The following is a 144,179-nucleotide window of genomic DNA, read 5'->3' as shown; positions in this document are numbered from 1 at the left end:
CTAAAGAGGGATTTGAAGCCTCTCATAATGTTGTGGTTTAGCCCCAGTCAGCAATTAAGTACCACACAGCTGCTCGCTCACCCTCCTCCCTGGTGGGATGGGGGAGAGAATCGGAAGACCAAAAGTAAAAAAACTCATCAGTTGAGATAAGAACAGTTTAATAACTGGAAATAACAACAACAACAACAACAATAATAAATTGTAATGAGAAGGAAAACAAGAGAGAGAGAGGAACAAAACCCAAGGGAAAAAAAACAGTGATACAACTGCTCACCACCCACCGACCGACGCCCAGCCAGTCCCCGAGCAGCGACGGCTACCCACCGGCCAACTCCCCACCAGTTTATATACTGAGCATGACGTCATATGGTATGGAATAGCCCTTTGGTCAGTTGGGGTCAGCTGTCCTGGCTGTGCCCCCTCCCAGCTTCTTGTGAGCCTGGCAGAGCATGGGAAGCTGAAAAGTCCTTGACCAGTGTAAACACCACTTAGCAACAGCCAAAACATCAGCGTGTTATCACTATTATTCTCATACTAAAATCCAAAACACAGCACTATACCAGCTACTAGGAAGAAAATTAACTCTATCCCAGCTGAAACCAGGACACATAAACAGTTGGAATGCAGATACCACTAACAAATTCCCTTTGCTGATTGTCACCTTTTTCAATCTTTTCTTTGCCTGTCCAGTCCAGAATTTATGGCAGTATCAGTATCTTGAGCTCTGCCCTTAGATCCTGTTGAAATTTAAGAAGACTTCAACCCTCACCTTTCACACACAGGCTGCCAGTTGAACATTGCAAAAGTTGATAGAAAGATCCTGAATTGTCTGTAGGTAGGATCATAACTTAAAGTTATCGAGGAATCGTGGTTTGATGAGTCACTACCCATCAGCAGATCCTTAGTAGCTGGCTGTGTGTATATTCCTGACATATTCCAATTTCAAAGTAAAATGCATTATCTCCTGTGGGAGTAGGTTCTGTATATCTTTCATTCTTCTCCCCTACTCTGCCAGCATCTCTCCTGTGTGCCAGAAGCTGTATTTATGCCCATACTTACCTTACTCTATGACTGTGTGGCCCCATTTCTTGCCAGTCTAGACTTCCTTTCTCCGTGCTAGCTATTCCATATTCTTCCACTTTCTCTCTCCCTATTCTAGGGTTTGCTAGTTATATACCCTATTTCACTTTATATCAGAGGTTCAAAGTCCTTTCCATTTCCCCTCTTCCTCCAAATCAGCACCCCTGTTCGTCTTTAATATGATGAGGGTTCTGTTTAAGTTGCTCATCACTCCTGTTTTCTTCCTATTCCAGCAACTGTGTTGTCTTTCCCCACAACTATTTTTTGTCTGATGTTTTGGCATGTGAAGTTCTTCTGAGAAGATGAGCAGAAATGAGATAAGGGGTACTGTTATACTGAAAAATGCTAAGAGATGCCATTCTCTGGTTATCTGAGGATGAAATAGCTGTAATAATCTTGCAGTATTGGTTCCATGCTGATGTCAAACATTTGATAGTGGTTGGTATTGGTTCCATGCTGATGTCAAACATTTAATAGTGGTTAGAAATTGACTGAATTTTACTACTGCATACCAGTATGTTTAGTTTTTTTGCTCTGAAACTTCATATGAGAATTGCTAATTTGCTAAGTATTCATTTTATATCAGTGCTTCATGCTTTGTAAAATATTTGCATTTTAAAAGAGAGACATTATTATAAATCTATTTGTGTCTTTTTTAAAATACTTGGATTTGTTATGAGTATTGTGAATTTGTGACAGGTTAAAGAAAAAATAATAGTAGTGGTTTCACTTAAGCGCTATGTATATTTTCATTATTTTTAAAATTTGTTTTAAAGGAACGTTTAATCTATCTTCATTCAATTTCACATAATTCTTCATTAGTAAATATAGACTAGTACAGAATTATGTCTGTTCATAAAATTTGGATCTGAATGAGCCTTCTAAGCTCTTAGCAGCTCAGAACAACTGAAATTGAGGTGGGTGCGACCTCTGCAAATGCAAAAAAAACCCAAAACAAAACCCCAAACCTTAGACACCTCCTTTTTCTTTGGATTTTTTTCCTGAATTTTTTTACTTGATAGTAAATGAGTATAGTGTTATTGAAGTAAAGTACTTGTCTTGTACTTAAGTACAAAGTGCTTTGCCGTATTGGTGCTCAGTCCCATGAACAAGCAGAAGTGAGGCCTCTGAGTGATGTATTACATATTTTCCAAATGGGATTTTCTTGTAAGCTGTGAAGTTAGAGAATGAGTAAACACTAGCTAGAATGCATTCCCTCTGTCAGAAATATTTGTGTGACTAAAAGTAATGCTTGAGGAGTTCAAAGAATTTTTTAAGGCAGGTGTATTTTTTAATAATCACTTTCTGATGAATAAGTTGCATATGAACCAGTAGCTTTTTGCTGTCATGGTTACTCTGAAAGGAGAATGATGTTAAAATTGAGCATATGTTTTTTCTTTGCCTCAGGCAATTGTTCTTGTTTGAGTAAATAGAACCAATGAAGGAGCAGGTTTTCAGTTCAGATGCTTTAATACGGAATGCTAAAATGGAGGATAATCTTTTTACACAGGACCGAGGAGATGAATTCACTTATACTGGGAGTGGAGGTAGAGATCTTTCTGGAAATAAAAGAATTGGAGAACATTCATTTGATCAAACATTAACACACATGAACAGGTAAGTTTTTAAGACTAAATTTAAAAAATGTTTCAGACCAAAGAGTTGAGTTTTATTCCTTTGATTTAAAAATTATATTTTGCAAAATTTGTTCCTCTTATACATCTTCTGCTATTGTAAACAGTGGTGCCTCCTGCTGTTTAGAGGCATTTTGTCAAACATGGTGTTATGTTGATTTAAATAATTATTTATAACTGATGAAAATATATTGCTGTATTACAGGTTCAGCTGGTAGTTATGTATCTAGTTGAAATTGTCCAACACTTCTTATGAGAAGACTTGGTTTTCAGTTGATTAGAAGTTTGCCAAACTTAAACCTCTTAAGTTGAAATTTTCTGTGCTGGGTGTTTGCCTCAGATTGTTCTTATAAAGTTTCATCTTAAATGGTTTAACAATTTATGAAAGTTAGGTATGAAGAAAGTATGTTCATTTGCCCATACTAAAAGAAATCTTACATATTTTTGATAGCCTTTAGTGCCTTCATACTTTGTATGAAGAACAAGGAATTAGTATTACTTTGCCTTTAGGTTGTGTGTTTTGATGTCCCTGATAAAAGTTGGCCTATTTTTTTGCCAAATTGTAGGCAAAAACAATTGACTGAAGAAAAAAAAAGGTTTGAACAAATAAATTAGACATTTGCTTAAAGTATATTTATGTTCTGTAAATAGCCTGCCTAAACTCTAGGAATTCTCAATACCCTTACATTTCTAAATGTATACCATCTGCATGAAGCAACTAACCATACAGTGGCTATGGGGTACTAAGGTTGATCGGGACTTTCTCTACCAGATCTGACATTGAATGTGCTGTGCTTCTGTCAAGCACCAAAACTGAGTGGGGAGGCATTCTTTCAGGCTCTGTGCTGGTACTCAGAGGAGAAAGAAGAAAAGCCTGACTGGGATACTGACAGAGGAGGAGGAGATAGATGTAACAGAAACAAGAGCGTGGAAAGAAGAGAGACAAAAAATAGATTTGGGCAGCAGGTTTATAATGGCTTTTAATCATTAAAGCAAACTTTTTATTGGAACCTGGAATAAAACCTAGGCTCCTTAGTCTTGCCATTCCTCTGCTCTCGGCAAATGGTTGTGAAAGCCATTGGCAAAGTGTGTGTCTGGTTGCTTTGTAGTAGTTCAGGTGCATGGAGTATAACGTGGTTCTACCAGTTATCCATTTTGACTGGCTGGTGGTAGTCTTTGCTTTGGGTCTAATGTTCTTAACCCTTGTGATGATTGAAGGAGGACAGTATGGTTGCATATAATAGAATCAGAATTGATTTTTTGTTTGTCCAGAATGTTTTCTTATTTTGTCTGTACAAAAGAAATACTTTTAAAACCTGCATTACTTCACCTCTCCTTACTTTTCTGTATATTGCAGGCTGTAGATTTTGCCATATTTTTCTGAGCACCATTGTTTCTTTTGTGGTCCATGGTTGGGTTTGAACCTGATTCCAGAGACTTTTGTTCATCCACACTCAAATCAATGTATGGCTATAAAAATATTTTATGTTCAAACTGTTTAGTCAGGGAGGGATTCATACTATCTTACTCCAAGTGTCTAGAATAGGACACCTATATAAACAGTGGATAAAAGTGAGTGCTTCAGGAAAGACTCAGAGCAAGCGGAGCCTACTTCTGCTCATCAATTGTATGGAGATCCAAATAGCTAAATTTAGACAATATAAATACTGTTGCTTAATGTTCCTCTACATTATTATAATGTTCCTCTAAGAAATGCCAGCTCTCTCCATGAGATTTATTCCCCTGTGTTCCTTTTGGAAGGATAAAGGTTTATCCATAAAGATTTTCACTTCCTGCCAAAAACAATACTTTTCCCTCTTCATGCATATACATTCTTATTCTCATCCATTCTTAAAGCTAACATGTGATGTGGGAGATGCTGCAACTAAACAGGGAAGAACATTTTTGTGGTGTTTACTGATATTTATTCTTTTCTGAACCTTTAATGATCTATCTATACTCTTCTAGATCAAAATACATAGAAAAGAACATTATGGTTTGCTTGTCTCTGAATTAGTTCATGGCATTTAACTCGTAAACTTAGGTAGTTAATGGACTAAGAAGAGTAATATTTGTTACAGATATATTTTTGGATAGTCACTATGTACTTTTTCCCATATGTTACTTTTCATAATGTTTATCAATTCATGCACACTTTAAAAGCCTAAAAATATGCAGTAATGTGGAATAGTCAGAGAGATAATTTGCCATTGTTACAACTTTTTAAAATCCTTCCATGTTACTTGAGAAGTAATTATTTTTAAAAATGAAAAAAATATTAAACCTGAGGGGATTGGTTTCTTTTATTTAACTATATTAGCTGAGTTTTCATTGTGGGCATTTGGAACTAAATATATTGTATTCCTATTCCTATTCTCACACATGGTAGAGCTGATCTCAGTGCTTCCATCGGTATTGCAGTCTACTGAAGAATTCACTGCAAATTCTTCTTCTGCTTAGTAAACATAATTGGATAAGGCAAACAAATTTGATCTTGTCACACTGATTCTCAATAGTATGTTGTATGAAGCAATCTATTTTATGAAGATATTTAATGTGATTTTCAGGGCATTGGCCCTTAACTGTGATGCCCTATTGGATGATAAAAATGGAGCAGAGTCTAAGAATTGGAGAGCTGGTAAGCCAGTCCGAGTAGTGCGCAGTTCAAAAGGACGACGGATCAGCAAATATGCCCCAGAGGAAGGCAACAGATATGATGGCATTTACAAGGTATTATGATTTTTACTGTATATATAGCATTACATTTTTCTTAAGACATGTTTTTTAAGTCTTTTGTGTATTACATAGCAAACCACTATTGCTTTTGAAGGAATAATTCTTTTATTAACATGAGGACAGTTTAGCCTACCTCATCCTGTAGTGAAATGAAATGGAAGTATTCCATTCCATTCCAACTGTGGCATTGACAGATTGTGAGATAGTTCACGTGGATGTACGTGCGGGAAGGGCTGCGCACTCTGCCAGTTATCAGGCTGCTTCCTGCTCTGCTCACACGCAGGCTTAGGCTGCAGCCCCGATGGTCACCCCAGCTAGCTGTTGGCTATGCAAGCCTACCCAGCAGTTTGAGGTCTCCAGGGAACTAGAAGGGCTTATTAGGAAAGCTTTGATGTTGTTGAAAGCATGGTGGCAGAGACTAGGTGAGGGCTGTGCTCTGCAGCAGCTGGGAGCCCATCTATCTAGCCAGGCTAGCCTGGGATGAGTGGAGGCAGCCACCCAGACAGGGCTTGCTGTCAGGGAAGCTGCTGTCCAGGTGGAGGGCTGTAAAGTCTGTACCCCACACTCCTGGGTGGAGGAGGGTGCAAGCTCCACCTGTGCAAGGTGTGCTCTGGTGGAGTCACTCAGGCAGCAGGTGGAGGAGCTGCAGGAGGAAGTCAGCAGGCTATGCTGTAATAGGGAGTGGGAACAAGAAATAGAGTATATTCGAGACTTTGCAAGAAGAAATATTAGGGCCCCGTGGCACTGACCTCCAAGGACTACCAGACAAAGAGCGTCAATAGCAAACAGACAGCACCTTGGAGAAGGAGGTGCTATGGTCTCTGATGACTTGTGGCAACAGGATATCACTACCCCCATTTCCTCGTATGTACCAACCAGCAACAGATACAAAGTCTTGGCAGCAGACAAAACCGATGAGCAAGATTCACAGAGAGAGACCGCACCAGCAACACATACTAAAAGCTGCAAAGGGAAGCGGTGAGTGCTAGTAGTGGGTGACTGCTGAGAGGCACCGAGGCACGCCCATCTGTTGGCCTGATATACAGTCAAGGGAAGTTTGCTGCTTGCCAGGAGCCAAGATCCGGGATGTGAGGAATGCTCCCCAACCCTCTCCAAAGGCAAGAACCCTAAGTCCAGCCACCTCAAGTGCATGTATACAAATGCAAATAGTCTGGGCAACAAACAGGAGGAACTGGAGCTCCGTGCCCAGTCTGAGAGTTATGTAATAGGAATCACAGAAACTTGGTGGGAAAACTCACACGACTGGAAGACCACAATGGATGGCTACAAGCTCTTTTGGAAAGATAGGAAGGGAAGAAGAGGAGCTGGAGTTGCACTTTATGTAAAAGAGAAATTTGAATGTATGGAGGTGAGCTATGGAGACCACAAAAGTTCTATCAAATGCCTTTGGATCAAGATTGGAGAGATCGTCACCAAGGGGGATCTTATGTTAGGTATCTGTTACCGACCTCCCAAGCAGGATGACGAGGCTGACAAAACCTTACTTCGGCTGCTCAAGGAAGTCTCAGGCCAACAGAACCTGGTCCTCATGGTTGACTTCAATTACCCAGACATTTGTTGGGAAAACAACACAGTGGTGCACAAGTTGTCCATCAATGTGGACAGGCAGCCAAATAGCCATCAAGGACTACAAGAACCTTGCTAGGGCATGCAGAGATGCAGTCAGGAAGGCTATGGCTCAGCTAGAACTGAAATTGGCCAGAGATGTCAAGAACAACAAGAAAGGGTTCTTCAGGTACGTGAGCAGTAAGCAGAAGCACAAGGAAGACATAGGCCCATTGCTAAACAGGGCAAAGAAACTAGTTACTAATAATGCTGACAAGGCAGAGGTTCTCGGTACCTTCTTTGCCTCTGTCTTTACTGGTGTAGCTGGACCCCAGATCACAAGATCAAGTAGCTATGACAACGCATGTGTCAACCCACCAGTAGTGGAGGAAGGGCTGGTCTGCGGCCTCTTGCAAGGGCTCAACCCACATAAATCTACAGGCCTGGATGGAATCCACCCCAGGGTGTTAGGAGAAGTGGAGAAGTGGCTGACATTGTTGCGAGGCCACTGTCTATAATCTCTGAAAAGTTGTGGAGATCAGGGGATGTCCCTGATGACTGGAAGAGGGCAAATGTCATGCCCATCTACAAGAAGGGCCCAAAAGAGGACCCAGGAAACTACAGGCCTATTAGTCTTGCTTCAGTCCCTGGGAAAGTAATGGAACGAGTCCTCCTAGAAACTTATCACAAACCTAATGAAGCAGGTGATTGTGAAAAGCCAACACGGATTTACCAAGGGCAAATCTTACCAGACTAACCTGATCACCTTCAACAACAAAATAACATCTTCTGTCGACATGGGGAGAGCAGTGGATGTTGTTTACCTGGACTTCAGCAGTGTTCGACACTGTTTCCCACAGCCTTCTGGACAAACTGGCAAGATACAGACTGGATGGGTGGACTGTGAGATGGGTAGGAAATTGGCTAACAGGCCACCTTCAGAGGGTGGTGATCAACGGTTTTTGCTCAGGCTGGCAGCCTGCCACAAGTGGGGTCCCCCAGGGATCAATACTGGGCCCCACACTGTTCAACATTGTGGTGGGTTGACCTTGGCTGGCCACCAGGTGCCCACAAAGCTGCTCTATCACTCCCCCTCTTCAGTGAGATGGGGGAGAAAATAAGATGAAAAACTCGTGGGTCGAGATAAAGGCAGTTCAATAAAGAAAAGAAAAGGCCATACACGGAAGCAAAGGAAAACAAAAAAATGTATTCTCTACTTCCCATCAGCAGGCGGTGTCCAGCCACTTACTGGGAAGTAGGACCTCAGTATGTGTAGTGGATGCTTAGGAAGAGAAATGCCTTAATAACGAATGCCCCCTGCTCCTCCTCCTTTCTCTTAGCTTTTATTGTTGAGCATGTCATGTGGTACGGAATATTCCTTTGGTCTGTTTGGGTCAGCTGTCCTGGCCCTGTCCCCTCCCAACCTCTTGCCCACCCCCACCCTACTGGCCTTTGGGGTCAGGGGGTTGGAGAGACAGCCTTGATGCTCAACAGTAGCCAAAACATTGGTTTATTATTAAGACCTTTCTAGCTACCAATACAAAGCACAGCACTATGAGGGCTGCTATGGGGAAAGTTAACTCCATCCCAGACAGACCCAATACAATCTCCACCCCTTATTCCATACCATTTGTGTGATGCCAGGTCCCACGTAATTTGATACATTTACATATCTGCTAACCATCCCATTGTATCTATTTCTCATTCCTGAAATCCTCCCTTATGAACACTTACCATTTATACTACATACTTAACCCATCTTTATACCCAACATACAGATTTATACATCCTCATTAACTGCTATCCCCTGTCCCTTAACAGATAGATAAATATTATTCTCCCATTCCATGGGCTTCTGCCACTCCCCCAAATGTCCATAAGAACAGGTTATGACTTGGGCCCCATCTGTCAAGATGGGTGCTCAGGACAGGAGAAGCAGCATGTTTGATTGTTGGGCACCAACACCAGCTTGGTTTGAGTCATCGCTGCACTCGCCCGGTTCCTTGCGAAACTCTTCATCAGTTCAGGTAGTTCCTGCTACATTACTTCCTACAACATACAACTCACATCACAGATTATTTTCCTCCCAAGGTTAAATCTCCTTGAGGCACACACTGGGTCTCCCCATCCTTCCGCATTACCCACCAAGTACACCCAGGTCCTTGAGTGAAAACAATCCCACAAGTGGGTTTGCCTTTTCCCAAGGGAGGAGCAACCCACACCGTCTTCCCCAGCCACTTCCCTATGTGCACTACGGGGACCTTATCTCCTCCCACAGTATATAGAGGTTTTGTTTGGGCAGGACCAGGACGGTTAGCAGATCCTCTGGTGTTAACCAGCCAAGTGGCTTCTGCTAAATTTATATCCCAGAGCTTCCATGCCCCATTGCCCAACGCTCTCAACATAGTCTTTAACAGTCCATTATATCTCTCAATCTTTCCAGAGGCTTGTGGGTGATAGGGGGTGTGATGCACTCACTCAGTGCTGTGTTTCTTAGCCCAGGAGTTTATGAGGTTATTTTGGAAATGAGTCCCATTGTCTGACTCAATTCTTTCTGGGGTACCATGTTGCCACAAATTTTGCCTTTCAAGGCCTAAGATGGTGTTTCGGGCAGTGGCATGGTTTACAGGGTATGTTTCTAGCCACCCGGTAGTTGCTTCCACCATTGTGAGTATGTAGCGCTTGCCTTGGTGTGTTCATGGCAGTGGTCCAGTATAGTCAATTTGCCTATCGAAAACCCATATCGAAAACCCAGCCACCGCCCTCTATTCCATGGAGACTTTGCTCACGTGGCTCGCTTGATTGTGGCACATGTTTCACATTCATGAATGACCTGTGTGATGGCCTCCGTGGTCAGGTCCACACCTTGATCACAAGCCCATTTGAATATTGCATCTCTCCCTAGATGTCCTGATGTTTCATGGGCCCATCGAGCTACAAATACCTCCCCCTTATGCTCCCGGTCCAGGTCCACCTGAGCCACTTCAGTTTTGACAGCCTTGTCTACCTGTTTGTTGTTTTGATGTTCTTCAGTGGGGCAGCTTTTGGGCATGTGAGCATCTACATGATGTACCTTTAGAGCGATGTTTTCTACCCAGGCAGTGATGTCCTGCCACAATGCAGCAGCCCAGGTGGGTTTACCCCTGCGCTGCCAATTGGTCTGCTTCCACTGCTGTAGCCACCCGCATAGGGCATTAGCCACCATCCACGAGTCAGTAAAGAGATAGAGTACTGGCCACTTTTCTCATTCGGCAATCTCTAGGGCCACCTGGATGGCTTTCTCTTCTGCAAACTGACTTGACTCACCTTCTTCTTCAATGGCTTCTGTGACTTGTCATGTGGGACTCCGCACAGCAGCTTTCCACTTCCGATGGTTTCCTACAACACGACAGGATCTGTCAGTAAACACAGCGTATTGCCTTTCATCTTCTGATAACTCATTGTATGGTGGTGCCTCTTGGGCACGAGCCACCTCCTCAGGCGATGCTCCAAAATCTCTGCCTTCTGGCCAGCCCACGATCTCTTCCAGGATTCCTGGACATTTGGGGTTCCCCAGTCAAGCTCATTCTGTGATCAACGCTACCCACTTACTTAGCCTCTTACTTAGTGTCAGTTGCGTGATGTGTAGAGGGGACATTTCCTTTGAACATCCAGTGTAGCACAGGCAATCGTGGTGCCAAGAGGAGATATGCTTCTGTACCAACAACTTCTGAAGTGGCTCGAACCCCCTCATATGCTGCTAGTATCTCTTTTTCATTCGAGGTGTAGTGGGCTTCTGATCCTCTATACCCCCAGCTCCAAAACCCTAGTGGTTGACCTCAGGTTTCTCCTGATGTTTTCTGCCAGAGGCTCCAGGTGAGGCCATGCTCCCTGTCTGCAGTGTAGACCACATTTCGCATAGCTGGTCCTGTATGCACAGGTCCAAGGGCAACCGCACGATCTATCTCCTGTTTGATCTGTTCAAAGGCCTGCTGTTGCTCAGGGCCGCAGTCAGAATGGTTCTTCTTTCAGAATGGTTCTTCTTTCAGGTCACTTGATAGAGAGGGCTCACAGGCTGACTGTAACCTAGATATGCATTCTCCAGAATCCCACAAGGCCTAGGAAAGCTTGTGTTTATTTATTGTTAACTGGTGGGGACATAGCTGTTATCTTATTGATCACATCCCTTGGGTCTGTGACAATGTCTGTCTTGCTATTTTATTCCCCAAAACTGGATGTCTTGTGCAGGTCCTTTGACCTTGCTTTGTCTTATGGTAAAAACAGCTTTCAGAAGAATCTGGATTATTCTTTTTCCTTTCTCAAACACTTCCTTCGCTGTGTTGCTCCACACGATGATGTCATCAATGTATTGCAGGTGCTCAGGGGCTTCACCCTGTTCCGGTGTAGTCTGGATCAGTCCGTGACAAATGGTAGGGCTGTGCTTCCACCCCTGGGGCAGTCGATTCCAGGTGTACTGGATACCCCTCCATGTGAAAGCAAACTGTGGCCTGCACTCTGCTGCCAAAAGGATTGAGAAAAATGCATTGACAGTATCAGTTGTGGCATACCACTTGAATGCCTTCAACTCCAGTTCGTATTGGAGCTCTAGCATGTCCCATATGGCAGCACTCAGAGGTGGCGTGACTTTGTTCAGGCCACTGTTAACCTCCACCCTCTGTCAGACTTTTGCACTGGCCATATGGGACTATTAAATGGTGAGTGAGTCTTGCTGATCACTGCTTTGCTCTCTAGTTGACAAATCAGCTCATGGATGGGAACCAGGGAGTCTCAGATGATATGATATTGCCATCGCTGCACTGTCATGGTAGCAATCGGCACCTGCTGTTTGTCAATTCACAGCAAGCCCACAATGGAGGGATCTTCTGAGAGGCCAGGCAAGGTAGATAGCTGTTTAATCTTCTCTGTATTCACGGTGGCTACACTAAAAGCCCATCGGTACCCTTTTTTGGTCCCTGAAGTACCCCCTCCTGAGTTAGTGTATGCGAAGGATACACGGAGCCTCTGGGCTGGTCACAATGGGGTGCTTTTGCCATTTGTCCCGTGTTAGGCTCACCTCAGCCTCCAATACAGACAATTGTTGGGATCCCATTGTCACTCCAGAAATCCAGATGGATTCTGTGCCCCTATACCCTGATGGCATTAGGGTACACTATGCACCAGTCTCTACTAAAGCCTTATACTTCTGTGGGTCTGATGTGCCAAGCCATCAAATCCACACAGTCCAGTATACCCAGTCATCCCTTTATTCCTCCTGGCTGAAGGCAGAGACCCTCTATTCCTGTTCCTGGTTGGAGTATTCACTGTCTGACCCTTGCAGTGCCAGACCAGAGGTCCCCTCACCAGAATCAAGGGAGATGATCTCAGTCCTTCTTCCATGTCTGGGAGATTGCTGATTGCCTTCTTGGGTCCCAACATCAACTAAGCTGACAGCCTTCTTGGGTGGCCCCTTCTTAGCAGCTGTCTTCTCCCTCAGTTCGTGTACATGGGCTTCAACCTTAAAGGTGGGCTCATCATCCCACTTCCTCGTGTCCTCCCCCTGGTCATGCAGGAAGAACCAGAGTGTGACACGTGGCTTGTACCTGGGGCTCCCTTTCCCTCTGACTGAGACAGGAGGGGACTGACACCGTGGGGTGCCCCTGACAGAGGAGGCACTGGCCCGTGGGGATGAGGAGGGACAGTGATTTTCTTCAAAATTTTGGAGCCAGGAAGATGCACTCTCCACGGTTGGTTTATCCATATCTGGGCAATACATTGTTGCCAAGCTGTTGGAATATGATGCTGGGTCATTTTGGACCACCTTCCTCCACATGGCCCATATGCACAGGACGTCAATCTGGATCTTTGGAGATCTCGTCGTTGTCTAGGTCATCGTAGATGACTTCCAGCACCACTAATTCTCTCAGGTACCGGATGCCTTCATCAGCAGTAGTCCACATTCCTTGGTAATTTGCAAGATCTTCCTTGAATGGATATCTTGCCCTCACACTTGACAGGAGCCGCCTCCAGAGACTGCTAATTGTTGCCTTTTTTCCAATTCCTCTCTCAGTTCCCCAGTTTCTAGCAAGGGATCCCAGCTGTTGGGCTTCCTTACCTTCCAATTGCTGACTGTTGGTCCTGCTATCCCAGCATCGGAGCAGCCAGGCAGCAATCTGCTCACCTGGCTGGCAGATGTAATCTTTCTGCATGTATCAAAGTTCGTTCGAAGTCAGGGACTGGGTAGTTTCCGCCTCTTGTCTGATTTCTCTCACTTCTTCCTCCTGTTTCTTTGCTGAAGGACCAGCTTCCTGATCAGCCCCTTCCTCCTCTTCCCTTACTAATCAATGCTATGGACCCCTTGACTTCCTTGTCCACTGTTTCTTTTTCACTACTGGGGCAATTACTGTAGTTGGCATTTGGGTTCCTTGTCTCAACTATCATGTTCTTAGATGTAGTTTGTATCCCAGTCTCAATCATGGCATTCTCAGAGGTGGTTTGGGTCCCTGTCTTAACCACAGCCCTCTGATAGTGCTGAATTGTGGCTCAATAGGCACAGGCCAAGCCCCAGTACAGTGCTACAAGCTGCTGGTCTTCATTGGGATAGGCAAGGCACCCTTCTATCAGGTGGCATGTCAATTCAAAAGGATTATTTGCCTGTTCAGGTGTAAAATCCCAGGCTATGGGAGGTGATAACTGCCCTAGGCACCTGCCCAAATCCTTCCACACACCCTGCCACCCAGGGACCAGCTGCCTCAGGGCATGTTTCAGTATCGCCTCACCCAAAAGTGGTCTCCTCTTATGCCAGGACAACACCCGATTCCACAAACCCAAGAATAAGCTGACAGTGTTAATTAGTAGTATTAAGCAGCTCACATAAGGGTGAACAAGGACCTCGGGAGCCTGCGCAATAAAACCACCCACATCAATCCCAGTTAGGAAGAGGGAGGTGTATTCCCTCATCCTCTCCACAAGACAGCTCCCCCAGCACAGTAAGGGCATCAATGTCAGGGCAAAGCACATAGCCACTGTTTGTATTAACATGTTCCCAAGCTCAGCAAAATAAAGAGATAAGCAGTGCAGCCAGGAAACTCCATGACCCACATAGAAGCTTGCCACTTAATAACTACTATAGCTATAGCATGCTAAATTCAAAACTGCTGTTGTCTCATGCCCCACATTGGGTGCCACAAAGGACTGTGGTGGGTTGACCTTGGCTGGCCACCAGGTGCCCACAAAGCTGCTCTATCACTTCCCTCCTCAGTGGGACAGGGGCAGAAAATAAGATTAAAAACTTGTGGGTCAAGATAAAGGCAGTTCAATAAAGAAAAGAAAAGGCCATACACGGAAGCAAAGGAAAACAAAAAAAAATTATTCTCTACTTCCTATCAGCAGGCGGTGTCCAGCCACTTCCTGGGAAGTAGGGCCTCAGTATGCGTAGTGGATGCTTAGGAAGAGAAATGCCTTAATAACGAGTGCCCCCTGCTCCTCCTCCTTTCTCTTAGCTTTTATTGTTGAGCATGTCACGTGGTACGGAATATCCCTTTGGTCAGTTGGGGTCAGCTGTCCTGGTTATGTCCCCTCCCAACCTCTTGCCCACCCCCACCCTACTGGCCTTTGGGGTCAGGGTGTAGGGAGTGGTTGGAGAGACAGCCTTGATGCTGTGGGAGTACTGCTCAGCAGTAGCCAAAACATTGGTTTATTATTAAGAGCCTTCTAGCTACAAATACAAAGCACAGCACTATGAGGGCTGCTATGGGGAAAGTTAACTCCATCCCAGACAGACCCAATACAAACATCTTCATAAATGATCTGGATGATGGGATTGAAAGAACCCTCACCAAGTTTGCTGATGACAGTAAACTGGGTGGTGAGGTGAACACTCCAGAAGGGAGAGCCATCTTACAGAGAGACCTGGACAGGCTGGAAGAGTGAGCTAGCAAGAACAGTATGAAGTTTAACAAAGACAAGTGCAAAATCCTGCACCTGGGTCAGAATAACCAGACCCCAGTACAGGCGAGGATCTGTGTGGCTGGGGAGCAGCTTTGTTGAAAGGGACCTGGGGGTCCTGGTGGACAACAAGCTGAACATGAGTCAGCAGTGCACCGCTGCAGCAACAAAGGCAAATCGGATCCTGGGCTGCATCCACAGGGGCATTACTAGCAGAGACAGAGACTTAATCATACCACTCAGCGCTTGTCAGGCCATACTCTCTTCACAAGGAGCCACATGGAAAAGACAAGGTGCAACAGGAACAAGTTCTTTCTTCTTGATATAAGAAAGAAATTATTTGCAGTGAGAACAATCATTCACTGGAACAACCTCCCCAGGGACGTGGCAGAGTCCTCATCGCTGGAGGTTTTCAAGATGTAATTGGATAAGGTGCTAGATAATCTCATGTAGGCTCCCTTTCCCACAAAAGGTTGGACCAGATGATCTTTCAACATCCCTTCCAACCTGGGCTGTTCTATGATTCTATCATTCTATTCAGAGCAGTGATAGTAGAACACAATCTATAATAGGATATATTAAGTTGAATACGTAAGCTATTTTTGTGTGTGCTCACTGAGTCATATTAATCCCTGGAAATCAATTGATTTCTTCACTCCTTCCAGCTCCCTTTCTGGCTTTTCATACACTTAATGTCTTCTCAGTATCTGGAATAAAGATGTGCATCTTTTAAAACAGTATTGTATTTATCAAAATACAAACATTTCCCAACTGAGAGAAGAGATACTTTAAAATAGTAACATATCATTCTTAAATTAGATTTGAGGATCTACTGTGATAGCAAATACATAAACCTGTTGTTATTTATCCTTAGGTGGTAAAATATTGGCCAGAAATTGGGAAATGTGGGTTCTTAGTTTGGCGCTATCTTCTGAGGAGAGATGATATTGAACCCGCACCTTGGACTTCAGAAGGGATGGAACGGTCAAAGAAACTGGGTCTGAGTGTACAGGTCAGAATCAGTGTTCACAAAGTTGCTCTGATATTCTGTTCAAGTAAATGGAGTCTTAAATTTTAAAACTAGGAATGTGAATTAAATTATAAGCTCCATTTTTCATATACTTCAATGAGGCAGGGTCTAATATAAAAAATATTTTAGATTATCTGCAATTTGAAAAACTATGATATTGGCAAAGCAGAAACAATTGTGGATGAAGCTTTCTGCCTTGACAGGAAATTACTCTGTTTATATGGATCAGAAAATTATGACTTTGAATACAGTTTTGTGATCCTTACGCTGGATAAGATTTATAAAAGTAACTCTTGTAATAGTTGAGTCTCTTCTTAGAATTTAAAAAATATATATGTTTTTATGTATTTTTTTCTAATTGTAACCTATGATTGAGGAACTCTTATAGATAACATATTTCAGGCAGGGACTTTGGCACTGTGAAATTTGTGGCAGATGGGAAGAATCAAAGTAGTATTTTTTTTCTTCAGCAAACCAATAATTTCCTTTGGATGGGTTGTTTTGCTACATGACATCATCTTCAACTTTAGCTTTCTGATTTGTGTAGTTGGAGTTATAGATATGGATATAAGGTGCCTTTTAATAAAATCTATTCTAGATCAGATCCTTTGACTTAACTACAGTTTTCTAAAAATATATTAATTTAAAAGCTTTCCTGTTTATATAGGGTTTAAAAAATATTGTTATATTATTTCAATATGTAGTCATAGGGGTTTACATTCTTTTAGAAAATAGACTTGTCAGTATTTGGGAATTCCCAGATGCCAGTGGATTTTGTTTTAAATCTGTTTTTCGGGGTTTTTTTAGTATCCAGAAGGTTATTTGGAAGCCATGGCTAGTAAAGAGAAAAAGGATAAGGTTAAGAAGCAAACTGTGAAACAGGAGCCAACCAGCCAGAGTAACGGAAACCAGAAAAGGACAATTGATGATGGTATTTCTTTTTACTTCTTAGTGTTAGAGCTCTGTCAAGTTATATATAAGGCAATAGTATGAAAACTACAAGGAAGTTGGAAGTTATTTGGAATCCAAATGTAAAGTGTTAAGTGCTCAGTAATAAAATGGGAAGCTGGGGATCTTATGGTGCTGTTCCATACTTGTAAGGTTTCTTTTTCTTAAACTTCACAGAAAAATGAACAATCTTCTATGTAGTTATGATCCATAGTTCAAAATAAAGCTGGGCAATTTGAATTGGAGCTTTATTGCATCGTTACATAGATGTGATTCATGTTTTAGCTTTCTAGAAATAATTTTGTCTTCCCTTTTTAATAGTTCAGACTACCACTGTTACTGTATCTTGTCATAATTTTAAACAGGTATAGAGGAGACTAAAAATACATCCAAAGCCATGAGAATGGGAGATGGAGGGAAAGGAGAGGCTTTCCAACTGACCCAGCAACAGCAGTGGCTGATTAAAGAAGACTGTATGAACCAGAAATTGTGGGATGAAGTACTTGCTTCTCTTAAAGAAGGACCAGTATGCTTGCAGCTTGCTTAAATTATTCGTTTTTAACCTTTCTTTATATAGAGTTAGGAGAAATGAGGCTTTGTTAAAACCTAATTCGCTTGCTTAAAATTGCTGAATACATACTATCTGTTTAGAAACAGTTGATGGGGCATGTAATTTCATTCACTTAAGGAGACAGAAGAAATACCGTCATATTGAGACTTAGATACCAAATGAAAATATTTTTAACTCAAGTTTAGCAGATTATTCCACTCACTATAGAGAGAACCTTAAGTAAAAAAGAGGAAATACTTCCCTCTCCCAGCTGTTAAGAAAATAGCAAGGATAGTTCAAGTTTGAAGACACTTGTGGATTTTTTTTTATTAGTCTCTGATGGAATATCCTCCAAAATATTATGTCCTTGAACATTAATTAGCTTTATTGATGTTCCAATTCATAGTTATTTTAGCTGTTTTGCAGAAGAAAAAGAAATCAAGATATCAGAATGGTAAAGGTCACTATCAAGTCAGTGAAAAGCAAAATATTAGATGGAGAATGGATACCTAAAAATGAATGTACAAAATCACTTTATTTGGGAATTGCCAGGGGCTATTTACTTTGCTTCTTTGACAGAAAAAGCATCTGGTAACTCCTTGTTCTTCCACTTACAGTACTACTATTGCTATAATGCTACTGCACTTGTATAGGAGCTGATACTGTAAAGTTAGAAGTTCTTTATCTGTGGGTTGTCCAATGTTTGTAAATAATTAGACTTTCAACTCTTAGTTATGTGACAAAATACAGTAGATATGTGTTTCTAAAGCAACAGAAAACAGTATCTTAAGAGAAATCCAGTTACTAGAAAGTTATTTTCCTATAGATTCCTGCCCATAATTTTGATTGCCCTTGGTGATAGCCATATAGAAATTTCAATGGGAATCACGCAACTACCATTAGATAGCTGCAATGAAAATATAAATCTTAATGCTTGAAACAACCTTTCCACTTTAATTATAAGTTTTGGGTTGAGATGAATCTGATATTATTAAAATTATTGAAAAGAACTGTATTTTGAGTAACTTTAGATCTGTTTTTTACACTTCTGTACCTGAGTAGGTATGCTTGAGACTACTGAAATACCAGAGAATAAGATTTCTGTAAGCATGCTTGTATGTGTAAAATCTATGGCACAAAATTTATCCCACATTCTTCAAAGTTTCTCTGAGAAGACTGAAAACCAGGAAGGTTCTTTTACCTATTGCAGAGTATTTCAGAGTGAGGACTCAAGAAACCAATTAAACACCTCCAGCAGGTGCAGAGGTGAATTTCTTAGTGAAAGAGGTATACAGTACTTTGCTTTCCCTTTGCAGAGCAGCAGCAATCACTTATCCATTATGGATGTGCAAAATTCTAGTGATGATCACTAAATACAGATAGCTTCCAAAATCTCTAACTTGTGCTAAGAATCAGGCTTGATGGGCCCTCTGTTTTGTTTTTAATGATAATAATGTACAACCAAATAACCTTCAAAACCATAGTTCTCTGACTTCTGGAAAAGCAGGGAAATTAATTGTTCATGGACTTGCTTTCTAAATACTTTGTTAGCCACACTACTTCTCATGGATGTGAAGGATATAAGATGAGCCTTCCAAAAATTTTTAATGTAATAAACATAATTTATTAAATGTATACTTTGCACTGAACACAATAGAGGTTCACTTCTGAGGAAATAAGAATGAACAAGAAGCTGTGAACAATAATAATATAGGGAATGAGCAGAAGATAGGTAGAGGTAATAGCAGAGGGTGTGGGAATGTCTTTATGTAAATGTCCATGAATACAGGAGTAATGGTGGTAGGCTTTGGAAGGAAATCTGTAACTTGGACTGAGACCTGAAGATCGCACTAGAAAAGTTTCAGTGTAAGCAATCTTTGCAATGTCAAGCTGTCCTATCACACTGAATATTGGATTTAACAACTCCTAGCAGTTTTGTAACATTATTAGACCATGCTAACTGTGAGTTTGGGAAGAGTAACAAGGTTGTTAAACAAGTATCATCTCATGAATGTATCTGCATTTACCAAATGCTGTGAAGGCTAAATTTTTTACTCAATTTAGGTCTGTGAATTTGGCTGTGAATTTGTAATTTAAATATAGGTAATAATTACAGTAGTTAGGAAAACTAGTTTTTAAAAAAACTTTAATAATTTTAAATAAAAATGCCTTTTTTTTTGTTTGCATATTTGTGAATGTGCCTCTAATAATTCTACTTTTCTCTTCTTTTGCCCTATACTAGAATTTTCTGAAGAAATTGGAACAATCTTTTATGTGTGTCTGCTGTCAGGAACTGGTTTACCAGCCAGTGACAACAGAGTGCCTCCACAACGTCTGTAAAGTAAGAATAATTGCTGTATTGCTCTGGGCTGTGTTCTTGGCCCTGAGACCAATCACCAAAACCAACATATATTTTTGGAAGACAATAATTATTGCCTAGCAGTCTGAGCAAGAAATGTAACGTGCTTGCTTCCAGTTGTGTGGCTGCCATATAATAAATCTTAATTTTATGTAAAAATTAGTGGAAATGTATTTAGTATAATTTCTTATAGACATGATGTATCAAGTTTACCATTCCATTGTAATTAGTGGAGCTAAGTAGGGATTGGTTTGTTCCAGGAGCTAGATGTTGGTACAATAAGATTAGGTTAATTTTATGTAGTTAAGAAATGAGAATAGAACAAGACTGCTCCTTCAAAGAGCTGCTTGTTACATAGAGGTAAAGTATTATGAGGGGGTGGAAAGTATATAGAGTGGTGGAAAAAACATGGAGAATGTTTAATGGCAACAACTTCAAAGCATAGAACCTGAAACTATCAATGACTAATTATAAAGTAACATCCAATTACTGTTTTAAGGTATAGACTGACAGACAGTGGTGTTGTTTGGGCAAAGATTGGCCCTCATAAAATTTTCATATTTAACTTATATGCTTGGACTGTCTGCAGTCTGGGAAAACAAAAAAAAAGAAGGCAACATTAATAATCATCTTTTAGATACTGTAGTCTGAAACCTATTTTATTCTACAAATAAGCACCTACCAGCCGCTCACTCAATTCTCCCCACAGCAAGAAAAACTCATGGGTCAAGATAAAGACAGTTTAATAAGTGAAGAGAAAAAAAGAAAAGAAAAAAAAGTGATGCAAAGGCATTTGCTCACCACCTCCCACAAGTAGACCGATGCCCAGCCAGTCTCCAAGAAATGGCTACTTTGGAAAGACCACCCCCCAGTTTTTATTGCTGAGCATGACATTATATGGCATGGAATATCCCTTTGGTCAGTTTGGGTCAGCTGTCCCAGCTGTGTCCCCTCCCAACCTCTTGCCCATCCCCGGCCTACTTGCTGGGGAGGCAGAGTGAGAAACAGAGAAAGCCTCGATGCTGTGTAAGCATTGTTCAGCAATAGCTAAAACATTGGTGTATTATCAACACTGGTTTAGTCACAGATCTAAAACACAGCACCATACAGGCTGCTATGAAGAAAATTAACTCTCTCTCAGACAAATCCAGTACATCATTTCAGTTGTAAAGGCAGAAATATGGCAAAAGAACTCAGTAAGAACATGCTGTTTCTAGAAATGTGGGAAACTGCATCTTTGGTTCCTAGTAATTGCTTAATTTTTTGCTAGCTAAATTTTCAATGTAAAGCAAAAGCTGTAACACTTTTACTTCTTTGTCTTTGTATGCCCTAGAGCTGTTTACAGCGTTCTTTCCGAGCTGAAGTCTTTACCTGTCCTGCCTGCCGCTATGACCTTGGAAAGAGCTACACCATGGTTCCTAACAAGATATTGCAGACACTACTTGACCAGTTCTTCCCTGGTTACAGTAAAGGACGATGATGTGTTCAAATCCTTTCATACTTCTCCCATTGACTTTATAGACAGTAAAGGAGAATAAACATCTAAAAGTCAACAGTGAACCAGCCAGCTTGATGGAACTGAATCTATTGTCACATTTTGAAGCAGCTAATCCTCTTCCTCCCCATCACCATCTTTCTTCATGTAGTGAGAACTCTAAATCTCTGCTGTCTTTAACATCAAAGGTAGTTTTGGTGAGCTGACAAATAATTTTTAAAGGGAGGAAAAAAAAACCCAAACCAGAAGCTTTAGGTCTAAGTGGTGAGTCCTAGCTGGTGCTTAAGTTATGATTTGTTTTTTGTAACTACCTCAGGTAGAGGAAAACAAATTGTGGGGAGGAAAAAGAGTTCATAAAGTTTTAGCTACCCACTGCTTTCTTAATTTTACTTGTGTCTGGTCTATGTGGTTTGATTCAACAAAAAAAAGCCAAAAAACCCAAACACCCAAAACAAAACAACAAAAAACAAACAGCACTTAAGTCAGCTGGATTAAAGAACAGCAAAATCCTTTGTGTGTATAGTCCTTTTTTTGTCTTTCTTCCATTATGGTGTATTTTTTTGCAAGAACAGGCTGACTTTTAGTCTATTTTTGTGAGCTTCACTGTGCTTTTTCTTGTATCTTATGCAAGCTGACTACTAAGGACTAATGAACAATATGAATGCATTGTTGCTACAGTAGTGTAAAGTGATCTGTGGTTTTTTGCACTTAGATATTTGAGACGGTAGTTGTGTACAAAAAATTCATATTAAAAAAGCCACTTTTGTATTAGTTTAAAATGTATGCTTTTAGTAGGTCTTGTATCAGTGGCAATAAATCTATACAGCATTGAAGACAGTGCTAGCTTGAAAAGGGTTTAAATTGCTTCATATGGTGACCTGAAATTTTATATACAATATATTCCCCCAAAATATACATTATTAAATATTTTATGATTCAGAAATGTTGCTAATTTTGTGGGTTTTGTATTATCCAAACTTGTCAAATTATGACATTTAAAATTAGGATTTTTTTTTCAGACTACAGAATATTTCCTTTAGGCAGGCTTCTTATTCTTCAAACTTGAGTCTTCACATACCTTAATTCATTCATCAAGAAAACAGAAGAATGTTTGCTCAAACGAATTTCTAAGCCACTATGCTGCGCCCCCCCCCCCCCCCATGCCTTAAGAAAAAAATCTAACCTGATTCAGGGTCTTACATATCAGATATATATTTCTCCTGTAGCAGTGCTTGTGCTACAGGTGCAGCTATTCAGGCCTCTGCTTGAGACAAGCACAAGTAGCCCTAGCTCTATATATCAGAGCAGGAGTCCTGGGACCTGCTGCAGGAGAGAGCCTTTCCTTCCCGTTAGCATTGTATGTTGTGGGATCCCAGCACAGTGATCAGTAAAAGGGTTGTCTAAGTAGTCATGGGGTGGTACCAACAGTGTATAATCTACAAAGGAGATATGCCATGATGTTGGAGGGAAATAACAACTAGATATCATTTTTTGTGTCAATTCTCATTTCAGACCTTTGAAATACTATTTATTGTTTACTGTTAAATATTGTTTGAGGCTGCATTATATCAGTAAGGTATTATCTTTGATTTGTTAATAGTTTTATGTAAAGTGATAATCCCCTTTTGAGTGCTTGTCTACATGTACATTCATATTGGAGAAGTACATGCACATTTATGATTACATTGTCTGATTCAAAACCTTGCCTTCACCTCTATAATGAGTCAGACAAATGTAATTGCTCTTTTTTTTCTTTTTCAGTTAGTTTTAGCTAAAGAATTTCAGTTATACTGTACTAATGCATAATGCTTTAATGTTGGTAGCCTCTTGAATCACATATTGAAGACATGCATTGTTGAACAACTCAGAAGTTAAAGCTTCAGCTTTTGATCTTTTTCTATACTTACTAGGAAATGAGGTTTCAGGCACTATGCAACAACTGTATTAATATTAAGCATATAGTTTGAGAACTGTAGACAGCTTCCTAAGTTGATAGATTTCCCAAATTGTAACCCAATGCTTTTTATGGTGAAAATTATACCTTTGTGACCAGCACGTGCATCTGTGTAATATGCACCTACCAAAAGTCTACAGTATTTTATACCTTTTGATGGCCTTTGAATTGGTAAAAAGCTACCAAACTGAATTAGTGAGGTAAGATACTATAAATGCACCATTTTATTAGAGAAGTCTTATCAAAACTACTTTGGAAAAGGCAGATTTTAATCTAAATTCCTGAGTCAAACTGAGGTTGGTAACATTCATCAAAACACACAAATATCTAGAAAATATAAATCTGAACTATTCACCTTCTCTGTTAAATGTTTAGCAAGAAACTGTTCCAAATATTAACTTTTATTTTTCTTATTCAGAAGAGTTAGTGACTCTTGATTACTAGAGAACCTGGCTTTTTCCCTAGTTTATATTAATTCAGTGAGTTTACTTTTAATCTACCATTTGTCACGAAGTTTAAGGCCAACTGTAGGAAGTTCCTAAAATACTTTTATGGTTTTGGCTTAACTGTTTTTTCAGACCATTTTAATGACTTAAGCACAATTGTAATGAACAGATTGACAAGATTTTGCATAGTTAGTGGCAACTGAAAACACGTCCACTGCTTTCACCTATATTAAAAGTCCAGTTTGTAGTAGTATTTCACAATTTTGTAAACCCTTAGTGCTATACCAATGTCTATTAAATGTCTTTTTCAATATTATTGAAGAAGTCTAAAATTTTCTAATGCTGAATCTCTCTCTGTATACAACAATGGCTTGTCTGTTTCCTGTTACTTTCATATGATGGTGCAACCTCTGTCAAATTAAATTCATATTGGAAGTCACTAAGTAGGTAATGAAGAATTGCAACTCCAAAACCTTTACCATAAAGGACACAAAAGTAGAATAGTTAAAATAGCTCTATTAATACAAGCCTCATTTTTGTCACTTCAAAGAAAGCCCCCAGGGATTCATGTGCCTCTATACCATAAAGTTCTAGCGGTTACTGTTTGGATGATGTAAAATTGTGCAGTCATTTCTCCACTCTAAATATTACTACAGTACATACTTCCTGATCTGTAGCACTACTATATGTAGTGACAAACTAAATCAGCTACAAAGGAACTCGATTGATTGAACTCAAGTATCTGCACAGACATGCCAGAAAAGCTCTTGTGTTCCTTTCAAATATACTACATTGGTGTCTTCATCATAAAGTTATCACATGTAAAGTCTATCCTACCAACTATATGGACAGTCTCAGAGGCCAAATTTTTATATAAACTGATTGATGGGAACAGATGGGAAGATGTGCCTGTTCAAGGTTTCAGTCCTGGCCACTTTTTACTTCTATGTGGCATTATGTGGAGCAATAGGACTCTGATCTCAAGTGCTCATTCAGTATTCCTGGAGGGCCAGAGCTTAAGTTTTGAAGCCATTTTAAAGCAAGCTATAGTCTATGTAATGAAGCAAGAAAAGTTAAGCATACTATCTAAACCAGAGTCATTATTCAAACTAAGAGGTCTGAAAAAATGCATGGAAAAAATATTCACAGAATCACAGAATCATATAGGTTGGAAAAGACCTTTAAGATCATTGAGTCCAACCATAAACCTAACACTACCAAGACCACCACTATACCATGTCCCTAAGCACCTCATCCAAATGTCTTTTAAATACCTCCAGGGATGGCGACTCAACCACTACCCTGGGCAGCCTGTTCCAATGCTTGATAACCCTTTCAGTGAAGTAAAATTTCCTAATATCCAGTCTAAACCTCCCCTGGTGCAACTTGAGGCCATTTCCTCTTGTCCTGTCACTTGTTACTTGGGAGAAGAGACCGACCCCCACCTCTCTACAACCTCCTTTCAGGTAGTTGTAGAGAGCAATAAGGTCTCCCCTCAGCCTCCTTTTCTCCAGGCTAAACCCCAGTTCCCTCAGCTGGGCCTCATAAGACTTCTGCTCTAGACCCTTCACCAGCTTTGTTGCCCTTCTCTGGACACGCTCCAGCACCTCAATGTCTCTCTTGTAGTGAGGGGCCCAAAACCGAACACAGTATTCGAGGTGCGGCCTCACTAGTGCCGAGTACAGGGGCACAATCACTTCCCTAGTCCTGCTGGCCACGCTATTTTTGATACAAGCCAGGATGCCACTGGCTTTCTTGGCCACCTGGGCACACTGCTGGCTCATATTCAGCTGGCTGTCAACCAGCACCCCCAGGTCCTACTCTGCTGGGCAGCTTTCCAGCCACTCTTCCCCAAGCCTGTAGCGTTGCATGGGGTTGCTGTGGCCCAAGTGCAGGACCCGGCACTGAGCCTTGTTGAACCTCATACAACTGGCCCCAGCCCATCGATCCAGCCTGTCCAGATCCCTCTGTAGAGCCTTCCTACCCTCAAGCAGATCAACACTCCCGCACAACTTGGTGTCATCTGCAAACTTACTGAGGGTGCACTCGATCCCCTCGGCCAGATCATTGATAAAGATATTGAACAGAACTGGCCCCAATACTGAGCCCTGGGGAACACCACTTGTGACTGGCCGCCAACTGGATCTAACCCCATTCACTACTACTCTTTGGGCCCAGCCATCCAGCCAGTTCTTTACCATTTGTTGTACCATTTGTTATTTATTGTACTTTTGTTAGATGAGATTTAACTCGGAGTAAGAAGTTCAATTTCAATATTTGTAGAAAAGCTGTTTCATACTTTACCTGGATTAGAAGGAGAGGTTTATATGGAACTATAAGGAAAAAATGATGTGATACTGAAAAAGGTAGGTTTAATGCTCAGTAAAAATTGAACATCGTAGCTCATGGGGGAAAAACCCCAGATCTTTAATATTACATTCTGCCAGTATTTTACTTTGTGTAGGACCTACTGCTACTGTGGCAGCTCTGAAAAATCAGAACTGAAGTATCAAACAAGACAGGCATAAAGATTTTATACTTCTGTTAGCTAAAGTTTAAAAGTTAGAGTTCAAAAGATGACGTGCTTAATTCTGGCTGACTTTATTGGAATACAAAGATTTGCAGGTAAAACAGGTAAGAAATATTAACACTAGCAATGCTAGTGGTAATACATGTATTAAAGAATCAATCTGTCTTTAGAAAATAATCAATTACTGCCGTGGTTGATATTCATTACCATTGCCTTATGATGCATCTGGAATAAAAAGGTTTGCATCCTGTTCTGTGGGGGGGCGGGGGAGGTGAGTCTCTCGGGGTTCATCTGAGGCAGGGTTCACCTAGATCTCAATAAAAAAGGCCTGACGACAAATGGCTTAATAAAATAGCTGTTTTAATAAGATAGAATAAAAAGAGGAATATAGATAGTGAGTAAATCTTACAGCCTTACATGCTGGGAACCACAGTTCATGCAGCATCAGCTTAACCCTGGATGGATTTTCCCACGGCATGCTGGGCAGATCTCGTCCTTGGAGAGGTTCCTCCTTTTTGGTCATTCAAGCTATTATAGGCTTTTCTTATGAGGAAATAACTCTATTCATCATTTCTACCGTCAAACAGAAAGGGTGTTCGCATAAGAGCTTCTTGCCGCACTGTTAGATAAAGGCAAGGCCACGCAGGTGGTGTAATCACCAGTACCAAGTGGGAGCTGCCTGCAGGCTCCTCTGTTACAATGAGCTGGCTGAGTTTATCCTGCGGCCAAGGGACTTGTGCAGCACAACACAGGCCTGAAGGCCACGCTGTATGCGTAGCATGGCGCAGCGCAGCACAGCACAGACCTGGGCCTACTCAGGTTAACTGTACTGTGGATCGCTAACTCATGTACAGTGGTGTCCTAGTCAGGATCACTAAATTCCACCCCTTGAGCCACATACAGCTTACCTTTCCCAAAAATATTATAAATTACAGATTATATTAGTAACATACAGGCTTCTCAAGCCCTAAGTACAAGGCCCAATAGAGAAGACATGGCTTGTTCAAGATAACTAACTCCTTGAATACGATGTCTTCCGCAAGGGTCCCAATACACATACCACTTTGAAAACTATGTTAATATTTAAAGTTTTAGCACAAAGAAGATAAAAGCACGGATTTGAGGCAACCTTAACATCAACTACTATGAAAATGAGTATTGAACCAACTCATTTTTCTTCCACTTAATATACTGGTTGTGTTTACATTAACTAAGCAGGGATTCTGTTAATAAATACAGAGATTACCAGAAATATATACAATATATAAATCGCCTAAGCTTGTCCAGGGGGGAAAAAGCCATCCTGGTAGACTGAAACAGTCAGGTGAATCCAGACAATTAGAAGTAATATTATGAAGATGCTCTCTTCTGTTCAGAAAAGGGAGATCATAGACTTCTACCAGTGGGTAAGTACAAAACAGATGCTGATCTCCATATTTGTCATCAATGCATGCCATTGCAGGCCAAAACTTGCTTTCAGATTTCACAAATGGCTAAGCACAAAAAAAAAAAAATTGACTAATTATTTTAACTCTTATATCACTCTCCGATCAAGCAAATCTGTATAACCAGTATAACAGACATGCAAAGAATTAAAAAGCCATATAGCCATTTCTTCAGTGTTTGTCCGAGACATGCATCTTAAATCTATTAGGAATCTTTGAAAGTTAGCAAGTGTGTGGAATAGGGATGATGCAATCAAAACACTTAATTTAGTTTTAACCAAAAAAAAAAAATTGTAACCACATCCTTCAGCAAAGGCTTATAAAGATACAGTTGTTATGGTTTAAAAAGCATGGTCCTCATTAACTGGCTAAAAGATGGGAACCAAGGAATAGGAGAAAATGGTTACCAAGTTCTGCAACTCTTTCAAACAGAGATCAGCAATAAAATAAATGCAATTCAGTGTCAAATGAGAAAAATATCATAATGTATAACATTCTAAATTATCTGTTAAAAGACCTTGGAAGCTATTTTGGATAGTTCTCTGAAGATGTCTGACACTTTCAGTTTGTTTGGCTATACTTATATTTATCTCACATTACTGTCCTTAGCCCTATCCAGCTCTTGCATCTTGTCAGACCCTCAGCTGAGTTCTTTGGAGCAGAACTTCTGTATGTAGCATGGGGACTTGAATCAGTTCTGGAGATTCTGGTACAATATGGTAAACTTGAATGAATGGGAATTCTAACTCACTTTCCAACAAGAATGTCAGTTTTAATCTGTAGTATTGAAATGTTGAAATTAAGATAACTAAACATGAAGAGGAAACTTTGAGTTCTGACATGAGAAATAAAGCTTAACATGTTTGCTGTAGATTTCACTTTCAGAATAATTGCATAACAATAAAAAATATTCTAAAATTAATATTCTTGTTAGCATATTATATCATCAGATGAGGAAACCACAGAGCAGAGGGCAAATTTACCTCTTCACAAGTCACTAAAAGTCCATCATTTACATACTAGTAGGAAGGCTGCTACTTCTGGAGTGTTGCAATGAAGAGATACAAGCTCTTTAGGGAGGACAGGCTGGAAAGAAAAGGAGGGGGACTTGCACTTTCTGTGAGAGAGCAGCTAGAGTTCATGGAGCTCTTCCTGGGAATGAATGAGGAGCCAACTGAGAGTTTATGGATTAGGATTAAAGAAAGGACAGGTAAGGGTGGCATAATAGTGTGTGTCTGCTACAGACCACCTGACCAGGCAGAATAAGCAGATGAGGCTCTCTACGGACAGATTGGAGCAGTCTCACGTTTTTCAGTTTGCTGACGACACAAAACTGGGAGGAATGGCTGATACCTCCGAAGGTGGTTCTGCCATCCAGAGGGACCGCAACAGGCTGGAGAAATGGGTTGACAGGAACCTCATGAGGTTCAAAAAGGAGAAGTGCAAAGTCCTGCACCTGGGGAAGAACAACCCCAAACACCAGTATATGCTGGGGGCTACACAGCTGGAAAGCAGCTTGGCAGAAAAGGCCCTGGGGGTCCTGGTGGACACCAAGTTGAACATGAGCCAGCAGTGTGCCCTTGCTGCAAGGAAGGCCAATGGTATCCTGGGCTGCATTATGAGTGTTGCGAGCAGGTTGAGGGAGGTGATCCTTTCCCTCTGCTCAGCACTGGTGAGGACACACCTGGAGTCCTGTGTCCAGTTCTGGGCTCCACAGTACAAGAGAGACATGGACATACTGGAGACAGTCCAACAAAGGGTCACAAAAATGATTAAGGGACTGGAGCATCTCTCCTATGAGGAAAGGCTGAGAGAGCTGGGACTGTTTAGCCTACAGAAGAGAAGGCTCAGGGGGATCTCATCAATGTATATAAATACCTGAAGGGAGGATGTATAGAAGATGGAGCCAGGCTCTTTTCAGTGGTGCCCAGTGACAGGACCAGAGGCAACGGGCACAAACTGAAACACAGGAGGTTCCATCTGAACATACAGAAACACTTTTTCACTGTGAGGGTGACTGAGCACTGGAACAGGGTGACCAGAGAATCATAGAATCATAAAATCATTAAGGTTGGAAAAGACCTCTAAGATCATCTAGTCCAACCGTCAACCCAACACCTCCATGCCTACTAAACCATGTCCTGAAGTGCCACATCTACACGTTTCTTTTAACTCCTCCAGGGATGGTGACTCAACCACCTCTCTGGGCAGCCTGTTCCAATGCTTGACCACCCTTTCAGTAAAGAAATTTTTCCTAATATCCAATCTAAACCTCTCCTGACGCAACTTGAGGCCATTTCCTCTCGTCCTATCGCTTGTTACTTGGGAAAAGAGACCAACACCCACCTCACTACAACCTCCTTTCAGGTAGCTGTAGAGAGTAATAAGGTCTCCCCTGAGCCTCCGCTTCTCCAGGCTAAACAATCCCAGTTCCCTCAGCCGCTCCTCATAAGACTTGTTCTCCAGACCCTTCACCAGCTTTGTTGCCCTTCTCTGGACACACTCCAGCACCTCAATGTCCTTCTTGTAGTGAGGGGCCCCAAACTGAACACAGTATTCGAGGTGCAGCCTCACCAGTGCCGAATACAAAGGGACGATCACTTCCCTAGTCCTGCTGGCCACACTATTCCTGATACAAGCCAGGATGCTGTTGGCTTTCTTGGCCACCTGGGCACACTGCTGGCTCATATGCAGCCAGCTGTCAACCAGCACCCCCAGATCCTTTTCCGCCACTTCCGGCAGCTTTCCACCCACTCTTCCCCAAGCCTGTAGTGTTGCATGGGGTTGTTGTGACCGAAGTGCAGGACATGGTACCTGGCCTTGTTAAACCTCATACAATTGACCTTGGCCGATCGATCCAGCCTGTCCAGATCCCTCTGTAGAGCCTTCCTACCCTCAAGCAGATCAACACTCCTGCACAACTTGGTGTTGTCTGCAAACTTACCGAGGGTGCACTCAATCCCTTCATCCAGATCATTGATAAAGATATTAAACAAGACTGACAATAAAAATATTAAACAAGAAGTTGTGGAGTCTCCATCCTTGGAGATATTCAAAAGCCATCTGGAAATGGTCGTGGGCAACTGGCTCTAGGTGACCTGGCTTGAGCAGATAGTGTTGTGGTTTAGTCCCAGTCAGCAATTAAGTACCACACAGCCACTCATTCACCCTCCCGCCTCCTGGTGGGATGGGGGAGAGAATTGGAAGAGCAAAAGTAAGAAAACTCATCAGTTGAGATAAGAACAGTTTAATAATTGGGAAATAATAATAATAATAATAATAATAATAATAACAACAACAACAACAACAACAATAAATGTAATGAGAAGGAAAACAACAAGAGAGAGAGAGGAACAAAACCCAAGGGAGAAAAAAACCACAAGTGATACAACCACTCACCACCCACTGACCGACGCCCAGCCAGTCCCCGAGCAGCGATCGCTACCGCCCAGCCAACTCCCCCCCAGTTTATATACTGGGCATGATGTCATATGGTATGGAATAGCCCTTTGGCCAGTTTGGATCAACTATCCTGGCTGTGCCCCCTCCCAGCTTCTTGTGCACCTGGCAGAGCAGGGGAAGCTGAAAAGTCCTTGACTAGTGTAAACACCACTTAGCAACAACTAAAACATCAGTGTGTTATCAATATTATTCTCATACTAAAATCCAAAACACAGCACTATACCAGCTACTAGGAAGAAAATTAACTCTATCCCAGCCGAAACCAGGACACCAAGGCAAGAGTAACCCAGACTGTCTTCCCCAGCATATTTTTTATGTACACTACAGGGACTTTATCCCCCTCCACAGTATGTAAAAGTTTTGATTGGGCAGGGCCAGCTCGATTGACAGATCCCCTAGTGCTGACTAACCAGGTGGCCTTTGCTAAATGTGTATCCCAATGTTTGAATGTCCCACCACCCATTGCTCTCAGTGCAGTCTTTACACACACACAGAGGTTTGGGGAAGATACAGATACTCGCCCCCCGCCCCCCAGCAGCCAGCACCAGGCACACGGGCTGTGACCTGTGGTTGAGGCCCCCACCCGCTCCAGTAGTTGGCACTGAGACCTCATTCGCTCCAGTAGCTGACACCACAGGCCAAGGGCACCTACATCCCCGGTTTGACTCCAGTAGCTGGCACCAAATTTCACACACACACACACGCACGCACACAGGTCTCACCAGTAGATGGCACTTAGTCCTTGCAGCACACATACACACAGGATAGACAGTGGGATTACGCAGAGAGATAGTTAAGAAAATATTTAATAAGAAGATATAAGAAGACAGGACAAACTGCGGTGATCAGGCACAGGGCTCAACCAGACAAGCGTACTGACTGGCCCCATTTTACACTTGACCGACCCCTTTTATACCTCTTTCTGTCTACCCCTCCACTACTTTGTTTCTCCTTGCTCCCCCTTCCCCTACACATTGCCTCATCAGCTGGAATAGTTCCACCGACTCCCCTTCCAACATCCTGACCCCCCCCTTCCAACATCCTAGAGCCTCAGAGTTACATCCTTATCAGCTGCAAAGTCTCATTTGCCTGCAGTTTCTTGATAGCCCATCAATTAGTGTGACTGACCAGGTTTGTTTCTGGTTATTGTCTTTGTTAACGTTAATTGGTCAAGTTTTATGTCTCTGTGTGTTTGTCTCCCTTCCTTTCTTTTTCCTCCCAACTGAAAGAATAAACATTCTCGAACTCTACATATCCTTACCAATTAGTGCGACTTACCAAGTTTGTTCCTATCATGTGTTGGTCAGGTTTCTCTCTGTATGCTCTTGTTTATGGCTCCTTTGACCAGATACCCTTAAAGGAGCAGACACTTTCCTTCCACATACCCTTACATCATGGGCTACATAACCTTTACATGAACAAAATATGTACCATGCTTATTTGATGGGAGAATGAAACAATCTACAAACCAGCCTAAATTATAATATAGTATTATTTTTGTGTGTGTGTGAATACAGTATAAAGACACACAAGGAATATCCATTTGAGGAAATAAAAAAACCCAACACCCACACACTTGAGAAACTAACAGGTAATAGAGCTGAGTATTTGACTATGGGTCCTCCTTGAGCCCCATTACCTCAAAAGAAGGCATTAGATTTGCGGTGAGCAGAGATAAGCAGAGGTGCCTATATAAATTCCAATATAAATTGGGTCCTAGGCTTTATCTCAAGCTCCCCAGACTAGCAGTATACAAGAACACCATGTTCAGACTAGGCAGACAAAGAGCTCAAATCTGATGTTATAGAGAGAGGCTAGAGATAAGTAATCTAAAATTTATATCCATGATCCCTATGACCCTAGTTCCATTTCATTACTGAACCTTTCAAAAATTGCAATTTACTTTTATTTCTTTGGGGAAATAGTATTGTCTTCAAATGCAGTCAGTGTACTCAAGTTAAAGAGGTATCTACAATATGTGTGCTATTCAAGATGTATTTTCAGGGTTTGTTTGGTTTTTTTTTTAAGTGCCATTCAGCTCAAACTGGCAAGAAAACAAATAGTATTCTCTGACAAACTTAACTGTTATTCACTATTACTTGTCTGCCTTAAGGCAGAATGACCATAGTTGGAACATTTCCTAGAAAGGGTTATACAGATTCAGGGAACTTAGAAATCATCTGAAGTATTTTGCATTGATAAGGGGATTTCCCCCCATCACCACCACCAAGAAGAATGGGGTTTTAAAGGAGGAGAATAATTTTTTTCTCTTTTAGAGAAAAAATGCATGAGGGAAAGTATATACCAAAAATATATTTTCAGTCTCTTCTGTAACCAAAGACACAAGTAGAGATTTGGAGGTCTCAACACTACAGCTTCCCCTGTTCCCACTGTTTCATTAAACTACCAAATAGTTTTTAAGGAAAACAGTCTGATGAGAAGGTTCATTATATGGTTTTGTATCATTTCTACTTCCAAATGCCTCTTTCATTGCAACACCTCTACAGAACTAGTCTGTCAAGTTATTCCCCTCTTGTGGTGGGTTAACCTTGGCTGGATGCCAGGTGCCCACCAAGCCGCTCTCTCACTCCCCCTCCTCAGTGGGACAGGGGGAAAAACTAAGATGAAAAAAACTGTGGGTCGAGATTGCATTTGGTTTATGTGGCAAGGTTTTGGTAGTGGAGGGGCTGCAGGGGTGGCTTCTGTGAGAAGACACCAGGGGCTGTCCCCATGTTGGACAGAGCCAGTTCCAGCTGGCTCCAAGACAGACCCGCTGCTGGCCAAAGCTGAGCCAATCAGCAATGTTGGTGTCACCTCTGTGACAACATATTTAAGAAGTGGTAAAAACTACTGCGCAACAGCAGCTGGGAGAGAGGAGTGAGAATATGTGAGAGAAACAACTATGCAGACACCAAGGTCAGTGAAGAAGGAGGGGGAGGAGGTGCACCAGGAGCCAGAGCAGAGATTCCCCTGCAGCCTGTGGTGAAGACCATGGTGATGCAGGTTGTCCCCCTGCAGCCCATGGAGGTCCATGGTGGAGCAGATATCCACCCTGCAGCCTGTGGAGGACCCCATGCCAGAGCAGGTGGATATGTGCCCTGAAGGAAGCTGCAGCCCGTGAAGAGGAGCCCACGCTGAAGCAGGTTTTCTGACAGGACCTGTGACCCCATGGGGGGCTCATGCTGGAGCAGTCTTTTCCTGAATGACTGCACCCAGTGGAAAGGACCCATGCTGGAGCAGTTCTTGGAGAACTGCAGCCCAGGGGAAGGACTCACATTGGAGAAGTTCCCGTGGGAGGGACCCCACGCTGGAGCAGGGGAAGAGCATGAGGAGGAAGGAGCGGCAGAGAAGAAGTGTTATGAACTGACCACAACCCCCATTCCCCATCCCCCTGTGCCGCTTGGGGGAAGGAGGTAAAATAGTTAGGAGCGAAGTTGAGCCTGGGAAGAAGGGAGGGGTGGGGGGAAGGTGTTTTTAGATTTGTTCTTATTTATCATTATCCTACTCCATTTAATTGGCAATAAATTAAGTTAATTTCCCTAAGTCAAGTTTGTTTTGCCCATGATGGTAATTGGTAAGTGATCTCCCTGCCCTTATCTTGACCCATGAGCTTTTCATAGTATTTTTTCTCCCCCTGTCCTGTTGAGAAGTGGGAGTGATAGAGTGGCTTTATGGGCACCTGGTGGTCAGCCAAGGTTAACTCACCACAGAGTTAAAGGTAGTTTAATGAGAAAACAAAAAAGCAAAGGCCACGCACGGAAGCAAAACAAAAGAAAAAGAGATTTATTCTCTACTTCCCATCAGCAAGCAATGTCCAGCCACTTCCTGGGAAGCAGGGCCTCAGTACATGCAGCAGATGCTTCGGAAGACAAACACCTTAATAAAGAATGCCAACCCCCACCTCCTTTCTCTTAGCTTTTATTGCTGAGCATGACATATGGTATGAAATATCTTTTTGGTCAGTTTGTATCAGCTGTCCCAGCTATGTCCCCTCCCAACCTCTTGCCCACCCCCAGCCCACTGGCCTTTGGGGGTGGGGGATGTTGGAAAGATAGCCTTGATGCTGTGGGAGCACTGCTCAGCAGTAGCCAAAACATTGGTGTGTTATCACCTTAGCCTCAAATCCAAAGCACAGCACTATATGGGCTGCTATGCGAAAGTTAACTCCATCCCAGCCAGATCCAGTACACCTCTTCATGCACTTCATCAAGAAAATGCTGAGACTGACCTGTTGAACATTTTTTAAAATAAATATATTATGATCCAAAATTTTAACAGGAGAGGTTAAAGTCAGCATTGAAGAAAACAGAAGAACCTGTTCAATACTTGCCTCTTATTCCTATAAAAAGGATTTTGTAGTGCTTCTCGAGCCTCTGCCATGCAGTTTGCAGTGAATATAGCAATCTCAGAAGTATGTTTAAGACCCTTTCCTCCCACTGTCTGAGAGAGGAACAACTCTAAGAAACAGAGCTGAAAAAATACCTAAACAAGCTAGGTTCATTCTGGTAATGGCAAAGATGAAATACAACATCTTACCTCATCTGGCTGGGAGCTAACCTTAAGACAAAACCCACTGCCCTTGGACTTAACTTTTCTTTTACAACAATACAGAAGAGCACCAAATAGATGCTAAGACATAAAGATGCTAAGAATTTTTTTTAAGCAACTATTCAATTTAATAAAATGAAGTCATATCCTCAAAGTAGCTTTAAAATTAATAGAACAAAGTGAGCACAACTATGAGCCATCTGCCAAATGCACTCCTACAACTGTACAGTGTTACTTGTCACCATTCTTATCTCCAGTGGAATATTAACCCAGGGAGCTGCCCCATTTAGCTGTCTGTGCTCCTAGATTATATCAACAGCTCAAACTTTACTTGCTGTTCCACAGACTACACTGTACCTCATTATATTTACAAAGGTAGAACCACATGAACATAGATCCCACAGAGTATTTATTTCCCTATTAATGCATGGCATAAAGACAATGGTGGAACTGAGCTGTATCTGAATTTCAGAATACTGTCTCTAGAATTGAAATAAGCATGGTAGGATGCTGAAGCAGCCTTCAAGATAGTTCCTTTAAACTGGGACAGTCTAAACTGTCAAGTGGTTCATGAAGCACAACACAGGCCTGAAGGCCATGCTATATGTGCAGCATAGCACAGCACAGGTTTGGGACTACTCGGGTTAACTGTTATGTGGATCACTAACTCCTCAATGTACAATGGTCTTCTGGTCAGGATCACTACATTCCACCCCTTGATTCACATACAGTTTACCTTTCCCAAAGATATTATAAGTTACAGATTATATTAGTAAGCCGTTCAGCTAAGAAAGTTTCTTATATATAAAGCGGTTACTGCAAATAATGTTAGTACAAGAATAATGACAAGTAAAACAAATACTGGTTGTGAGAATAAATGCAGAACAGCAATGTTATTAGGGCTAGCTAGGACCACCAAAGATGTCTCATCATTGGACTCCATCTCTTGTCCCATGTCTTGTAAGACAATGATGGTGCAAATTTGGACCAAACAGTCCAGCTGCTTGTGTGATGTAGTAGACAAGGAGGAGCTTCAGTGCAGCTGGCAGGCAGAGGTGTCTGACACTTCATGTTTGTTGATACATATCATGCAGAGAGCAAAAGCAGTAGTGTGAGGCTCCACATAGCGATTCCGCATGAGATTAAAAAAAGGCATTATTTTATGTACAGTTTTGGGGTTTTTTTTCATTTTGTTTTGTTTGAGGCACATAATGAGGGGTGTCTACCTGCTCCTCTCAGATTAAGTACATGGTTCCTGGTCCATGTGCCAGGATCTCTGCAGGGATGAATTTCCCCTGAGGACTCTAGTATATGTATTTGCCTCCGACTCACAAAAAATAATTGTTCAGTGTCCTCATCTGGTCGGCATGTGTAGCTGGGGAAAACAGCAACATAGTTGGTATATGTGTCGACCATTACAGTATGTACTGTAACTGCTGTGCTTCTGGTAAGGGCCCAATGTAATTTGCTAGGTATGGCCAGGAACAGGGCCTTGTTGAATCTTCCCATAAGGCTGCTGAGGCAACTTTTTAGCTTTCAGTACCTTACAGACTGCACACTGCTGTACTAGTTCCCAAATGGCTTCCCGGGTACACGGGATTCCCTGGCTTCAAAACCATCTATGTATGCCATCGACACCCAGGTGCCCAGATTTTTTGTGGGCCCATTTAGCAAGGGTCTCCTCATCAGGAATGTCATGGTTTAACCCCAGCCAGCAACTAAGCACTACACAGCCACTTGCTCACTCCTCCCCCCGGTGGGATGGCGAAGAGAATTGGAAGAGTAAAAGTGAGAACACGTATGGGTTGAGATAAGAACAGTTTAATAATTTAAATTAATAATTAATATTAATATTAAATTGTAATGAAAAGGAAAATAGTAAAAAAGAGAAAGAAATAAAACCCAAGAAAGACAAGTGATGCAAATGAAAAACAATTGCTCACCACCAACTGACCGATGCCCAGCCTGTCCCTGAGCAGCAGTCCCCCCTGGCCAGCTTTCCCCTAGATTATATACTGAGCATGATGTCATATGGTATGGAATATCCCTTTGGCCAGTTGGGTCAGCTGTCCTGGCTGTGCCCCCTCCCAGCTTCTTGTGTATCTCCAGCCTTCTCAGTAGAGCATGGGAAGCTGAAAAGTCCTTGATTTAGTGTAAGCACTACTTAGCGACAACTAAAACACCAGTGTGTTATCAACATTATTCTCATACTAAAATCCAAAACACAGCACTATACCAGCTACTAGGAAGAAAATTAACCCTATCCCAGCTGAAACCAGGACAGTATCCACCCCTTATTCTATACCATCTATGTCATGCCCGGGTTCTACCCTTTCCAATACATTCCAATTAATCACCACCACTTTCCCTGTCTTCTGATATATACACACAGATATCATTCCCTTGGTCTATGGGCCATCCTTCTAAAATGTTCATTAAGTTCATTTAGTCCATGACTTTGGGCTCCATCTGTCATAACAGTCCTTCAGGGCAGGAGAGATGGTGTGTGGTGTTGGATTGTTGCATGCTGAAGCCAGTTCTGGTTCCATCACCACTGCACTTTGCTCGGTTTCATCAAAGGTCATTCTTCATTAATCTGGGTGATTCTCACTGAAATACCATTGATATGGCATATAACAATTATAGTAGTAATGATAACAGTATTACGTAGCAATTAACATCATACAGTTCAAATCATTGGCTATTTTCACCCAAAGTCAAATCCCCTTGAGGTACACAGCAGACTTCCCCATCCTTCCGCATTACCCACCAAGTGCACCCAGGTCCCTGAGCAAAAGCAATCCCACGAATGGGCTTGCCTTTGCCCGAGGCAGGAGTAACCCAGACTGTCTTCCCCAGCATGTTTTTTATGTGGACTACAGGGACTTTATCCCCTTCTGCAGTACGTAAAAGTTTTGATTGGGCAGGGCCAGCTTGATTGGCAGATCCCCTGGTGTTGACTAACCAGGTGGCCTTTGCTAAATGTGTATCCCAATGTTTGAATGTCCCACCACCCATTGCTCTCAGTGTAGTCTTTAACAGTCCATTGTATCGCTCAATTTTCCCAGAGGCTGGTGCATGACAGGGGATGTGATATACCCACTCAATGCCATGCTCTTTGGCCCAGGTGTCTATGAGGTTGTTTCGAAAATGAGTCCCGTTGTCTGACTCAATTCTTTCTGGGGTGCCATGTCGCCACAGGACTTGCTTTTCAAGGCCCAGGATAGTGTTCCGGGCAGTGGCATGGGGCACGGGATATGTTTCCAGCCATCCAGTCGTTGCTTCCACCACTGTAAGCACATGGCGCTTGCCTTGGCGGGTTTGTGGGAGTGTGATATAATCGATCTGCCAGGCCTCCCCATATAAATATTTCAGCCATTGCCCTCCATACCAGAGCGGCTTTAACCACTTGGCTTGCTTGATTGCAGCGCATGTTTCACATTCATGGATAACCTGTGCAATAGTGTCCATGGTCCAGTCCACCCCTCGATCACCAGCCCATCTATATGTTGCATCTCTTCCTTGATGGCCTGAGGTATCATGGGCCCACCTAGCTATAAATAATTCACCCTTATGTTGCCAGTCCAGATCTACCTGAGCCACTTCAATCTTAGCAGCCTGATCCACCTGCTGGTTGTTTTGATGTGCCTCAGTGGCCTGACTCTTGGGTACATGAGCATCTACGTGATGTACTTTTACAACCAGGTTCTCTACCCGGGCAGCAATATCTTGCCACAGTGCTGCAGCCCAGATGGGTTTGCCTCTGCGCTGCCAATTGTTCTGCTTCCATTGCTGTAACCACCCCCACAGGGCATTTGCCACCATCCATGAGTCAGTATAGAGACAGAGCACTGGCCACTTTTCTCATTCAGCAATGTCTAAAGCCAACTGGATGGCCTTTACTTCTGCAAATTGGCTCGATTCACCTTCTCCTTCAGCAGTTTCTGTGACTTATTGTATAGGACTCCATACAGCAGCTTTCCATCTCCGATGCTTTCCCACAAGACGACAAGACCCATCAGTGAACAGTGCATATTGCTTCACATTCTCTGGTAGTTTATTGTACAGTGGGGACTCCTCAGCACGTGTCACCTCCTCTTCAGGCGATATTCCGAAATCTTTGCCTTCTGGACAGTCCATAATATACTTAAAAGATTCCTGGGCGATTGGGGTTTCCTATTCGAGCCCGTTGTGTGGATCAGTGCGACCCACTTACTCCACGTGGCATCAGTTGCATGATGTGTGGAGGGGACCCTCCCTTTGAACATCCAGCCCAGCACCGGCAGTCGGGGTGCCAGGAGGAGCTGTGCTTCAGTACCAACCACTTCCAAAGCAGCTCGAACCCCTTCATATGCTGCCAATATCTCTTTTTCAGTTGGAGTATAGCGGGCCTCGGATCCTCTGTGTCCCCGACTCCAAAACCCTAGGGGGCGACCTCGAGTCTCCCCTGGTGCTTTCTGCCAGAGGCTCCAGGTAGGGCCATTCTCCCCGGCTGCGGTGTAGAGCACATTCTTTACATCTTGCCCTGCCCGGACTGGCCCAAGGGCTACTGCATGAACTATCTCCTATTTAATTTGTTCAAAGGCTTGTTGTTGCTCAGGGCCCCATTTGAAATCGTTCTTCTTCCGGGTCACTTGACAGAGAGGGCTTACGATGAGACTGTAATTTGGAATATGCATTCTCCAAAACCCCACAACACCTAAGAAAGCTTGTGTTTCCTTTTTACTGCTTGGTGGAGACATGGCTGTTATTTTGTTGATCACATTCATTGGGATCTGACGACGTCCATCTTGCCATTTTATTCCTAAAAACTGGATCTCCTGTGCAGGTCCCTTGACCTTACTTTGTTTTATGGCAAAACCAGCTTTCAGGAGCATTTGGACTCTTCCCTTTCTCAAAAACTTCCTCTGTTGTATTGCCCCACACGATGATGTCATCAATGTATTGCAGATGTTCAGGGTCTTCACCCTGTTCCAGTGCAGTCTGGATCAGTCCATGGCAAATGGTGGGGCTGTGTTTCCACCCCTGGGGCAGTCGATTCCAAGTGTACTGGACACCCCTCCATGTGAAAGCAAACTGTGGCCTGCACTCTGCTGCCAAAGGGATTGAGAAGAATGCATTGACAATATCAGCTGTAGCATACCACTTGGCTGCCTTCAACTCCAGTTCGTATTGGAGCTCTAGCATGTCCCGTATGGCAGCACTCAGAGGTGGCGTGACTTTGTTCAGGCCACTGTTAACCTCCACCCTCTGTCAGACTTTTGCACTGGACGTATGGGACTTAAATGGTGAGTCTTGCTGATCACTCCTTGGCTCTCCAGTCAACGAATCACTTTATGGATGGGAATCAGGGAGTCTCGGTTGGTGCGATATTGCCGCCGGTGCACTGCTGTGGTGATGATTGGCACCTGTTGTTCTTCAACCCTCAGCAACCCCACAACAGAAGGGTCCTCTGAGAGACCAGGCAAGGTAGACAGCTGTTTAATTTCCTCCGTCTCCAAGGCAGCTATACCAGAAGCCCACCGGTACCCTTTTGGGTCCTTGAAATACCCTCTCCTGAGGTAGTCTATGCCAAGGATGCACAGGGCCTCTGGGCCAGTCACAATGGGGTGCTTTTGCCATTCATTCCCAGTTAGGCTCACTTTGGCCTCCAATACAGTCAGCTGTTGGGATCCCCCTGTCACTCCAGAAATACAGATGGGTTCTGCCCCTGTATAGCTTGATGGCATTAGGGTACACTGTGCACCGGTGTCCACTAGAGCCTTATACTCCTGTGGGCCTGATGTGCCAGGCCATCGAATCCACACAGTCCAGTAAACCCTGGCAGGGCCCCTCTAGTCCTGGTCATAGTATTCATTACCCACTTCTTGTGCATACGAGTCACAAGTCTCTTCATTAAGACTAGAAGTAAGATCAGCCCTTCTGCTCTGTCTGGGGAACTGTCCACTGGAAACCGGAGCAGCAATTTTCCTGGAAGAACCCCCTTTGGTGATTGTTTTTCCTTGCAACTCACGTACCTGTGCCTCTAGGGTTGAGGTAGGTTTTCCATCCCACTTCCTCATGTCCTCTCTGTGGTCACGCAGGTAAAACCATATGGTTCCCCATGGTGTGTACCCTCTATATCCTCTCTCTTGAGCAGGGGGACGCTGACTCCTAATAGCTGAGATGGTGGTCTGTACAGGTGGAAAGTAGGACCTATCCTCTTCGAGTCGCTGGACCTCCCGGGACAGTTTCTCCACAGCCAAGACAAGGGAGGAAGAGATACTTTCTTCGTATTGTTGGAGTTGGCTAGCCGCTTCATCCACTGTTGGACCCTCTCCGTCTTTCCAGGTCAGTATTGCCAATGAGTTGGCACATGACGATGCTGGTGCCTTCCGTACCAACTTCCGCCACATGGGTCGTGTGCACTGGACTTCATCTGGATCTTTGGGTAACCGCTCATTGTCTGGGTCACCATAAACCACCTCCAGCATGGCTAATTCCCTCAGGTACTGGATACCTCTCTCCATGGTGGTCCATTTTCCTGGGTGACATATAACATCTTCCTTGAAGGGATACCTTTCCTTTGTAGCTGACAGGACTCACCTCCAGAGGCTGAGGGCTTGTGCTCCTTTTCCAATTGCTTTGTCAATGGCCCCTTCCCTAGAAAGGGATCCCAGCTGCTTGGCTTCCTTACCCTCTAATTCCAGGCTACTGGCCCCGTTATCCCAGCATCGGAGCAGCCAGGTGACAATATGCTCCCCTGGACCGCGGCTGAAATCTTTTTGCATATGTTGCAGCTCACTCAGGGATAGGGATCGGGTGGTTACCGTCTCATTTATGAGTTCTTCCTCTTCCTCCTCCTGTTCTCGTGGTTGTCCTGCTTTTTCATCCTCCCTTACTAAACGAGCTGACTTTCACTTCCAGGATTTCTTCTTGTGTATAGGGGTGACTGATACCAGCACAGCTTGGTTCTCTGGTTCAGCCGCAGTGCCTGTCGCTGGGGTTGGAGTAGCTGCAGTGCCTCTTGCAGGGGTTGGAGTAGCTGCAGTGCCTGTCACTGGGGTTGGAGTAGCCGCAGTGCCTGTCACGGGGATTGGAGTAGCCATAGTGCCTGTCGCCAGGGGTGGAGTAGCCACAGTGCATGTCGCTTTGTCGTCAGATCCAGAGACCTTCTCTTCCCCTTGAGGGTTTTGAATAGTGTTGAACAGGGCTTGGTAGGCATGGGCCAGGCCCCAGCGTGTTGCAGTGATTTGTGTCTCTCTGGAGTTGCCAGGGTAACAGCATGCTTTTTCCAAATACTTTACTAGTTTTTCAGGATTCTGCACTTGTTCAGGGGTGAAGTTCCAAAACACTGGAGGTGGCCACCGTCCTAGGCATTTGCCCATGCTATCCCACACACCCTGCCACTCATAACTATCCAGCCTCAGGGTAGATCTCTGGATGATATTCTTAAATAGTTGTTTAACTTTAAGAGAGACCTGGAACACAGTCAGGAGTAGGAGCAACAGGAACATGCCCGTTTGAACATCCCAAGGATATTCCAACTTCTCAAGAGCTATTTTAACTAGGCTGGAGGAGAAGGTGAAGGTGGAGGAAGGTGTCTTCCCCATAGGTTGGCTCTCTGAGGAGAAAAGGTACGAAGTGTAGTTATTAATAGTTTCCAGGAGATGGCTCCCAAAGTTCAGAGATGACGGCAATGCTGAGTACAAATACCTGATTAGTCTCACCACTAGCCATTTTATCATATCATAAGCCAGTGTTACACAGTGCAGCAAAACAATAAACTTGACCCAGCTCCCAGAGGTGATAAACAGCACAAGGAGCATATACTGCAAGTAAGGTGTTACATAACGCAACCCTGAGAAAAAACACAATGACTTTGAGAGCAAATTAATCAACATTGTGACCTGCGACTATCAAACTAATATAATTAATGTTTATAACAAATCTGTTCTAATGCGCTCTGTTCAGATTTTTTGTTATCTCAAGCTGTCAAGCCCCATGTTGGGCACCAAAAAGGACTGTCGTGGTTTAACCCCAGCCCGCAACTAAGCACCATGCAGCCGCTCGCTCACCCTCCCCCCTCCCAGGGGGATGGGGAAGAGAATCGGAAGAGCACAAGTAAGAAAACGCATGGGCTGAGATAAGAACAGTTTAATAATTTAAATAAAATATAATAATAATAATAATGAAAAGGAAAATAGCAAAAAGAGAGAGAAATAAAACCCAAGAAAGACAAGTGATGCAAATGAAAAACAATTGCTCACCACCAACTGACTGATGCCCAGCTTGTCCCCGAGCGGCGGCCCCCCTGGCCAACTCCCCCCATTTTATATACTGAGCATGATGTCATATGGTATGGAATAGCCCTTTGGCCAGTTTGGTCAGCTGTCCTGGCTGTGCCCCCTCCCAGCTTCTTGTGCGCCTGGCAGAGCATGGGAAGCTGAGAAGTCCTTGACTAGTGTAAGCACTACTTAGCAACAATTAAGACATCAGTGTGTTATCAATATTATTCTCATACTAAATCCAAAACACAGCACTATACCAGCTACTAGGAAGAAAATTAACTCTATCCCAGCCGAAACCAGGACAAGGAGACAGAGCATCAAGGGATGGGGGTATCAAGAAGTTAAGTAGCACTATTAATTTGAGCTAACCTATCAACTGTGGCATTGTGCTCCCTCTCTTACCTGACACCTTAGGTGACATGAGCATCAACTTGTCTAACTCACAGGTTTAAATTCATGCATTTCTGGGCTGCTTCCATAAATCCTGACATCGCAGTGGTTTCCTGTGTATTATACAGTTGTCTGCTTGCCACTTACTAACCCACACGGTTAATCTTTTATATGTCACCCAGGAGTCAGTATATATGTATAGTTCAGGAGTGGGGGGTCTCTTCTAATATCATGAGCACAGTCATTAGTTCTGCATACTGATTGCTACCCCTGCTTGCGTTGCCGAGTCAAAAAGATTTGCTTATGTGGTGGGTTAACCTTGGCTGGCCGCCAGGTGCCCACCAAGCTGCTTTATCACTCCCCCTCCTCAATTCCTGAAACTAGGACTTTCAATTCAAAAGGTTTGTGAGGTTGCTTAGGACTCAGAGCAACAGCATGGGAGACAGCTTTTCTCATCTCCCCCCCATACAAACTGGTTCCTCTTTCTCACTACATTACACAAGGGTCTTAAAAATCAATGCTAAGTGTGGGATAAACTTGTCACCGAAATCGGGAATAAACCTCTTAACACCAATGTAGCATTAAGAAGCAGGCATTCTCTTTATTGCAGCGCTGGATGCACGGGGGACCCTTCCGCCTAACGTGCATACCTGTTTACACAGATCTAGGTTCATTTATACAGTATATCTTTCCATATGCATAGGTTTTCACACTACTAGGCAGGACTATGTTAATTAGTAGCTTACATAATGATGATTCAGCATAACGCATGCTCAGTTTTTCACGTGGGGGTCCTCTGGTGGTCGCTGGTGGTCATAGACCCCAAACCCATGCTTTTCAGGTCATGAATTCAGGGTCATTCTTCCTTTTAAGGCTTAATTTTCCCCATTGTTAAATAACACATGCTAGAAGATCCGGTTTCACCAGGATATTCTTGGGTTTTCTTTTGTTTCTTCTTGATTGACCCTTTGAACTTTATTCTTTACATGTTCCTCACTTATTTTCCAACATTTCCCCCCTTTGAGACTTATCGATAACTGACCCTTATTCGATGAGTCTCACTTTCATTTCGCACAACCAATACATGTGCTTGGGATAATTGTCTAGTAATCAAACTTCTCAAACATCCAAACAGAACAAGAACAACTATCATTATTATTAGAAAGACAATTACATTTTGCAACAGACTCTCTAACCATCCTGTTAGGGAGAATCCTAATCCATGTAAAATCTTGTTAAGCCATCCTGTTTCCATAGCCTCCCTTAAATTAAAGCTCGACTTTGCCACATTTTGTATAGTATCGAGTTGTTTCTCCAAATTCTCAGTCATGTTTGGGATATGTATACAACATTTATCATCATTCAAACTCTAATAGCCACAAACACCACGTTCATGTAGTAATAAGAGATCTAAAGCAAGGCGATTCTGAAGGGTCATTCTTGAAGTAGCTTGTAATTGTATGTTCAAGTCATGCAGACCTATTTTTGTGGCATTTGCTAAAGCCTCAATTTGCCCTGTTAAGTTATGTAACCATGCACGGTTCCTAAAAGATGAGATTTGGGGGCTAAATATAGATTCCAATACCCAACCTACTTTTGTTCCTGTTGATGGATGCTGACAAGGGTTGTCAACAGAACACTTAATTCTTCCCCACAATTCAGAGGAGAGAGGTTGTTTTCTCCATAAAGGACATAAGGTCAACATTCCTAAAGTAACTTGCCTTCTGGGCCCTTTTAAAGATAACTGAGTTGACCAAGTTCCATCACTACTTATCCATACAGTGTGCCCTATAGGGAGAATGATTTCCCATTCGCAGTTTATAACTTTATCTTTAAGCATCGTACCTGTCCAGGTATCCTTTATGTTTGTTGAATAATTACGACATAAACATCCTAATCGTAAAGCTCTAGCTATTGGCCCTATTCTTTGAAGTTCAGACATATTTGTTGAACAATCATATACTCGAGTACAGTTCCAATTAGGAACACTGGGGATTTTTATTCTACTTGCGGTTAAATTAGAAGGTAAAATTACCTTTTTATTCTTTCTCTCCAGTCGGCCTCCTATCCAATCCATACACCAAGGGGTCAGTTGCATATAATGCCATTCTCCTTCTTCGGCAGTTTTCCATAAGGAGGGGAACTGCATCCCCCATGGAAATCGATCACAAGGTTCTGCCTCTTTAAATTGTCTCGGCATCCAAGTTTCATTAATATGCCAGCACAGAATTTTTGTTTCGTCTCCTAGAATTTTCCATCTTCCTAATCCAAACACTCTTTCCTTTTTTAAACTGAATTCTAATATTCCAGTCCCATTGGTTAACATGGTCTCAAAGGTTCTATTTAAATCTATGGTTAAGATTCCCCAATCTAAAGGAGACGCTGCTGACTTCGGCACTGGTAAACAGGCAGTGATTTGGCTAACATTGTGGATTCTCTCAAAGGATTGTACGAGCTGTAGAACCAAGTTACCATTAGAATTATGAGCTAATTGATAAATCAACAAGATTAATTCCAGTCTCTGTTTTATCATCATTTTTGTTGGTCCCCTTTAAACACAGTCTATTGAAAACTACTATAATTAGAAAAACAACTAGTATAATCACAATTACTACTAAAATCCTTTTATATACTCCTTATCTGAAAATAATCCTCTACCATTCCTGGTACAATTCATCGAGCACGGTAAAAGGTTAATTTTAAAGGTCCTGTTTCTTTAGAAGCCCATTGTCCTTGCTACAGAGATGGTGCTTTCTTGACTCTTATGTAATGAATCCAAGAGTCTATTCCATCCACCCTTACGGCGGTGTAGGTCATCGAAAGCACTTGGAAGGGTCCCTTCCACTTCTCTTGCAGGGGTTCGGAATTCCACATCTTTATGTATACTGAGTCCCCTGGTTGATACCGATGGGCAGGAGTGTCCAATGTGAGTGGTCCTGTTAAAACAATGTATCTTCAAAGAGCCACAAGGGCTTTTCCTAGAGAAATCAGATATAACTTTAAATCTGTTCTCCCTTTTACATGTATTTCCCCTGGAATCAATGGCACTTGGTATGGTTTTCCATATATTAACTCATAAAGACTAATTTTATTTCTAGACCTTGGTTGTATTCTAATTCTTAAAAGAGCTAATGGAAGGGCCTGTGGCCATTTTAAAGAGGTTTCTTGACATATTTTACTAATCTGTAGTTTTAGGGTTTGATTCATCCTTTCTACCTTCCCACTCGATTGTGGTCTCCATGGAGTATGTAAATCCCATTTATATACCAAGGATCTTACTTAACTGTTGAACTATGTCTGCCACGAAGTGCGGGCTCCGATTGGAGGACATCTCTATTGGTACCCCGAATCTTGGTATTATTTCTTTAAGTAATAACTTAGTTACTTCCCTAGCTTTGTTGGTGCAACAGGGGAAAGCTTCTGGCCATCCTGAGAAGGTGTCAACCAACACCAGAAGATATTTATAACCATTTTGTTTTGGCAATTCAGAAAAATCAATTTGCCAATAATCTCCAGGGGAATTTCCTTGCCTAGTGGTCCCTGAAGGCGGTCTTTTCCTGTTCATGGGATTGTTTTTCAAACAAATAGGGCATTTTGCTGTTATAGACTTTACTATTCCTGTCATCCCTATGCATATACATGAATCCTGAAGACTAGAAATCATAGCCTTGCTACCCCAATGTGTTTCCTCGTGTCTCTCTTTTACAATCTCAGTCATTACCTGTGCTGTGACAATGACTTGCTTTGTAGGAGTTACTAACCAACCCTCTTCATTTATGGTTGCTTTTAACAGCGATGCCAATTGTTGATCTAACTCACCATAATTAGGTTTTAGAGTTGGGAGCTTCATCTGTTTTACTGGTACCAATGCAAGGATGCTTTGTTCAGCCACCTCTTTAGCAGTTTCATCAGCCAATCGATTACCCATGTTTACTGCGGTTTGTCCAAATTGATGTGCTTTGCAGTGCATTACTGCCACTTCCTTAGGTCTTTGAATATCCTGTAGAAGTTGGAGAATTTCTTCCTTGTATTTGATAGGTGATCCTTGAGCTGACAACAATCCTCTTTCTTTCTAGATAGCCCCATGTGCATGGACTATTCCAAATGCGTACTTTGAATCAGTCCATATATTTACCTTTTTCCCTTCAGCTACCTTCAGGGCTTGTCTCAATGCCACTAATTCTGCCTTTTGGGCTGACGTGTTAGTGGGTAGGGCCCCAGCTTCTATCACCTGTGTAGGTGTAACCACCACATATCCAGTCATCCGCTTTCCATCTTGTACCAAGCTGCTACCATCTGTAAACAACTCCAAATCAGGATTAGTTAACGGTTCATCTCTTAGATCCTGTCTACTTGAATATACATGCTCAATGGTCTGCAGACAATCATGGTGCAAGGGTTCAGAATCCCTCACTTCTGAATTCAAAAATATCGCTGGGTTGATTGCTGTGGTGGTTTTAAGTTCCACATCATCCTGTTCCAACAGGATGACTTGATATTTAAGCATATGGCTTGGAGACAGCCAATGTCCCCCCTTTTGTTCTAGAACAGAAATTACCATATGGGGAACATCATACACAATGATTCTTTGTCCTATTGTTAATTTTCTAGCTTCTTGAATTAAAAGAACAGTTGCAGCTACAGCATGCAAGCATCCTGGCCATCCCTTACTCACATTGTCCAATTGTTTGGAGAAATATCCCACGGCTCTCCTCCATGCTCCTAGTCTTTGAGTCAACACGCCCAGGGCAAGATGTTATCGTTCATGTACAAATAGCTCAAAAGGTGTGGACAAATTGGGCAGTCCCAATGCAGGTGCTGACATCAAAGCCCTTTTTAAATTTTTAAAGGCTACTTGGCATTCAGGGGTCCATAGTAGGTGGTTCTCTTTTGACCCCTTCAAGGCTTCATAAAGGGGTTTTACCAACAGTCCATAGTTGAGAATCCACAGTCTGCACCATCCGACCATACCCAAAAATGCCCTTAGTTCTCATACAGTTCTTGGTTCTGGAGTTTGGCAAATCGCTTCCTTTCTGTGGGCTCCCAGTCTCCATTGTCCTTGTGAGATCTCAAAACCTAAATATATCACAGTCTCTTTTCCTATCTGTGCTTTATTCTTTGATACCCGATATCCTCCTTGCCCTAAGAAATTCAACAAGCTTGTAGTCATCTGTAGACATTCTTCCCGAGTCTCTGCAGCCAACAGAATGTCATCTACATATTGCACTATTGTTCCCTCGGGGTTTTCTTTTTTCTGTAATTCCATCTCCTTTGCCAGCTGGTTCCCAAATATTGTAGGACTATTTTTGAACCCTTGAGGTAGCACCGTCCAGGTAAGCTGTGTCTTGCGTCCAGTGGTGGGACTTTCCCATTAGAAGGTGAATATTGCCTGACTGTCTTTGTCTAGAGGTATGCAGAAGCAAGCATCCTTGAGATCGAGTACAGTAAACCACTTATGCTTTTCCTTCAAGGATGTCAGCAAGGTGTATGGGTTAGCTACTACTGGGTAAATATCCTGAACAATCTGGTTCATGGCTCTTAAGTCCTGAACTAATCTATATTCCTTACCATCCTGCTTTCTCACTGGTAATATCGGAGTGTTATATTCCGATTCACACTCTATCAACAATCCATAATTCAAAAATTTCATTATTAATTCATCCAACCCCTTTCTAGCTTCCTACTTAATGGGATACTGGTTTTGTCTTACTGGTTTAGTTCCAGGTTTTAGAACAACTTTTACTGGTTCCGCCAATTTAGACCAACATAAAAATTCTCACTTCCACAGCTTTTGATTCGGGTATTAGTAGTTGTACCTCTCCATTCTTAAAGGTTATCTGTGCATCTAATTTGCTCAATAAATCCCTTCCCATCAAGGGTATCGGGCATTCAGGCACATACAAAAATTGATGAGTCATTTGGTTCTTGTTTAATCTCATATAATTTAGACCAATTAATCACTTTTGGCATAGCATGCCTTATGCCAAACAGTATCCATCTCTGATACCTTGTTAAAAGCCCCCGGGGTCCCAGCTGATTGGGATCCCACTCTGGGTCTGTGGCAGGAAAATTTTGATCTATCGTTCCCTGCAAATCCCCATTAGCATGTGCCCCTTCTACCTGTTTCCGAGCAGTATTTAATACCATCTTCTTTTCAGTGCCATCCAACAATGTATCTAATATTACCTGTAAATCATTCCAGTCAGGATTTTCTCCAAGCCTTTGGCGAGGAGCTACCATAAATTCCAAATCATCTTCTTCTTGTCCACACTTTAAACACCTTTTCCCAGTGCTACAGGCAGAACAACATCGTTTTAAACTCTTATTCCTTCCCTGTTTTTCCAAAGTCAATACCATAGAATCTTGCGGGATCATCCCACACTGTTTTTGCCACTCTGGATGATTTCTCAAAGTGAAAAATAAATCTACACAAGGTACCTCACCCCATTTACCCTCCCGCCTGCAAAATAACATAAATTGTAATATAGTGTTATATCTTAGCATTCCATTCTTTGGCCGTTTTCCCTGATCTTCAAGAGTATACATTGGCCACCAATTATTGCAATACTCTATAAGCTGGTTTTGAGTGAGAGGGTGTCCCCCCTTTTCCCCAGTGTTTCAATATACAACCTAGGGGAGATATTTTCAAAATCCCCCCTTCCGCCGAAGGCTTATTACCCATTATAAAATAGTACAAAGAGCAAATACAAAAACACAAAGACAATGACTAACACAAAACACAAAAATACAACTTAACAAAACATTGGGGACTCAAACCCCTTATACCCTTTAAGAAAACATTGGGGACTCGAACCCCTTATACCCTTTTTTCAATGGGACTCTAACCCACCTCTACCTCTGGAGATTTTAATTGATTGCCAAATCCAATTCCAAATTCCAAACCCGGGTGTCCTACGGACTTTCGTCCGATAGGATCGATTCCTTCCTTCCATTAGGTACCTTTATAGCCCAATCCTGCGCAGCTTTCACTGCGTCTTACAGGCAGGCAACCACCCGACCTTTATAGCCCAACCCTGCATGGCTTTCGCTGCGTCTTATGGGCAGGCAACCACCCTTTTAAAGAAAATTAAAGAAAGGAATGCCTTTACCTTCCCAGGGGTCTTGCTCAGAGCTCTTTGGTCCAGGGATCGGAGGTTCTCCCCGAGAATCCCTCGGTGCTGGCTGGAGGTCCTGCGATCCCTCGGATCCGTCGAGATTCAGAAGCAGAGTCCCATCTGGGTCACCAAAACTGTCACCGAAATCGGGAATAAACCTCTTAACACCAATGTAGCATTAAGAAGCAGGCATTCTCTTTATTGCAGCGCTGGATGCACGGGGGACCCTTCCGCCTAACGTGCATACCTGTTTACACAGATCTAGGTTCATTTATACAGTATATCTTTCCATATGCATAGGTTTTCACACTACTAGGCAGGACTATGTTAATTAGTAGCTTACATAATGATGATTCAGCATAACGCATGCTCAGTTTTTCACGTGGGGGTCCTCTGGTGGTCGCTGGTGGTCATAGACCCCAAACCCATGCTTTTCAGGTCATGAATTCAGGGTCATTCTTCCTTTTAAGGCTTAATTTTCCCCATTGTTAAATATCACATGCTAGAAGATCCAGTTTCACCAGGATATTCTTGGGTTTTCTTTTGTTTCTTCTTGATTGACCCTTTGAACTTTATTCTTTACATGTTCCTCACTTATTTTCCAACACAGGTACAGTATTTATAGTCTAGTTATGCATATGCATAAGTTATTACACAAAGCAGTTTTCTATTGGTCTACATTTCTCTTATTTCAACTTAAAGCTACAGTGCTACTTTAATATTCTGCGCATGCTCAAAGGTGAGGGGTCTCTGCTTGGGCCGGGGTCTCCAGCTCGAGGGGTGTGACTTTTAGTATTATAATGAGGATAGTTTGCGTGAGGGTGCTTCTTATCACACTTCTACTAGTAGTTTCAGATGGTTCCCAAAACATCTTACTTAGCTTACATATTTCTCCAGGATGTGCTTTACTCCCAAGGACAGTAATTCTTGTTTAGACGTTCCGCGTTCCAGTCTGAATCCCCCTTATCAGCTTTACCTAAGTCCTGGTCTTCCATCAGCTCCTGATAGACTACAATTCCCCCCTTTGAGACTATGAGACTTTTCTTCATAGTCCTCATATGTCTCATTATTAGTTCTCATTAATAGTATATTATTTCCAGTAGTAACTTGTACAATTAGTCATCTAACACATTTTAAGGCACAACTAACAACAATACAGATGATTATCATGATGATTACAATTATAATTATCGTTTGAAGTAAACTTGCCAACCATCCAGTTAGGGAGAAGCCAAAACTTTGTAATATTTTGTTTAGAGGCCTGAATATTTCTACTTGATTTTGCCACTTGTTTTATTTTGTCTATTTGTTGATCCAAATGTTCAGTCATATTGGGGATATGGATGCAACAACCTTTGTTTTTCAGATTTAGGTACCCACATACCCCGTGTTCATGTAATAACATTAAATCTAAGGTTAGCCTATTCTGCAACGTCATCTTTGAAGTTTCCTGTAATTGAGTGTTTAAATCTTGTAATCCTGCTCTAGTTGCATTCACTAACAGTTCTACTTGTCCTGTTAGATTTTACAACCACATTCGACTCTGAAAGGAGGTAATTTGGAGACTGAAGAAATCTTCAGTTTAAATCTAAAGTTAAAATTCCCCACTCGAGGGGATTGGCTGCAGATTTAGGCAATGGTGAACAGGCCATTATACTGCTGACATTATGGATTCTTCCAAAGGATTGGACAAGTTTTAAGACTAGATTGCTGTTACAAAAGGTAAATGCTAGGTTAATCAATGTCACAGATACAATTTTCATTGTAACCATGCTAAATTAATAACACTTTCCGAGAGTGTCCTAGGAGTAATTTCAATAGTCATTTTGTTGCCTGTTTTATAAAATAACTCCCAAAACACACAAAGTATGTTTAGAGAGGAGACATTGTTTTATTCTGCGCTAGGTGCAAGGTGGAATATTTCTACAAATCAAGCACACTTACTGTAATTCTCTTCAATATTTATACATGAAAGTTAACATACCACACCTATCTAATACATAATCATTAGACTGACTAAGCATCCTCTTCTTCCGTTGGTCTGTATTTTCTCTGCTTCAATTTAAAGATACAGTGTGATTTTTAATTCACTGAGCATGCTCACAAGGAGTGTGTGTGTGGGGGTAGTCCTTTCGTTCCTCAGTTGGGTTGGTGATTGCAATCTCCCCCTGCCGTCTTTACCTTTCCCCTAGTTACTGTGATTCCTCTTGTTTTCATGGTTGTTGTGGCGTCCCTTTATCTTTATGACTTTCCCTGTAGGAGGATGTTCCTGTTATTGGTCCTTGAAGTGTTACAGCTTTGCATTCTTTGAGAAGAAACATATGCTTGTTAGTGAAGTATGCAGTGCCAGTACCCTCTTATCTGGCCTGAGCATTATCTATTACCTTGAAGATTCTACAGTTCTCATATTCTCATATGCTAGTTTCTATTCCTAACTGTGATCCCTTCTTAGCTACTAATAACTCCTATACTATTTCTATTTTATGCCAAAATATATACACATATATATATGGTTTAAGGTGACAGTTTTCTAAAAGAGAAACCTCGATACAGTTCATCAACAGTCCCTGGTTAGTCGGAGTCTCAGTTCTCCAGTTGGCATAGAGGTCCACTTGTCCTGGTCTGGTGTCTTCTTTACTCTAGTATAATGAATCCAGGAGTGTCTCGTCCCACTCGGTGGGTTGTGAGATGGGTGAATCTTTGATTCCCCGACGGTTTGTGTACCGACAAAGGCCGATCTCTGCTCGGCAAAGCCGCGTGGTTGGTAGAGTCACGACAATGACTCAGAGGAACAGTCTGACCAGCAACTTTATTAACTGGCGATTTCGACAAACGGACAAACTTAACGAACTGGCAAGCCCAACGAACGGAGGCGATTTGGCAATGGAACTATTTTCCGGGCAACCCGTCACAATTTATCCAAAACTTACATATATTGGAAGAATAGAGGAAGAGAGAAGCGAGAAAAGGAAAGGACAAGAGAGGAGGAGAGAGAAAGGAAAAGTATCACCACCCTTGGATCCCGTGATGACGATGACAGGCGTGGCAATCCTCCGGTGGTGGGTGAGCACGTGGTTCCCTGGAGGGCGTGTCTTTTATATGCTAATCCCCACCTCCAGGTACGCCCCTTGAGGACTTACATGGTTCTTGTTCTAGAAAGTTCTCAATCTTCTGCGCAGGCGCTGGGGGAGGGGGGTGGTCGCGAGGGGTCTCTCGGGCGGTCGCAAGCCCCTTCCTCAGATAAAATCTGTGACCTCTGGCCATATATGGTAAGGTCCGTCGGAACCAGGAACCGCGCATCCTCCGACGCATTCCCCACATCCTGCTCTTGCTCTCCCCCACCCCATGCTTGCCAACCTGCTGTCGCCATGCAAATACCACCTCGAGTCGCCACAATGTTTGAGACGTTAACTCTTTCAGTCTCTCAGAAGGAGTCAATCCCATTTACCTTTACTGCTGTATAAGTTTTTAATACCACTATATAAGGTCCTTTCCACTTTTCTTTCAAGGGCTCATCTTTCCAAGTTCGTACGTAGACCGTGTCTCCTGGTTGGAATGGGTGGACTGGAGTGTCCAAGGGAATGGGAGTCTTCTGGTTTAGGTACCTATGTAGGGAGGATAAATTCTGCAAGAGAGAAATCAAATACTCTTTAATTACAGCCTGTCCCTTTATATGCATTTGGTCTCCCTTCGTGGTTAAATGATTGATTGGATATGGTTTCCCCAACAGGATCTCAAATGGACTAACACCTTCCCTAGCTCTGGGTGTAATTCGTACTCTCATTAATGCCATGGGTAGACTATCTACCCATTTCATTTGAGTTTCCTGACACACTTTAGAAATCTGTCTTTTTAGGGTTTGATTCATTCTTTCTACTTTGCCACAGGACTGTGGCCACCAAGGGGTATGCAAATCCCATTTAATGTCTAGAAAGCTGGAAACTCCCTGCACTATTTCTGCAATAAAGTGGGGTCTGTTATCAGAGGATATACCTTCTGGAACACCGAATCTGGGAATAACTTCTTTCAATAAAATTTTAATCACTTCCCTAGCCTTGTTAGTGTGACAAGGGAAAGCTTCAGGCCAACCAGAAAAGATGTCTACCATTACCAATCAATATTTATACAGATTACACCTTGGCAATTCCGTAAAATCTATTTGCCAGTATTCCCCGGGAGTTATTCCTTGTTTTACGACTTCTCCCATGATTTTCCTTGCAATTTTGGGGTTATTGGCGCAACAGAGAGCACACTTTTTGACTCTTATATCCGCTAGGCTTTGCATTCTTGGCCCAATGACGTGTCTTTTGGCAATTAGTACTAATGCATCTGCTCCCGAGTGTGTTTCTTGGTGCAGTTTCTTGAATAGAATTTCCATCATCTTTTCAGAAATTAATAATTGCTTCAGTGGTGTCACCCACCAACCCTGATCATTTTTGGAACAATCTAATTGCCCTGCCAATGATTTTCCTTCTCAGTATATTGTGGGGGTGATAATTCCAAATGGGGTACTGGAATTAAAGCTCCGTCAAATTTTGATTTCTGTAATGCTGCTTCTTTTGCTATCTGGTCTGCTTTTCGGTTTCCCTTTGTGATTTCACTGTTTCCCTTCTGATGCGCTTTACAATGCATTATAGCAACCTCCTTTGGTTGAAGGACTGCCTGTAAGAGCTTCATTATTTCTGTTCCATATTTGATCGGGGTCCCGTGTGAACTTGATAGTCCTCTTTCTTTCCAAATTGCCCCATGTGCATGCACTACTCCAAAGGCATACTTAGAATCTGTGTAAATATTGACTCTTTTTCCCTGACTAAGCTCTAAAGCTCATGTTAGTGCAGCCAATTCTGCCTTCTGAGCAGATGTATTACTAGGCAAAGATTTAGCTTCTAAGGCCCGAGTACGTGTTACCACTGCATATCCAGCTTTCCATCTTCCTTCCAACATAAAGCTGCTCCCATCAGAAAATACCTCCAGTTCTGCATTTGGTAGGGGTTCGTCTTGCAGGTCAGGCCTACTAGAATACACTTGTTTGATGGTGGTTAAGCAGTCATGATGCAATTCACCGGATTCGGAAATCGGGAGCAAAGTTGCAGGATTTAGAGCAGAGGTCAGGGAGATTCATCAACATCATCTTGTTCCAGCAGCACGGCTTGTTATTTAGCTAACCTGCTTGGGGAGATCCAATGATGATGCCCTTTATTTTCAAGGAGAGAAGACACAGCATGAGGTACAAATACAGTAATCGGTTGGCCTAACGTCAATTTCCGAGATTCTTCAATCAAAGTTGCAGTAGCTGCTACTGCCCTCAAACAAGCGGGCCGACCTTTACTGACCTCATCTAATGGCTTAGAGAAGTATCCCACCAGTCTTCTTCAGCTCCCCAATTTTTGTGTCAAAACTCCTAATGCCACTTGCTGTCATTCATGTACATATAACTGGAAGGGTTTCCTCAGATTCGGGAGTCCCAAAGCAGAAGTCTCCATGAGTTTCCTTTTAATTTCATCAAAACTCTTCCTTCATTCAGGTGTCCATTCGAGAACCCCCTCAGGTCCTTTCACAGCAGCATACAGTGGTTTGGCAATTAGTCCAAAATTGGGAATCCATAAGCAACACTATCCAGCCATTCCCAGAAATCCTCTTAATTGCTTCTTTGATGTAGGTACAGCAATTCTACAAATTGCCTCTTTTCTCTCAGTACTTAATTCTCTCTGTCCTTTGGTGATTTCAAACCCCATATAGTGGACCTTTTTGTTCCCAATCTGAGCCTTTTTCTTAGAAACCCGATACCCTGCCAAGCCCAGAAAGTTAAGCAAACTGATGGTGGCTTCCAGACATGCCTCATAAGTGTCAGAACCAGTTAGCAAATCATCAACATATTGCAACAATGTTACAGCATCATGATCATTTTGCCATCGTTCCAATTCTTTGGCTAGTACGTTAACCAAACAAGGCAGGGCTGTTCTTGAATCCCTGGGGAAGGACAGTCCAGCAGAGTTGTGTCTTTCGTCCTGTAGTTGGATTCTCCCATTCCAAGGCGAAGATGGTCTGGCTCTGCTCATCCACAGGTATACAGAAGAAGGAGTCCTTTAGATCTAATACTGTGAAATAAGTATTACTGTTAGGGATTGTAGTGAGGAGGGTACATGGTTTTGGAACCACAGGGTGGACATCTGCTGTCCTTGCATTAATTTCTCGTAAGTCCTGTACCAGTCTATATTCAGAAGAATGGGGCTTCTTTACAGGTAGGATGGGAGTATTAAATTCCGATTGACACTCCCGTAACAATCCATGTTCTAGAAAGGAGCTTATTATAGGTTCTAATCCTTTTCGGGAAACTGAACAGAGTCTTCAGAAAAAGTCAGTTGTACATTCAGTTTACAAAGTAAATCCCATCCAAGCAATGGTAGGGGGCATTCTGGCATCTAAAGGAATTCATGAGTTAATTTAGTATTTCCAATTGAACATTCCATAGGTTGTAAAAATGGCCTTAAAGTCTTTTTCCCTGTTGCACCAACAATGCTTATTTTAGTTCTACTTAAGGTTCCCCTACAACTAGTTACTACAGAATGTGTGGCTCCACTATCAAAAAAATCTATTATTTCATTCCCCAGCTTGACTGGAACCAGAGGATCAGCTGGGGAAACTTTATACACCTTATATGCGATTGACAATAACTCTGAGATTGTCATGCCATCCTCACCCTCTACCTTTTGTAATTTCTTTCTTATATCTGCTGCCGCTTGACCAATAAACAGCATGTTAAATAACTTTGAATTGCTATCATCATCCGGATCCAGATCTGTCCATTTTCAAGCTACTTCACACAGTCTCTCATAGAAGGCTGATGGGGTTTCCTTATCCCCCTGCCTTACTTCATACGGTTTAGATAAACTCTTAGGCTTTTGCACTCCATGTTGAATCCCATACAAAATTAACTTTTGATATTCCTTTACCCTCTGTAATCCCTCATTAATGTTTGGATCCCACTCCGGATCCTCTTTTGGGAGGTACATATTGGTATTAGGCATGCCCCCCCCCCCCCCCCCCCGTTGTTGGATCAGTCCCTGTCTAGCCTTCTCTAAAATCATTCTCCTCTCCTCAGTGGTAAACAAATATTCTAGGAGAGCCTGTACATCTCCCCAGTTAGGATTATGAGTCATCATTACAGTTTTAACAGTACTATACATTCCTTCAGGATTGTTTCGATAGGATCCAACTGCCTGTTTCCAGTTGAATAAATCAGAAGTATTAAAAGGTACATGTACATATACCAATGTTCCTGCAGGCCCTACAGCCTGTCTGAGGGGAGCTTGAATTATCGGTTTCTGTCCCCTTGTTCTTTTAGAGATGGGACTCGTAATTCCATTATCACTTGAGCTATCGGATTCTGGCTGTTTTGGGGGAGCTACCAACAGCTGAATATCCTCTTCCAAATTTTCCGATTCAATACAACAAGATTTTCCCTTTTTCTCTTTTAACGCATATATTCCAATCTGATGTTTAGAATCCACTAAGCCACATTTCTTCCTAAGATCCCAATCATTTCTTAACGCAAAAAACATAGCCACATAAGGTATTTCATCCCATTTTTCACTTCCCTGACAAAACAACATTAATTGCAATATAGTGTTATATTTCAAGGATCCATTCTCAGGCCATTTTTCACCATCTTCCAATTGATATTGTGGCCACCATTGATTACAATATCATTTTAGCTTGTTTTTAGTCATGGGATCCCTCTCCAAGTCTATTCCAATTCTTCAGGATGCATCCTAGAGGAGAGCAAAGGGGAGCCTCTTGGGAAGCAGCAGCACCCATATCGGTACCGAAAACCCCAGCGTTTCTACACAAACCAGAACGAGGGACGTCTCCCTTCATTACTCAGAACAGAACAGAACACTGTGTAGAAACAAACAGAACTATGCTTCTGCCGCGTATCTTTCCTGATGCCGTCTTATGCAGAGCCCAGAACAGAACACTTTGTAGAAACAAACAGAACTGTGCTTCTGCCGCGTATCTTTCCTGATGCCGTCTTATGCAGAGCCCAGAACAGAACAGATGGTGCCTGCTTCCTGAGAGATCTTGCCCTTACCCCCCTTTTCTCATATCCTCCCAAAAATACCTCTTTTCAGTAGCGTTGCACCATTGTGTCGCTTACCGCCTGACTGCAGGAGAGGAGCCGAAGGAGTCCCCGATCAACAGGTCAGTGTGCGCTGGAGTCCACTCAGGTCTCTTCTCCCTGTTGGATACAAGCAAGACGAACCGGGCAAGGCTGTCAGCTCAGTCCCATCTGGGTTGCCAAAACTGTTATCCCACAAGTGTGAGGTTGTTTACCCAGTGTGCAAGACGCCAATATACACACAGGGCAGAGGCATTTTATTTCATGTCTGCACAGAGATGGGCATTAGGTGGTAGCTCCACAAAGCTAGCACAAAGTTCGGTCATACAGGTACAGTATTTATACAGTCTAGTTATGCATATGCATAAGTAATTACACAAAGCAGTTTTCTATTGGTCTACATTTCTCTTGTTTCAACTTAAAGCTACAGTGCTACTTTAATATTCTGCGCATGCTCAAAGGTGAGGGGTCTCTGCTTGGGCCGGGGTCTCCAGCTTGAGGGGTGTGACTTTTAGTATTATAATGAGGATAGTTAGCGTGAGGGTGCTTCTCATCACACTTCTACTAGTTGTTTCAGATGGTTCCCAAAACATCTTAATTAGCTTACATATTTCTCCAGGATGTGCTTTACTCCCAAGGACAGTAATTCTTGTTTAGACGTTCCACGTTCCAGTCTGAATCCCCCTTGTCAGCTTTACCTAAGTCCTGGTCTTCCACCAGCTCCTGTTAGACTACAGTCTCCTGTGAGAAGAGACCAGGGGCTGCCTTGTGCTGAACACAGCTGGTTCCAACCGGCTTGGCAATGGACCCACCGCTGGCCAAAGCTGAACCAATCAGTGTATTTGGTGATGCCCCCTGTGAAAACATATTTAAGAAAGGGCAAAATGCTGCACAGGCAGTGAGTAGTGAGGAAAAAAAGTGTGAGAAACAACCCTGTGAATGCCAAAGTTGAAGGAGGAGGGGGAGGAAGTGCTCTAGGCACTGGAGCAGATATTCCCCTGCAGCCCATGGAGGACACCACGCTGGAGCAGTTGGATATTTTCTGAAAGAACTGCAGCCTGCAGAGAGCCCACGCTGGAGTAGATTTTTTTCCTTAAGGACTGCAGCCTGTGAAGAGGACCCACGCTGGAGCAGGGGAAAAGTGTGAGGAGGAAGGAGCAGCAGAGAGGAACTGTTATGGACTAAACACAACCCCCCATTCCCCATTCCCCCTGCACCACTGTGGGGGGAGGTAGAAGAGTCAGGAATGGAGTAAAGTTGAACCTGGGAAAAAGGGGGAGGGGGTGAGAAGGCGTTTTTGTTTTTCACCTTCCTACTCCATTTTTAATTGGCAATAAATTAAATTAATTTTCCCCAACTCGAGTCTGTTTTGCCTGTGATGATAATAATTGGTAAGTGATCTCCCTGTCTTTATCTCGACCCACAAGCTTCTCCATCTTATTTTCTCCCCTTGTCCTGCTGAGTAGGGGGAGTGAGAGAGTGGCTGAGTGGGTGTCTGGCAGCCAGCCAAGGTCAACCCACCACACCATTTCTAGATTAAAGCTGCTTCAAGAAGTTCTAGGCACTACTTGCTTACTTGTTTTGGGCTGCCACATCACATCAGATCTGGCCTTTGTTTCAAAGGAATTCTCAAAGTTTTGGTCAGAGAACTACTAAAAAAAAAATTGGCCTCTCAACATGCTTGAGGTTAACTTATAATATGTCAAATTTCAACAAACAGGAAACATAAACACCTATATGTTCTGTGATATGTCTGAATGATAGGATTATAGCAATGAGGAAGAGAAGGATTAAGAATTACCAAACACCACTGAAGGGGAAATTCAAATTGTAACTGATCAGCAGTGGTAATTTGTGACCAAGGAATGATCTGGTATGGAAGGCAAGAAGGCCCAACTGCAGAAGGGGTTAATCTGGCTGGAAGCAGGAATGCCAGAGACAGAAGGACTCCCTGTAAGGGAGTGAAGTTTGCTAAGAAATGCTGCAGTATTGTTTTGCAACAATCCTGGAATGCAAGTGCTCAGGAGCCACCTTTGGGCAACTGGCTCTGGGGGATGAACCCAGTGCTGGGCCAAGGCACCCCATGCCTACACTCATGGGACTGGTATTGGTGCAAGTGTATATAAGGAATGGGCTCATGACGGATCTTTGCAGACTCCTTGTAGAACTGCTTATGGTGGTAGGACTGTCCAATGCATTGTTCATTAATTTTTTTTTATTTAAGCACAAATGTGTGTTTAATTTGCCTCAAGGGGTACAATAAAAATTCCCCAACACCACACACATGTAAACTAAAGTTGAAAGTAAATCAACTTTTTATTCAAAGCACCTATTAAAATGACAGCACATTTACTCTTCTGCTGTTGTCATGCCAAACTACAGCTTAATCTTATGAAGCATAGAACACTTCAATATTTCTTGTATGCAATCACTTTTTAATAAAACAAAAAGCAGTCTTCCTCCTCAGGTTTTTTACTTGTTATTTTACCCAAAATTTGTTACTTACACAAAAGTACTTGAGCTGTCTGAATTTTTTTCTACAGCTACATAGAATTCAGTGTACTTATACTGAAAGAAGTATTGCGCAAGTTGTCAAAAGCATTACAGCTGATTGGGAAAATCAGTTCTATTGAATTAAGTTATGACTTGGATCTGCAACTGGCTGGTGATTAGTCTTGTGTCCTATGAAATACCATTTACAAGCAATTCTGAGTTATGACTCACGAGTACAACAGATTCATGCTCAAGGCTCATTTTGGGATCAGACTATTTGTATGCAGCCAACTGAACAGTCAAAAGCATGTAACAGAAATTCTAAACCCACACCCATGAATTGCCAGGTAGTTTTACATAGGCTAAGAAGCCTGAAATGACTACGAAGTGTTTCATTTTTTTAAGCCCAAAAGACCAAAACCGAAGTGCATTAATACATTATTTTAAACAAACTGGGTTAATACAATTTTCTACCACAACAGGTATCAATTATCAGAGAACATAACCCAACAATTGCAGTTTCTGCTGTAGAATTAGACTACTTTTCTGAAACAGCTGTATGCATCTAGTCAGTCTATATCAAGTAATTGAACAATTTTTTTCCTTCTCGCTTAAGAAAGAGGGAAAGTCTGAATTCTTATCTGAATTTCCTGACCTTCAAGGAGAGGGAGGAGTTAAGAGCAAGCATGACTTATTAACATCCCCTAAAGCAGTAGCTCAACTAAAGAGTTTATCCAATTTGGAAACAAAATTTCTGTAGCACGTTAGGAATCTCTGGTTGCCTTACAAGCAAAATACAGAAAGAAATCACCATGAGACTATGGTATTTGAAAGTACACAATACTCATGAGGTGACAAGATGTAGTGCTAAATGCTTTTTATCTGCATCTTAGAGCACTAGGCAGTGTTCTGTACCTTCATTTATTTGGGAAATATATGAAATCACACAGTTAACATACTCAAAACTGCCTTTGGAAGCCTATTTTCTGGTTATATAGTGAATACTTTTTTGCCATGTTTAATTGATAGCTGTGCTACAGTTAGTGAACATAAAATTGGCATGTTATCCTGAAGTAAAGCAATAAGGCGGCTTTATACACAGCAAGTATGGAGGCTTCTATTTGCTAATAATCATATAAGAGCAATACTTTAAAACTTAGTGTTTGCTAATAGGAGATCTAAAATAGTTTAGTACAAATCAATACCACCCTGTCAATACCCCCTTTATTAACAAAAGGAAGTGCCAAATCATTAAAGGGTCCAAAAATATATTAAAAAATATTACCAATTGTTTACCTTTGTCTAGACTTTGCAAGACTAATCATTTTCAGATAAACCCAACAATGTGCAAAAGTTCCTAACATCATACATTAGGAATAACAAGTGCTACTCAAACCAAGAGATTCTGCTGAGATCAAATAAAAAAACATAAAATAGCAGTCAAGTCTCATATCTTGAACAGTCACAGTGAAGATCCTGAACTATCTTACAATTTCCTGCATTAAGCAGTTTCTTCCCCTCTATGAGTTGAGATATCTAAGCTTTGCCTTCTGCCTTAGTGATAATAGGTAAAAATATACTGACATTAGAAAACTTGGTTCCATTGCTGCTTACAGTATCTTCAGACCTACCACTTAATATAGTTTTGCTTAAACAGTGAGATAAATACTTTCCCTTTTCTCAGCCTTCTTTGGCCACATGTACTATTCTGCTCACCACAAACATTGTGCTCAGAAAGTGCTTCCTGTGAAAACTGTTTCAAATAAATGAGTTAACCTTGCAAAAATCTAGCTTCCCACAATGTGAAGTTTATCCATCCTGCATTATGCAGTTCCATATTTACAAGATACTTAAACTTTACATTTGTCTTTTACCTTACAAAAAGTGCAACTCTCTCACCCCAGGTTATGGGGCGGCAACATTCTTCATAAATTCTACAGAACAGCAGCCTATGATAAGTAAATAAGGTGCTTAGATTATGCCCAGGATCTAACTGGTTAAGGACCACCAAGTACCATCATTTTGTAAAGGCAGACTCCATTCCTATGCTACTGTCACAGTGGTGCCACAGCTAGGTTTGCAAGCTCAATAAGAGCCAATGCACCATGCATGCGTTCACGCTGTTCCTGGAGGCGGCGGCAAGCAGCTGAATGAGCGCTATTTTTCTCTTCATCATCCTCTTCATCAGATTGAAGATATCCCATCGGGTCCTGCTGTTCCTGATCCATTTTCTGGATTGTTTTACTTTTCAAAGTGGGAGCATGCTGTTCTCTAGTCTCCCAGTATCTACAACATCAGAGGTGGAGAATGCTTTGAAATTATGTACAGTTTATGTAAGAACTACCATTCAAAGCTAGCAAAGACCTTCCAAGTATTGTCTTGCACATGACTAATCACTGCATTTGTTTTTTCTCTTTCAACCCTTTTATGGCACTATTTAAGCTGTCAGAAGCCTCCTTTATTCAGCATTTTAAGTGTAGAAGTGCCCAAGAGATATCTGATCTTTCACACAGATCTTTCTGATACATGGTATTCCCACCAGTCAGCTCTCCCTGTGCATACATGACTGTTGTTCCTCACATAGATGCAAATTCAGCAGTATGACTGTAGCACTAACTAACATGGTATTAACAGGTGTTTTTCAAGCAAAGAGAAGTATTTAAGTAGAGAAGGAAAAACAGATGAGAAAGCCTCATGAGGAACTTTGTCTTAACCAGAAGTCAGCACTTAAACAAAAGGCAAGGCTGGGCTGAATCATACTAAAGGAACAGCTGGGTTTTGTTTATTGTTTTTCTTTTTTTTTGCCCCCAAGAATAAAACACTTTCTCAGGCCACTCTGTGTTATAAGTTTAGAGAGAGATCACACCATAAGGAAACTTACTTCGCTAGCCACTCAGCTGCAGCTTTATTGTCAGGCGTCTGTTTTTTACCCAGTCTGACCGTGAGTTCTTCCCTCTTCAGCCGGGCATATGGGTGTTTGGGGCAATGACGGTTTGCATGTGTGAATCTGCTTAAACAGCCTTAAAAACACAAAGTACCAATGGAGAACACATTAAGGAAAGCAGTCAACTGACATGTTAGCATAACATCCGTGGGATGAAGATGCTCCTGAATCCAACCTTCCTTACTCCACAAAAACCTGGATTCAGTTGAAAACAGCACACTAGTCGCAAGGCCCATAACATGCCCAATCATTTTATGCATTGGTATCAACTGATAACTGATTTACTGATTCTTAAAGCCACAAGTTATTCTCTGAGGGCTCACCGTTCTCTGAGCAGACGAAAGGCTTTTCCCCTGTGTGAAGACGCTGGTGAGTTTTGAGTTGCCCACTCTGAACAAAGGCTTTCCCGCAGTCTGGGTAGTCACACAAATAAGGTCTTTCACCTTTAAAAACAAAACAAAACAAAACAAAACCAACCAAACAAAAAAACCCCACAAAAAAGCAACAGCCCCCCCAAACCAAACCCAAAACCACAACCACACACAGATTTATGAGAATATAGAAGAGTCATACTATCCAGTGGTGGTCCTTGGCTTAAGACTTACACAAGCAAGCTCTCCTTTTATGCACTCACACTTGCATCTACTCAGAAAGCCTTAGTGCACTGGACAGCAGAGATACACTTTTACCCCAAACAGATGTTTAAAGTACGTATTAAATGCTACTGGATAATACATTTTTTCCCAGAAAAATAAAAAAAATTATATTTCTGCCTTATCATATTCCTAATCTTGCACATTATTTAAATAATCTATACTCAAGTCAGCTTCTGGTATGTTGAAGTACAAGATAATTCTAGAAGGCATAAAACGGATGGGCTGAGAGCAGTTCAGAGAAATCATGGGCCTTGCTTTTTCCCCCCTCCATGAGAAGATTGGACGTTCCTCCCTGTCACTGTCCAGATTTTTTTGGACTGCAGTAGGAATTTGAGTGAGGCAGACAGAGCACTACAGCAACTGCAAATAAGATGACTCCTTAGCAAGGAGTCATCCTTAGTTCTGTTCATTTTGGTATGTGAGACAGTGGCAAGCAATGTTACACACTGTTCTCCTTTGAAAACTTCTGCTTCAGCATGTAAGCAGACATGTGAACTTTGTAGTGGCCAGGTTTCCAGAAAGGCTACAGTTTTGTAGTTCTGCAGTGTTAGCAGCATCTCATCATCTTTGGCATTACAAAGGGCAGTTCCAGAGAAGAGAAGAATTTGACAATGTTTTCCCTTTGAGCACTGCATCCTGCCTTTCAGAGAGTATCATGAAAGACTGAGGGCTTAGAGTGTTTTGTTTATTTAACAACTTTTTTTTGGACATAAAACTTTCCTAAAGCACTGAGATAAGTCCTAGAACTGATACTTGTAGTTAGGTAGAATTAAACATACACAGTATATTGTATAGATAGCATCCTATAGTATAGGTAGAACAAAGTAAAGGCAAACAATTTAATTCCAGTTGCAACCAGATACATTTTATCACTAATATAAACTGAACTAGGGTAAAATAACTGAGGTTAATGATATAGGGATGTATAAAGTTGCAGAAGTATCTTATTAGAGAGTTTTACTAGACTATTTGAAAAAAGTTGTAATGAATAAATGGAGGTAGGAAGAGAAACTCATTCTAGACTCAAGACAAGAGAATTTAGGCCAACCATCAAGAACGACTTCCCCATGCAAACAGCAACAAGAGGAATGGAGATAGTGGGCATTTCCTCTCTGTCTCTCAAGAGAGTATGATTGGGTAGCAAGTTTGTAAAGGTGTGCCATGCCACTACTCCTCAGAAAGCACAACTAAAAGAAGGTAACACTGACTTACTAAGTCAGAAGAGTAACACCAAGGTGAGTTCTGCTCAGTTAAGTAGTCCATGTTTAATATACAAGTTCAACACCTAATTCAACCAAGTGAAATGAAAACATATTTTGACCAAAAGGCATGAAGAATCTGGTCTTTAATATTAGTATCCACAGACTTGTCTTATTTGAGTCAGAAAAAGAGACAAAAGGAGCCAAGGCTTTATGTGTCTACAATAGTTCATACTTTATTGCAAAATACAGTCTTGTTGGAACATGAAGAAAACAAAAACTGTATTTACTTGGTATAAAAACAGCATCTCCCTTTCAGTTCAAGCTCAGTTGGACATCGAGTGAATTGTTGCTACATTTTAACTTAAATGAGTTGTCTTCTAGAGCTGCTTTATATATATAGTTCAGTAAATTAAAGTGACCACCTCCACCCCAGAAAATGAGTTCTAAATGAGGAAACGGTAAGGGAGACAATGATTTTAAGCATTTGCACTATTTTCTCCACATTTAAGACACTTTTAATGTATTACGCTGCCCAATTTATCAGCTACTTTTTAAGATACTTTTTCCTCTTACAGCTACGCTTCAGGACCTGGGGGTGTTGGTCAACAGCCGGCTGAACATGAGCTGGCAGTGTGTCCAGGTGGCCAAGAAGGCCGATAGCATCCTGGCTTGTATCAGAAATAGTGTGGCCAGCAGGACTAGGGAAGTGATCATCCCCCAGTACTCAGCACTGGTGAGGCCGCACCTGGAATACTCCAGAGAATCATAGAACAGCCCAGGTTGGAAGGGACCTCGAAAGATCATCTGGTCCAACCTTTTGTGGGAAAGGGAGCCTAGATGATATTATCTAGCACCCTGTCCAATCGCGTCTTGAATACCTCCAGTGATGGGGACTCTGCCACGTCCCTGGGGAGGTCGTTCCAGTGATTGATTGTTCTCGCTGTGAAAAATTTCTTTCTTATGTCAAGATGAAACCTCTCCTGGTGCAACTTGTACCTGTTGCCCCTTGTCTTGTCTATGGGGCTCCTTGTGAAGAGAGAGCCTCTGTCCTCTTTGTAGCTGCCCTTTAAGTACTGGAATACTGTGAGGAGGTCCCCCCTGAGCCTTCTCTTCTCCAGGGAGAAAAGACCTAACTCCTCCAGTCTTTCCTCATAGGGCAGGTTCTCCAGCCCTTTGATCATCTTTGTGGCCCTCCTTTGGACCCTCTCCAGTCTGTCCACGTCTTTCTTGAATTGTGGGGACCAGAACTGGACACGGTACTGCAGGTGCAGCCTGACAAGTGCTGAGTAGAGTGGGATGATCACGTCTCTATCTCTGCTAGTAATGCCCCTGTGGATGCAGCCCAGAATCCGATTTGCCTTTGTTGCTGCAGCGGTGCACTGCTGACTCATGTTCAGCTTGTTGTCCACCAGGACCCCCAGGTCCCTTTCAACAAAGCTGCTCCCCAGCCACACAGATCCTCGCCTGTACTGGGGTCTGGTTATTCTGACCCAGGTGCAGGATTTTGCACTTGTCTTTGTTAAACTTCATACTGTTCTTGCTAGCTCACTCTTCTAGCCTGTCCAGGTCTCTCTGTAAGATGGCTCTCCCTTCTGACGTGTTCACCTTACCACCCAGTTTGGTGTCATCAGCAAACTTGGTGAGGGTGCTTTCAATCCTATTGTCCAGATCATTTATGAAGATGTTGAACAGTGTGGGGCCCAGTATTGATCCCTGGGGGACCCCACTTGTGGCAGGCTGCCAGCCTGAGCAAAAAACCGTTGATCACCACCCTCTGAAGGTGGCCTGTTAGCCAATTTCCTACCCATCTCACAGTCCACCCATCCAGTCTGTATCTTGCCAGTTTGTCCAGAAGGCTGTGGGAAACAGTGTCGAACACTGCTGAAGTCCAGGTAAACAACATCCACTGCTCTCCCCATGTCGACAGAAGATGTTATTTTGTTGTTGAAGGTGATCAGGTTAGTCTGGTAAGATTTGCCCTTGGTAAATCCGTGTTGGCTTTTCACAATCACCTGCTTCATTAGGTTTGTGATAGTTTCTAGGAGGACTCGTTCCATTACTTTCCCAGGGACTGAAGCAAGACTAATAGGCCTGTAGTTTCCTGGGTCCTCTTTTGGGCCCTTCTTGTAGATGGGCATGACATTTGCCCTCTTCCAGTCATCAGGGACATCCCCTGATCTCCACAACTTTTCAGAGATTATAGACAGTGGCCTCGCAACAATGTCAGCCACTTCTCCACTTCTCCTAACACCCTGGGGTGGATTCCATCCAGGCCCGTAGATTTATGTGGGTTGAGCCCTTGCAAGAGGCCGCAGACCAGCCCTTCCTCCACTACTGGTGGGTTGACACATGCGTTGTCATAGCTACTTGATCTTGTGATCTGGGGTCCAGCTACACCAGTAAAGACAGAGGCAAAGAAGGTACCGAGAACCTCTGCCTTGTCAGCATTATTAGTAACTAGTTTCTTTGCCCTGTTTAGCAATGGGCCTATGTCTTCCTTGTGCTTCTGCTTACTGCTCACGTACCTGAAGAACCCTTTCTTGTTGTTCTTGACATCTCTGGCCAATTTCAGTTCTAGCTGAGCCATAGCCTTCCTGACTGCATCTCTGCATGCCCTAGCAAGGTTCTTGTAGTCCTTGATGGCTATTTGGCTGCCTGTCCACATTGATGGACAACTTGTGCACCACTGTGTTGTTTTCCCAACAAATGTCTGGGTAATTGAAGTCAACCATGAGGACCAGGTTCTGTTGGCCTGAGACTTCCTTGAGCAGCCGAAGTAAGGTTTTGTCAGCCTCGTCATCCTGCTTGGGAGGTCGGTAACAGATACTTAACATAAGATCCCCCTTGGTGACGATCTCTCCAATCTTGATCCAAAGGCATTTGATAGAACTTTTGTGGTCTCCATAGCTCACCTCCATACATTCAAATTTCTCTTTTACATAAAGTGCAACTCCAGCTCCTCTTCTTCCCTTCCTATCTTTCCAAAAGAGCTTGTAGCCATCCATTGTGGTCTTCCAGTCGTGTGAGTTTGTGATGGGTTGACCTTGGCTGGATGCCAGGTGCCCACCAAGCCGTTCTATCACTCCCCCTCCTCAGCAGGACGCGAGGGGAGAAAATGAGATGGAAAAGAACTCGTGGGTGAAGATAAAGGCAGTTTAATAAAGCAAAAGCAAAGGCCGCGCATGGAAGCTAAGGAAAACAAAAGATTTATTCTCTACTTCCCATCAGCAGGCAATGTCCAGCCACTTCCCGGGAAGTAGGGCTTCAGTACGCGTAGCGGTTGCTCCAGAGGACAAACATTGTAATAACGAATGCCCCCCCCCCTTTCTCTTAGCTTTTGTTTCTGAGCAGACGTCATATGGTATGGAATATCCCTTTGGTCAATTTGGGTCAGCTGTCCTGGCTATGTCCCCTCCCAAGATCTTGCCCACCCCCAGCCTACTGGCCTTTGGGAGTGAGGGGGGGGGAATGTTGGAGAGACAGCCTCCATGCTGTGCAAGCACTGCTCAGTAATAGCCAAAACACTGGTGTGTTATCAACACCTTTCTAGCTACCAATCCAAAGCACAGCACTATGAGGGCTGCTATGGGGAAAGTTAACTCCATCCCAGACAGACCCAATACAATCTCCACCCCTTATTCCATACCATTTGCATCATGCTCAGGCCCCACATAATTTAATACATACATATATATATATATATATATATATATATCTTCTAACCATCCCATTGTATTTAATTCTCATTACTGAAATCCCTTCTTACCAACACTTACAACTTATACTACATACTTAAACCATCTTTATACCCAACATACAAATTTATACATCCTCATTAACTACTATCCCTTGTCCTTTAACAGATAGATATTATTCTCCCATTCCATGGGCTTCCTCCACTCCTCCAAATGTCCATAAGAACAGGCTATGACTTGGGCCCCATCTGTCAAGATGGGTGCTCAGGACAGGAGAAGCAGTATGTTTGATTGTTGGGCACCAACACCGGCTTGGTTTGGGTCATCGTTGCACTTGCCCGGTTCCTTGCGAAACTCACTCTTCATCGGTTCGGGTAGTTCCTGCTACATTACTTCCTACAACATACAACTCACATCACAGATTATTTTCCTCCCAAGGTTAAATCTCCTTGAGGCACACACTGGGTCTCCCCATCCTTCCGCATTACCCACCAAGTACACCCAGGTCCTTGAGCGAAAACAATCCCACAAGTGGGTTTGCCTTTTCCCAAGGGAGGAGCAACCCACACCGTCTTCCCCAGCCACTTCCCTATGTGCACTACGGGGACCTTATCTCCTCCCACAGTATATAGAGGTTTTGTTTGGGCAGGACCAGGACGGTTAGCAGATCCTCTGGTGTTAACCAGCCAAGTGGCTTCTGCTAAATTTATATCCCAGTGCTTCCATGCCCCATTGCCCAACGCTCTCAACATAGTCTTTAACAGTCCATTATATCTCTCAATCTTTCCAGAGGCTTGTGGGTGATAGGGGGTGTGATGCACTCACTCAGTGCTGTGTTTCTTAGCCCAGGAGTTTATGAGGTTATTTTGGAAATGAGTCCCATTGTCTGACTCAATTCTTTCTGGGGTACCATGTCGCCACAAATTTTGCCTTTCAAGGCCTAAGATGGTGTTTCGGGCAGTGGCATGGTTTACAGGGTATGTTTCTAGTCAACCAGTAGTTGCTTCCACCATGGTGAGCATGTAGCGCTTGCCTTGGTGTGTTCATGGCAGTGGTCCAATATAGTTGATCTGCTTGAGGGTAGGAAGGCTCTACAGAGGGACCTGGACAGGCTGGATCGATGGGCCGGGGCCAATTGTATGAGGTTCAACAAGGCTAAGTGCCGGGTGCAGTACTTGGGTCACAACAACCCCATGCAACACTACAGGCTTGGGGAAGAGTGGCTGGAAAGCTGCCCGGCGGAAAAGGACCTGGGGGTGTTGGTCGACAGCCAGCTGAATATGAGCTGGCAGTGTGCCCAGGTGGCCAAGAAGGCCAATAGCATCCTGGCTTGTATCAGAAATAGCGTGGCCAGCAGGACTAGGGAAGCGATCGTCCCCCTGTACTCGGCACTGGTGAGGCCGCACCTCGAATACTGTGTTCCGTTTTGGGCCCCTCACTACAAGAAAGACATTGAGGTGCTGGAGCGTGTCCAGAGAAGGGCAACGAAGCTGGTGAAGGGTCTAGAGCATAAGTCTTATGAGGAGCGGCTGAGGGAACTGGGGTTGTTTAGCCTGGAGAAAAGGAGGCTGAGGGGAGACCTTATTGCTCTCTACAACTACCTGAAAGGAGGTTGTAGAGAGGTGGCGTCGGTCTCTTCTCCCAGGTAACTAGCGATAGGACGAGAGGAAATGGCCTCAAGTTGCGCCAGTGAGGTTTAGATTGGATATTAGGAAAAATCTCTTCACCGAAAGGGTTGTCAAGCATTGGAACAGGCTGCCCAGGGAAGTGGTTGAGTCACCATCCCTGGAGGTATTTAAAAGACCTGTAGATGTGGTGCTTAGGGACATGGTTTAGTGGTGGACTTGGCAGTGTTAGGTTTACGGTTGGACTTGATGATCTTAAAGGTCTTTTCCAACCTAAACAATTTTATGATTCTATGATAGTCAATTTGCCAGGCTGTGCTATATTGAAAACCCAGGCACCGCCCTCTATTCCAGAGAGACTTTACTCGTGTGGCTCGCTTGATTGCAGCACGTTTCACATTCATGAATGACCTGTGTGATGGCCTCCGTGGTCAGGTCTACCCCTCGGTCACGAGCCCATCTGTATGTTGCATCTCTCCCTAGATGTCCTGATGTTTCGTGGGCCCATCGAGCTACAAATACCTCCCCTTATGCTCCCGGTCCAGGTCCACCTGAGCCACTTCAGTTTTGACAGCCTTGTCTACCTGTTTGTTGTTTTGATGTTCTTCAGTGGGGCAGCTTTTGGGCATGTGAGCATCTACATGATGTACCTTTAGAGTGATGTTTTCTACCCAGGCAGTGATGTCCTGCCACAATGCAGCAGCCCAGGTGGGTTTACCCCTGCGCTGCCAATTGGTCTGCTTCCACTGCTGTAGCCACCCGCATAGGGCATTAGCCACCATCCACGAGTCAGTAAAGAGATAGAGTACTGGCCACTTTTCTCATTCGGCAATCTCTAGGGCCACCTGGATGGCTTTCTCTTCTGCAAACTGACTTGACTCACCTTCTTCTTCAATGGCTTCTGTGACTTGTCATGTGGGACTCCGCACAGCAGCTTTCCACTTCCGATGGTTTCCTACAACACGACAGGATCTGTCAGTAAACACAGCATAATGTCTTTCATCTTCTGATAACTCATTGTATGGTGGTGCCTCTTGGGCACAAGCCACCTCCTCAGGCAATGCTCCAAAATCTCTGCCTTCTGGCCAGTCCATGATCTCTTCCAGGATTCCTGGGCAGTTGGGTTTCCCCAGTCGAGCTCGTTGTGTGATCAATGCTACCCACTGACTCCATGTAGCGCTGGTTGCGTGATGCGTAGAGGGGACGTTTCCTTTGAACATCCAGTGTAGCACAGGCAATCACGGTGCCAAGAGGAGCTGTGCTTCTGTACCAACAACTTCTGAAGCGGCTCGAACCCCCTCATATGCTGCTAGTATCTCTTTTTCAGTCGGGGTGTAGTGGGCTTCTGATCCTCTATACCCCCAGCTCCAAAACCCTAGTGGTTGACCTCAGGTTTCTCCTGATGTTTTCTGCCAGAGGCTCCAGGTGAGGCCATGCTCCCCAGCTGCAGCGTAGAGTACATTCTGCACAGCTGGTCCTGTCCGGACAGGCCTAAGAGCTACCGCACGATCTATCTCCTGTTTGATCTGCTCAAAGGCTTGCTGTTGCTCAAGGCCCCACTCAAAATAGTTCTTCTTTCGGGTTGCTTGATAGAGAGGGCTCACAAGCTGACTATAACCTGGAATATGCATTCTCCAGAATACCACAAGGCCTAGGAAAGCTTGTGAGCTCTCTCTAGCCCAGCTAGCTCTGTCAGTAGAGCATGAGACTCTTAATCTCAGGGTCGTGGGTCTGTGCCCCACATTAGGCACCAAAAAGAGCACCAGGTGCCCACCAAGCCACTCTATCAATCCCCCTCCTCAAATGGACAGGGGGAGAAAAATATGACGAAAGGCTCGTGGGTCGAGATAAGGACAGGGAGATCACTCGACAATTACCGTCATGGGCAAAACAGACTTGACTCAGGGAAATTAATTTAATTTATTACCAATCAAATCAGAGTAGGATAATGAGAAATAAAACCAAATCTTAAAACACCTTTCCCCCCACCTTCTTCCTGGGCTCAGCTTCACTCCCAATTTTCTCTGCCTCCTCCCCCCGAGCGGCGCAGGGGGATGGGTAATGAGGGTTGCGGTCAGTTCATCACATGTTGTCTCTGTCGCAACTTCCTCCTCACACTCTTCCCCTGCTCCAGTGTGGTGTCCCTCCCATGGGAGACAATCCTTCACGAACTGCTCCATCACGGGTCCTTTCCACTTGTCCTTTCCACAGGGTGTAGTCCTTCAGGAATAGACTGCTCCAGCGTGGGTCCCCCATGGGGTCACAAGTCCTGCCAGCAAACCTGCTCCAGCATGGGCTCCTCTCTCCACGGGGGTCACAGGTCCTGCCAGGAGCCTGCTCCAGCGCGGGCTCTCCACAGGGTCACAGCCTCCTTCGGGTGCATCCACCTGCTCCGGTGTGGGGTCCTCCATGGGCTGCAGATGGATATCTGCTCCACCGTTAACCTCCATGGGCTGCAGGGGGACAGCCTGCCTCACCATGGTCTTCAACACAGGCTGCAGGGGAATCTCTGCTGTGGCGCCTGGAGCACCTTCTCCTAGTTGTTTCTCTCACATATTCTCACTCCTCTCTTCTGGCTGCTGTTGCGCAGCAGTTTTTTCCCCCCTTCTTAAATATGTTATCACAGAGGCGCTACCACCGTCGCTGATTGGCTCGGCTTTGGCCAGTGGCGGGTCCGTCTTGGAGCTGGCTGGCATTGGCTCTATCAGACATAGGGGAAGCTTCTAGCAGCTTCTCACAGAAGCCACCCCTGTAGCCCCCCCGCTACCAAAACCTTGCCACGCAAACCCAATACAGAGTTTTCCCACCAAGTTTCTGTGATTCCTATTACATCATAACTCTGAGACTGGGCACAGAGCTCCAGTTCCTCCTGTTTGTTGCCCAGACTATTTGCATTGGTATACATGCACTTGAGGTGGCTGGACTTAGGGTTCTTGCCTTTGGAGAGGGTTGGGGAGCATTCCTCACTACTCTGGTAGGTGTGCTCATTCACCCTGTTGCTTATGGATATACAAGTGTCACAGCTTTGGACCCCACCCCCCAAGTTCATTAGTTTAAAGCACAATTCACTAAATCAGCCAATCTGCTAGCGAAGATTCCCCTGCCTCTTCTAGATAGGTGGATCCCATCTCTCCCCAATAGGCTGTATTTGTTGAAGAAAGTCCCATGATCCTAGAAAGCAAAGCCCTGGGGCAATGACACCAGCCACAAAGCCAGGTATTGATTTGCATGATGTGTCAACTTCTGCCCGAACCCCTGTCCCTGACTCACAAGACAGAGGAGAAGATCACTTGGGCACCTGTCCCTTTCACTTGTGCCCCCAGGGCTCTGAAGTCCTGCTTGATTTTGCCCAGGTTATGCTTTACTGTCTCATTGGTGCCCACATGGAAAAGAAGTAGGGGATAGCAGTCTGCGCTTTTAACCAGTTGTGGCAGTCTCTCTGTGACATCCTGGATCTTGGCTCCTGGCAAGCAGCAAACTTCCCTTGACTGTGTATCAGGCCAGCAGATGGGTGTGCCTCGGTGCCTCTCAGCAGAGAGTCACCTACTACTAGCACTTGCCACTTCCTTTTGCAGCCTTTAGTATATGCTGCTGGTGTGGTTTCTCCCTGTGAATCTTGCTCATTGGTTTTGTCTGCTGCCTGAAGTGACTCCACCAGAGCATACCTTGCACAGATGGAGCTTGCACCCTCCTCCACCCAGAAGGTGGGGGTGCAGTCTTTGCAGCCCTCCACCTGGACAGCAGCTTCCTTCCACTCATCCCAGGCTAGCCTGGCTAGGTAGCTGGTTCCTGTCTGCTGCAGAGCACAGCCCTTGCCTGGTCCCTACCACTATGCTTCCGACAACCTCAAAGCACTGCCTAATAAGCCCTTCTAGTTCCCTGGAGACCTCAAGCTGATGGGTAGGCTTGCATAGCCACCAGCTTGCAGGGGTGACCGTCAGGGCTGCAGCCTAAGCCTGAGGGTGAGCAGAGCAGGCGGTAGCCTGATAACTGGCAGAGCGTGCAGCCCTTCCCGCGAGAACTGCCGACGCAGCTCCCAGCAGATGCCGCTTCCTATTTGCACGCCCTGGTCATTGGTGCTCCCTAGGGGCCAGTTATATGCAGCTTCCCGCGGCTTGAACTGGCCGCGGGGACCGCCGGCACCGCCCAACTCTTGCCCGCCCCTCTCGTGAGACTTACTGCCAGCTGGCTGGTCCCTCCCACACACACAGCCCAAGGGCGTCAGGGGCCCAGAAACCCCCTCAGACACCCCCAGGGACCTCAGAAGCCTTGCACTCCTCTCAGCATGCGGCAACTGCTGCTAGCATCGCTAGCTCTCTACAACTACTTGAAAGGAGGGTGTAGCGAGGTGGGGGTCGGTCTCTTCTCCCAGGTAACAAGTGATAGGACGAGAGGAAATGGCCTCAAGTTGCGCCAGGGGAGGTTTAGATTGGATATTAGGAAAAATCTCTTCACTGAAATGGTTGTCAAGCATTGGAACAGGCTGCCCAGGGAAGTGGTTGAGTCACCATCCCTGGAGGTATTTAAAAGACCTGTAGATGTGGTGCTTAGGGACATGGTTTAGTGGTGGACTTGGCAGTGTTAGGTTTACGGTTGGACTTGATGATCTTAAAGGTCTTTTCCAACCTAAATGATTCTATGATTCTATGATTCAATTACTGTGTAAAAACTACAGAAAAGAAGAAGGAAACAGAAGTCAGAGAAGAGCTAGTCAGAATGAAAAATACTACGAAGTACAGAATACCAAGTTCAGGATAAATTTTTCCTCTTATTAAGAAAGTCTGACAACAGCAGATAAAATATTTACATTATATGCCTTTACTATTATAGCCCAAAATACTGCTACAGTTACCCTGTGACAACAACACTTACAGAAAGACTTTCCTTTGATTGCACTAACAAGCCCTGGGAGAAAAGTATGATTAATTTAACAATTATAATAAGATATTAACAGGTTGAGGAGGGGGTTTTTTGCCTTCCCAACTGCTTCATAAGTGTTTGTCAGCTACTCACATCTTCCTCTTAATCTCTTCACTTACCGGTATGAGTTCGTTTGTGTGCCTGTAGTGATTTCTCTCGTGGAAACACCCTGTTGCAGATATTGCAACGTATTCTGCTAGAAGAATGCTCTCCTTCATTTATTAGGTCACGAACTGTGTCTGCTCTTGGTCGGCCACGTCTTATCCTGTCCTGTATTAAAATAATTAAGAAACTGAAGTGCCATACTTTTCCATGTAAGCAGTTTAGCAAAGAACATCCCCCCTCCCCCAAACAAACTAATCCACAACACATCCCACAACCAACCACACACACAGTATTCTTACATAAGCTCAACAAAATTGAAGGATCTGCTAAAAAAATACAAAGGAAACCACAAGTATTTTTATGAAGAAAAAAAAGAAAAAAGAAAAAAAGACACTTGAACTCATTTAGAATTACCCCAAAAAATTATTTTACAGAGCTATAATGCAGATATATCCAAAGATGGGTAAAACAGCAGAACTGTGCGAACCAAGTCTAAGCCTATCCAACAATATAGCTTATATTATCACAGGAGTCATCAAATAGCAGTATGGGGGAGGTTGGTTTTGTGGGGGGGGGTGTGTGCACAGGATATGTGAGGTGTGTGTAGCATGGTGTGCGTGGTACGTGTGAGGTGCATGGTGTGTTCACAGGGGTGGTAGTGTGTGGGGCGGATGTCGTGTGGGCAGTATGTGGTGGGTGAGAGCAGTGTGTGACTGCAGTGTGTGTGGTGCATGGTTGTGTGGGTGGTTGTGTGCTGTGGGTGGGTGCAGGTGTTATGTGGTGTGTGTGGGAGTAGAGTGTGGGGTGCGTCGGGTAGGGGGTGCATGCATGCGTGGTGAGGTGCGCATGTGCATGCGCGGTGTGGGTAAGTGTGCATGGGGTGTGTGGTGCATGCATGGGTGCTGTGTGGGGTGCATTTCTGGGGTACATGTGGTGGATTGTGGATAGGTGTGGGGTGTGACAGGATTAGGTAGGGGGTGGGGATGTATGCATATGGGGGCTTTGGGGGCATCTGTTTTGTTTTGGTTTTTTTTTTTTCCACTCCAGGGTCTTGAGTTGTCTGGATTTTTTTTCATTCCGTGGTTCTGGGTCATCAGGGGGTTTTTTTCATTCCATGGCTTTGGGTTATTGGGGATTTTTTTGGTTATGAGCTTTTGGGTTTCCAGGTTTGTTTGGGTTTTTTTTTTTTTTGGTTCCTGCTTTTTGGGTCATCTGAGGTTTTTTTTCATTCTGGGGTCTTGGGTTGTTGGGGGTTTTATTTGTTCTGGGGTCTTGGATTGTTTGTGGTGTTTGATTCCAGTGTTTTGGGTTGCTTGGGTTTTTTTGGTTTTTATTTTTTAGTTCTGGGGTTTTGGGTGGTTTGGGGTGTTCAACTGTGGGATTTTGGGTTGTTTGGGTATTTTTCGATTCTGGTGGTTTAGTTTTGGGGTTCTAATGTCTGGGGTTTTTTTTTGGGGGGGCTGGGGGTCTTATTTGGGTCTGGGTTTTTTGGTGGGAGACCTTTGGTTCTTGTATTTTGGGGCTTTTGGATTCTTGGGCTTTGGGATTTTGCAGTTCTGGGGTCTTGAGGTTGTTTGATTCCAGGCTTCTGGGTTGTCCGGGTTATGTTTTTGGTTCCAGGCTTTTAGGTCGTACAGGTTTTTTTTTGTTGTTCAAGCCTTTTGGGTTGTAGGGGTTGGGGTATTTTTTGGTTCCTGGCTTTTGGGGCATCTGGTGGTTTTGTTTGGTTCTGGCCTTTTGGGTCATCTGTTTGTTTTGTTTAGTTCTGGGCTTTTGGGGCACCTGTGTTTTTTTCCATTCTGAGCTTTTGGGGCATCTGGGTATTTTTTTTTTTTTTCATTCTGGGGCTTTGGTTTTGTGGTTGGTTAACCTTGGCTGGCTGCCAGGTGCCCACCAAGCCACTCTCTCACTCCCCCGCCTCAGCAAGACAGGGGGAGAAAAATATTATGCAAAGCTCATGGGTCGAGATAAGGACAGGGAGATTGCTCTTTCCTCCTCACATTGTTCCCCTGCTCCGTGGGATCCCTCCCATGGGATACAGTCCTTCACAAAATGCTCCTGTCAGCAGCTGTCCCCACAGCCAGTTCAAACCACGGGAAGCCGATGCTAGCAGCAGCAGCAGCAGTTGCCGCATGCTGAGAGGAGTGCAAGGCTTCTGAGGTCCCTGGGGGTGTCTGAGGGGGTTTCTGGGCCCCTGACGCCCTTGGGCTGTGTGTGTGGGAGGGACCAGCCAGCTGGCAGTAAGTCTCACGAGAGGGGCGGGCAAGAGTTGGGCGGTGCCGGCGGTCCCCGCGGCCAGTTCAAGCCGCGGGAAGCTGCATATAACTGGCCCCTAGGGAGCACCAATGACCAGGGCGTGCAAATAGGAAGCGGCATCTGCTGGGAGCTGCGTCGGCAGTTCTCGCGGGAAGGGCTGCACGCTCTGCCAGTTATCAGGCTACCGCCTGCTCTGCTCACCCTCAGGCTTAGGCTGCAGCCCTGACGGTCACCCCTGCAAGCTGGTGGCTATGCAAGCCTACCCATCAGCTTGAGGTCTCCAGGGAACTAGAAGGGCTTATTAGGCAGTGCTTTGAGGTTGTCGGAAGCATAGTGGTAGGGACCAGGCAAGGGCTGTGCTCTGCAGCAGACAGGAACCAGCTACCTAGCCAGGCTAGCCTGGGATGAGTGGAAGGAAGCTGCTGTCCAGGTGGAGGGCTGCAAAGACTGCACCCCCACCTTCTGGGTGGAGGAGGGTGCAAGCTCCATCTGTGCAAGGTATGCTCTGGTGGAGTCACTTCAGGCAGCAGACAAAACCAATGAGCAAGATTCACAGGGAGAAACCACACCAGCAGCATATACTAAAGGCTGCAAAAGGAAGTGGCAAGTGCTAGTAGTAGGTGACTCTCTGCTGAGAGGCACCGAGGCACACCCATCTGCTGGCCTGATACACAGTCAAGGGAAGTTTGCTGCTTGCCAGGAGCCAAGATCCAGGATGTCACAGAGAGACTGCCACAACTGGTTAAAAGCGCAGACTGCTATCCCCTACTTCTTTTCCATGTGGGCACCAATGAGACAGTAAAGCATAACCTGGGCAAAATCAAGCAGGACTTCAGAGCCCTGGGGGCACAAGTGAAAGGGACAGGTGCCCAAGTGATCTTCTCCTCTGTCTTGTGAGTCAGGGACAGGGGTTCGGGCAGAAGTTGACACATCATGCAAATCAATACCTGGCTTTGTGGCTGGTGTCATTGCCCCAGGGCTTTGCTTTCTAGGATCATGGGACTTTCTTCAACAAATACAGCCTATTGGGGAGAGATGGGATCCACCTATCTAGAAGAGGCAGGGGAATCTTCGCTAGCAGATTGGCTGATTTAGTGAATTGTGCTTTAAACTAATGAACTTGGGGGTGGGGTCCAAAGCTGTGACACTTGTATATCCATAAGCAACAGGGTGAATGAGCACACCTACCAGAGTAGTGAGGAATGCTCCCCAACCCTCTCCAAAGGCAAGAACCCTAAGTCCAGCCACCTCAAGTGCATGTATACCAATGCAAATAGTCTGGGCAACAAACAGGAGGAACTGGAGCTCTGTGCCCAGTCTCAGAGTTATGATGTAATAGGAATCACAGAAACTTGGTGGGAAAACTCTGTATTGGGTTTGCGTGGCAAGGTTTTGGTAGCGGGGGGGCTACAGGGGTGGCTTCTGTGAGAAGCTGCTAGAAGCTTCCCCTATGTCTGATAGAGCCAATGCCAGCCAGCTCCAAGACGGACCCGCCACTGGCCAAAGCCGAGCCAATCAGCGACGGTGGTAGCGCCTCTGTGATAACATATTTAAGAAGGGGGGAAAAAACTGCTGCGCAACAGCAGCCAGAAGAGAGGAGTGAGAATATGTGAGAGAAACAACTAGGAGAAGGTGCTCCAGGCGCCACAGCAGAGATTCCCCTGCAGCCTGTGTTGAAGACCATGGTGAGGCAGGCTGTCCCCCTGCAGCCCATGGAGGTTAACGGTGGAGCAGATATCCATCTGCAGCCCATGGAGGACCCCACACCGGAGCAGGTGGATGCACCCGAAGGAGGCTGTGACCCTGTGGAGAGCCCGCGCTGGAGCAGGCTCCTGGCAGGACCTGTGACCCCCGTGGAGAGAGGAGCCCATGCTGGAGCAGGTTTGCTGGCAGGACTTGTGACCCCATGGGGGACCCACGCTGGAGCAGTCTATTCCTGAAGGACTACACCCTGTGGAAAGGACAAGTGGAAAGGACCCGTGATGGAGCAGTTCGTGAAGGATTGTCTCCCATGGGAGGGACACCACACTGGAGCAGGGGAAGAGTGTGAGGAGGAAGTTGCGACAGAGACAACATGTGATGAACTGACCGCAACCCTCATTACCCATCCCCCTGCGCCGCTCGGGGGGAGGAGGCAGAGAAAATTGGGAGTGAAGCTGAGCCCAGGAAGAAGGTGGGGGGAAAGGTGTTTTAAGATTTGGTTTTATTTCTCATTATCCTACTCTGATTTGATTGGTAATAAATTAAATTAATTTCCCTGAGTCAAGTCTGTTTTGCCCATGACGGTAATTGTCGAGTGATCTCCCTGTCCTTATCTCGACCCACGAGCCTTTCGTCATATTTTTCTCCCCTGTCCATTTGAGGAGGGGATTGATAGAGTGGCTTGGTGGGCACCTGGTGCTCTTTTTGGTGCCTAATGTGGGGCACAGACCCACGACCCTGAGATTAAGAGTCTCATGCTCTACTGACAGAGCTAGCTGGGCTAGAGAGAGCTCACAAGCTTTCCTAGGCCTTGTGGTATTCTGGAGAATGCATATTCCAGGTTATAGTCAGCTTGTGAGCCCTCTCTATCAAGCAACCCGAAAGAAGAACTATTTTGAGTGGGGCCTTGAGCAACAGCAAGCCTTTGAGCAGATCAAACAGGAGATAGATCGTGCGGTAGCTCTTAGGCCTGTCCGGACAGGACCAGCTGTGCAGAATGTACTCTACGCTGCAGCTGGGGAGCATGGCCTCACCTGGAGCCTCTGGCAGAAAACATCAGGAGAAACCTGAGGTCAACCACTAGGGTTTTGGAGCTGGGGGTATAGAGGATCAGAAGCCCACTACACCCCGACTGAAAAAGAGATACTAGCAGCATATGAGGGGGTTCGAGCCGCTTCAGAAGTTGTTGGTACAGAAGCACAGCTCCTCTTGGCACCGTGATTGCCTGTGCTACACTGGATGTTCAAAGGAAACGTCCCCTCTACGCATCACGCAACCAGCGCTACATGGAGTCAGTGGGTAGCATTGATCACACAACGAGCTCGACTGGGGAAACCCAACTGCCCAGGAATCCTGGAAGAGATCATGGACTGGCCAGAAGGCAGAGATTTTGGAGCATTGCCTGAGGAGGTGGCTTGTGCCCAAGAGGCACCACCATACAATGAGTTATCAGAAGATGAAAGACATTATGCTGTGTTTACTGACAGATCCTGTCGTGTTGTAGGAAACCATCGGAAGTGGAAAGCTGCTGTGCGGAGTCCCACATGACAAGTCACAGAAGCCATTGAAGAAGAAGGTGAGTCAAGTCAGTTTGCAGAAGAGAAAGCCATCCAGGTGGCCCTAGAGATTGCCGAATGAGAAAAGTGGCCAGTACTCTATCTCTTTACTGACTCGTGGATGGTGGCTAATGCCCTATGCGGGTGGCTACAGCAGTGGAAGCAGACCAATTGGCAGCGCAGGGGTAAACCCACCTGGGCTGCTGCATTGTGGCAGGACATCACTGCCTGGGTAGAAAACATCACTCTAAAGGTACATCATGTAGATGCTCACATGCCCAAAAGCTGCCCCACTGAAGAACATCAAAACAACAAACAGGTAGACAAGGCTGTCAAAACTGAAGTGGCTCAGGTGGACCTGGACCGGGAGCATAAGGGGGAGGTATTTGTAGCTCGATGGGCCCACGAAACATCAGGACATCTAGGGAGAGATGCAACATACAGATGGGCTCGTGACCGAGGGGTAGACCTGACCACGGAGGCCATCACACAGGTCATTCATGAATGTGAAACGTGCTGCAATCAAGCGAGCCACACGAGTAAAGTCTCTCTGGAATAGAGGGCGGTGCCTGGGTTTTCAATATAGCACAGCCTGGCAAATTGACTATCATAGAATCATAAAATTGTTTAGGTTGGAAAAGACCTTTAAGATCATCAAGTCCAACCGTAAACCTAACACTGCCAAGTCCACCACTAAACCATGTCCCTAAGCACCACATCTACAGGTCTTTTAAATACCTCCAGGGATGGTGACTCAACCACTTCCCTGGGCAGCCTGTTCCAATGCTTGACAACCCTTTCGGTGAAGAGATTTTTCCTAATATCCAATCTAAACCTCCCCTGGCGCAACTTGAGGCCATTTCCTCTCGTCCTATCGCTAGTTACCTGGGAGAAGAGACCGACCCCCACCTCTCTACAACCTCCTTTCAGGTAGTTGTAGAGAGCAATAAGGTCTCCCCTCAGCCTCCTTTTCTCCAGGCTAAACAACCCCAGTTCCCTCAGCCGCTCCTCATAAGACTTATGCTCTAGACCCTTCACCAGCTTCGTTGCCCTTCTCTGGACACGCTCCAGCACCTCAATGTCTTTCTTGTAGTGAGGGGCCCAAAACGGAACACAGTATTCGAGGTGCGGCCTCACCAGTGCCGAGTACAGGGGGACGATCGCTTCCCTAGTCCTGCTGGCCACGCTATTTCTGATACAAGCCAGGATGCTATTGGCCTTCTTGGCCACCTGGGCACACTGCCAGCTCATATTCAGCTGGCTGTCGACCAACACCCCCAGGTCCTTTTCCGCCGGGCAGCTTTCCAGCCACTCTTCCCCAAGCCTGTAGTGTTGCATGGGGTTGTTGTGACCCAAGTACTGCACCCGGCACTTAGCCTTGTTGAACCTCATACAATTGGCCCCGGCCCATCGATCCAGCCTGTCCAGGTCCCTCTGTAGAGCCTTCCTACCCTCAAGCAGATCAACTATATTGGACCACTGCCATGAACACACCAAGGCAAGCGCTACATGCTCACCATGGTGGAAGCAACTACTGGTTGACTAGAAACATACCCTGTAAACCATGCCACTGCCCGAAACACCATCTTAGGCCTTGAAAGGCAAAATTTGTGGCGACATGGTACCCCAGAAAGAATTGAGTCAGACAATGGGACTCATTTCCAAAATAACCTCATAAACTCCTGGGCTAAGAAACACAGCACTGAGTGAGTGCATCACACCCCTATCACCCACAAGCCTCTGGAAAGATTGAGAGATATAATGGACTGTTAAAGACTATGTTGAGAGCGTTGGGCAATGGGGCATGGAAGCACTGGGATATAAATTTAGCAGAAGCCACTTGGCTGGTTAACACCAGAGGATCTGCTAACCGTCCTGGTCCTGCCCAAACAAAACCTCTATATACTGTGGGAGGAGATAAGGTCCCCGTAGTGCACATAGGGAAGTGGCTGGGGAAGACGGTGTGGGTTGCTCCTCCCTTGGGAAAAGGCAAACCCACTTGTGGGATTGTTTTCGCTCAAGGACCTGGGTGTACTTGGTGGGTAATGCGGAAGGATGGGGAGACCCAGTGTGTGCCTCAAGGAGATTTAACCTTGGGAGGAAAATAATCTGTGATGTGAGTTGTATGTTGTAGGAAGTAATGTAGCAGGAACTACCCGAACCGATGAAGAGTGAGTTTCGCAAGGAACCGGGCAAGTGCAACGATGACCCAAACCAAGCCGGTGTTGGTGCCCAACAAACAAACATACTGCTTCTCCTGTCCTGAGCACCCATCTTGACAGATGGGGCCCAAGTCATAGCCTGTTCTTATGGACATTTGGAGGAGTGGAGGAAGCCCATGGAATGGGAGAATAATATCTATCTGTTAAAGGACAAGGGATAGTAGTTAATGAGGATGTATAAATTTGTATGTTGGGTATAAAGATGGTTTAAGTATGTAGTATAAGTTGTAAGTGTTGGTAAGAAGGGATTTCAGTAATGAGAATTAAATACAATGGGATGGTTAGAAGATATATATATATATATATATATATATATGTATGTATTAAATTATGTGGGGCCTGAGCATGATGCAAATGGTATGGAATAAGGGGTGGAGATTGTATTGGGTCTGTCTGGGATGGAGTTAACTTTCCCCATAGCAGCCCTCATAGTGCTGTGCTTTGGATTGGTAGCTAGAAAGGTGTTGATAACACACCAGTGTTTTGGCTATTACTGAGCAGTGCTTGCACAGCATGGAGGCTGTCTCTCCAACATTCCCCCCCCCTCACTCCCAAAGGCCAGTAGGCTGGGGGTGGGCAAGATCTTGGGAGGGGACATAGCCAGGACAGCTGACCCAAATTGACCAAAGGGATATTCCATACCATATGACGTCTGCTCAGAAACAAAAGCTAAGAGAAAGGGGGGGGGGCATTCGTTATTACAATGTTTGTCCTCTGGAGCAACCGCTACGCGTACTGAAGCCCTACTTCCCGGGAAGTGGCTGGACATTGCCTGCTGATGGGAAGTAGAGAATAAATCTTTTGTTTTCCTTAGCTTCCATGCGCGGCCTTTGCTTTTGCTTTATTAAACTGCCTTTATCTTCACCCACGAGTTCTTTTCCATCTCATTTTCTCCCCTCGCGTCCTGCTGAGGAGGGGGAGTGATAGAACGGCTTGGTGGGCACCTGGCATCCAGCCAAGGTCAACCCATCACAAACTCACACGACTGGAAGACCACAATGGATGGCTACAAGCTCTTTTGGAAAGATAGGAAGGGAAGAAGAGGAGCTGGAGTTGCACTTTATGTAAAAGAGAAATTTGAATGTATGGAGGTGAGCTATGGAGACCACAAAAGTTCTATCAAATGCCTTTGGATCAAGATTGGAGAGATCGTCACCAAGGGGGATCTTATGTTAAGTATCTGTTACCGACCTCCCAAGCAGGATGACGAGGCTGACAAAACCTTACTTCGGCTGCTCAAGGAAGTCTCAGGCCAACAGAACCTGGTCCTCATGGTTGACTTCAATTACCCAGACATTTGTTGGGAAAACAACACAGTGGTGCACAAGTTGTCCATCAATGTGGACAGGCAGCCAAATAGCCATCAAGGACTACAAGAACCTTGCTAGGGCATGCAGAGATGCAGTCAGGAAGGCTATGGCTCAGCTAGAACTGAAATTGGCCAGAGATGTCAAGAACAACAAGAAAGGGTTCTTCAGGTACGTGAGCAGTAAGCAGAAGCACAAGGAAGACATAGGCCCATTGCTAAACAGGGCAAAGAAACTAGTTACTAATAATGCTGACAAGGCAGAGGTTCTCGGTACCTTCTTTGCCTCTGTCTTTACTGGTGTAGCTGGACCCCAGATCACAAGATCAAGTAGCTATGACAACGCATGTGTCAACCCACCAGTAGTGGAGGAAGGGCTGGTCTGCGGCCTCTTGCAAGGGCTCAACCCACATAAATCTACGGGCCTGGATGGAATCCACCCCAGGGTGTTAGGAGAAGTGGAGAAGTGGCTGACATTGTTGCGAGGCCACTGTCTATAATCTCTGAAAAGTTGTGGAGATCAGGGGATGTCCCTGATGACTGGAAGAGGGCAAATGTCATGCCCATCTACAAGAAGGGCCCAAAGAGGACCCAGGAAACTACAGGCCTATTAGTCTTGCTTCAGTCCCTGGGAAAGTAATGGAACGAGTCCTCCTAGAAACTATCACAAACCTAATGAAGCAGGTGATTGTGAAAAGCCAACACGGATTTACCAAGGGCAAATCTTACCAGACTAACCTGATCACCTTCAACAACAAAATAACATCTTCTGTCGACATGGGGAGAGCAGTGGATGTTGTTTACCTGGACTTCAGCAGTGTTCGACACTGTTTCCCACAGCCTTCTGGACAAACTGGCAAGATACAGACTGGATGGGTGGACTGTGAGATGGGTAGGAAATTGGCTAACAGGCCACCTTCAGAGGGTGGTGATCAACGGTTTTTTGCTCAGGCTGGCAGCCTGCCACAAGTGGGGTCCCCCAGGGATCAATACTGGGCCCCACACTGTTCAACATCTTCATAAATGATCTGGACAATAGGATTGAAAGCACCCTCACCAAGTTTGCTGATGACACCAAACTGGGTGGTAAGGTGAACACGTCAGAAGGGAGAGCCATCTTACAGAGAGACCTGGACAGGCTAGAAGAGTGAGCTAGCAAGAACAGTATGAAGTTTAACAAAGACAAGTGCAAAATCCTGCACCTGGGTCAGAATAACCAGACCCCAGTACAGGCGAGGATCTGTGTGGCTGGGGAGCAGCTTTGTTGAAAGGGACCTGGGGTCCTGGTGGACAACAAGCTGAACATGAGTCAGCAGTGCACCGCTGCAGCAACAAAGGCAAATCGGATTCTGGGCTGCATCCACAGGGCATTACTAGCAGAGATAGAGACGTGATCATCCCACTCTACTCAGCACTTGTCAGGCTGCACCTGCAGTACCGTGTCCAGTTCTGGTCCCCACAATTCAAGAAAGACGTGGACAGACTGGAGAGGGTCCAAAGGAGGGCCACAAAGATGATCAAAGGGCTGGAGAACCTGCCCTATGAGGAAAGACTGGAGGAGTTAGGTCTTTTCTCCCTGGAGAAGAGAAGGCTCAGGGGGGACCTCCTCACAGTATTCCAGTACTTAAAGGGCAGCTACAAAGAGGACAGAGGCTCTCTCTTCACAAGGAGCCCCATAGACAAGACAAGGGGCAACAGGTACAAGTTGCACCAGGAGAGGTTTCATCTTGACATAAGAAAGAAATTTTTCACAGCGAGAACAATCAATCACTGGAACGACCTCCCCAGGGACGTGGCAGAGTCCCCATCACTGGAGGTATTCAAGACGCGATTGGACAGGGTGCTAGATAATATCATCTAGGCTCCCTTTCCCACAAAAGGTTGGACCAGATGATCTTTCGAGGTCCCTTCCAACCTGGGCTGTTCTATGATTCTCTGATTCTCCAACATGGGTCCTTCCCACAGGCTGCAGTTCTTCAAGAGCTGCTCCAGCATGGGTCCTTTCCATGGGGTACAGTCCATTCAGGAACAGACTGCTCCAGCATGGGTCCCCCGTGGGGCCACAGGTCCTGCCAGAAAACTTTCTCCTGCATGGGCTCCTCTCCACAGGCCACAGTTCCTGCCAGGAGCTTCTCCAGCATAGGCTCTCCATGGGCTGCAGCTTCCTTTAGGGCATATCCACCTGCTCCGGCATGGGGTCAGGGTTTATTTTAGGTCTTGGAGTTTTACAGGGTTTTTTTTGGATCTTGAATTTTGAGAGTTTTGGATTCCGAGAGTTTTGGGTTCTTTAGTTTGGGGATTTTCAGATTCTGGAGTTTTGGGATTTGGGGGTTCTGGGCTTTTGGGTCATCTGGGATTTTTCTTTTTGTTCGGGCTTTTGGGGCATCTGGGTTTCTTGGTTTTGATTCCAGGTTTTTGGGTTTTTCTTGGTTCGGGGCTTTTGGGTTGTCTGGGTTTTTTGTTTGGTTCTGGGCTTTCAGTTTTTGGGTTCTGGGGTTTGGGTTTCTAGGGCTTTTGGGTTGTCTGGGTTTTTTGTTTGGTTCTGGGCTTTCAGTTTTTGGGCTCTGGGGTTTGGGTTTCTAGGGCTTTTGGGTTCTGGGGTGGATTTTTTTTTAGTCCTGGGTGTTGTTCTGGGGATTTTTTTTGGTGCTGGGCGGTGTTCTGCGGATTTTTTTTTATCCTAGTGGCTTTAGGGAATTTTTTTTTATCCAGGAAGGTTTGGGAATATTTTTTGGTCCTGGGGGGTTTAGGGACTTTTTCTAGGGTTTTTTTGGTTCTGGGCTTTTGGGTTGTTTGGTTGGGGGGGTGTCAGTTCCAGGCTTTTGGGGTGTTTGTTTTGTGTTGTTTGTTTGTTTGTTTGTGTCCAGGCTTTTGGGTCATTTGGGGTTTTTTTTGATCCGGGCTTTTGGGATTTCATGTTTTTCTTGGTTTGGGGCTTTTTGGTCCACTGGTTTTTTTATGGTTCTGGGCTTTTGGGTCATCTGGGTTGGTTGTTTGCTCCTATTTCTGGGCTTTTGATTTATCTGGGATTTTGGGTTCTAGGCTTTTGGATCATCTGGGTCTTTTTGGTTCCGAGCTTCGGGTTCATTATTATTTTTTCAAGTCCAAGCATTTGGGTGGTTTGGTTCATTTTGGTTCTGGGCTATCGGATATCTCGTTCTCTTTGGTTCCAGGATATTGGTTATCTGTTTTTCTTTGGTTCTGGGCTTTTGGGGGTTGTGTTTGGCATGTTTTTGTTTTGGCGCATTTGTTTTGGGTTTTTTTTTGTTCAGTATTTGGGGGGGCTGCATTTGGCATGTTTTGGGTGATTTTCTGCATTTTTTTTTCCATTCAGTGGTTCGTGGGGCTGGGTTTTACGTGGTTTTGATTTGGTGTATTTTGGGTGGGGTTTTTTGTTCAGTGGTTCAGGGGGCTATGTTTGGCACGGTTTTGGTTTGGCTTGTTTTGGGGGTGGGTGGTTCTCTGGTTGGCAGGGCTAGGTTTGGCACAGGGGTTTTTTTGTGTCGTTTGGGGTGGGGTGGCATGTTTTGGGTTTTTTTCATGTGTTTGTGACTGGTACCCCTGCTCCTGACCCCTGGTAATGCGGTTAGCATAACTAACGCCATTTTATAAGGTAAGCAGCCATTCTGTGTGACTGAGCGGGTCATGTATTAGTCCCCTTTCCCCTCATTATCAGGCCCTGAAGGTCCTGTGAACCAAGTAGACAAATCAAACAGATTTCTTCTGCCCCTTCCTACTGGCCTCAAGGTTCCTTGGGTGCCAGGCTGATTACTCCCTTCCTTACTGGCCTTGAAGGTCCCAGGCACCCGGCCAACCAGGTGTTGTTGATGACCCCATCACAGAACAGGGAAGCGTAGCAGCACACAGAGCACTGTCTATAAAATCAAGCAGTTACAAGTCCTAAGTGGGAACTTGGACCAGAACTGCTGCTGGACAGTGAGACCCATGGCCCTCCAGTGGCCAGGGATGCCTCCACTGTCATCTGCTTCCTCTGAGGACTGACTGACTCATATTCTTTTATATGATTTTCAAGTCTAGATTATGATCGTTATATTGATACAGCAAACCATGTATTAAGATCCAACCTGATCTGCAGAGGGTCCAGGTGATTAGAAATTATAAGTTAAGTTGTATTATAAAGTATGTATTATGCTACATATAGATTGTACTCTATTGATTCTGCTTGTAAAAATCCTGTGCCGTTCTAATAATAAATTCTGTGCTATAATAATCATAATATCCTGTTAAGAAAATAAAGCTTTAATTGTAACTACGATTTAGTGCCGTCGTCATTCTGCCAAGGATCCCTAAAAGAACCTGCCTGTCCTCTTAGCATTGGGTGACAGTGTTTTGGAGGGGTTTTTGGTTCAGTGGTTCTAGGGGATTTATTTGGCACATTTTTGTTTCAGCATGTTTGGGCTTTTGAGGGGGGTTCTTGTTGAGGGGGCTCGGTTTGGCTAGGTTTTGTTTTGGCACATTTTTCTTTTGGCACATTAGGTTTTTTGAGGAGCTGGGTTTGGCGTATTTTTGGAACATTTTTCTTCTAGCGCTTTATGGGGGTTTATTTAGTTGGTGATTGGTGGATTTTAGCTTTCGCGTGATTTGGATTTTTTTCAGTGGATGGGGGGACTGGGTTTGGGGTATTTTTGATTTGGCGTGGTTTCAGGGCTTTTTGTTTCAGTTGTTGGGGGGCTGGGTTTGGCATGTTTTGGAGGGTTAATATTGGGTTTGGGGATTTTGAATGGTTGGTGCTTGGGTTTTTTATTATTTTGGCAGCTGGGGTTTTTTGGCGTGTTTTAGTGGCTTGTTTTGGTTTGGTGGTTCAGGAGGCTGGGTTTGGTGCATTTTTTTGGGCCCATTTCTGTTTTGGCGCCTTCTGGGGGGGTTTGTTCGTTAATGGGGTACTGGGTTTGGCTTGCTTTATTTTGGCGTGTTTTGGGGGTGGTTTGGTTGTTGCGGGGACTGGGTTTGGCATGTCTTTGGTTTGGCATGGTTTTGTTGGGTTTGGGTTTTTTGGGGGGTTTTGTGATTGAGGGCTGGGTTTGTATGTTTGAGTTTCAGCATGTTTTGGGAGTTTTTTGGTTCGGTGGCTGGAGGTGCTAAGTTTGTCACAGTTTTTGTTTTGGTGCATTTTGGGGGTTTTTTTGGATCAGTGGTTGGGAGCGCTGGGTTAGGTGCAGTTTTTTGGCGTATTTGGGGGGATTAATATTGTGTTTGGGGGACTCACAGCATTGGGGTTTAGGGGTTTTTTTTGTTTGATGGTTGGAGGACTGGATTTGACGTTTTTGTTTTGGTGTGGTTTTGGGAGGCTTAGCATGTTTTGCCATGTTTTCAGCATTTTCTGCGTGCTGTGGGGTATTTTTTGGTTCGGTGATTGGCTTAGTTTAGGCTGTTTCTCTTTTGGCATGTTTTGGGTGTTTTTTTGGTTCTGGGTTTGGCAGGACTGGGTTTTGCATGTTCTTGTTTTGACATGTGTTTGTTTTGTACCATTTTTGTTTTGGTGCGTTCTGGGGGCTTTTTTTGGTTCAGTGGTTCCCCCCAACCACCTTGTTGGGTTTTGCGTGCTTTTATTTTGGCAAGTTTTGGGAGTTTTTTGGTTCAGTGGTTGTGGGGGGCTAGGTTTAACATGTTTTGGGAGGGGGTTGCATATCTTAGGGATTTTTTTGTTTGGTAGTTCGGTGGGCTTGGTTTGGCATGTTTTTGTTTTGGCATGTTTTGGGGTTTTTTTGGTTCAGTGGTTTGAGATGCTGGGTTTGGTGGTTTTTGTTTTGGAACGTTTTCATTTTGGTGCATTTTGAGTTTTTTTGGTTCAGTGGTTGGGGGGCTGTTTGGCATGGCTTTGTTTTGGTGTGGCTTTGTTTTGGCATGGATTGGGGTTTTTTTGGTGTAATGCTTGAGGGGGTGGGTTTGGCACACTTCTGGCATAGTTTTGGGGCCTTTTTGGTTTGGTGGTTGAGGGGGCTGGATTTGGCATGTTTTGGGGGGTTAATATTGGGTTTAGGGGTTTTGAAGAGTTGGGGTTTGGGGTTTTTTGTTCTGGTGGTTGGGGCGGGGCTTGGCATGTTTTTGTTTTGGTATGTCTTGGGGGTTTTTTGGTTCAGTAGTTCAGGGGCTAGGTTTGGCACGTTTCTGTTTTGGCTATTTTTTTTGGTGCAATTTTTGGGGGTTTGGTACAAATTTGGGAGGTTTTGAGGCTTTTTCATGAGTTGTAGGGGATTTTTATGGTTCGATGGCTCAGAGGACTTGTTCTGGCACTTTTTACTTTTAACGTGGTTTTGGATTTTTTGGGGGGTTACGTGGTTGAGAGAGATAGCTTTGGCACATTTTTCTTTTGGTGTGCTTTGGGGGTTTTTTTGGTTCAGTGGTTCGGGGGCTAGGTTTGGTATGGTTTGGTTTTGGCACATTTTGGGGGGTTTCGGTTTGCTTGTTGAATGGAGCAGGGTTTGGCATGTTGTAGTTTTGGCGTGTTTTTGGACGTTTCTTGGTTGGGGAGGCTGGTGTTAGTGTGTTCTTCATTTGGTACATTTTGGGGGGCTAGGTTTGGCATCTTTTTCATTTGGCGTATTTTAGGTGTTTCGGGTTTTTTTAACATTTGGTGCACCGGGTGGCTGTGTTTAGCACGTTTTTTAATTTGGCGTGTTTTGGGAGATTTTTCTGGGGTTTGGGGGCTGGGTTGGCGCTCTTTTTCATTTTGGGGCAGGAGGTTGCCTTCTCGGTGTTCAAGGGGCTGGGTTTGGCATGTCTTTTTGTGTGGCAGGTTTTAGACGGGGGTTGCCTTCTCAAGGTTCAGGAGGCTGGGTTTGGCGCTTTTTTCATGTGGCTTGTTGAGGAGGGGAGGTGTTCTTGCCAAAGTTTGGGGGCTGGATTTGGCGCACTTTCTCATGTGGCACATTTTGGGGAGAACTGTTACCTTCTCAGGGTTCGGGGGCTGGACTTGGCATGCTTTTTCATGTGGCGCATATTGGGGAGTGTGGTTGTCTTCTCAGGGTTTGGCGGGGGCTGGGTGTGGCACATTTTGGGGGGGCTTGCCTTCTTGGGGTTTGGGGGGCTAGGTGTGGCTAGCCTTTTCATTTGCTGTATTTTAGGTTTGGGGTTTTTTTTCCCATTTCAGTGATTCAGTGGGCTGGTTTTGGCGCGCTTTTTATTGTGGCACGTTTTGGGGTGGGAGGTTGCCTTCTCAGGGTTTGGTGGGCTTGGTTTGTCACACTTTTTCATTTGGCACGTTTGAGGGGGTACCTTCTTGGGGTTTGGGGGGCTGGGGTTGGTGTGCTTTTTCCTGTGGCTCATTTTGGGGCAGGAGGTTGCCTTCTCAGGGTTCAGGGAGCTGGGGTTAGCACGCTTTTTCATGTGATGCGTTTTCAGTGGTGGGGTTGCCATCTCAGGGTTCGATGGGCTAGGACTGGTGCTTTTTTGTGTGGCTTGATTTGGCGGGGGGTTCCTTCCCAGATTTTGGGGGCTATATTTGGTGCACTTTCTTGTGCGGTGCATTTTGGATAGAGGTTGCTTTCTAGGGGGTTTGGGGAACTTGGTTTGGCACACTATTTATGTGACGTTTTGGGGCAGAAGGTTGCCTTCACGGGGTTCTGGGGGCTGGGCTTGGTGCACCTTTTCGCAGGCCACATTTGGGGGGGGTTGCCTTCCTGTGGTTCGGAGAGCAGGGTTTGGCACGCTTTTTCATGTGGTGCATTTTGGGGCAGGAGGTTGCCTTCTCAGGATTTGGGGGGCTATATTTGGAGCATCTTTTCCTGTGGCACGTTTTTGGGAGTGGTTACCTTCTCGGGGTTTGAGGGGCTGGGGCTGGCGTGCTTTTTCCTGGGGCACATTTTGGAGCAGAAGGTTGCCTTCTTGTCGTTCGGGGGACTGGATTTGGCGCGCTTTCTCATGTGGAACATTTTTGGGCTGAAGTTTGCCTTCTCGGGGTTCAGGGGTCTGTGTTTGTTGCACTTTTTCATGTAGTGTGTTGTGGGGCCATTGGTTGCATTCTTGGGGTTCAGGGGGCTGGTCTTGGGCGCACTTTTTCATGTGGCACATTTTTGGGCTGGAGGTTGCCTTCTTGGGGTTCCGGGGACTGGGTTTGGCATGCTTTTTCCTGTGCTGCGTTTTGTGGGGTGAGAGTGCCGCCTTGGTGTTTGAGAGGCTGAGGTTGGCGTGTCTTTTCTTATGGTGTGTTTTAGGGAGAGGTGCTGCCTTTTCTGTTTTCGGGGGGCTGGGTGCATCTTTTCATGTGGCACGTGTTGGGGGGTTGCCTTCTTGGAGTTTGGAGGGCAGGGTTTGGCGTACTTTTTCACGTGGCGTGTTTTTGGGCAGGAGATTGCCTTCTCAGGGTTTGGGGGGCTGCGTTTAGAGCGCTTTTTCCTGTGGTGCATTTCTGGGGGTGGTTGCCTTCTTGGGGTTTGGGGGGCTGCATTTAGAGTGCTTTTTCCTGTTGCATGTTGCACAACTACCTGAAAGGAGGTTGTAGAGAGGTGGGGGTCGGTCTCTTCTCCCAGGTAACTAGCGATAGGACAAGAGGAAATGGCCTCAAGTTGTGCCAGGGGAGGTTTAGACTGGATATTAGGAAATTTTACTTCACTGAAAGGATTATCAAGCGTTGGAACAGGCTGCCCAGGGAAGTGGTTGAGTCACCATCCCTGGAGGTATTTAAAAGACTTGTAGATGTGGTGCTTAGGGACATGGTATAGTGGTGGTCTTGGTAGTGTTAGGTTTACGGTTGGACTCGATGATCTTAAAGGTCTTTTCCACCCTATATGATTCTGTGATTCTGATTCTATGATGTTTTTTCAGTAGGGGGGTTGCCTTTTAAGGGTTCAGTGGGCTGGGGTTGGTGCACTTTTTCATGTGAAACGTTCTGGGGATGAGCGTGCCTTCCTGAGATTTTGGGGGACTGTATTTGCTGCACTTTTTTGTGTAGTGTGTTACGGTGCAGGTGGTTGCCTTCTTGGGGTTTGGGGGGCTAGGTTTGGCATGCTTTTTCCTGTGGGGAGTTTTGTGCAGGTTGCCTTCTCAGAGTTCAGGGGGCTGGGGTAGGCACATCTTTTTGTGTGGCACGTTCTAGGGGTGAGGGTGCCTTTTTGGGGTTGGGGGCTGGGTTTGGTACTTTTTTTGTGTAGCGCGTTTTGGGGGGAGCTGGAGCGTTTCTTTCATGGTGCTTTTTGGTGAGGGAGGTTGTTGCCTTGGGGTTTGAGGGGCTGGGTTTGGAGCGTCTTTTCACATGATGCGTTTTGGGGAGAGGGTTTGATGTTCAGAGTTTGGAGGGCTTTGTTTAGTACTTTTTTTTTTTAGTGTGGTACATTTTGATGGGGGTACCTTCGTGGGGTTTGGGGTCTTGGGTTGGTGTGCTTTTTCATGTTGCGCATTTAGGGGGTGGAACGCCAATACAAGGATGGCGGGGAGGAAGAGGTGGGAGTGGCACGCTTTTTCATGGGGCACAGTTTGGGGAGAGTGTTTGCCTTCTTGGGGTTGAAGGGGCTGGGGTGTGCGTGCTTTTTCCATGTGGTGTGTTTTGGGGAACGTAGTTGCCTCCTTGGTGTTCAGGATTTGGCACGCTTTTTTGTGTGGTGTGTTTTGAGGGGGTTGCCTTCTCCCAGTTCAGGGGGCTGGGTTGGAGCATTTTTCTTTCAGCTTATTTTAGGGATTTTCTGGTTCTGTGGTTGAGGGAAGCTTTTGTGTTTAGAGGGGTGGGTTTATTGGATTGGGGGGTATATTGGGTAGGGCTAAGTTTGGGGGACGGGTATTCATTGGTTTGGGCATTTTACAGGGGTTGGGATGTTTTGTTGGGGTTTTGTCAGGGTTGAGTTGTTTTGGGCAGGAGGGGTTGGGGCAGTTGTAATTTGTGGGTTTTTTGGGTTTAGGTATGATTTACCAGTTTTGGGAGTTCTGAAGTTCTTGGGAGGCAGGGGTTCAGTTGGAGGATTCATGGAGGGGTTGTGGGTGTTTTACTGGATTGGGGGGTGAGTTTTGAGGGGACTGGGGTTTGGGCTTTTTTTTTTTTTGCATTTAGGGATTACTTTGGGGGAGTGGGATTCATGGAATTTGGGGGTCATGGAGGGGGTCTTTTTTGTTTGGTGATTGGGATTTGTGGGGGGTTCTATGGATTGGAGGGTTTCAGAGTTTGGGGTTTTTGAGGGGTTGGGGGTTCGGGGTTTTTTGTTTTGGGGGCAGGGAGCTTTTAAGGTGTGGGCGATTCTGATGTTTTGAGGGTTTTGGAGGGTTGTCAGCGCGTAGATGCCCGGCCATTTGCGGGTTGTCATCCCTCTGCAGCTGGCTCCGCCCTCATCCCACCCCTCAAGGACCGTTAAGGGCGGCCCACCTCTTTCCCCTCCCCCCCGATGCGGTTGGGGTTGATGTCATCGGAAGTGACTTCACTTTAAGTGGCCGGGAGGAGGTAGATGCTGAGAATCGGGAAGGAGTGCTCGGCGCGTCGCCCTTTAACTTTGCTACTCTGTCCTTCCGTAGTGAGGCACCTTACCACCCCATTGGCTGCACGCACAGGGGCAGCAGAGTTCACCCCATCGCGCCCGACTGCTTGGCCTGTCCCGGCCACACTCACCTTGAGGCGGCTGCTGCTGCCACTGCTGCCTGGGCTACCCGTCTCTTCTTCCCCGCTGCAGGCTCTGGCTGGCCCCCCACGGGGCTGTTGGACGAATGAAGGGGCGGCGGAGCCACCCGGGCTAAAGGTCACATTGCGGGCGTTCTCCCCCCAGCGCCAGGGGTAAACCGTGAAGTCGCTGGAGCCAGGGCTGATGGGGACGGGCGAGGGGAGTGCTGGCTCCTCACCTCTCCCTCGGGAGAGCGGTTTGATCGAGGTGGTTTTGATAACTGAAACCAGGACGCGCTTCGGGGAGTCCTGGAAAAAAGTCACCGGGGGACCCGGCGGCGGCCTCTCCATCATCGCCACCCCCTCGCAGACACCAGCGCAGAAAAGGGAAGAGGGAGTGGGGAAGCTCCACAACGGCTCAGCTCCCCTTTCCCAGTCTACGTCCCAGGGTGGGGAAGGCATAGAAATTCTGCAACCACCACCACTTGTCACCTCTCAGGTCTGCTTTAGCTGTTCATTGCCGGAGACGGCGGCTCCTCTCAGGGCCTCACCCCCCTTTCCCAGCTACCACCATCGCAAAATCTGCGACGGCTACAGTCTCCCCACACCTTTCTGAAGCGGCGCTGGTCCCCGCTTGTAGTCCCAGTCCCGATGACTCCTGAGGAAGAGCTACTGTTGCACAACCCAGGCCAAACCCGAGATTTTCCCGCGTTACGTTTCGCGCCTAGGCGTAACCAATCACCAAAACAGGCGCTGACGTCACAGAGCAACAGTTCCCGCTCACCAACCACTTTGCCCTGTGGGCGGGGCCAGAGCGGAACTCGGCTTCACTTCTGCCGCTTTATTGGCCAGGCGCCAGGCCGACTGGTAGAATTCGAAACTGACTGGGCTGGTGGACTGCTGGGGGTGTTTTGCCTCACTATAACTTATTTCCTCTGAGGAGGCACAGCCTGGCTGTTGATTGGCCCGCCACGGCGGGCGGGCGAGCGAGCGGGGGAGGGCTTGTCCGCTCTAGCTTGGCGCGCGTTTTTGTTTCGCCGTTTGGGCGCTTGGTAGACGAGCTCCGGCTCACCTGGCTCTAGACGCGTCGCGTCACGTGTGGGGTTTAAAGGGTCGGCCACCGCTCGGGTATTTGCTTGTCATGCAGAAGAGATGCTAGAAAGCGCCCGGAAGGCGCTGAGATTTCATTGCCTGTGTGGATTTGTGCCCTATCACAAGGAAAAGTCGTCTTCTGCCGCGACTCCGTCTCTAGAGGCGGGGAGTAGCTGAGGATTGCACATAGCAACGGGAAGAGCGGAGGGAAGTCGCCACCGGGACGTGCTACTGCCATCACCGAGATGTGTTTAGGGCGGGAGACCCGGAACAGGTGCTGTGGAGGCTGCGGCAGCGCAGTCATTGCGGCACGCGGTAGCTGTTGTGGGGCGCTGCAGCGGCAAGCGCGTGGTCGCGCCCTGTGAGGACGCAGAGCAGAGAGCTTGGAGCCGCTGGTGGACTCCTGCGGGCTGCTGCCTCCCTGCGGTACCGGGATATCGCTGGGGGGTCCAGAGTGTATGGAGAAATGCCTGTTTCGGTACTAGACCCTAACACTGATAAGCCACGCTGAGTCGGCAGCTCTGCTCCTCCACGCACACATTTAAAATAATCTACAGCTCCGTCCAATTGCTTGATCATACACTAACAGGGAGTCCAATGAATCTAATGCTGTTTTGTGATAGTTGGTATGAAAGGCAAGGCGCTAACTGCAATATGACTTGCTTAGAAGAATGAACACTACCTGAGACTATGAGCTTTTACCTCAGCGTTGATGTGACCTGAAGACCCAACCTAAGCCGGCTCTGAGTGGCTGAGAACACTCCATACTGACAATAAAACAATAGGAGATTTGCCTTTCAAAAAAAACCCCCCAAAAACCAGGCATATAACCATAGCCATCTACACCACCTGCACAGGACAAGCACATACTGATTACACAAGCAACAGTAACTGATTAGTCCACCCTGTAACACGAGTGATTTGATTAGGCTGCACAATTGTATTGTAACATATATAAACCTTGCTTTCCTCCATATCAGGGTCCTCCATGTGTTAGGCTGGGGCAATGCTATGTGCATAGCTAATATGAGAGAATAAATTCCCTTGGTAATTCTATGCTAAATGTCCTTGTCTCCCTCCTCGGCTAGCAAAGAACTGACTTTTACATTGGTCATACACAGTCCATACAGAACTGTCTTATAAGCTTCCAGTTAGACAGCCTGACCTATACCACCACCATGTTACCACTGAGTAACTATGGCACCATTCACAAAAGTTTATTAAATCAATAGGAGTTATGTGCCAAATAATTATACAGATCTAGCTCCAGATTGCCATTGCTTTATGAGCTCTAACCAGTCTGTATGAGTCAGAAAGTTTGAGGTTTATCTAGTATGTTTTATCCAAAGTTTCTAAAAGTTATTAATTTTAGTATTTACTACTATTTAATTTTAGTAATTACCAGTAATTACTGGTTTAAAAAAACCAGGAAACTGGGATTTGTATCAGCTTTTATTTGATCCACGTGAGTAAAAGACATACAGCTGAATGATGAAAGATTTGGTGATAAAGAGGAATAATTTGAAAATACAGTGGTATACATTGATTAGGCTTTATCTGGTAAAATCCTGAAAGATAGGTTGTACGTTTGATTTTTAAATCTCAAAGTAACCACAGTGCCTCATTTACTAAATCCTTAAGAAATACTTGAATTAGGAAGGCTTTGGCTTTATCAGATACAGCAGTAGTTAATTTATTTTATGTTGTGTTTCTGCAGTTTTTAAAGCAGTACACCTCACTAATATAATGTATTTCTTTTGGCATTTGCTTCAGGCCTTTACCATGAAGATAACTAGTACTAGTAAAGTAATATACTACTTTTTATGTAAATAGTTCACTTGAGCCCAGCTACTGAATGCTCCAGAAGGAAGGAAACAGAATGAGATAATCATGCCCATAATGAAGATTAATTGCCATCCCTTCCTGTGAAGGCAATGGAAGAATAGTACTTAATATGTATGACCTCAATACAGAGGAACAATAAGAAATGTTTCTATAAATACATTAGCAACAAAAGGAGGGCTAAGGAGAATCTCCACCCTTCATTGGATGCAGAGGGAAACATAGTGACAAAGGATGAGGAAAAGGCTGAGGTACTTAATGCCTTCTTTGCCTCAGTCTTTAATAGTAAGACCAGTTGTTCTTGGGGCACCCAGCCCCCTGAGCTGGAGGACAGGGACGGGGAGCAGAATGAAGCCCCCATAATGCAAGGGGACATGGTTAGCGACCTGCTACACCACTTCTTAGACACACACAAGTCTATGGGGCCGGATGGGATCCACCCAAGGGTACTGAGGGAGCTGGCGGAAGTGCTCACCAAGCCACTTTGCATCCTTTATCAGCAGTCCTGGCTAACCGAGGAGGTCCCAGTTGACTGGAGGTTAGCAAATGTGACACCCATCTTCAAGAAGGGCCGGAAGGAGGATCCAGGGAACTACAGGCCTGTCAGCCTGACCTCAGTGCTGGGGAAGGTTATGGAGCAGATCATCTTGCGTGCCATCACACGGCATGTAGAGGACACCCAGGTGATCAGGCCCAGTCAGCATGGGTTTGTGAAAGGCAGGTCCTGCTTGACTAACCTGATCTCCTTCTATGACAAGGTGACCTGCTTAGTGGATGAGGATGTGGATGAGGCTGTGGATGTTGTCTACCTAGACTTCAGTAAAGCCTTTGACACCGTTTCCCACAGCATTCTCCTGGAGAAACTGGCTGCTCATGGCTGGGATGGGCGTACTCTTCACTGGGTAAAAAACTGGCTGGATGGCTGGGCCCAAAGAGTTGTGGTGAATGGAGTTTACTCCAGTTGGCGGCCAGTCACAAGTGGTGTTCCCCAGGGCTCAGTATTGGGGCCAGTTCTGTTTAATATCTTTATCAATGGGGAGGGGACGAGGGGATTGAGTGCACCCTCAGTAAGTTTGCAGACGACACCGAGTTGTGTGGGAGTGTTGATCTGCTTGAGGATAGGAAGGCTCTACAGAGGGATCTGGACAGGCTGGATCGATGGGTTGAGGCCAATTGTATGAGGTTCAACAAGGCCAAGTGCCGGGTGCAGTACTTGGGTCACAACAACCCCATGCAACGCTACAGGCTTGGGGAAGAGTGGCTGGAAAGCTGCCAGGCAGAAAAGGACCTGGGGGTGTTGGTTGACAGCTGGCTGCCTATGAGCTGGCAGTGTGCCCAAGATGGCCAAGAAGGCCAATAGCATCCTGGCTTGTATCAGAAATGGCGTGGCCAGCAGGATTAGGGAAGTGATCGTCCCCCTGTACTTGGCACTGGTGAGGCCGCACCTTGAATACTGTGTTCAGTTTTGGGCCCCTCACTACAAGAGAGACATTGAGGTGCTGGAGTGTGCCCAGAGAAGGGCAACAAAGCTGGTGAAGGGTCTAGAGCACAAGTCTTATGAGGCCCAGCTGAGGGAACTGGGGTTTAGCCTGGAGAAAAGGAGGCTGAGGGGAGACCTTATTGCTCTCTACAACTACCTGAAAGGAGGTTGTAGAGAGGTGGGGGTCGGTCTCTTCTCCCAGGTAACTAGCGATAGGACAAGAGGAAATGGCCTCAAGTTGCGCCAGGGGAGGTTTAGATTGGATATTAGGAAAAATCTCTTCGCCGAAAGGGTTGTCAAGCATTGGAACAGGCTGCCCAGGGAAGTGGTTGAGTCACCATCCCTGGAGGTATTTAAAAGACCTGTAGATGTGGTGCTTAGGGACATGGTTTAGTGGTGGACTTGGCAGTGTTAGGTTTACGGTTGGACTCGATGATCTTAAGGGTCTTTTCCAATCTAAATGATTCTGTCATTCTGTGATTCTAATATAAGTTGGTCTGTCTTCAGTGATGTAGCTCTTTATTGCTCAGCCTAAAACTTCATTCAGTCAATTGAGTTTAGTAGTATTATATTGTTGGAAAATATATGTAATAACTAGGTCCACTAAGTGACAGTGTTACACTCTCTGTCTGTTTAGGTGTCCAGTCCCAGAATGGACCTTGAGTCCTGCAGTAGGTTTGGGAGGTTTCTACTCAGGGCAGGAGACATTTAGGCACTTGAGAATGAGATTCATGTTGAGGGGGGTGAAAGAGTGGCTGTAGGAAAGGTCAAGGATGGGATGCCACTCACTGGTAATTAAATACCTCGCTGTAAAGGTCAGAGGAATGTCAGCCTCCATTCAGGTTTCACTGTCTCCTAATTACAGGAACCTTTGCCCTTTAGTAAAGAATGAAGCAGGAGGTAATTTGATAAAGATGCCATATTCCAAATCTATACATGCTTAGGAAGCTGGGTCTCCTCTACTTGTGTGGGGCTGCTATTCTGTGCACATGAAAAATCCACTTGCAGAAAGAACCTGGATGGAGGAGTGTACTGGGTCTCGCTGGGATGGAGCTACTTTTCTTCATAGTACCTTGTATGGAGTTCTGTTTTAGATTTGTGATTAAAACAGTGTTGATAACACACCAATGTTTTAGCTATTACTGAACATTGCTTGCACAGTGTCAAGGCTTTCTCTGTTTCTCACTCTGTCCCTGCAGCAAGTAGGCTGGGGATGGGGGGATGGGCAAGACATTAAGAGGGGACACAGCCAGGACAGCTGACCAAAACTGACCGAAGGGATATTCCATGCCATATAATGTCATACTCAGCAATAAAATGGGGGGGGGGGGGGGTAGGGGGGTAGTCTTTCCAAAGTAGCTGTTGCTCGGAGACTGGTTGGGCATTGATCTGCCGGTGGGAGGTGGTGAGTGATTGCCTTTGCATCACTTGTTGGTTTTCCTCTCTTTCCTTCACTTATTCAACTGTCTTTATCTCGACCGATGAGTTTCTTGCTTTTGCTCTTCTGATTCTTTCCTCCATCTCACTGGGATGGGGAGTGAGCAAGTGGCTGGTAGGTGCTTAGTTCCTGGTTGGGGTCAACTCACCACAGTCCTTTTTGGTGCCCAATGTGGGGTTTGAGGGGTTTGAGATAATGATATATTTCATTGGAGTGTGCTAGACTGAATTTATAGGTGTTATACCTGTTTAGCTGTTACTTGGCAAGTTGTTACTTGCTGTTGCTGGTCACGATGTTGACTTGTTTGCTCTCAGTACTGGTTTATTTGTTCTCCTTGCCTGCTCCATGGCGTGCTCCCTCTGTTGCTGTACATCAAAATCCAGGGCTTGTTAATGGCTGCTTTCAATTTTTGCTGTTTGCTGTGTCATTTATCACTTTGTTTTGCTTTGCCTGGGAGAGCTATGATAAAGGCACTGGCCTTGAGCCTAATCTAGCATTTGGGCCCTACATTGCTGCTGTTCCAGTACTCCAAGAACCATCTCATGGAAACAATTAACGATTACACCTTTCTCCTCTGGCATCTGCCCACCAAGATGCACATGGCTTGGAGGCCCATTCAATGCTACACCACCTGGGGTTCCCACCATCTAAAGGGACATAAGATTATCTATACTATTCTCTCCTTATAGTGTTAGCTCTAATAAATAGCATTTTAAATTATACCTTACAGTGTCTGAGTGCCTTTCTTACTGCGATCATAAAGGACCAGCACCTCCGGGTAACAAACAATTGCCTGGCACATCAGACCCACAGGAGTATAAGGCTCTGGTTGACACCAGTGCACAGTGTACCCTAATGCCACCTGGGTATAGCATCAAATGGGCCTCCAATGGGCCTCCATCACAGCACGCTGGGCAGACCCCATCCATAGAAGAGATTCTCCCATTTTGGTCATTCAAGCTATTTAAAGGATTTTCTTACAATAAAACAACTCTATTCATCACTTCCACTGTCAAACAGAAAGGATGTTCACATGAGAACGTCTTGCTGCACTCCTAGATAAAGGCAAGGACACGCAGGCAGTCTAATCATTGATACCAAGTGGGAGTTGCCCGCAGGCTTCTCTGCTACAATTAGTTGGCTGTTTATCCTGCGGCCAAGGGATTTGTGCAGCACAACACGGGCCTGAAGTCCATGCTGTATGTGCAGGATACTATGGCACAGCACAGGCCTGGGCCTACTCAGGTTAACTGTTATGCGGATCACTAACCCCTCGATGTACAATGGTCTCCTGGTCAGGATCAATACATTCTGGTCTGAGCATTCATTACCTGACTCCTGTAATTGCAAACCAGAAGTCCCTTCATCAGAATCAGGAGGAGAGGTGTCCTCAGCCCTTCTGTTGCCTCTGGGGAATTGCTTGACAGAAACCAGAGCAGTAATCTTCCTGGATGAACTAATTTTAGCTGCTGTTTTTTCCTGCAATTCATGTACACAGGCTTCCAGGTCTGAGGTAGGTGCACCATCCCACTTCCTCACATCCATAGTCACGTAGATGGAACCACAGGGTGTCATATGGTGTGCACCCACAGTTCCCTTTCATTTGAGCAGGGAAAGGCTGACTCTGTACAGCACTCTTCATAGCCAAGACACTGGTGTGGTGGGTTGACCTTGGCTAGCTGCCAGGTGCCCACCAAGCCACTCTATCACCCCCCCTTCTCAACTGGACAGGGGAGAGAAAATATGATGAAAGGCTCCTGGGTAGAGATAAGGACAGGGAGATCACTCAGCAACTACCATCACGGACAAAACAGACTCGACTTGGGGAAATTAATTTAATCTATTGCCAATTAAACAGAGCAGGGTAATGAGAAATAAGAATAAATCTTAAAAACACCTTTCCCCCACCCCTCCCTTCTTCCTGGGGTCAACTTCACTCCCAACTTCTCTACCTCCTCCCCCTGAACGGCGCAGGGGGACAGGGAATGGGGGTTGTGGTCAGTTCATTACACATTGTCTCTGCCACTCCTTCCTCCTCATGCTGTTCCCCTGCTCCAGTGTGGGGTCCCACCCACAGGAGACAGTCCTTCACGACCTTCTCCAACATGGGTCCTTCCCACAGGCTGCAGTTCTTCATGAACTGCTCCAGCATGGGTCCTTTCCACGAGGTGCAGTCCTTCAGGAAAAGACTGCTCCAACGTGGGTCCCCAGCAGGGCCATAGGTCCTGCCAGGAGCCTGCTCCAGCGTGGGCTTCCCACGGGGTCACAGCTTCCTTCAGGGCAAATCCATCTGCTCCGGCGCGGGGTCCTCCATGGGCTGCAGGTGGACAACCTGCATCACCATGGTCTTCACCACAGGCTGCAGGGAAATGTCTGCTCCGGCGCCTGGAGCACCTCCTCCCCCTCTTTCTTCACTGACCTTGGCGTCTGCATAGTTGTTTCTCTCACATATTCTCACTCCTCTCTCACAGCTGCTATTGCACAGCACTTTTTACCCCTTCTTAAATATGTTATCACAGAGGCTCTACCACTGTTGCTGATTGGCTCAGCTTTGGCCAGCGGCGGGTCTGTCTTGGAGCTGGTTGGAACTGGCTCTGTCGGACATGGGGACAGCTCCTGGTGACTTCTCACAGGAGCCACCCCTGCAGCCCCCCTGCTACCAAAACCTTGCCATGTACACCCAATACAGCTGGCCTATAGGGGCAAGAAGGAAGAGAGATTCTCTATGTTCTCTTTGAGTCGCTGGAACCAGTGGGACAGTTTCTCAACAGATGAGCTGCAGGCCTGTAGGGTCAAGGGGTAGGGGGAAGAGAGATTATCTTCAAATTGCCAGAGCTAGCAGGCCGGTTTATCCACAGTTGGTGCCTCGATGTCTGCCCAGACCGTTATCACCAGGGTGTTGGCATACTACGTTGGTACATTCTGTACAAACTTCCAGCACATAGACTGTGTGCACTGCATGTCATCTGTATCTTTGGAGGCCTGGTTGTTGTCCAGGTTGCTATAGAATCATAGAATGGTATGGGTTGGAAGGGACCTTTAAAGATCATCTAGATTAGATTGTTCAAAGCCCTGTCCAACCTGACCTTGAACACTTCCAATGATGAGGCATCCACAACTTCTCTGGGCAACCTGTCCCAGTGTCTCACCACCCTCATCGTAAAGCATTTCTTCCTTATGTCCAATCTAAATCTACCCTCCTTCAGTTTAAAACCGTTGCCCCTTGTCCTGTCACTACAGGCCTTGGTAAAAAGTCTCTCTCCATCTTTCTTAGAAACCCCCTTTAAGTACTGGAAGGCTGCTATAAGGTCTCCCCAGAGCTTTCTCTTCTCCAGGCTGAACAACCCCATCTCTCTCAGCCTTTCTTCATAGGAGAGGTGTTCCAGCCCTCTGACCATTTTCGTGACCCTCCTCTGGACCCGCTCTAACAGGTCCATGTCTTTCTTGCGCTGGGGACCCCAGAGCTGGATGCAGTACTCCAGGTGGGGTCTCCTGAGAGCAGAGTAGAGGGGGAGAATCGCCTCCCTCGACCTGCTGGTCATGACACCACTCGTTACTGGTTTCCATTTGGACTTTGAGCCATTGACTGCAACTCTTTGGATGTGGCCATCCAGCCAATTTCTTACCCATTGATCAGTCCATCCATCAAATCCATCTCTCTCCAATTTAGAGGTAAGAATGTTGGGGGGGGACCACGTCAAAGGCCTTACAGAAGTCAAGGTAGATGACATCAGTTGCTCTTCCCTTATCCACCAACACAGTCACTCCATCGTAGAAGGCCACCAAATTAGTCAGACCACCTCCACCACTGCTATTTCCCTCAGATACTGGATACCTTCCTCTGTGGTAGTCCACTTGGTAGTTTACAAGATCTTCCTTGAGGTGATACCTTGTCTTCACACGTGATAGGAGCCACCTCCAGAAGCTGCAGATTGTTGCCCCTCTTCCAATCCCTTTGTTGATTCCATGGTCCCTAGTGAGGGATCCCAGCTGCCGGGCTTCCTTATCCTCTAATTCCTGACTGTGGGCCCAAGTATTCCAGCATCGGTGCAACCAGGTGATAATTTGCTCACCTGGCTGATGGCCATAATCTTTCTGCATATCTCACAGCTCGCTCAAGGACAGGGACTGGGTGGTTTCTGCCTCTCCTGTTCTAGTGACTGTCCTGCTGCAGAACAGACTGACTCTTCTGATTCTTCCTGTAGTGAGAGACTAATTTGTGCCAGAGCTTAGCACTAGTGACTAAAGTAAATGAAGCCTTAGGCCGCATGAATTGTACTTTAACCTTTGTTTTTATCTATGGAACTGTAACCAGTAGATAAGGAAGTATAAGTAAAACTTTAACTACAGGATGTTCTGTAACAAAAGAGAAGGAAACGTCTCAAGACACAGACAAAAAGGGAGCCTAGAGACAGTGAGAGCGAATCAGAAGAGAAGACCCCAGACTCCGCGAAGAGGACTGGATGAGCAGAAGTGCCATCAGGAAATCAAGCGACCTATAGAGACTATAAAAACTGGTAGCAATTGACAGGCAGGGTTCCTCTTGATAGGCACTCAGCTCAAGCTGTAGATCGCATGCATTATTAATAAATATATACACAAGATTTGATCTGATCTGTTAAAAAGCAGAACCTAGGGACCAGCCCTGTTGGGATGGCATCCGCATAATTCCTACCATGGTCTAGGTGGTGGCTGCATAATTCCTACAACAGTTTTGGTGACCTAGATGGGACCCTAGGTGACTGCTGCCGGATCCTCTTGTCTACAAACTTCCAATTGCTGGCATCGGTTGAGTTCACCTGGGAACTTTGTGGAATGGGAGGCCCCGACTGGTGAGTCTTAAAATTCCACAACTACATTTTGGTAAAGGTATAAGTGCACTGGAAAGGGGAATATACCTGGCATAGAGAAGGGGATGCCCTTGGCCAAGGTATTAGAGAATTGGAGAAAGATAGATGGAGTTGCAGGTTTATCGAAAAAACGAGCAGTCATTCTGTGTCAGGAAGACTGGCCAGCACTTACAGGAGCGGGGGTGTAACCAGATGTAACCAAAATGATTAGTTCGTTCTTTTGTAACTAAGCAACATAGAGATAGGAGCGGGGTAGACAATACTTTAATGTTGTGTTTGTACATCTATGGCTATGGATATGCTATTATGCCCAAAGACAATAGGACAAGGAGTAGTACGGACATGCTGCTATGCTCCCAGTACAGCCCCAGCCCATCTTGACAATGAGTCGAGGAGTAGTTAGAATAATTGGTTTGTGTTAGAATAGGAATAAGGGTGCCAAATCATTGTTAGGGACCATGCACCATGAAGAAGGGAAGCAAGTTACACAAGCAAGATGATATTGCGCATGCCCATAAGAAGGGGTCAACTAAAGGACACACCTGTACGACCACCAAGGACCACCAGAGACCCCCACGGAAGCCCCTCGGAGTTCAAGGACGCATGCGTAATGACCATGCAAATATGATAATTAGTTCTGGGAAATAGAATGAATATGCATGATCATTCTGGGAAATTTGATGCATATGTATGTAATTGGATAATATAAGCTTTGGTTGATGTAACCTGCAGTTTTTGTGTTGTTGTATTATTTTATAATGGGAAGTCAGCAGTCACTGGAAGGGGGGGTCCCAAGAACATCCCCTCTAGGCTGTATATTAAGGCATTGGAAAAATCTAAGAGGAGATCCACTAACTCGGAAACAATTGATTGAATATTGTAATCATTGGTGGCCATTGTATACTTTGGATAGTGGGGAAAAATGGGCAAAGAATGGTACATTAAGGTATAATACCATCTTGCAATTAATGCTGTTTTGTAGGCGGGAGGGTAAATGGGATGAAATACCTTATGAGGTATTTATTTTTCGCTTTGAGAAATCATCCGGAGTGGCAAAACCAGCATGGGATTATCCCGCAAGATTCTATGGTATTGACTTTGGAAAAAAACAGGGAAGGAATAAGAGTTTAAGATGATGTTGCTCTGCCTGTAGCATTGGGAAAAGGTGTTTGAAATGTGGAAAGAAGGAGGAGGGAAAGCAGGAATAGGTAGGGGAAGGGGAAGAGGAGGACCACCAGGAGGAGCAGCACCTCCGTTTAGACCTCCCCGGCTGGCAGAAGATCAGTGTGCTGTCTGTAAGGACAGGGGGCATTGGAAAAGGGAATGTCCCAAAGTGAGAGAATTGGATCCTTCACTACAGGCAATTAAGTTGATGACTCTGAATGATGAGGACTGAAGGAGACCAGGGGAGTCAACCCCAGCTGAACGCCTGGTTACATTAAAGCTGGGGAATGATGAAGTAGAATTTTTAGTTGATACAGGGGCAACATAGTCGGTATTAAATATATGCAAAGGGGGGTTTAGTCATAAAACTATAAGTGTTGTTGGGGCAACAGGGCGGAAGGAAAATTGGCCGTTTTAATAACCTTTGAAATACAAATTGGGAAAGCAATGGGTAACTCATCAATTTTTGTATAGGCCAGAATGTCCATCATCTTCGTTAGGAAGAGATATATTGAGTAAATTGAATGCACAAAATAATTTTTAAAAATGGGGAGACTCAGCTGTTAATACCTGAATCAAAAGCTGTGGAAGCGAGAATTTTTATGTTACAGAACACACCAAGACCGAAGGAAGAAATTCCTGCAGAAGTAGAGGATGCAGTAACACCCTTGGTATGGGCTAGTGGAATCCCAGGTCGGTCTAAATTGGAGGAACTAGTAAAGGTTGTTCTAAAATCTGGAACTAAACCGGTAAGACAAAACCAGTATCCTATTAAGTGGGAAGCTAGAAAGGGGTTGGAAGAATTAATAACAAAATTTTTGGATTATGGATTATTGATAGAGTGTGAATCAGAATATAACACCCCGATATTGCCAGTGAAAAAGCAGAATGGCAAGGAATATAGGCTAGTTCAAGATTTAAGAGCCGTAAATCAGATTGTTCAAGACATTCACCCAGTAGTAGCTAACCCATATACCTTGCTGACATCTTTAAAAGAAAAACATAAGTGGTTTACTGTACTTGATCTCAAGGATGCTTTCTTCTGCATACCTCTAGACAAAGATAGCCTGGCAATATTTGCCTTTGAATGGGAAAGCCCCACCACTGGACGCAAGACACAACTCACCTGGACGGTGCTACCTCAAGGGTTCAAAAATAGTCCTACAATATTTGGTAATCAATTGGCAAAGGAATTGGAAGTGTGGAAAAAAGAAAATTCAGAAGGAATAATATTGCAGTATGTAGATGACATCTTGATAGCAGCAGAGACTTGAGAGGACTGTTTACAAGTGACCATCAGCTTGCTGAATTTTTTGGGACAATCAGGATACCGAGTATCAAAAAGCAAGGCCCAGACTGGGAAAGAGACTGTGATATATTTAGGCTTTGAAATTTCACAAGGACAAAGAAGATTGGGAGCAGGCAGAAAGGAAGTTTGTTTGTACATGAGCAATAAAATCTTGCTTTGGGTGTGTTGACGCAAAAATTAGGAACTTGGAAATGGGCCATTGGGTATTTTTCTAAGCAATTGGATAATGTCAGCAAGGGATGGCCTGGATGCTTGCGAGCTGTGGCAGCAACTGTACTCTTAATCCAAGAAGCAAGGAAATTAACCATGGGGCAGAAAATTACGGTTTATGTCCTACATATGGTAGTTTCTGTCTTGGAGCAAAAAGGGGGGCATTGGCTGTCCCCGAGCCGCATGCTCAAATACCAGGTCACTCTCTTGGAACAGGACGATGTGGAACTTAAAACTACAACAGCAGTGAACCCGGCAATGTTTTTGAGCTTGGAAATGGGTGAGTCTTTACACCATGATTGTTTGCAAACTATTGAACAGGTATATTCTAGCAGACAGGACCTGAAGGACAAACCGTTGCCTAATCCTGATTTGGAGCTGTTTACAGATGGAAGCAGTTTTGTCCGAGATGGAAAAACGGATGGCGGGGTATGCAGTGGTCACCACCACCCAAGTGATGAAAGCTGAAGCTCTCCCTGTGAATACATCAGCACAGAAAGCAGATTCACACACATGGAGCTATCTGTAAGGAAAGAGGACTGTTGTCAGCTCAAGGATCACCCATTAAATATAAGGAAGAAATTCTCCAACTCCTCCAGGACATCCAGCATCCCAAGGAAGTAGTGGTAATGCATTGTAAAGCACATCAATTTGGACAAACCGTGGTAAATGTGGGCAACCGATTGGCTGATAAAACTGCTAGAGAGACAGCAGAGCAAAGCATCCTTGCCCTGGTACCAGTAAAACAGGTAAAACTTCCAACCCCGAAACCAAACTATGGTAAGTTGGATAGATTATTGGCAGAACAGTTGAGAGCAGTAGAAAATGAGGATGGATGGTGGGTAGCATCCACCCGACAAGTTACCCCACAAATAATGATAAAAATAGCAGAGGAGAAACATAGAGAAACACATGGGGGAATTGAAGCGATGATTGTGGATTTACAGAAATCAAGATTGCTGTGTGCACATCCCAAATGTTACAGCTGCTTTGAATGAACAAATAGATGACATGAAGAGGGTGGCACAGCAGACTCAAGGTTTAAGGAGTGAAATGCAAACAAATGGGTTAGGCCAAATTTTGGGACATTTTGGATTTCCTCTTAAAGGATGGATAACTGAGTTGTTACAGACACTAATCATTTTGATTACAGTTGTTTTGGTGATTTGTTTGGTTTATCAATGTTTAAAGAAAATGTTGACACAGACAATGTCTAGGAACTCTGTAGCAATTTTAAAATCAGTGATGAAGCATCGTGCATCAATGCTGGGAGAGGAGCCACCTGCTTATGTTGAGATAGGTAAAGATTAAGAGTGGAAGTATTGAAAAGATGATTATTTCAAAACTTCCAAAGGGGGGAAATGTAACCACATGTAACCAAAATGATTAGTTTGTTCTTTTGTAACTAAGCAACATAGAGATAGGAGCAGGGTAGACAATACTTTAATGTTGTGTTTGTACATCTATGGCTATGGATATGCTACTGTGCCCAAAGACAATAGGCCGAGGAGTAGTATGGACATGCTGCTATGCTCCCAGTACAGCCCCAGCCCATCTTGACAATGAGTCGAGGGGTAGTTAGAATAATTGGTTTGTGTTAGAATAGGAATAAGGGTGCCAAATCATTGTTAGGGACCATGCACCATGAAGAAGGGAAGCAAGTTACATAAGCAAGGTGATATTGCGCATGCCCATAAGAAGGGGTCAACTAGAGGACACACCTGTACAACCACCAAGGACCACCAGAGACCCCCACGGAAGCCCCTCGGAGTTCAAGGACGCATGTGTAATGACCATGCAAATATGATAATTAGTTCTGGGAAATAGAATGAATATGCATGATCATTCTGGGAAATTTGATGCATATGTATGTAACTGGACAATATAAGTTTTGGCTGATGTAACCTGCGGTATGCACGCTAGGTGGAATGATCCCCCGTGCATCTGGCGCCGTAATAAAGAATGCCTGCTTCTTAATACTATATTGGTGTTGAGGAGTTTGATTCCCGATTTTGGTGACAGGGGGATGGCCCCGTGAAGGATCCTTAGAATTAAAGAAATTGGCTACACTCCGGAACATTTTGGAAGATGAAAAACCTCAGCAAATGGATTATTGGTATGTATGGGACAATTGGGCATATGACCGCCATAAAGAGGACAGTTGAAAAGGTGTACAAAAACCTCGAGGAAGAACTTTAGCTGCGGCAGTTGTGAGTAATTTAACCGAGGTGCCTGCAGAGCCGGTCTCTGCACCACCCTATACTCCTCCCTCTGTATCATTTGTTGATTCCCCCCCCAGTTGCCTCTGCTGTCCCCACTGCTTCTGCTGGGCTTTACCCTATAGTTTCTAAGGTTATCCCTAATCCTCTTGCAATGCAGCCGGTGGCGGGGGTGGGGTGTGGGGGGTGGGAATGTTCTTCCCTCACCTCCAATGTTACATGTATGCACCCATCACCCCTGGAACCCTGGGGATTTGGTTATGTGGGGAAATCAAATGTCCAGGTTAAGGGAAGATGTGGGTTGATGTGCATCATTATTTTCCAATATTTGTTCGGGATATAATCCATCCTGGGCTGATGTTAACCTGTTATTGAGAGAGTTGCTCCGTCCAGATGGGAGAGATAATTGAAAAGGATGCGGACTTAACCCTACAGGCAGGGGGAAATCAGACTGCCTGGCTTCAGGTTGATCCTAATTGGGATTATAATAATCAAACAGATAGAGATAATTGTTGAATGGCGGTTAGAAATCTGATAGATGCGATTAGAGTTTGCGGGAAGATAAGAGTAAATTGGACTAAAGTACAGGAATGTAGGCAGAGGCCAGAGGAACACCCCAGTGACTACTGGGGAAGATTGAGACAGGCTTTATTGATGTATGGGGGAATGACTCTCCAGAATTATAAGAATGAATTGGTAGCAAGTGTGTTTGTGGATCAAGCTGCACCAGATATAAGGAAGTATTTCAAAGAACATACACCTGGTTGACAAGGAGAGAAAAAAAAAATCTTAAGTGTGGCTGTGTTTGTATACAACAGTCAAGAAGAGAAACAGAGAATGGAATTGGCAAAGGAAAGGAGAAAGGAAAAGGAACATGAAACAAGTCTCTTGGCAGCAGCAGCGTTAACACAAGGCTTGCAGTTGAGAGGGAAGGGAAGAAGATTTTCCCCTTTCTGAGGAAGGGGTAGAGGAAGAGGTGGAATAGGTTGAGGATATGGAGAAGCAGATAGATTTGGAGATGACTGGGTAAACAGATGTAATTATTGTGGGGAAAGTGGTCATTGGAAAAGAGAATGCCTGCTCTGACCCAGAGGACCCCAAAGGGGATTGAATTCAGAATTCTTAGAACCAAGATTGGAGGGCAGTAACTCGGGACAACAATGACAGGAGGAAGGGGACTTAGAAGACTCTGTGGAAGTTGAGATTTACGGGATATGGAAAACTAAATTAGACCATAGAGGACACATAATTGGGAAAATAGGAAACAAAGAAATTGAATTCCTAGTCGACACAGGAGTGACACTGTCCCTTCTAAATTTTATACCAAAAGACTCCATGTCTCAAGATAGAGTAATGATTCAAGGAGTGACTGGGAAAGGGGAACATACCCTCAGTAAACCATTATTGCTATTGATAGGTAACAAGGGAATTTGGGGAAGATTTGTAATAGCTGAAGAGTCACCAGCTTGTTTACTGGGGAGAGATTTATTACAAGCTTTAGATGTGCAATTGCATCTGTCTACCCCCTAGGGGTACTGATTTGATAATTGCAGGGTTATGTGTTGTATCTGATGCGGGAGAGTCAGAGTTGAAAATAATGGAGGAATTGAAGGAGGTGCCCCGGGAATTGTGGAGTAAATCAGGAACAGATGTAGGATTATTAAAATCGGCACAACCAGTCCACATAAAAACAAAGGGAGGATCACCTCCCATGGTAAAGCAATACCCAATCCCCCGGGAAGCAGAAAGGAGTATTCAAAAACAAATTGATCAATATCTTGTTAAGGGTATTTTAAGAGAATGTGAGTCTCTGTATAATACATCAATTTTGCCAGTAAAGAAAAAAGGATGGAGATCCAGAATTTAGGTTTGTTCAAGATCTGAGAGCTATTAATCAATATGTGATTGTTCCACATCCAGTGGTACCAGATCCCTCCACTGTGCTCCTGCAGATACCATACTGGGCTAAATGCTTTACTGTGATCGATTTGACTGCTGCATTTTTCAGCATCCCGATAGATGAAGAGAGTCAACCATTGTTTGCCTTCACTTGGAAAGGACAGCAGTTAACATGGACTCACCTTCCACGGGGGTTTACTGGGTCTCCCACTATATTTTCCCAGATATTGAAAGAAGATTTAAAAGATATTGAGTTACCTGGTGGATCAGTTTTAGTGCAATATGTAGATGTTTTACTAATAGCTAGTAAAAATTATGATGACTGTTTGAAAGACACTATATATCTATGTACTGCGTTAGCAACAAAGGGGCATCACACATCTCCATCCAAGCTCCAGCTGCGTCAAAAGGAATTAAGATATCTAGGATTCATTTTAAAGGAAGGACAGCTAGTGATAGATCCAGAAAGAGTAAAAGCTATAATTGAAATTCCTTGGCCGGTTACAAAGAAACAGCTACGAGGTTTTCTAGGTGTGGTTGGTTTCTGCCGACCATGGATACCAGGATTGGGGGAACTAACGAAGCCCCTGACAGAGCCAGTAAGGATGAAAAAATAGAACCCATTACTTGGGGACCAGAACAGGAAAAGGCCTTTAGAGACATAAAAGGAGCCTCGGCCCCAGCCTTAGAACTTCCAGATTATACAAAACCCTTTGATCTATACATACCAAAAGGAAAGGAATGGCAAATGGAGTTTTAATCCCCCAAGACTGGGACCTCATCAAAGACCTGTAGCATATTACTCTGTTCAGTTAGATCCCGTGGTGGGAGGGGCTCCAGATTGCATTAGGTCAGTGGCAGCAGCAGCTACAATAGTGGAAAAGAGCTGACCTTTAGTATTAGGGCACCCAGTTACAATTCATTTGCCACATGAAGTTGAATTGCTTCTTAAAGAACATGTGACGCAAGCCTTGTCTCCCCAATGCGCGCATAAATATGAACTAACTCTCTTGAATGCAGATAACGTGACTCTAAAGAGGTGTAATACATTGAATCCTGCAACACTATTACCAGTACCTGGAGAAGGGGAAGAGCATCATCAATGTGACATGGTACTCCGAACTGTCAGTAAACCATGAGCAGATCTTACAGACCTCCCCTTACAAAACCCAGATCTTGTTTTGTTTACAGACAGATCGTCCTACTATTTACAAGGACAACAAAAGACTGATTATCCAGTTACGGACCAATGGGAAGTTATAGATGCTAGACCCCTTCCAGCAACAATAAGCACCCAAGGGGCAGAGTTGATTGCGTTGGCCCAAGTGGCTCATCTGGGGGGCAGAAAGTGAATAACCATCTATACAGATTCAAGGTATGCCTTTGGAGTATGTCATGCAATAGGCATGTTATGGAAGGAACGGGGGTTTCTCACCTCCTCGGGAAAAGCTGTGGCCAATGGAACAGAAATTCGGGACATATTAGATGCAATCCAGCTTCCCAGGGAGATTGCTGTAGTTCACTGTCCAGCCCATACAAGGGACACTACCATAATCAGCCGAGGGAATTCCTTAGCTGATGCAGCTGCGAAAGCCGCAGCCCACCAACCTGCGATGAAGATTATGGTGGTTGATACAGATAGGAGCTCATGGCTGGATGTCAATAATCCTGAAAAATTATACCAATCTGAGGTGACAAGTGAAGAAAAGGAACAGTGGAAAAAAAAAAAGGGAAGCAGTAGAAAATGAAGATGGGATATGGACAATAGGGGGAAAACCTATTCTACCAAAAAGATACCTGATGACTATAACTAGATGGTTCCATGATAAAGCTCATGGAGAAATAGAAGCGGTGGTTAATCAAGTACAGCAAGTATGGGCTGCGCCAGGTGTTTATGCGGCCGCCAAAAGAATTATCAATACCTGTCCCACTTGCCAAAAATTCTCAAACACAAAACCATCATGAGAACTAGGAAGTCGACCATGGGCCTTTTTCCTGTTCCAGAGGCTACAGATAGACTATGCCAACATGCCTGTGGTAAATGGATACAAGCACTTGTTAGTAATAGTAGATCAGTTATCAGGGTGGGTAGAAGCTTTCCCAACAAGAAAGGCAGACCCTGGAGGAGTAATAAAGGCTCTCCCTTAAATAAATTATCCCTAGGTATGGAGTACCTGAATCTATTGAGTCAGATAGAGGATTGCATTTTACAGCAGACATAATCAATCAAATTTATAGGAGCTTCAGAATAGAAAGACGATTACACACCCCTTACCACCCCCAAGGATCTTGATAGGTAGAGAGGATGAACCGAACTATTAAAGGAAAAATAGCTAAAATTTGCACATACACAGGATTAAAATGGCCAGAAGCATTAAATATAGCCTTGTGGGGCATCCGGAATGCCCCAAGGCAACCCATAAGTCTATCACCTGCTGAGGTCCTTTTTTGGAAGGCACTTAACTATACCGGGGACTTATATCCTGGCCAAGACAAGCCTCTTGAATGGAGATGAGCGCTTAACACAGTACATTTTAAAATTACAAGAAAATTTCAAAGTTAAAAGGGATATTGCTCAGTGGTGTCAACCTACCCCTCCAGAGATACAGGTACATAATTTACAGCCAGGAGATAAAGTCTTAATAAAGGTTTTTTTCCTGTAAGTCTAAACTGGAACCCAGGTGGGAGGAGCCATATACTGTCTTATTAAGTTCTTACTTTGCTGTGAAAGTTGCAGGGAAAGAAACTTGGGTTCGCCATTCTCATGTTAAGCGGCTACCTGAGAACTATCCAGTAGATGAACAACAGGCAACGAGGAACTCAACCACGACCACTGTCCTGGTTTTGGCTGGGATAGAGTTGATTTCCTTCCTAGTGGCTGGTGTAGTACTGTGTTTTGGGTTTTAGTATGAGAATAATATTGATAACACGCTGATGTTTTGGCTGTTGCTAAGCAGTATTTACACTGGTCAAGGACTTTTTTCAGCTCCCCATGCTCTGCCAGGTGCCCAAGAAGCTGGGAGGGGACACAGCCAGGATTGTTGATCCAAACTGACCAAAGGGCTATTCCATACCATATGACATCATGCTCAGTATGTAAAGCTGGGGAAGCAGAAGGAAGGTGGGGACATTCAGAGTGATGGCGTTTGTCTTCCCAAGCAACCATTACGCGTGATGGAGCCCTGCTTTCCTGGAGATGGCTGAACACCTGCCTGCCTATGGGAAGTAGTGAATGAATTCCTTGCTTCGCTTTGCTCGCGCACGCGGCTTTTGCTTTCCCTATTAAACTGTCCTTATCTCAACCCACGAGCGTTCTCACTTTTACTCTTCCGATTCTCTTCCCCATCCCACCGTGGGGGTGGGGGGGGAGTGAGTGAGCGGCTGCGTGGTGCTTATTGCTATCTGGGGCTAAACCACGACAGTTCTTTTTGGCGCCCAACATGGGGCACGAAGGGTTTGAGATAATGGCAGATTTGATTGGAATGTGCTAGATAATAGAATTTATAGCTGTTATTGCTGTTTAGCTATTAATCAGCAGGCTTCTGTGCTTGTCATAAGGCTTGCTTTCCTTACTGTATATTAGAGTCTAGGGCTCGTTAGTGGCTGCTTTTTGCTTTCGCTGCTTGCCGTGCTGCTGTGCTGCTTATCACCTTATTCTGCTGTGCCTGGGAACATTTTGATAACAGCAATGGCCATGCGCCTGGGCTGGCAGATGGCCAGGACATCGCTGCTGTTTCTGTGCTCTGCTTTAATTGGTGATGTTTTGCCTGTGAAGTTTGTTATTAAAACAGTGATCTTGGATTTATTTTGGTATTATCTAAGTGCTGTACTGAAACCGTTATTGTATGTTGAGTATTACCTTATGGAGGAAATGCAGAATTGTACCTCCACTACTTTCTTCTACAATGCTTCCTCCTTCATTGCAATAACTTTTCAGTATCTTGAACATCCTTGGGTAGTTAAGATACTTCTATTGGTATTGCTTGGGAATATTGTTTCGATCTTGTCCAAGATTAGTAAGCAATTTAAGAATATAATCCAGAGATCTGCCCCAAGGCCAGATAGTTATGAGTGGCAGGGTGTGTGGGATAGCATGGGCAAATGCCTAGGACGGTGGGCACCTCCAGTGTTTTGGAACTTCACCCCTGAACAAGTGCAGAATCCTGAAAAATTAGTGGAATATTTGGAAAAAGTATGTTGTCACCCTGCCAATTCTAGGGAGACACAAATCACTGCAATGTGCTGGGGCCTGGCCCATGCCTACCGAGCCCTGTTCAACACTATTCAGAACCCTCAAGGATCTGGTGACAAAGTGACAGGCACTGCGGCTGCTCCAACTACCCCTGCAACAGGCACTGCCTCTGCTCCGATTACCCCTGTGACAGGCACTGCGGCTGCTCCAGCCCCCCCTGCAACAGGCACTGCAGCTGCAGCTGCTCCGGACAACTCTGTTACAAGCACTGCGGTTCAGACAGAGAACCAACCTGTGTCAGTATCAGTCGCCCCTATACATAAGAAAAAATCCTGGAAGTGAAAGTCAGCTCGTTTAGAAAGGGAAGATGAAGGAGCAGGACCATCACAGGGAGAGGAAGAGGAAGATGAAGAACTCGTAAATGAGACGGAAACCACCCGATCCCTATCCCTGAGTGAGCTGCGAGATATGCAAAAAGATTTCAGCCGTCGTCCAGGCGAGCACATTGTCACCTGGCTGCTCTGATGCTGGGATAGCGGGGCCAGTAGCCTGGAATTAGAGGGTAAGGAAGCCAAGCAGCTGGGATCCCTTTCTAGGGAAGGGGGCATTGACAAAGCAATTGGAAAAGGGGAACCAGCCCGCAGCCTCTGGAGGCGACTCCTGTCAGCTATAAAGGAAAGGTATCCCTTCAAGGAAGATGATGTATACCGCCCCGGGAAATGGACCACCATGGAGAGAGGTATCCAGTACCTGAGGGAATTAGCTGTGCTGGAAGTGATTTATGGTGATCTGGACGATGTGCGGTCACCCACAGATCCAGATGAGGTCCAGTGCACACGACCCATGTGGCAGAAGTTGGTACGGAACGCACCACTGTCGTGTGCCAACTCATTGGCAATACTGACCTGGAGAGACGGAGACGGTCCAACAGTGAATGAAGCTGCTAGTAACCTCTGGGAATATGAAGAAAGTATCTCTTCCTCCCTTGTCTCGGCTGTGGAGAAACTTTCCCGGAAGGTCCAGCGACTCGAAGAAGATATGTCCTACTCCCCACCTATACGGACCAGTGTCTCAGCTATTAGGAGTCAGCGTTCCTCTGCTCAAGGGAGAGGATATAGAGGGTACACACCACGGGCCACCATATGGTTTTACTTGCGTGACCACGGAGAGGACATGAGGAAGTGGGATGGAAAACCTACCTCAACCCTAGAGGCATGGGTACGTGAGTTGCAAGGAAAAACAATCACCATAGTGGGTTCTTCCAGGAAAATTGCTGCTCCCGTTTCCAGTGGACAGTTCCCCAGGCAGAGTAAAAGGGCTGATCTTACTCCTGATTATAATGAAGAAACTCCTGACTCGTATATACAAGAAATGGGTAATGAATATTGTGACCAGGATTAGGGGGGCCCTGCCTCCAGCCAGGTGGAGGAAAGGGACAACCGGGTTTACTGGACTGTGTGGATTCAATGGCCTGGCACATCAGACCCACAGGAGTATAAGGCTCTAGGAGACACCGGTGCACAGTGTACCCTAATGCCATCAAGCTATATAGGAGCAGAACCCATCCGTATTTCTGGGGTGACAGGGGGATCCCAACAGCTGACTGTATTGGAGGCCAAAGTAAGCCTAACTGGGAATGAATGGCAAAAGCACCCCATTGTGACTGGCCCAGAGGCTCCGTGCATCCTTGGCCTAGACTACCTCAGGAGAGGGTATTTCAAGGACCCAAAAGGGTACTGGTGGGCTTTTGGTATAGCTGCCTTGGAGACAGAGGAAATTAAACAGTTGTCCACCTTGCCTGGTCTCTCAGAGGATGAGGAGAAATTAGGCATATCAGGAGTGAAAGGGTTAACAAGATTGAAGTACTGAGAGTTTGGGTTATGCCTGAGGGAAGGAGGCTGTGTGTCAGGAGTAGGAGTGGATAGCATTGGAGAGAGATAAGGCGAGCTCGTGATTTTTTGTTGTGAAGAAAGGAACTGCAAAGTTGCAAAAAGATAGCCAATTGTATTAGCTGAAGGAACGCATGAAGGACGCGTGAACAAGACATATAAACCAATAAGAGTTCTCTCAGTAGCGCATGTACAAACAATTAGAAAGTATATAAGCCATGTAATAGTTCAATAAAGGGTCTTCGATTTACCCCTTGATTGGAGTCCGTGCATCAATCCGCTACAAGAGGACCCTTCTGTTGTGGGGTTGCTGAGGGTCAAAGAACAACAGGTGCCAATTGCTACCACAACGGTGCACCGGAGGCAATATCGCACCAACCAAGACTCCCTGATTCCCATCCATAAGCTGATTCGTCAACTGGAGAGCCAAGGAGTGATCAGCAAGACTCGTTCACCTTTTAACAGTCCCATATGGCCAGTGCAAAAGTCTAATGGAGAGTGGAGACTAACAGTAGACTATCGTGGCCGGAATGAAGTCACGCCACCGCTGAGTGCTGCCGTGCCGGACATGCTGGAACTTCAGTACGAACTGGAGTCAAAAGCAGCCAAATGGTATGCCACAACTGATATCGCTAATGCGTTCTTCTCAATCCCTTTGGCAGCAGAGTGCAGGCCACAGTTGGCTTTTACTTGGAGGGGCGTTCTGTATACTTGGAATCGACTGCCCCAGGGATGGAAACACAGCCCTACCATTTGCCATGGACTGATCCAGACTGCACTGGAACAGGGGGAAGCTCCAGAACATCTGCAATACATTGATGACATCATCGTATGGGGCAATACAGCAGAAGAAGTTTTTGAGAAAGGGAAGAAAATAGTCCAAATCCTCCTGAAAGCTGGTTTTGCCATAAAACAAAGTAAGCTCAAGGGACCTGCACAGGAGATCCAGTTTTTAGGAATTAAATGGCAAGATGGACGTCGTCAGATCCCAATGGATGTGACCAACAAAATAACAGCCATGTCTCCACCAACTAGCAAAAAGGAAACACAAGCTTTCTTAGGCATTGTGGGTTTTTGGAGAATGCATATTCCAAATTACAGTCTCATCGTAAGACCTCTCTGTCAAGTGACCCGGAAGAAGAATGATTTCAAATGGGGCCCTGAGCAACAACAAGCCTTTGAACAAATTAAACGGGAGATAGTTCATGCAGTAGCCCTTGGGCCAGTCCGGGCAGGGCAAGATGTAAAGAATGTGCTCTACACCACAGCCGGGCAGAGTGGCCCTACCTGGAGCCTCTGGCAGAAAGCACCAGGGGAGACTCGAGGTCGACCCCTAGGGTTTTGGAGTCGGGGACACAGAGGATCCGATGCCCGCTATACTCCAACTGAAAAACAGATATTGGCAGCATATGAAGGGGTTCGAGCTGCTTCGGAAGTGGTTGGTACTGAAGCACAGCTCCTCCTGGCACCCCGACTGCTGGTGCTGGGCTGAATATTCAAAGGGAGGGTCCCCTCTACACATCATGCAACTGATGCTATGTGGAGTAAGTGGGTCGCACTGATTCACACAACGGGCTCGAATAGGAAACCCCAATCGCCCAGGGATCCTGGCACTAATCATGGACTGGCCAGAAGGCAAAGATTTCGGAATATCGCCAGAGGAGGAGGTGACGTGTGTGCTGAGGAGGCCCCACTGTACTATAAACTTTTACTGTGTAAAAGTACGTCACGTAGATGCTCATGTACCCAAGAGTCAGGCCACTGAGGAACATCAAAACAACCAGCAGGTGGATCAGGCTGCTAAGATTGAAGTGGCTCAGGTGGATCTGGACTGGCAACATAAGGGTGAATTACTTATAGCTAGGTGGGCCCATGATACCTCAGGCCATCAAGGAAGAGATGCCACATATAGATGGGCTGGTGATCGAGGGGTGGACTTAACCATGGACACTATTGCACAGGGTAGCCATGAATGTGAAACATGCGCTGCAATTAAACAAGCCAAGCGGTTAAAGCCTCTGTGGTATGGAGGGCGATGGCTGAAATAGAAATATGGGGAGGCCTGGCAGATCGATTATATCACACTCCCACAAACCCGCCAAGGCAAGCACTATGTGCTTACAATGGTGGAAGCAACCACCGGATGGCTGGAAACATATCCCGTGCCCCATGCCACCGCCTGGAACACTATCCTGGGCCTTGAAAAGCAAGTCCTATGGCGACATGGCACCCCAGAAAGAATTGAGTCAGACAACGGGACTCATTTTCGAAACATTCTCATAGACACCTGGGCCAAAGAGCATGGCATTGAGTGGGTATATCACATCCCCTATCATGCACCAGCCTCTGGGAAAATCAAAAGATACAATGGACTGTTAAAGACTACACTGAGAGCAATGGGTGGTGGGATGTTCAAACATTGGGATACACATTTAGCAAAGGCCACCTGGTTAGTTAACACTAGGGGATCTGTCAATCGAGCTGGCCCTGCCCAATCAAAACTTTTATGTACTGTAGAAGGGGATAAGGTCCCTGTAGTCCACATAAAAAACATGCTGGGGAAGACGGTCTGGGTTATTCCTGCCTCAGGCAAAGGCAAGCCCATTCATGGGATTGCTTTTGCTCAAGGACCCCGGTGTACTTGGTGGGTAATGCGAGAGGATGGGGAAGTCTGATGTGTACCTCAAGGGGATTTGATTTTGGGTGAGAATAGCCAATGAACTAAATGGTATAATGTCAATTGCTATATAATACTGTGTGTCATCACTTTTTCAATAAGGATCACCCAGATTAATGAAGAATGAACTTCAATGAAAGCAAGCAAAGTGCAGTGGTGATGGAACCAGAACTGGCTTCAACATGCAACAATCCAACACCACAGACCATCTCTTCTGCCCTGAAGGACTATTATGATGGATGGAGCCCAAAGTCATGGACTAAATGAACTTAATTGTTTTAGAAGGGGTAGAACCTGGGCATGACGTAAATGGTATAGAATAAGGGGTGGATACTGTCCTGGTTTTGGCTGGGATAGAGTTGATTTCCTTCCCAGTGGCTGGTGTAGTACTGTGTTTTGGGTTTTAGTATGAGAATAATATTGATAACACGCTGATGTTTTGGCTGTTGCTAAGCGGTATTTACACAGGTCAAGGACTTTTTTCAGCTCCCCATGCTCTGCCAGGTGCCCAAGAAGCTGGGAGGGGACACAGCCAGGATTGTTGATCCAAACTGACCAAAGGGCTATTCCATACCATATGACATCATGCTCAGTATGTAAAGCTGGGGAAGCAGAAGGAAGGTGGGGACATTCGGAGTGATGGCGTTTGTCTTCCCAAGCAACCATTACGCATGATGGAGCCCTGCTTTCCTGGAGATGGCTGAACACCTGCCTGCCTATGGGAAGTAGTGAATGAATTCCTTGCTTCGCTTTGCTCGCACGCGCGGCTTTTGCTTTCCCTATTAAACTGTCCTTATCTCAACCCACGAGTGTTCTCACATTTACTCTTCCGATTCTCTTCCCCATCCCACCGTGGGGGTGGGGGGGGAGTGAGTGAGCGGCTGCGTGGTGCTTAGTTGCTGTCTGGGGCTAAACCACGACTACTTTGGAGACCGAAACCATTTAAATTCCCGGAGTATGAAGGAATTCCAAATTCGTGTTCCTATTGTTTCCTTTCTAGAGCTACCTGGACTCGAGAGTCTCCAGATGCCTGGCCAAGCAGACCATCAGGGATTGTGAACAAAGGGTTTTGTCCCTCTTGGTGCATTCATCACCCTTACAGGAGTGGCTTCATTCCTGGATCTGCTCCAAGGGGAGAGGGACTAAGATTTTACCAACAGGGATGGATATGATTAACATGTAAAAATTGTGGACCATGTAATTCTCAATGGTGTACCCAATGTTTTAGGGGAAATTGGGAAAATAACCCACAAGGGTGGAGCTGGGGAAGTATAACTCGGAAAGGAGCAGCAGGCCATATTAATTGGTGCTGTTCATGCCTGTGGGAAAATAACGCAAGATTGGCAAGGAGGATTGTAAACATGCTCAAGTGACTTGCAGCTGGGGTGTAGAAAAACACATATATCATACTAATCATTGTTTAGTCTTGTGTGCTTGACAAGTAGAACATCTGTGTTTAGACAACATAGGCCTGTGATAGACTCAGAGGCACCCTATTGAACATGCTTGAGATTCCTGCCCTGCTGTGGGAAAGATCAAAGCACAGTGGTAAACTACGCCTGCGTGAATCCCTGAAATACAGGTGAAAACAGCAGGTCCTCTAGCAAGGACCGAGCTCTGCGGTGCCTGCGTCCCCGCTTGCGTGCCTCTGCCCAGGTGCTGCTTTGGGGATCCCCCGGTTGGCAAGGTAACAAAAATAAATTTACTCTTTGCATTTCATCTGTGGTTTTGTGGTTGTTCCTGCATCCTGCCTGTGTCGGCTCACACATTTGGCATAGTTGGCAGGATCCAGGAACAGCCATGCCATGGCTGGCAAAAAAGTCGGGGACTGGGGAGGCCATGATGGTGACACCCCATATTCCAGGATGGCCCAGTACTGGGCGCTGGACCCCCATGGCCACTTTCCTGGCTACATGGGCTCCGCCGGAAGCATGGCCTGAAATAGATGACGGGATGGTGGTTACCCCCCAGACAATTGAAATGGCTATGCGCGGATTGCCATGGAAAGTGGCATCGGATTCTTCTCACAAGTTAGCGGGGAGATTGGGATAGTTATTAGTTACCGGTCTTAGAGCTCTTGACCGTGAAGTTGTGGCATTACGGAGTAAAATGAGAGAGTTGGAAAGGGAAGTCGGGACTTTACAAGATGCAAAGGTGATAGCGCAAGAAGCAATTACTACTCAAGCAGAGTGGTGCCATGGGCTGCAAGATACTGTAGAATGGTTGATAGCACGTATTGCTAATAAATGGGGGCGGGGGGAGTGAGCGAGCGAGCGGCTGTATGGTGCTTAGTTGCTGGCTGGGGTTAAACCATGACAGTCCTTTTTGGTGCCCAACATGGGGCATGAAGGATTCAAGACAACAGATTTGATTGGAATGTGCTAGATCAAATTTATAGTTGTTATTGCTGTTTAGCTATTAATTCCTGGTAGGCAGGAATAGCCTGGCAGGCTTCTGTGCTTGCCATGGGGCTTGCTTGCCTTACTGTTTATTAGAGTCTGGTGCTCGTTAGTGGCTGCTTTTTGCTTTCGCTGCTTGCTGTACTGCTGTACTGCTTATCACCTTACTCTGCTGTGCCTGGGAACATTTTGATAACAGCAATGGCTCATGCATTGATTACGGGATTCAATCTGGACAGGGTAGCAGTAACGAGAAGTATCAAAATGCAGCTTTTGAGAGGAGTGCCTGCCTCACTAAAACCCTTGATTATACCAGCAGTCACAAATGCTACTGGTAATGTAGGTGCCCTAGCAAATACCTTGAGGGAAATTGGGGTGTAACTTCGGGATCATCTGTGCGGGTAGTGAATAAAGGAAAGCCAGCAAAACCTAAAGGAGTTACATCACGGGTGATGAGGAAACAAATGTGGAATGATCTTGTACAAGCCAGTGTCCCACAATCAGAAATAAATGGGATTACAACATCAGAAATGTTTCGCCGATGGCAAAAATTAAAGCCTACACAAAAAAGCCGACCGCCCCTGGCCCCACCACCAACTCCACGCCCACCCTCCACCTCAAGGCAAGGCACTACCTGGCAAATGCCAAAAGAGCAGAAATGAAGGTTTGGCAGGTCCCCCAAAATTGCTGCCACTGTAAGCCTCTTACTGTGAGGGGGACTGATGCCCTTATGTTCCTTTAACTATAGAGTGGTGGTCTGGGGGGATTTTACATGTGTTAGCTCTGGTGGATACTGGAGCTGAGGTTACTGTATTACATAGTAATATTAATAATAAAGAAGCCACATCACAGATCTGTGGACTGGGGGGAAATCCGACCCCTGCTCTCCAAGCTAAGGTTACCTTAACAATAGGAAATGCCATGCCATTTACCACAATGACAGTGTTAATTGCCCCAATTAAAGAATATAGCTTGGGTATTGATGTGTTGGCAGGACGAACAGTTGAAACTTTAAATGGTTGCTTCTGCTTCGGAACTTCGCAAGCGGGATTTGCCATTCGATCTATAACCGTCTTGCATGGATTCCCAAAGTGGGATCCTGTTGTGCTGCCTGTGCCTACCAAGGTGGTAACTGTAAAATAATATCGTATTCCGGGGGGGGGAGGAGGAAATTACTCAAACCATTCAGGCACTTCAACAAGTGGGAATCGTTAAGGAAACCATGACTGCTTTTAATAATCCTATTTGGCCTGTTCGAAAACCAGACAGCATTTGGAGAATGACTGTAGATTATAGAGAATTGACTAAAGTCACCCCCCCACTTGCAGTTACGGTACCAGACATGGTTACTCTTATAGAAAAAACTAGCAAAAATTTACAACCCTGGAAAGTGGTGATAGATCTTGCTAATGCTTTCTTTTCAATAGCCATTGCTTCAGAAAGCCAAGACCAGTTTGCCTTTACCTGGCAACAAAAGCAATATACTTTCCAAGTATTGCCTCAGGGATACAAACACAGTCCTTCCATTTGCCACTAAATGATAGCAGCTGATGTAGCACTATGGTCGGGTACCGTTACTGTTTACCATTATATTGATGATCTATTGATTATGGCAGAGTCACAACAAGAAATTGAAACAGCTGCCGAATCGCTGAAAGTGCATTTACAGGACCGAGGCTGGGCAATTAATCCATAGAAAATACAGGGCCCTAGTACTACTGTACATTTTTTGGGAATAGTTTGGCATGGACAGATTAGAGAAATACCAAATAAGGTACAGCAAACAGTCCAGCGATTTCCTGTACCAACCACAGTAAAACAGCTACAGACCTTCTTGGGACTTTTAGGATATTGGAGAACTTTTATCCCACATCTGGCAGTACTAATGCGCCCTCTGCAGAAATTAACTAAGAAGGTTGTTTGGCAGTGGACCAAGCAACAAGAAGCCTTTGATGCCTGCAAAAAATGCTTTGATTGAGCATGTGCAATTATACACTCCTAGGCGAGGATATCCTTTTGAATTAGAAGTAACAATTCTAGATGATATAGTCTCGTGGGGATTGTGGCAGATGACTGGGCTGAAAAATCAGAAGGAACCTGTAGGATTTTGGTCCAAGGTATTACAAGGCTCCGCTATACATTATACCCCAATGGAAAAACAAATTTTAGCTGTAGTTTTGGCACTACAAGAAACTGAAAGAATCACAGGCCAAGATAGCATGACTGTACACATACCCCCCCATACCTATTCATGGGTGGGTTACTGATGATTCCATTAGGGCCCATGCAGGGGTAGCTCCGGCAGCCACACATTGGAAATGGAAACATTATTTACAGCAACGATTTCTACCGGGAAAAAACACATGTAACCACTCCCATATGCCACTCTTCTAGGAACCATATCATTTAATCATATGCCCACACTAGGGGAAACTCTTCCCCTTGGAGATATCCCTACATCTCCTGTGGAGGAAGCTCCCCCTTATGACGAGTTAATAGAAGAGCACAAAAAAGATGCCTGGATTATGGATGGAAGTGGAACATACATGGCAACTGGACAAAGACAATGGAGAGCAGTTGCATATGCTCTGCTACCAGGAATTATATTATTGCAAACAGGTGTACAGGCATCTAGTCAGTGGGCTGAACTGATTGCAGCATCTCTTGCTGTCCCGGAAGGGAAGGCACATTACTTATACGCTGACAGTTGGGTTGTATACAAAAGCCTCACAATGTGGTTATCCTGCTGGGCCCAAGAGGACTGGCATGTACAAAGATACCCTATATGGGAGGCAGATATATGGCAACAAATTTGGCAATATGTACAAAGGTATCCTTTAAAAGTAAGGCATGTCTCAGCTCATCAAAAAGATGATTCACTTGAGTCACAAAATAATGGGGAAGTAGATATATGACCTGTGCCAAAGTACATGCTCAGGCTATAAATGCACATAGCTTGTGGACATCGATCAGCTTATACTGGGCGCGCATGGGACATTGCTCACAATCAAACCCCTTTGCCATTACGTATTTATAAAACATGCACATAATTGTACTATTTGTATGCAGCTACATTTAAGGGCATTATATAGGCCATGGGGAAAGATAAAACGCAGTCAATGGGCCTTGAATACCTGGCAGGTCGATTACACGGGCCCCCTGCCCCCGTCGAGGGGGTGGCGATATGTATTCACTGCTGCGGATACAGTGTCAGGACTGTTTTTTGCTAAACCCACCAAATATGCTAATCAACATAGCACAACCGAAGCATTAGAACAACTCATTCATCATTACAGACCTCCTCACCAAATACAAAGTGACCAAGGAACACACTTTAGTGGGCATAATGTCCAAGATTGGGCTCAAGGGCTAGGGGTAGATTGGATATTCCACATTGCCTACCATCCCCAAGCTAATGGCTTGATTGAAAGAATGAATGAGATGCTGAAGGAACAATTAAAAAAGCTAACCAGTACTAAAACTTTACAACATTGGAGTTCACATCTTACTAAAGCAGGTTTTTTTGTTAAACAGCCGGAATATTCATAATCAAACACCCTATGATCATATTACAACACCTCCAGTACAAAACATGGTGAGGATTGACGTTCTTCCAGATGGTATCTCTCCCAAAATATTAACTACAGGGGAAATGGAATTGTTTACACCAACAGATTGCGTGGTGGGACCGCAACCTATTAGTCTAGATGTGAAGATTCATATAATAACCCCTGAGAATGCTGTATGGTTCTGTACCCCAACTTCTCCTCTTATTTTACATCCTCTGTTGATATCAGATTCTCGAGTTCTTGTATTTCAGGTATCTTCGACGAATACCTGTGCCTTATCTAGAGGAGATAGCATTGGAACGGTGTTATTGGTGTCACGAACCCAACACCAAATTGAAGTTCAATCTGAAAAAGCGCAAGCCATAGCTCTTTAATCTGTGTGGGCAATTACCCCACATCAAGTTATCAAACCCGGAGTAATATTAGCTGAAGGAGCTGGAGCAATGGAATATCTATTACTGGAAGGAGATGACACTCCTGTTTTCCTCCCTTATCACAGGTTGGCTCATCGTGCTTTGTCGTCTTGTACTACAAGCACATGCCCTGGATACATTTCCGCGAGATCAACATGTAAATACTTGGATTTGGTTGGCCTCTACTGTAACTAACTCATCTGCCTTTTGTATTAAGGGAAGATTAACAGCTGCAGATCTCTTGACAACGTGTTTCATTGGCGTGCCAACCCCAGTAGCAGTATTACAGAATTATACTATGCTAAGTGATTTTGATATTAATGTTTTTCATTGCTATTTTTTCTGAGTAGGTAACGGCCGTATGCCAATGAACATTACAAAATCGATTGGCGATGGACTATCTCCTCCTTCGACACCATAAACGCCGCTCCGATTTTGAAGGCATGCATTGCTTCAACATAACTGATGAATCAGCCAGCGACATTCAACATCTCCAGGACTTAATGCATCAAATGAAACAATCTACTGGTGGTACCTGGCTAGCTGAGTGGTTTAATTCCCTGACAGGATAGGTGGGAGACCTGATTCAAAGCATTATTGTAGGGATATGTTTATTCCTTTTTCTACATGTGTTTATTGCATGCCTCTGTAAATCACCCTGCTCTACACCCTGCAAGCCCAAGTGGACACCTCCAGCTTTGCCAGCCCCAGCGGAAGTGGTCCCTTGAGTGAGGGGGTGGAATGTGGGAAAATAACAGAAGATTGGCAAGGAGGATTGTAAACATGCTCAAGTGACTTGCAGCTGGGGTGTAGAAAAACACATATATCATACTAATCATTGTTTAGTCTTGTGTGCTTGACAAGTAGAACATCTGTGTTTAGATAACATAGGCCTGTGATAGACTCAGAGGCACCCTATTGAACATGCTTGAGATTCCTGCCCTGCTGTGGGAAAGATCAAAGCACAGTGGTAAACTATGCCTGTGTGAATCCCTGAAATACAGCAGGTTCAGTGATCCTCTAGCAAGGACCGAGCTCTGCGGTGCCTGCGTCCCCGCTTGCGTGCCTCTGCCCAGGTGCTGCTTTGGGGATCCCCCGGTTGGCAAGGTAACAAAAATAAATTTACTCTTTGCATTTCATCTGTGGTTTTGTGGTTGTTCCTGCATCCTGCCTGTGTCAGCTCACACAGTGCCAATCAACAGGTAACCATTGAGGCTGCTTGTGCCAGATGGCAAATCGGACGACCAAATTGTTTTGGCTTGGGGCGTGGCTGACACTTCTTGGCTCCTGCTCCATATCCCTGCTCCTTTGGGATATGGTACCCCAGCTAATAGTTACCCATTATGTATTCAGAGCAACGCTGGCGAAGGAGAGATTTTGGGATGGACGGAGGGTTGTAATTGCACTATATCAATACAAAATGGAACCAGTAGGTGGGAAATAGCTGATAATGACACTTCTGCATCTTTGCAATGTTGCAGCATGTGTTGTACTCAAATATGTATACAGATTAGAGGCTATCAATATTTGGCACCTCTATAATATAAATAATGTAATACAAAAGAGTTGATCTGATCTGTTAAAAAGCAGAACCTAGGGACCAGCCCTGTTGGGATGGCGTCCGCATAATTCTTACCATGGTCTAGGTGGCGGCTGCATAATTCCTACAACATTCCTCCTGCTCCCCCCCAGGAGGAGCTTTTTCCTCTCTTACTAATGGGGTTGACCTCCACTTCCATTGTTTCTTCTTGACTACAGGAGCAACTGTTATAGTTGAGGGTTGGGTCTCTGGTTTAGCCACAGCGTCCATTTGTGTGCTCTCAGACTGAGCGACCTTCTCAATGTCTGTTTGTGTGCCCTTAGATCGGGAGACCCTCTTCTTCTTTTGAGCGTGATGGACAGAGGCTTGATAGGTATGGGCTAGTCCCCAATACAGTGTTAGAAGTTGCTGCATCTCATTGGGGCAGGCAAGGCTCCCCTCCTTCAAATGGCATACCAATTCAACAGGATTATATGCCTGTTCAGGCATAAAATCACAGGCTATCGGAGGTGATAACAGACACAGTCACCTGCCCAAATCCTCCCATACGCCCTGCCACCCATGGATCGACTGCCTTGGGGCATGTTCCTGTGTGGTATTCTCACTTAGCTGGTTAACCTTACAAACAATAATAAAAATCAAAATCAGGCTCATGACACACAACAGTACAAACAGTCTGATATTCAGGGATATTCAAGAAACTGAGAGGCCATTACAAGAAGGCTGGAAAGACCTATCCTGGAAGAAAGGAAGGGGTAGGTGCCATTCTTCCCTCTCTCCACAAAGTGTCTCTCAGAGAGGAAAGGTGTAATTGCTGGTTGTCTCCATGAGAAGGTTCTTGGAGTACTGGAACAGCAGCAATGTAGGGCCCAAATGCTAGATTAGGCTCAAGGCCAGTGCCTTTATCATAGCTCTCCCAGGCAAAGAAAAACAAAGTGATAAATGACACAGCAAACAGCAAAAATTGAAAGCAGCCATTAACAAGCCCTGGATTTTGATGTACAGCAAGAAAGGGATTAAGCACCAGAGCAGGCGAGGGAAGACATAATTCAGCATCCAGAGTAAATATGTCAGCATCATGGCCAGCAACAGCAAGTAACAGCCTGCCAAGAAACAACTCAGGTAAACAGGTATAATGGCTAGAAGTTCAATCTAGCACACTCCAATCAAATCTGTCATTATCTCAAACCTCTTTAACCTATGTGTAGCACCAAAAAGGACTGTGGTGGGTTGACCCCAGCCAGCAGCTAAGCACCACACAGCTGATTGCTCACTCCCCCTCCCCCAGCAGGACAGGGGAGAGAATAGGAAGAGCAAAAGCAAGAAAACTTGTGGGTTGAGCTAGAGATAGTTTAATAAGTGAAGGAAAGATGAAGAAAAAAAAACCCCAAAACAAGTGATGCAAAGGCAATCACTCACCACCTCCCACAAGTAGACTGATGCCCAGCCAGTCTCTGAGCAATGGCTACCTACCTAACACCCCCCCAACCTCCATTTTTATTGCTGAGCATGACATTATATGGCATGGAATATCCCTTTGATCAATTCGGGTCAGCTCTATGTCTATGTCCCCTCCCAATTTCTTGCCCACCCCCAACCTGCTCACTGGGGAGGCAGAGTGGGAAAAAGAGAAAGACTTGATGCTGTACAAGTACTGCTCAGCAATAGCCAAAACATTGATGTGTTATCAACACTATTTTAGTCACAAATCCAAAACACAGCACCATACCGCATGCTATGAAGAAAATTAGCTCCATCCCAGCCAGAGTCAGTACAATGTCTCACTATAGTGCTGCATTTGTAAGCTGCTCAGCTGGTCAAAGTATTATTACACACACTCTTTGAGATTCAGGGGTTTAATTAACACTAATTTTTTTAAGCAGAGACAACTGTCAAACTTTTTGGAAAAGCCGGACCATTTTGTATAAGTGCACTACCTACCTAAAGCTGAAGTTGTGCTTGGAGTTCAAGTTCAATATACTCCTTCTTTCATTAAAGCCACTCATTAACAGAGGTGGATTATATCCAAAGACCCTTAGTTAGACAGTTATGTGATAGCATCAAATTCTAAGCTCTCACTGAATAGTCTACCCGGAAATGCTTATATAAATATATAGAAAATTTGGGGAAGAAAGGATCGAGCTACTAGATTCCTGAAAAGAGGTTATTTGCCCATGTGCTTATTACCAGAGCAAACCTAGTCCCCTTCAAAAAAGGATCAGTGCTCTCAAGTGTCTACATTATGTAATGCTTTCTGCAAACTGAAGCAAAAGTCTGCTCATATTCATGCTTCCATAGCCACCTTTGTAGAAACTTGTCCACTGGAAGAAGGTAGGCAGAGTTCAAGAGGGGGCAGACTGAAAGTTCAGTAGTTATTGCAGTTGCTGTATGCATGCTATTCACCTGCAATAACCATGCCATTGCATACTTTAACTCAGTCCACTTGACATGGATTCTTCTTTCCTGCAGCCTCCAGTTTCAGCACTGAACATTCACAGCAATTTCTTTCTGCTGTGTTAAGGCTTCTAGATTTCCTTTCATCAGAATCCTTTCTTAAGTCTAAGGAGTTTGAAGCACTCTATTTTCCTATGCTTCTTCCAACCATCCTTTAAGCAAAAAATAGTCATTTCGTTTGAGTAATAATAATGTATAAACATTCCCCAGGTCTGTACCTTTGCCAGCCTCCTGGGATCGTTGTGTCAAAAGATTTGATCAATTAATCCACTACAGATGCCTGGGCTTTACTTCCCACTGCATTTGCTGGCACTGTTACCTTTAGCAAGCACAATAACCAAAAAATCAGTGGCAGCCAAGTGACAGAGCCAGACATAGCCCCAGGACGAGGGGGCAACGGGAAGAGAGGGAGAAGCAGGAAGCAACTGTTGAAGAATGCATATACTAATGAATAATTAGCTCGTACTCAGACGGATTGAACACCGTGAGCAGCACACCACAGTAGTCAGTGGCCTATTATTGAACATGCTGGATGCTGCGTGCTAATTGTCTACAGTCCTACCTCAGGGGCAGGGCTGAGTCCAAAGCTGGGATTGGTTGCTCACTCTTGCCATTGTTTAAGCATTGGTCGTAGTGTGTTGGCGGTGGGTGGGGCCAGAAATGTTGATAGGGGATGGCTTCAGGCCGCTGGGAGTTTCTGTGCGCTGATTGGCTGCCGAGGCTCGAAAGGGAGCAGGGGAGTCATAACGGTGTTGAGCTGCGATCAGCATGGCACCTGGTGCAGCATTAGGAGCTGTTGCAGCTTCCTGGGGTAGGGCATGGTAGGTAGTCCATTAGCTATCATCATGCAGGAGAGCTTCGGTTGCGTTGTCACCAACTGCTTTTACCAACTCCTGGATGATGAGTCCGACCCCTTCCACATCCTCTGCGATACTGAGCAATGCCAACAGCGGCGCAAGAAGTGTGATGAGGTGGCAGTAGTCACCACCAGGAGACCCAATCTCAGTGGCAGGACCGGTAGGAGGGAGTCCTAGAAGGAGTGCAAGCAGTTTGATAGCCCTCTCGCACCCGGTGCCGCTGCAGCCCCGTATGCCATGTTGAGGGAATCACGCCACCTGCAGGAATTATGCCACTGTCAACAGGGCTCGGCCCTAGGTTCCTGCTTGAAGATGAGCCGTCAATCCGCTGAGTAAATAAGTGGTTTCTTTATCTGACATGGAGAGCAGCTTGAGCTGGGTGCCTCCAAAGAGGGACCCCGAACAAAGAAATCCCTGGGCAATTATACCCTTACAATCTAAGTTCCCCACCCCTCATGCGACAGTTCAGATCAGTAGTAATATTAGGGTCTGGGGTCTTCCCGTTCTTCATTGGGTCCCTTCATTGTATCTAGGCAGGTTGTTTCTTCTCTTATCTCTAAGGTTGCTGTGTCAGCTGACGATTGCAGTGGCCTTCCTTGCTTCCTTATCTTCCAGCTCGAACCGGCTCTGGGGCCTCCTTTTACTTAACTAGGTAAAAGTTCAGCATAGCTGGGTGAAAGTTCACAGCTTGCAGCCTAAGGCTTCAGCAAATTTAGCTACTAATGCTAAGCAAGTTATGCTAAGCAAGTTCTATATAAGTAGTATACCAAATCGCACAGCACGCCACCTGGCGCTGCGGATGGGACAGTGGTGCCTCGGCAACCGTTAGGTGGGTGCGGCCAGGGGGGTACCAGCACCTCATCATTTGCTGGTCTGCGGCTTTCACCTCGCTGTGGTTTTTTTTGGGAGTAGAAGGTGTCGGGGGGGGCAGGGTTGGGCCGCTTTTTACCTCTTTCCACTTTGAGACAACGGGGCAAATGATCCTGTCATTGATGTCCTCAGTAGTAAACTTTATCATTTTTGTGAATTAGAGGGGCATTTTTGTTACGATGAGTGGCTGAGAGTGAGATGGGGAAATTACTTGAGTCCACTGAGCTGTAAGAATGTATTATGGTTGCTGCTTTCTGGAAAAAGTGGTGCACCTAACAAAAAATGCAAAGAAGTTACACTAGAAACTTAATTTCCTTACCCACAAATAAAGGATCTCGCTCTTCTAGTGTCATGGTTTAACCCCAGCCGGCAACTAAGCACCACACAGCTGCTTGCTCACTCCCCCCCAGAGGGATGGGGGAGAGAATTGGAAGGGTAAAAGAGAGAAAACTTGTGGGTTGAGATAAAGACAGTTTAATAATTGAAATAAAATAAAATTAAAGAATAATAATAAATTGTAAGGAAAAGGAAAATAACAGAGAGAGAGAAATAAAACCCAAGAAAGACAAGTGATGCAAATGAAAACAATTGCTCACCACCAACCAACCAATGCCCAGCCAGTCTCCAAGCAGTGGCCCCCCTGTCAACCTCTCCCCCCCTAATTTTATTGCTGAGCATGACATCATATGGTATGGAATATCCCTTTGGTCAGTTGGGGTCAGCTGTCCCAGCTGTGTCCCCTCCCAACTTCTTGTGCACCCCTAGCCTACTCGCTGGTGGGGTGGTGTGAGAAGCAGAAAAGGCCTTGACTCTGTGTAAGCACTGCTCAGCAATAACTAAAACATCCCTGTGTTATCAACACTGTTTCCAGCACAAATCCAAAACATAGCCCCATACCAGCTACTATGAATAAAATTAACTCTATCCCAGCCAAAACCAGCACATCTAGCTGATTGGGAGCTGTGAATCCAGAGAGAGGTGTTTGAGGCATGTGGGTGTGCTCCGGTTATTTTCAGGTAAGTGTTGTGGTGTGGGGTTTTTGTGCATGTGTGTGAGATTGAGTTCTGAGACCTTGATGTCATGAGAAACAAACAGTGTTTTTAAAGGGTTTTTTTTTTTAATATTAGAAGTCTTATATTTATTGCCTGGTAATATAGGATTTATGTGCATGCACTTCTAGGTCCTATAGCATACTGTAGATTACAGATAACCCCTCAATTCCCCTGCATTTTATTGCAGTCATATTCTTTTTATTGCTTTGTATGTAGCAGAGTCAAAACAGGAGTGAAAAAAAAAAAAGGTTTTGTTTTTTTTTTCCTGTAAATTGTCATGACCTAAAGGGTTACCCAGCCTGCAGGTGTATAAAGTAAGTCCACGATGGTGGGTCTGCAGGATTCCTTAATACACAAGGACATGGAGGTTTTATTTTCTAAACTTCTTTATTATGCATTGCTACAAATTACTATTAGTAAAGCAAGGATATATATGTTATTTTTTCAATAGTAGCAGCAATCAAATATTTTAATACTACAAAATTACCACTAGTAAAGCAGCAAATATACTTATGATTAATTACTTATATGCATGTATATAAATATTTTTTTATATTCAAAGTGTTACTGGTACCATGCTCATCAAACCAATTCCAGGTGTGGGGTCAATCAAAACCGATCCCAGAAGTGGGGCCAATTGAGAATGGACAAAGTCTCAGCTCAAAGGTGATCCGCATCATGGAGTTGGGAGTCAGCCAGGCATCCCCAGTGGGGGTCCAGTTTGTCTAGGAGCTCTCATAGAAAGGGTTCATGCACACAGAATTCTCAGAGGCTCCATTTTGGGTAGAAAACAAGTCATTTTTATATTGCAGAGACATAAGGGGGTTATCCTGGTTTTGGCTGGGATAGAGTTACTTTTCTTCCTAGTAGCTAATATAGTGCTGTGTTTTGGATTTAGCATGAGAATAATGTTGATAACACACTGATGTTTTAGTTGTTGATAAGTAATGCTTACACTAGTCAAGGACTTTTCAGCTTCCCATGCTCTGCCAGGTGCACAAGAAGCTGGGAGGGGGCACAGCCAAGATAGTTGATCCAAACTGGCCAAAGGGCTATTCCATACCATATGACATCATGCTCACTATATAAACTGAGGGGGAGTTGGCCAGGGGGGTAGCGATTGCTGCTCGGGGACTGGCTGGGCGTCAGTCGGTGGGTAGTGAGCGGTTGTATCACTTGGTTATTTTTTTTCCTGGGTTTTCTTCCTCTCTCTCTCTCGTTGTTTTCCTTCTCATTACAATTTATTATTATTATTATTATTATTATTATTATTATTATTATATTTTTTCAATTATTGAACTGTTCTTATCTCAACCCATGAGTTTTCTTACTTGTGCTCTTCAGATTCTCTCCCCCATCCCACTGGGGGTGGGGGTAGGGTGAGCGAGTGGCTGCATGGTGCTTAGTTGCCGACTGGGGCTAAACCACGACAGGGGTGTAGGACACCACCACCTGGAGCAGCCAATAGATGTTGCCAATTTCTATTTTTTACCCGGAACAGCCAATAGGTGATGATGTTTTCTGTTCTCTCAGACCAATTATTTTTTCCAGACTGTTTTTCTGTTCTTTCAGCTAGAACAGCCAATAGCTGTTGCCAATTCCTACTTTCTCAGGTTGTTTTTCCCCTTTTCCAGACTATTTTTCACCTTTCCAGACAATAAGTTGCTGTTTCAGTTCCTTTTTTTTGCACTTATCGATGGTGTCTCGGGATGTCTCTGTTTTTTTAGGTACCCAGCTGCACTTCAAAGATGCCAGTTGCGCTTCTCAAGGATGCTTCTGGTTCACAGGCCTAGTTCCCAGGCTAACAGTTTCCTAGCAGTTCCCAGGCTGGCAGACATCTTCTGTCAGTGTTTAAGCAGGCATTTTCTGTCAGTTCTTCTATTCAGTATTTTTCCCATTATTGACCAAGTCAACTTTATGGATGCTTCCATCATAAATGTGTACCTGAAAGTCCACTTTGTGAAACAAGTGACAATCGAAGTGTTACTTTGAGTGATTGTACTTCACACTTTTTCAGGCTTGGTCTTATGGAGTCCTGATGGACCCATGAGGCCTTAAAGGGGAAACGGGTCTTTGGATGTTGAAATGAAAACTTCAGAAATAGTCCTAAGAGATAAATGGAAAAGCATCTTGCTGCATTGATGCAAACTCTTCCACTGTTGTATCTATTATTTACTGGCTGGTTTAGCATCCCTCTTGATACATTTCAGCATTTGGCATTTTGGCCATCACCCTACACATGTAAATTTCCGTGCTCTTGCAGCACACGATTGCTGTTGAAATTAACAGCATTAGCTGTTCTTAATATATTCTTTTTTTTTCCCTGTAGTAGTAAGTATAAGATTTCTTGATGCAACAACTCCTGTTCATTTCACAGTAACTGAACTACATGTTTTAATACCCTAGGCAAAGGAGACCCTTCATAGACATGTGCCTCTTGCATCAGTATTATTGCTTCATTAAGACATTGCAAGTGCTACCAACTCCATTGCTTAGATTAATATTCTTACGTTACTCAAAAAGCAATTATTTGATCTTGTGGATCAGAGAATCTTCAGTGCCAAATATGCACTAATTAATGGGCATCTTTGTAGAGGATGATCTTGCAAGTTGTCCTTTCCAAATGGTTGTCTGAAACTGTCTTCTGAGATTCTTTTGAGATTACGTGACTTTGTTACAGATCTCCATCTGGAAGACCAATACTGACAGTAGTAACTGGCTTATTTTATTTTAAGGATATTTTGGTTTACTTATCAACAGAAGGCAAAGGAGCCTGTTCAGTGAACAGCAAACTTTTGAGTTTAGATGAAAAAGCTCTAGAACAAGTAATGGCTGTTACCAGTAGCCTACCAGGAACGTGGAAGTAAATGAAGACCATCTTTTACCTCCTACTTGTCCGTAAATATCTTAAACATGTAGCTTCTGAGCATAGTTCTGTGGTAAATCACAGTACAGCGTCTTCAGTAACCCTGTGGGCTATCTTTGAATAGTTTCTACCTTGATATAATAATAAAAAGTTTCTCTATGTGGAGACATCAGATGTATGCATCTTTTTCTCATTTCCTGCTAATTTAAAATGGGAGCAAGAGTGCTGGCTTATAGTAGGCTTGAGGAAAGTGAATGAACATCTAGTTTAAGAAGAGTTGATACTTGCTCTAAAAATACTGCACTTACTTCTTTAAAGAAAGTGAGTATGTTGGATTTTGTATGCTCATATGTTTGTGCCTTGGCCTTGTGAAGTAAGGGCTGTAAATGTATAGTGCTCAGGATGCTAAACTAGGGCAAAGAGTTGAGACTTGGGCCTGCTTGTGTGCTCCTGCTCTTGATGTGCTCTCTCTGCTGGCCTAACTGCTCTTTAGGGACACCCTGAGATAATGCTATCTGGCTTAGGGCACATACAGTGGTAGCATAGCTGACAAATATAAAGTAAGTGGTGAGCTGAAGAAAAAAGATCTAGTTTTCTGGAAGGGGAAATGAGCTTTCTGTTTTGGGCCATACAGTGTTGAGAGATTTGGTATGCAGGATTCAATCAGAAAACTTCTGGATACAGTAAAAGATTCAAAGGTGAGAAAGAGTAACCAACCACTCAGTAAATTCCTCTCACCAGCTGAATTTGGCATAAAGTTTCTGATGATGTCCACGTTACTGGAAGAGTGCACCTTTATTTGGGGGAATAAATAATATTCATTAAAATGGTTAGACTTGTAAAAACTAATATTTTTTTTAAAAGCTGACAGATTTGGAGCATAACTCTCTCTCTAATTTCATTTCACTAACTGGGAATTAAATGCCACAAAATAGCATCTAGACTGTCATGAAAATTTTGCAACTGGCCTGTGCCAACTGAGGAGAGAGGCTAGAATGTAAAGTATAGAATTACAAAAGTAATTCTTTTATTCATGTGCATAAGGTGTCCCATTCAAATTGGGGCACCCGAATGCAGTTTTACACATGGTTCTTATACCTTTCAAGTGTTCAGATAGATACAACATGATTTGACCAATCACTACTTAACACACACACACACACTACTGTTTTGCAAAGCAACTATAATTCTGTGGCGTCATCATCCATCTGCTTCTTTCTTGATCTAGATGTCCCTGCAGTCGGTCTTGCTACAGTTACTTATCTATGATGCCAGATAATGGGAGGGTTTCACAGAGGTGTTAGAGGAGCTAGGATGCTGGCGTTCTCTCCTGGTAGTCCATGGTATCCTTTATTCTTGGTGGACGGCTTTAAGATTCCAAGAAACAAAGGTCCTTATCTTCAGGATGGGGGCTGTCCTTCTCCTTGCAATGAGCTGGGATTCTTTAGTCACGCTTACTTAACCATGACTATGCAGTATACAATGTAAACTCTATATATATCTTAAGAAAGTTCTTACAATTTCATACTATAAAGACTAATTGGTACAATAGTTAGGGAATAAGATTTTCCTAACAAGACCCATCTGAACAGCTGAAGCAGGTTTTGATATTGATTGAAATGACAAAATTCAGTCTTCTTGGAACTAATTTTATGTAATTACTGTGATATATTGCTTGTTTGGGATACAGTGTTGGTAAAAGTTTCTTTTCCGGTTACTCTTATTTTATTGTATTATTTCTCAAACATGTTAAATCTGAGGTAAGCCTAGACCTTCTGTATGACTTCAGACTTGTAACACATATAAAGCTTTGAAGTAGTCCAAAAAACCTCTTTTCTTTAGTGTTATGTTTTGATGTTAGAATGGAAGGTTTATTTACAAAATGTTGTAAATCAGCATTTAAAAAAAAATATTATTATTTTAAAAATTTGATTTTTGACCGCCACTTCCAAAAGAGGTTTTGCTTATTTTCTGGAGGCCTTTCCAATTTGAAACAAGCCTCCTAAGATGACTTTAACAGATAATTTACTACTTAAACCTTGAGAATACAAACCATGTATTGTGAATTGACACAATTACAAGAAGATTATTTTTTAGTCTGTCTTTAAGGAAAAAATGGATCCCTATTTCATAGCCTACCAAATATATTAAACCTCCTTTTTGACCATAATGGTGGGTGGGTGGGAATAGGGGTGTGGGGGTTTTTTTTCCTGACATTCTTGTTTTGTTTCTTAAACTGTGTGCTGCGGATTTGGGTAATTGCACCCCTTAATGGTTCATTCTTAGCACAGCAGCCAAACTGCATTTGCCAGCTCTGTATTCAAAAGGCTCAGTTGCAGAGCTTGCATTCTTTGCCAGTCCAGGCAAATTAAACTTGTTGATCATGCAGTAATAAGCTCTGTTCAGCTGAAATATCTAAAAATTTGTTACCAATATCTCTAAAAGGTGGTGGTGTTTTTTTCTTTCATGTCAGTTTGACTCATGTAACATTTAAATGTAGTTCCTGAGTATTAAGTATTTTAGGTACTGTTTTAGGTTAATATGGCATGGAGTGTTTCTGAGGAATCTAAAGTTATATTGACTGTAGTTCCCATGTTCTTTAAATAATTAATTCCAATATCATTCTTTCAGATGCATAGTTGTAAGGATTGTCCAGAGGAAAGCTGCAGTAGGCAATTCTGTAATTGAGTACTGGTACACATATCACAAAGTAGAGTCTAACTCCATTTAGCTTTCTTTGTGTTGCATGAAATAGCTGAAGCCTGTTTTTGTATTTTGGGAGATTAGTATTGTTTTACAAATCATTTAAATAGCCATGCTTTAGTTCAAAAAATTAAATGCTTAAAGGTTAGAATTAAAATCACATGGACACACACATATGCAGAGGGGATGAACTAAAATAGTTCATGCAGTCTTAAATCTGATATACTCTTATCTAAAAATAAGTGCCTGAGAGCGAGAACCATCTTTTAATGTGTCTAGTTATGCAACTGGAAAATAAAGTAAGAACTATTGTCCATGTATACATATTACTGTGTTACTGAGATGGTAATGAAGTAGCATGCTTGCGTGGAGCCATAATTAATGATGGGGATCCTTGAATTATAGCATTATTTCTCCACTTGCCCTTGTTCCAGACCAACCGGGAGCAGTATACCTGTTTGTTTTTGTACTTGCTATATCTCTTCTGAATTGCCATTAAATTGTTTCTTGAGGCTTACACTTCTTCATTAAAAATGTGCTGTTAAGCTGAAAGCTGAGGGAAGAAGTTTATGGGTCTCTTACAATAAGTGAAAAGGAGCGATTTGATTTTTAGGACCAATGAACATGCTGCTGATAGTTTTCAGACATCTACAAGGCATTTGAAACATGTATTGAAATGAAAAATTTTAAACCCAGTTTGAATTATTTTTGTGTGTATGCGAGTGGGAAATATGTGCTTAAAAAAATCTCTGAAAGGGATAAATAAGTAAAGTTTGGTACAAGGTTATTCTTCCTGCCCCCCCCCCCCCACCCCCGCCAAAAAAATTTTAAAAGGCTAAGAATTGCAGGGTGCTGTCACAAAACATATTGTGAATGTTGTGAACAAGCTATAAAATGGCAGAAGAAACTCACTGTCAGTAAATGTAATGTGTGGGAGGACATGGATAGAGGTGGGGGAGAAATATTGATAGCTATACCACACCAGGAAAGGTTTTTCTAATTTGAACTATTGTAGTTCAGGCATTATTGTAGCTTAGTCATTAGGACTGATAATATTAGAATAGTAGTTCCACTTCCAGCTGCAGTTGAAGAGCCGAAGATGTGTTAGGAATTACTGAGACAGTAGTAGCAAGGAGAATAGAAAAAGGATTGTTAAGCCTTTGAATGAATCCGGTGTTCCCACATCTTGAAATATCTGCTCTTTTGGTTCCTTCAAAAAGATATTGAAACTAGAAAAGGTACACGAGAGTGAAAAGCATGATCAAAGTTATAGAATCATTTATGTACTGGAAGAAATGAAATTAAGGCTTTTCTTCTGAAAAGAGGTGTCTGAGGGCACAAAAGTAGTGTATATAAAGCTGCAGGTGAGGCTAAGATGACAAAAAATATTTATGCCTTCTTAGTATACAAAAATGTTGTGCTTTAGCTTCAGTCAGCAAGTAAGCACCACACAGCCGCTCACTCACCCTCCCCCCTCCCAGGGGGATGGGGGAGAGAATCTGAAGAGCAAAAGTAAGAAAACTCGTGGGTTGAGATAAGAACAGTTTAATAATTGAAAAATATAATAATAATAATAATAGTAACAACAAGAACAACAACAATGACAATAACAACAACAATAATAACAACAACAATAATAATAATATTGTAATGAAAAGGAAAACAACAAGAGAGAGAGAGAGGAACAAAACCCAGGAAAAAAACAAGTGCTACAACCGCTCACCACCCACCAACCGATGCCCAGCCAGTCCCCGAGCAGCAATTGCTACCCCCCGGCCAACTCCCCCCAGTTTATATACTGAGCATGACGTCATATGGTATGGAATAGCCCTTTGGCCAGTTTGGTCAGCTGTCCTGGCTGTGCCCCCTCCCAGCTTCTTGTGCACCTGGCAGAGCATGGGAAGCTGAAAAGTCCTTGACTAGTGTAAGCATTACTTATCAACAACTAAAACATCAGTGTGTTATCAACATTATTCTCATGCTAAATCCAAAACACAGCACTATACCAGCTACTAGGAAGAAAATTAACTCTATCCCAGCCGAAACCAGGACAGTATCTGCCCCTTATTCTATACCATCAATGTCATGCCCAGGTTCCACCCTTTCTAATACATTCCAATTAATCACCACCACTTTCCCTGTCTTCTGATATATACACACAGATATCATTCCCTTGGTCTATGGGCCATCCCTCTAAAATGTCCGTTGGGTTCATTTAGTCCATGACTTTGGGCTCCATCTGTCATAACAGTCCTTCAGGGCAGGAGAGATGGTGTGTAGCGTTGGATTGTTGCATGCTGAAGCCAGTGCTGGTTCCATTACCGTTGCACTTTGCTCGGTTTCATCAAAGGTCATTCTTCATTAATCTGGGTGATCC

At 44.6% G+C, this 144,179-nt stretch overlaps 2 protein-coding genes and 1 long non-coding RNA gene across 6 annotated transcripts in view; 1 reads left to right on the top strand and 2 right to left on the bottom strand.

The window, feature by feature from the left end:
- The window catches only part of LOC140650931 (E3 ubiquitin-protein ligase UHRF2-like), a 128,953-nt gene extending 104,948 nt beyond the window's left edge, over positions 1 to 24,005 (top strand). For 3 of the 4 annotated variants that reach the window (XM_072859822.1, XM_072859823.1, XM_072859821.1), the window contains 7 exons: positions 2,591 to 2,697; positions 5,282 to 5,444; positions 15,814 to 15,951; positions 16,777 to 16,900; positions 17,283 to 17,443; positions 19,710 to 19,808; positions 21,160 to 24,005. In XM_072859822.1, the coding sequence (XP_072715923.1) occupies positions 2,591 to 2,697; positions 5,282 to 5,444; positions 15,814 to 15,951; positions 16,777 to 16,900; positions 17,283 to 17,443; positions 19,710 to 19,808; positions 21,160 to 21,306 (939 nt within the window). In that variant the 3' untranslated portion in view covers positions 21,307 to 24,005. The remainder of the gene's footprint in view (positions 1 to 2,590; positions 2,698 to 5,281; positions 5,445 to 15,813; positions 15,952 to 16,776; positions 16,901 to 17,282; positions 17,444 to 19,709; positions 19,809 to 21,159) is intronic. The other variant, XM_072859824.1, reaches the window with a different exon arrangement.
- A 30,274-nt stretch (positions 24,006 to 54,279) lies between these two features.
- Positions 54,280 to 60,684, bottom strand: LOC140650938 (uncharacterized). The gene is made up of 3 exons (XR_012042203.1): positions 60,208 to 60,684; positions 59,640 to 59,720; positions 54,280 to 55,106 (listed from the first exon to the last, which is right to left on the bottom strand). It is a non-coding gene; the product is annotated as an uncharacterized lncRNA (long non-coding RNA).
- A 1,198-nt stretch (positions 60,685 to 61,882) lies between these two features.
- Positions 61,883 to 97,543, bottom strand: LOC140651153 (zinc finger protein 367-like). Its single transcript, XM_072860294.1, has 5 exons — positions 96,831 to 97,543; positions 77,255 to 77,405; positions 65,361 to 65,480; positions 64,975 to 65,113; positions 61,883 to 64,379 (listed from the first exon to the last, which is right to left on the bottom strand). The coding sequence occupies exons 1-5, from the start codon at positions 97,278 to 97,280 to the stop codon at positions 64,148 to 64,150; spliced, it is 1,092 nt and encodes a 363-aa protein (XP_072716395.1). The 5' UTR covers positions 97,281 to 97,543; the 3' UTR covers positions 61,883 to 64,147.
- Positions 97,544 to 144,179: the final 46,636 nt, after the last annotated feature.

Source organism: Ciconia boyciana, chromosome 4 (genome assembly GCF_034638445.1).
Source record: "Ciconia boyciana chromosome 4, ASM3463844v1, whole genome shotgun sequence".
NCBI classification, from domain to species: Eukaryota; Metazoa; Chordata; class Aves; order Ciconiiformes; family Ciconiidae; genus Ciconia; species Ciconia boyciana.
Note: the sequence above shows the minus strand (reverse complement) of the source record. Positions and strands in the feature narration are given on the sequence as shown.

What these genes read in the sequence shown, in the direction of transcription:
- LOC140651153 (XM_072860294.1), bottom strand. Translation starts at nt 97,280, where the DNA reads ATGCCTTCCCCACCCTGGGACGTAGACTGGGAAAGGGGAGCTGAGCCG. An exon ending in ACACAAACGAACTCATACCG is followed by an intron (nt 65,481 to 77,254) that starts GTAAGTGAAGAG and finishes TTGTTTTTAAAG; the next exon opens with GTGAAAGACCTTATTTGTGT. An exon ending in GCAGCTGAGTGGCTAGCGAA is followed by an intron (nt 64,380 to 64,974) that starts GTAAGTTTCCTT and finishes CTGATGTTGTAG; the next exon opens with ATACTGGGAGACTAGAGAAC.